The sequence below is a fragment of the Cherax quadricarinatus genome, chromosome 25 (assembly GCF_038502225.1).
Source record: "Cherax quadricarinatus isolate ZL_2023a chromosome 25, ASM3850222v1, whole genome shotgun sequence".
In the NCBI taxonomy this organism is placed as follows: Eukaryota; Metazoa; Arthropoda; class Malacostraca; order Decapoda; family Parastacidae; genus Cherax; species Cherax quadricarinatus.
In genome coordinates this window covers 7,929,399-8,073,577 of record NC_091316.1, presented here as the reverse complement: position 1 = coordinate 8,073,577, position 144,179 = coordinate 7,929,399, and the positions used below count along the sequence as shown (strand labels likewise).

Genomic DNA, 144,179 nt, shown 5'->3' with positions numbered 1-144,179 from the left:
TATACATTTTATCGCTCTGGGATGCTTAAATATCATAGAATAGTATGTGTGGGTGGGGTGGCCTGGTGAGGCTATTACAATACATACCACACTTGATTTCTTACAATAAATACTACTTGTCTCACCCTAGATTAAGACTATAAATATTTTAAGGTAAGTAATGAGTGCACTATGTGTGTATTGTACCTTTTTATTGTTTTTTGATGCCTGGTTCTATTGCTAACTTAATATATGTTAGTGTAAACTTGTTATCTAGTGTTTGTATGCATTTATAAGTGGAAAAAAAGGGTGTTCCACTTTACGGCGATTTCCGCTTTACGGCGGTAGCCTGGAACCTAACCCGCCGTATAAGTGGGGCCTTCCTGTATATGTAAAAATAAAGCCCAAAAAAATACTGTTTGTCATACTTTAATGTTGGATGTGTGGGAAATACAGTAATAAGGGGCGATTGACAGTGCTAGGTGGTCATTGGTGATGGGGCTGGTAGGGTATGGAGGTGGTAGCAGCTACAATATGAAATATTACTGGCGGCAAGTGATGGTGGCGGTGGAGATTGTGTTAATAGGTGGTCATAGGTGATGGGGCTGGTATTATGTTATAATTTGAATGTATTACTGGTAGTGAAGGGTGGTGTTTAGTGGTGATAGTGCTGGTAAGTTGTAGCGTTAGGTTAACAAGCAAACCACATCTACAATGTAAGGCATCAAGCATTATATTACTTTTGATAAAATAAATACATAAAAGAACTATATGGCTTTCTTGGAGGTGCTGTGTACCTACCTTATTTTTCATATAAATTGTGGAAAAGGACACTTGTGTACAGTTCAGGACATTTATTACAGGAAACATTTCACCATCTGTGGACTGATTAAGCCACACATGGAGAAATGTTTCTTATAATAAATGTCCTGAACTGTACACAAGTGTCTTTTTCCACAGTTTGTCAGTATCACCATGCCATTTACAACCTTTCACATAAATTATATATTACGTAGCGTGATTTTACATAAAGCACTGATTTCAGAAACATAACTGCCGCATTTGAGAGGTACTACTGTATTTAGTGGCAAGTGCAACTCGACTAAGTGCCCAAGCATACCAGCAGCAGTAATAATTGAAAAGAATATATGAAAATTAACATGACAGCAGCATTGGCCAGCCTTGAAAAGATGAAGGAATTTGACTGTTAATTAGTGATGAGTCTTTGTATTTACATTAACCTAATAATCCTTTTGCTGTTTCATACATAGATATGTTATTGATGCCAGGATCACTTAGGTAGATTTATAATCTATGTTTTGAGCTCAGCTCCCGCTGATAAACTGTGAATTTTGGCCTAGACATAAAAGAACGAAGGTGTAGCTACAGTGCATAGTATAAAAAAGAATCCTTCCCCATGCTGTGCATAAAAAGGAAAGCAAACTTCTTAATTCCAGTAACCTGTTTGCTTTATTATGTACACTTATGACATTGTGTTTGATTTAAAATAGCAAATTTGATATGTTTTCCAGGGTGGATTTATTGTTTTATAGGCTGTTATGTTGTATGACTTGAAAGAATAGAAGACACACTGCTAAAAGAGAAATGATTTTGGTTGGTTTCAAGACCAGAAGTAGTTTGAAATTAGGCTCAAAATAGCATATATACAGTGGACTCCCGCGAATTTGCAGTTCCGAATTCGCAGCTTCAATAATTCGTGGATTTTTCCTTAGAACTAACTAATAATAGTTTGCGGAATTTTTTTGGCTTTTTTTGTGGCAGTATATAATTTTTTTGTGTGTGTTTTAACGGTAAACATTAAGAAAAATATAATTTTGCAACATAAATATTAACGTAAATTCAGCAAAATTTCCATGTATTGACGAGTACCCATACATTTAACTTTACTTTTACTAAATTATTACTGTATATTTACTGTACGTATACCAAAGAAAACAGGGTTGCATGAATTACAGTATACCAAAGAAAATGGGTTTGAATGAATTACAGTACATATGGGGGTAACATCGGTATTTTACATTCTAGCAATGCGGGAGGCATAGCAGTACAGTACTGTATACGGGCTTATCTTTAGTCTTTTTTTTTTTTTCTTAAGGGTGATGTATGAAGCTGGGTTTGAAATTAAAGTGTTTTGGGACATATTTAGGGTTTAAACTATAAAAATAGGCATTTTTTTTAACCGCATCCAGAATTCATGTTTTTTTCCAAATTCGCAGGTGGTTTTGGAATGTAACCCCCTCAAATTTGGTATTTGATTTTTGATGATTTTTCTGAGGATGGGTAAGGCTTGCCTACACCCCCCAATCTGTTTTATGGATTTTACTAATTCTGAGTTCATCATTGGGATGCCAAAAACTATGACTAATCATTCTCAATTATTATATTTTATTATCCAAGAAATTGAGTAAATCTTTGATTTTTTGTGAAGATAATGAATTTGTAAAGGAGGGCCTGAAGACATGATAAATGAACCGAGGAAATGTTGCTTTAACCCTTTTAGGGTCTTGTCCACAGGGTCCAAGAGAAAAAAATAAATTTTTTCTTATGAAATGGTAGAGAATCTTTTTCTGAAGGTAATAAAAGTATGTAATTTGATGGAAAATTGATGAAATTATGCTCTCACGAATTTTGATGTGTCAGCGATATTTACATATCAGTGACTTTGCCGACTTTGACTCCCATTTAGGACAATTACATTATTCCAGTCAACCAAATTCTTAGCCATTTTGCTAGTATTACTTCTATTTTATCAATTGAGCACAAGAAATCACCACTCAACTGTTTCAACTACCCAATAGTGATTGGAAACTGGTAATTTGGCCAATTTAACACAAGGTTCAAAATATTCCAATTTCAAAATACGGTCCAGAATAAACAATGCAAGCATTCCTGGCACTAAACTAACATTTCCTCTGTTTATTAGTTATGTTTTTAGGCTTTACAAATGAATTACATTTTGATTTTTTATTCACATAATGAATTTTTATTGAAACCAAAAAATGGAAAATTTACTGTTATGCAATATTATAATAATTGTATAAATAATATCAGCACATTATATTAGACCCACTAGCTGATGCATATTTGACTCATGATATTTGTTTACTCTTGAACATCAACAAAAATTGAACATTTCAGCTACTCTGAGCTCAGTTTCAAGCCATTTTCAGTACTAAAACCAATCAAAATCATCTCTATTTTGGTAATATATCTTCTATTCTACCCAATGAGACCAAGAAATCGCAAATACAACTATAATAAACATACAAAAAAACATCACAAAGTTGCTGTTGTAATCGAAAATTATGGTCTCGTTTTTTTCTCTCATGCACTGTGTGCTGCAGGATTTGTTTTATGTGGTGCACACTTACCACATAGATGTATTCTATCATATTTAGGCCCAAATTTACCACTCAGAGCTTATCGGAGTGAGCTGAAGGAAGAGAGGGATTAGGAGTAACACATTAAAAGAAATGAAAATTTGAAAGAAATGTTCCAGACTGCTCTGATTTCTCTGAGTATATAACTAGATCAAATACTAACAGAGGGTCTCAGGGTTTCTGAGGCTGTCATCTCAGTATGATTATGACATACAGGTCTGTGACAGAAACCATGCAGCCACAATAAAGGTAATTGAATAATTGTAGAGGTAGCAAACAGTTAAGCTAGACTAATGATGTTAGGAAACCATACCCCGGCTGGGATTGAACCCGCGGTCAGAGAGTCTCAAAACTCCAGACCGTCGCGTTAGCCACTAGACCAGCTAGCCACAATAAGATTCGTCCAACTAGGTATATTTCTACACCATAGGAAGGTTAGCACAGGCACCACTGTGACCACAAATGCAAGTTTTTACAGACGAATCTCCAGCTAGCGTGGCCGTGACGAACTCTAGCTCAAGTCCCTTCACTGCCGTCAACATGACTCACGAAATCGTAATGACATGATTGCAAACAAACCATACCCCGGCTGGGATTGAACCCGCGGGCTGGAGTTTTGAGACTCTCTGACCGCGGGTTCAATCCCAGCCGGGGTATGGTTTGTTTGCAATCGTGTCATTACGATTTCGTGAATAATGATGTTAGGAGATTTCAGCCATGGTCATACAGAATGGGAGAACCCATGCAGAGCCTAAGAGATGTAAAGACTCAAACTGATTAATTGTATAATGCAGAACTTTCCAAGGCAATATGTTAAAGAACAGACCAGAGTAAAAGGAAATAAACAGATAAAAGGAAAGTTAGCAAAATAAGAAAAAAGCCAGAAATGAATATCTTTGGGTGAGGTAAAAAAAGGGAATGTACCAGAATATAGTGGCACTAACCCTTCTATATGGGTGTGACATGTGGGTTTTGAACACTGTGCAGAGGAGGAGGCTAGAGGTACAGTTGAGAGAGATATGTCATGCACAGAATTTGGAACATAGAAACTGAAAGATTTTGAGGGGGTCACCAAGGATGTGTAATTCAGTGAGTTAAGGAAATGTTGAAGTGGTTTGCGCATGTATGAGGATGAAGAGGAATAGGATGATGAAGAGTGTATAAATCTGGAGTAGAAGGATAATCATTGGAGGGAGGAGGAGGGTAAAAGTAGCTTTGAGTTTTAGGGGCTTGAACATCCAACAGGTTTATGTGAATATGTTTGACAGTAGTGAATTAATAAGAACAAGTGGTTTATAAGATAACATTTATGAAGAGATTCAGGGAAACTGTGTAGTCAGAATTGAGTCCTGAAGGTAGAAAGTAGTGCCTGTATTCTGAAGGTGGAGGGATATTGCAGTTTGGAGGGTCATCTGAACTGTGATGTCAGCACACTTTTGGCAAGACAAAATGAACGAATGATGGTGACTGCATTTCCTCTTTTTTTGGTCACGCCAGGTCACCAAGCCTCAGTGGAAGATGGCCAATGTTTTGAAAAAACTAAGAAAATGGAAGTTACAGGAAGGCTTGGATAGACTCCAGAAATGGTTGATTAAATGGTTAGTGGAAATACATCTGTCTGCTAGTTATGAAACTAGCACATAGGAAAAGGAGACCAAAAACAGAGTACCATCTATGCAGAGAGAATGAGGATTAAAATATTGATATATTAGGTTTAAATCCTATCTGCTGCATGAGTGTCATTAAAGCTGCATGTCACCAGTATACCACCAGTCAAGGATATTTTCAATCTATAAAATAGTAATTAAAGAAAACTTAGCATATACATGTATACATACTGAGGTACACACACCTTATGGCACAAGATACAACCTGTCTTGAAGGAGAGGGGTCACTGAAGTTCAGAGTGAGCATTATGCAAAACCTGAAACACAAAAAACAGAACGACACAGGTTAAACTTGCAAATTAGAGTGACCAATTTTGTCCTTACTGTATACTCAATTCATTTAAAAAAGTTTTATATACATCAAGCCTTTACCCTGCATCAGGGTATATACTGATATAATTGCTTAAATAAATAAATATTTTTGTCTTTTTTTTCAGAGAGGCCTAATCTAAAAGAACTCTCAAAAGTAGAAAAACTTCAAGAAATATACCTCGAGGCATTGAAATCTTATGTGGAAAACCGACGAATGCCACGATCCGCTATGGTGTTTGCAAAGTTGCTAAACATTCTCACAGAATTGCGAACCCTTGGTAACCTTAACTCAGAAGTGTGCTTCTCTCTCACACTCAAGAACAAGCGACTTCCGCCTTTCTTGGCTGAGATTTGGGATGTTTCTGGATGTTAATGCTGAGCCACCGCCACTTCCCGGGTGCCATGTTTCTGAGGTCGACTTACGAGTGCAAGAAGGTTGTGAGTCATCTGGGGGTGGTGGGTGGTCCCTACACTATGTACCTGCAGGCTGTGAGTGAGAGACTGATAATGCTGTGGGAGCAGCTTTACACTGCCACCCAGAACCCACTTTCAGCCACCTGATATGTGTATGTGCTAGGCCGCCGTTATGACAGTGCCGTGCAGCCCGCCACCAGTGCAATGTTGAGTGTATAATAATGCGCCCAGTTTGTCCAAGGGGCAACATTACATGCAATGTAGCTTTAATTTTTAATATTGTGAAGTTTATTTTTTTTTTTTAAGCTGTGAAGGTGACACTGTCAGATTTTATTTCATACTGAACACACGTGTGCATACAATAAAAATGTACATAAACATACACACACAAATGCACATATACATACATGCATTCTTACATACACATGAAATGTGTCTAATAATATTTAACTATATAAAGCTACATTGCAATGTTGTTCAGATACTGCGCAAGCCACTATTTGGCAGGCAACGAACTCCACGTGCCTTGCTTACGGTCAAGCTTCTGTTTCCTATCTAATTCTCAAGGTGTTCCTGAGAGACTGAGAGAGTGGAATTTAAACACAAAGGAACAGTGCGATGTCTTCGGATCCATATTTTTATATGACTTCTTACTTGTTAATTTAATTGAGCTGGTATGCCGTCCTTACAAGTACTGTAGTAGACTATTGAAAATATATGTTAATATTATTGTAATGTTATTATTACTGCTATAAATTGTAATCTTGTACCAATATCCCTGCCCTTACACATGGAAGGTTGTGTATAAATCAGCTTACATTTAAGACTTGAGAATGTAGTGGTGCAGTTTAGAATGTGAAATGGGTTTGCAGTTTGCTCCTATGAATTGTGCAATGTAAATGGATTATGCTGTTAACATGTGTCCAGCAGCATGGAATGGGATACTCAATGCCATACAGAAAAATAGGTTTAATTAATAACAAAATTCCCAGATTTATCATATGACACTTTAGTTGTTGAAGGTAAAGAGGTGAATATTTCCTCAGTAATCAAATTTTTCAAGTAAATGTTGATGGTTTACATAATTATGTGGTCTATAACCTTGTAATGGTAAAGTATATTGCTTCTAATACACAGGCATTAAATAGAAAAAGTTAAAATTTCCAATGTAGTTGTCTGTATTGGCATTCATATCCCAATTCTGCATTCAAGAATGAGATTCCTATCCTTAGCCAATTAGCCAACTTTGTTATGAAAAATAACCTGAATTTATGAAGAAAGTCTAATTAGATATTAATAACCAAATTTGCACGTGATGTGCACCCCTTTATCTTCAGTGGATCTACTGAATATCCAAGAAACCATAGCTAACCCTAAGAAACACCCTTTGCCTTTTTCCCGGATTAAAATATATGGAATGAATGGCAATTAGAACTTTACAGCTGTTGCCATTATCTTCCTAACCCTAACATGATAATCTCTCAGTGGTCACCCTACCATAACCTAAAAATGACAAATTAAAGTAACAGTATACTATATATATATATATATATATATATGGTAAATTTGCAGACAGTAGAAATTTTGAACTTACCTGAAAAGTACAACTGATAGTATAGATTAAGCTAAAAATTCTTATTGTAAGGGAATCGAATAGGGTGCTGAGGAAATAAAATTGTCCAGGGTGCTATTTTCAAAAATGCTGTTTCCAGAAGGGCTCAGGAACTCTGCCTAAAATACTTGATATGACAAGCAATATGGCCTACTGCATAGTACTTTAATATGGCACATTTTTCGATAATGTTCATAGGGAAAATGTGACTTATGAGATGTCATTATTAGGCATTCTATTGCTTTTCTTGTCAGTTATTAACTTAGGAGCATAGGTTGTCCTTATAAACTGTAATACTCAGATTTAGGGATGTCAATTGAACAAATTTCCAGATTTTTCTGTGATAAATGGTACCCATATCAAATAAGGAAATTACAAACATTTTTATATATGTACAACACTACAGTAAATAAAATACAAAATCCACATACAATGAAACTTTGAAGCTACACTTGCAAAATCATGTAATTGGAATAATATAAATGATTGAAATCCCTGAAACTGGTGAATTACCTACCCTTGGCTTCTCCATGTTGTGTAAGCCGCCCATGATATCTAGTTCATGTTCTGGACAGGTGGTGATGTGTATATTTGTCTGTTTAGAGCCTAGGATATACAAAATCCCTTGTTCAGACTGAAATATAATTGTATATCATGAATCCAGTGCATTATCTCCTGTTGTTTGTCCAGAAATATTGGTTGTTTGCTACAATTTCTGTGTTTTAATATCTGTAAAGCAGGTTTTGTAAAGCAAAATATGTTGAATGATGAATGATTCTGAAAGAATGAAGAAGATATTCTTAGAGAGAATGAGTGTAAGTACAGAGACTTCACCTTCATCATAGATTAAGGTCATCTTCCATAGACTTTTAGCTTTTCTCATCTTCACATCTTCATTTTTGGTAGCCACTTTTCAGCACATATGAGAATGTAAAGTCTGTGTAACAAGTTGGTTAAAAATGGCTCAAAAGCTGGGCTAGACTTTATACCCAAAGAGATTGCAATCAAAAATATTTGGGTTATGATGGCACTCAGTTACTTGTGTTGCCTGCAGCTGTTCCACCTACATTTCAGGAGAGGAAGATGTAATAGAGATCAGTGGCTATGATTGTAAATAGGAAAATGTTGGATCTGAGGTGGGAAAATAATTTGAAAATATTTTTTTTCCTGGTCATTTGTTATAGTTTGATACCATTTTCAGTCACTGCAGTTTAATTTTTATGAGGTGTTAAGGTTATTAGTTAAAACATGATTCCATTGAGAATAAAGGTGTGCCTAGGATTTTAATTCTTGTCATTCAGACAATTTAACTGTCTGTTGGAGATAGGAATTGCAGCAAGGCTCACAAGTTTAGCTAATGAGCATGCACCTCTCATGTCACATTTTGTAATGACTGTCCACTTGGTCAAGAGATATTTCAAGCACTCTCAGATTCTTCCAGTTATTGAGTAGTCTCGGTGCATAATACAAGTTCTGTGATATTCATCCTGTAAAGAAAGCCTTTTATTGAATATGATATTAAAGTCTCAGATTGTATAATCTGTAAAAACTTATAAATGCACAAATATTGTTAATATAATTGGTGAACTATTTTTCTGCTCCAAAGAGCAACGGTACAAGAGCTTACTTTCCTGTGTTCATATTTGAAAAAATAGTGTGATGATTTTGATGTCATAATGAAATCCATGACTTGATAATCCTGTTAAGGCATTTATACTGTGTGAGTGAGGAAAGAGCCAATCAAATATATTAAAATTTAAGCAGCATCAATCAACAATGGTCAAGTAATCCCTTTTCATCATACATTACTTGTGAAAATGTCAGATTACTTGTTACCTTCAAACACAGCCTATCCACTGGTTTGTTTTTGTATGTCTTAACCAACTTGTTGCCATTAAATGGTAGGTTTGTGGATGGATTTCATCTGGAGGAATTAGGGAAGTATTCAGAGAAGAGATTTTTGTAATTATATTTTCTTGGTCTACTTTAAAGAAACCCAAGACTAATGCATGTATAAATGAACCATCTTGTCAGTATTTGCTTTTGTGAGAACATATATTCAAATGTGATTGGTTGTAACCTAAACCACCCAATCACTTTTGAAAGGGCCATATAAATGTGTCTCACTGTCCTCTGATTGGTCAGCTTCTATAGTCCACAAGCCAATCAGGTGTCAGTTATACGTCCAAGCTCCTCCACCATTAAAATGATTGTGACAACTTTTGCTGGAAATGAGCAACTCATAAATAATTTTGAGAAAGAAGTTTTTATATTAAATTTGGAAAAATAATAAAATTATCTTGTTTCTTTTGTCTTGAAGTTTGTTTTTCTTCCATAAATCGTATTTTACAGTGGAGAAAGATCAAAACTGTAATATTACACTGCTTATTATTTATTATGTGCATCAGTATTATCCTCTATACAACATGAAATATACAACAGCCACAGGTGCTGAATGATTCATATAGGATTAGTGTTTTTTATGGATACTTCATATTTTTATTTACCAGATTGGTTTTCCTGAAGGGCAACATTCCAACCCATCCTTCCTAGTGCAGGCACCATACTTCCTGCCTCCAAGACTCAAATCTGACTAACTGGTTTTATTGAATCCATTCAGAAATGTTAACTTGATCACACCAAGTCAACCTCCCTTCCCCCAGCAAAAAAAAGAAAGTCTCCACCCAATGAACCAACACACACACCCCTGATAGATGCTTAAGCCCTTATCACTCAACCTTCACTCCACTTAATTATAATAATCATTATTTCTACAAGTACATAATACAACATGTGCAGGCCTAGCTCTCCGAGACTTTTTTTTATTTTTAGGAAAATTTGCTAATGAATACTCACCTACACTCATTTGCTCTCCTGCATTTCTCTCGAATCTTATTTAATCTCTATCTCTCCAGGATACTCTGCTTTTCACATACTGTGTCATTTTTACATGAAACCTTTTCACTTGCTAACCTTTTTCCCTTTATACCTCATCATTCCACAAATCCTCTCCCCACCCACACCCACTCTCCTACAACCACAAAGCTCTGTTGCACACTAGTACTGCATTCTTAAATCCATCCTATACATACTTAACATCTTTATCATTATCTCTACTCTCTAGCTTACATTTTTTTTCAGTAGTTTCTTGTACCTCTCACTAATTACCTCCCCCTTGCTTAGCTGATTCACTTTCCCTTATCTCTCACCAAATGGCACCGTTTTTCTTGTATTCCATTTGGCTTTCATCCTTTCTGTAGATAAAACTACATACAGTTGTCTGACAAATCAATTGCCCCTTGAAAAGCATGCACATCTAGAAGTTTACACATCAACATTTTATCTACCAACATATAGTCTAGGAATCTGCTGTCATTGTATATGTTGTCAGTATTCTAGGCTGGAATACTGCTTTACACTAACAGCCCCCTTGAAGGCTGGAGACATTGCCGACCTGGAGAGCGTACAAAGAACTTTCACAGCACATATAAGTATGATAAGGCACCTAAATTACTGGGAATGGTTGAAGGTCCTTGATCTGTATTCACTGGAACGCAGGCGAGAGATGCATGATAATATACACTTGGAAGGTCCTGGAGGGATTAGTACCAAACCTCCACACAAAAATCACTCCCTATAAAAGCAAAAGGCTCGGCAGGAGATGTAACATTCCCCCGATGAAGAGCAGGGGTGCCACGAGTACGATGAGACAACACAAAAAGTGTCCAGGGCCCAAAACTGTTCAACTGCCTCCCAGCATACATAAGGGGGATTACCAATAGACCCCTGGCTGTCTTCAAGAAGGCACTGGACAGGCACCTAAAATCAGTACCTAACCAACCAGGCTGTGGTTCGTACGTCAGTTTGCGTGCGGCCAGCAGTAAGAGCCTGGTTGATCAGACCCTGATTCACCATGAGGCCTGGTCTCAGACCGAGCTGTGGGGGGCACTGACCCCCGAAACCCTCTCCAGGTAGTTCAAGAGCTGATGGGAATGTCTTGTGAAGAAAGGTTAAGGGAAATCGGTCTGACGACACTGGAGCACAGGAGGGTTAGGGTAGACATGATAACGACATACAAAATTCTGTGAGGAATAGATGAAGTGGACAGAGACAGAATGTTCCAGAGATGGGAAACAGAAACAAGGGGTCACAATTGGAAGTTGAAGACTCTGATGAGTCAAAGGGATGTTAGGAAGTATTTCTTTAGTCATAGAGTTGTCAGGAAATAGAATAGTCTAGCAAGTGATGTAGTGGAGGCAGGAACCATACACAGCTTTAAGATGAGTTATGATAAAGCTCATGGAGCAGGAAAGTGAGGACCTAGTAGCAACCAGGGAAGAGGCGGGGCCAGGAGCCGAGTCTCGACCCCCTGCAACCACACATAGGTGAGTACAAATAGGCGAGTACACACACACACACACAAACCTGCTGGAGTTCTATGACAGGGTGACAGCAGTAAGACAAGAGAGACAGGGGTGGGTAGATTGCATTTTCTTGGACTGTAAGAAGGCGTTTGACCCAGTTCCACACAAGAGACTAGTGCAAAAGCTGGAGGACCAGGCAGAGATAACAGGGAAGGCACTGCAATGGATCAGGAAATAACTGTCAGGAAGACAACAGCAATGTCAGAGTGGGTGCCTGACAAGCAGAGTTCCACAGGGATTAGTCCTAGGACCGGTGCTGCTTCTGGTATTTGTGAATATGACGGAAGGAATAGACTCTGAAGTGTCACTGTTTGCAGATGATGAGAAGTTGATGAGAATTCAATCGAACAGGGACCAGGCAGAACTAAAAGGGATCTGAACAAGCTGCAGGCATGGTCCAGCAACTGGCTCCTAGAGTTCAACCTCACCAAGCACAAAGTCATGAAGATTGGGGAAGGGCAAAGAAGACCGCAGACGGAGTACAGCCTAGGGGGGCCAGAGACTACAAACATGACTCAAGGAAAAGGACCTTGGGGTGAGTATAACACCGGGCACATCTCCTGAGGTGCACATCAACCAAATAACTGCAACTTATGGGCACCTAGCAAACTTAAGAACAGCATTCCGACATCTTAATAAGTAATCATTCAGGATCCTGTATACTGTGTATGTTAGGCCCATATTGGAATATGCAGCACCAGTTTGGAACCCACACCTAGCTAAGCACATAAGGAAACTGAGAAAGTGCAAAGGTTTGCAACTAGACTGGTCCTGGAGCTAAGGGGCAGTAGCACAACTAATATTTTTTTTTCATCAATTTCTTTCATTGCTGGTGCGCAAGACGAAGTATTTTCTCTATTTACTGTAAATATTTGTTAATAAGATACCCCAAACAACAACTGAAAGAAGAACGATTTATTGAAAATGACATTTCGCAAGAGGGTAGTCCTATATGGGTCAACGTAAGGTTGTTTGGGGGCTTGGTACTGAGAGAACAATGCTAATACAAATTTTTGATGTTGCACTTTCCTCTAAATATCTTATCTTTGTTCCGCAAAAAAAAAATTAAAGTTTGTTAGTTCTTAGACTGTTGCAAAATATCTGCCCTTTACTCCCACATAAATCCCAAAATATTTGGAATATTTCCAAAAGTACATCACTAAAAACACTACGAACAATTATTATTTTACAATTTCTGTGATTATTATTCCACTCAATTAAGCAGTAAAGGCACAGTTAAGTGAAATAAGTCAATAACTTACTTCTGAGATATTGGCCTGGAACATGGGCCGGCCCCCTGTCTCGATTTTTTTTTTTCCACGAAAATCGCGTTTGTTTCAGTTTTTTCCTTATAAAGTTGGCGTTCTAGTGCAGTTTGCTTCTTCAAAACTCTGTTTTCTCTTACTCAGGGCCTAAGAATACGACATGCAAGGTGCGAGGTTCTGACCTGAGGATAGGTGAGAATGGGAAGGAAGAGGGAGGGGAGGGATGGAAAATTTGAAGAGGTTGGGAGGGTGGAGCAGGAGGTGGGGTGCGAGAGGTAAGTGGCCCGACCACCCTGGAGCAAGATGTGCAGAGGTACTGCAGGGGGTTGTGCTGGAGGCAGCAGAGTCAGTAGAGTAGGGCTGGGTCTCAGATGTCTGGCAGGAGATGGCTGGAAGGGCAGTGGTGTCTAGGAAAACAGGGTTGTTTTGGAGCCACACCCCACCTTTAGCTAAATAGCAAAGTGCTGGGGGACTTTGGTTGCTGGTAGGTGATTATTAGACTGTGCAGCTGTTGGAGCCATTTCTGACTATTGAATTTTGCTCTTTAGAGGTGTAGTACCTTCATTTTGGAGTTGATGTGAATTTTATCATTGAGGATGTCGAGTATGGATTGTAGGGTTGGCGGTGGAATTCTGTGAACGGTGTACTTTGCAGTGTTGTCTTGGAGTCATTGGCTGAGTTCTGGGAGGGGCATAGCTCTACTGTATGGTTTCGTGGTGTAGAACGTGGCATAGTCGTGTTTGAGGATCGGTGGGGTTGCTGGTGGGGGCTGAGCTGGGCGAGTTGGGGTTTCTGATAGGTCAGTAGCAGTAGGGGCGGAGGCAGGTGGTGGTGGGTTCTCATTGGTGGGTTCTTCTGAGGTCTCAGAGGTCTCTGGTTGGGCCAACTCAGTGTCGGGTGGAGGTTAAGGTAGTGGTGGAGCAACGACAATGTTAGTGACATTTGCAGTGGATTTGAGAATCTCGGTGGAAGGTGGTGATGTGGGGAATGTGAAACCTGGCATGTTGAGCTTGAAGAGTTCGTTGATGGTGGTATTGAAGGAGCCAGGCTCAGCTGCATTCGGCACATGGGCATACATGATGCAGTAAAGGATTTTGGTGGAGTCACCAGCAGGAGCTGGCAGGGGAGTGGTGGAGGCTGCTTGCGTGGCTTGTAGGATCTTGGTGGTGTGTGCTTGAAGCTTGATGATAGTGGCATATGAGGTTGTTTGTGGGTTGGGCTTATTTTGCTGATGGTATTGTTTCTTGGCTATGTCTCTTCTGGTAGGGCATCTGGCCGCTAGAGTATGGTGGTCATTCTTGCAGTTCAGGCATTTAGGTGGTGCGGCAGTAGTGCGGTTTTTGAAGTCGTGACCCTTGAGGCCACAGGTGGGACAGAATTTTTTGTCCTTGGCAGTGCAGTCTTTGGTGGTATGCAGGTATGAGTAGCAGTTGTAGCAGTGTGGGATTTGTAGGAATTTTTCTTCTTCGATGAAAGTTGGGTTGATGTGGAAGTAGTGAATAGCCAGGCCCTCAGCGAGAGCTCTGGCTGCCATGTTGACGTCGCTGAAGGTGACCTTCAGCATGGATGAAGCGTTGGGTATTTTGGTAATGTAGTCCACCTTAGCCCAAGGGTTCTGTGCTTCGATAGATGATTTGATTTCTTCAGTGGCCTGTGCAGTGATGAGGTTGTCGAGTCGCTTGAGGAATACAGTTCTCCTGGCCCTCAGAGCTGGGGAAGTCAAGACAAGGAATCCCTTATCACGTAGAGTGGTGGTTGCAGTAGTGGAAAGTAGTTTCTCGGCCTCTGTGTCATCAGTGCAGACGACAACAAAGGCCTCTTTGAGCGATAAAATTGCATTACATTTGACCTGCAGTCTGCCACTAATGACAGCTGCAAGTGCTAGTTTGGATGAGTTGTTGACTGTCCCACTCACTGGTTTGATCTTTACCCTGTTAGAGTAATGCATCGTGAACAAGCAGTGTTCCCCTCCCCAACGGGGATCGTAGGGATGTCTAAAATATTCTCATGTGCTCTCGGGTAGAGGCATCTTCTGATTGGTCAATGCGGTGACCAATCACCAAGCGGCTCAAGGCTGCGGCTCACTCACCGACCAGTGTTACACACACGTCCACACCATCGGCTGCTGCTACACAAAGGGGAGGAGGGGAAATGATTTTATATGGAATGTTGCTGGTGGACACTCACCATATTATGGCCTATTTTATTCAGTCTAGAGTATATAACATGTTTTTATGTTATTTATAGTGTTTATTATGTCATATTAGATCAATTCTGATAGATAAATAAGCCGCAGAGTTGATATAAGCGTAATAATAAAGTGATTTCTCCTGCCTCTCTCAAGAGCAGGAATTCCGCTGAGTCAGCAAATGTTCCCGGATGGTTCCTGATTGGCTGGAAGTCTACAGATAAGCTCCTCCTACTCATATGATGCCGAATCGTCAATTATTATATTAGAAAGAATAATGCAAGAAATAGCAAGAAAAAACAAGGAAAAAATTCCAAAAAATATACGGGCTGAGAGCAGACATGCTACGCACATTGCTGTCACCATACATGATATAAATGAATATAATTCCTTGTAGAAACGTCATAGAACATTGATTCTTGTACCAGGGTGTTGCCAAAGAGTTAAGCTATTTTTTTATATGATTAACTCAATTTCCATAATTTTTCTAATTTTTTTTCCCTCGCGCACCTCATACCACCCCTAAAGGGTATGTCCTACGAGCAGAGGGTAAGAGAAATTGACCTGATGACACCCCTGTCGCCTACCTTCACAGATGTGGGAGACAGCCTCTGTCCCCCCCATGTTTGGCTCAGCCTTCCTTTGTAGCCAGGGCCCAGCATTCCCTGTCCTACCTTACTCTTCCTGCACTTGTGATGACTCCCTCCACTCTCCGGCACCCCCCTGGCTGGACCTGACACGATACATTCACCTGGATTGGCACTACAGGAACAGGGAACCCCCTCAGTTAGTTGCATTTCTATTTGAAGAGTTTCGCTGTTACATATGGCTCTTCGTTCTCTGTCTACACAGATGGCTCGGCTTGGTCCTCCCCCCCTTCTACATCCTCTGCGGCCTTCTTCGCTAATCTCTCACTGTGTCAAACGTGGCGGCTGGACCCTGCTCATTCTGTTCTGGCAGGGGAGCTCTTTGCCATTCACCAGGCTCTGGTTTTTGTCCTAGATCACATTGCCCCATAACCATTGGTCCTCTTCTCTGATTCCCAATCTTCCCTGGCACTTTTGTGCTCTGCCCGTCCACGATCACTGCGCATCCTCGTTCATCGGACACAATCTCTCCTCCTGCGCTTCTTGCGGAGCCCCCAGGTTGGAGCATCTCCCTTCAATGGGTTCCCGCCCATGTTGGAATCTGGGGCAATGAAGTGGCAGATCGGGCGGCCTCCCTCACGCACACACTTCCTACTGTTACCTCTCTTGCCCTGGGCCACAGCGATTTCACAAGGGCTGTTTGGAAGGGAATCCATCATCAGTGGCAAGAGGGCCTTGCACACTCCCTCTCTTCTTCGGCGTTGGGCTCTGTCCGAACTTTTAATGGCCCCTGCCCTTGGGCTTGCCATCCCAACCGCTCGGTGGACGTTGCACTGACTCGCCTTCGAGTCGAGCACTCGCGACTGGCGACTCATCTATATTGCCATCGGATGACGGACTCTCCGTACTGCCCATGGTGTCCCTCACAGTCTGAGACGGTGGAACACTTCCTGCTGTGGTGCCCACATTATCACTCTGCACGGACTACTCTCCGTGCGGCCTTGCGCACACTTGGGGTGCACACTTTCACTCTACCTGTCCTCCTCAATGGGGAGGGGTTTCGCCCTCTGGACCGTCAGGAGATATTGGCTTGTACCTGCTCCTTCCTGCTGGCTTCAAGGCGTATCAGAGACATATGATACATAGTTATTAGTCAAGACATTCTTCCACTTTAGTCGATATTCCCTCTCCTAGCACTGGACGGCCGGGCTCGATACGGCATATGCTGTCAGTGGCCCTGAAACCCAACAGAAGAAGAAGACAGGAGAGATAGGGGGGATATGATGATGACATAGAAAATACTGAGAGGAATTGACAAGGTGGACAGAGACAGGATGTTCCAGAGATGGAACACAGCAACAAGGGATCACAGTTGGAAGCTGAAGACTCAGATGAATTACAGAGATGTTAGGAAGTATTTCTTTAGTTACAGAGTTGTCGGGAAGTGGAATAGTCTGGGAAGTGATGTAGTGGAGGCAGGATCGATACACAGCTTAACCCTTTCAGGGTCCGTCCCATAGATCTACGGCTTCACGTTCAGTGTCCAAACCGTACATTTACGCCAAAATTCTAGCGGCGTCAAATTTAGCGCGAAAATGCTCATAGGCCTACATGTGAGAGAATGGGTCTGCATGGTGGGTGTGCGCCATGAACAAAAATTCTAGGCGCCCGCATAGCATTGCGGGAACGCGGGCTCAGTTACCTTTGTTCACCATGCCTCGTCGCAAGGCAGCTCTCACTCCAAGGAAAATTGGGACTCTCCTCTTCCTATCTGATAGTTCTGACACTGATGGAAGTGGAAATGAAGACGAATTCTTTGGCTTTGATCAGTTAGTGACCGAAAGAAATGACCAGGATATTGATAATAGCGGAGAAAACCCTGACAATCCTCAACCTTCTACCTCTGGTGTGGGCACTCCTCAGTCACGATCAGTTGTACCTCATCGCAAGAGAAAACTATTATTTTCACATGGCCAGGCCTCTGGCTTCAGTAATGAGGATGATAGTGACGTGGATTGTGATTTTATTGCTCTTGACGATCATTCGAGTAGTGATAGTGAGGAATCATATTCACCAGTGAAGCGTCGGTATGCACGCCGCCGCATACGCTCGGGTAGTGTACCCTATGCAGTGCCCAGGGGACGGAGTACATCCCATGGCCCTACACCAGGAATAGACAGTGAAAGTGAGGATAATGTGGCTACACTTGGCATGGATAGACCACAGGCATCAGTAGATGGTGGTAGTGGTGATGGTAGTGCCACGGCAATGCGTGACTCACCAGCCCAGGCTGGGACCCACGCTGCTGACTCCTCAGTTCAAGGACAAAGCGGAGCGTCAGCCACCAGCCCACCACAACCCCAACTACCCGCACAACCAGCCTATGATGTCCAGTATCCACCAGCAAACCGTATCTGGGATTGGCAGCAAAATCCCAATTTTGTTCCCAAGCGCCACCACTTTGATGACTCTCAAAGTAGATTTCTACCTACTTGTCCCCTTGGAACCACGGCCAATGAACTGGAATTTTTTGAAATATTCTTTGACCAGCCCTTGATGGAAACTATTGTCAGGGAAAATAACAAGTATTTTGAGTACACCATGGCAAATACGATCATATCACCACAGTCAAGAATACAGTGGACCCCCGCATAACGGACGCCTTGCATAACGGACAATCCGCATAGCGGATGCTTTGATCGCTAAAATTTTGCCCCGCATAGCGCCCAAAAACCCGCTCAGCGGCCTTCGTCCGAGACGCGTCCAATGTGCGGCCTGAGCCAGCCTCATATGTTCCGCCGGTGGCATTGTTTACCAGCCAGCCTCCGCGGTAACATTCAAGCATACAATCGGAATATTTCGTATTATTACAGTGTTTTCGGTGCTGTTTCTGGAAAATAAGTGACCATGGGCCCCAAGAAAGCTTCTAGTTCCAACCCTACAGCAATAAGGGTTAGAATTCCTATAGAAATGAAGAAAGAGATCATTGATAAGTATGAAAGTGGAGTGCGTATCACCGACCTGGTCAGGTTGTACAAGAAACCCAAATCAACCATCTCTTCTATTGTGGCCAAGAAAACGGCAATCAAGGAAGCTGTTCTTGCCAAAGGTTTAACTGTGTTTTCGAAACAAAGATCGCAAGTGATGGAAGATGTTGAGAGACTCTTATTGGTGTGGATAAATGAAAAACAGCTAGCAGGAGATAGCGTCTCTCAAGCGATCATATGTGAAAAGGCTAGGAAGTTGCATGAGGATTTAATTAAAAAAATGCCTGCAACTAGTGATGATGTGAGTGAATTTAAGGCCAGCAAAGGTTGGTTTGAGAGATTTAAGAAGCGTAGTGGCATCCATAGTGTGATAAGGCATGGTGAGGCTGCCAGTTCGGACCACAAAGCGGCTGAAAAATATGTGCAGGAATTCAAGGAGTACATAGAAACTGAAGGACTGAAACCTGAACAAGTGTTTAATTGTGATGAAACAGGCCTGTTCTGGAAGAAAATGCCAAGCAGGACCTACATTACTCAGGAGGAAAAGGCACTCCCAGGACATAAGCCTATGAAAGACAGGCTTACTTTGTTGATGTGTGCCAATGCTAGTGGTGATTGCAAAGTTAAGCCTTTATTAGTGTATCACTCTGAAACTCCCAGAGCGTTCAGGCAAAAGAATGGTTCAAAGGAGGGGAGAGAGAAATTGAAGGAATTGCCTACTTCAAAGATTAAGGAAATGTGTGCAAAATGGCTTGAAGTGCAAACCTTTTTTGATGAAAATCACCCTCACACAGCTATTGCAAGCCGTGCTGGTGACTGTTACAATGACAATGTTGTGAACCACTTTAGACAAATCATAAAGGAACGAGAGGTACAGGCCACTATGGACAGATATGTTGTGCGAAAGAAGTCCAGTGACTCTGAAGCTGGTCCTAGTGGCATTAAAAGAAGAAGGGAAGTAACCCCAGAAAAGGACTTGCCTCCTCAAGTCTTAATGGAAGGGGATTCCCCTTCTAAACACTAACACTCTCTCTCCCCTCCTCCCATCCCATCAATCATCACCAGATCTTCAATAAAAGTAAGTGTCATGTAATTGTGCATGCCTTTTTCAGTTTGTGTGTACTAAAATTAACATTTTTTTGTGGTAAAAAAAATTTTTTTTCATACTTTTGGGTGTCTTGCACGGATTAATTTTATTTCCATTATTTCTTATGGGGAAAATTCATTCACATAGCGAACATTTCGCATAACAGCCAGCCCTCTTGCACGGATTAAGGTCGCTATGCGGGGGTCCACTGTACACCGGTGGAAAGAGACGACTTGCAGAAATGTATTTGCTTTTTGCAACAATAATGCTTATGTCTCATGTCTATAAGCACAATATAAAAGCATACTGGTCCACAGATCAGCTAATTTCTACCCCAGTCTTCAGTGAAATCATCCCAGTGAACAGGTTTATCTTACTGTTACGTATGTTGCACTTCTCTGACAAAACCAGGCCTGACAGAAGTGACAGGTTATACAAGATTAGAAATGTTTTTATGTATCTCAAACAAAAGTTCAACATGTACTTTTATCCATTCAAGAATCTTGTAATTGACGAGTCTTTGATTTTGTTCAAAGGTAGGCTGTCATTCAAGCAGTATATACCGAGCAAGAGGAAACGCTTTGGTATAAAACTGTTTGTACTCTGTGACTGTGACAGTGGCCTGGTATTGGATATTGTTGTATACACTGGATGTAAAACATTGAAAGATACCAGGATGTTATTGGGCATCTCAGGTGATGTAGTGAGAAGCATGATGGCACCTTATCTTGGTAAGGGGCATACATTATATACCGATAACTGGTACACAAGCCCTTTACTCAGTGATTTCTTGCGAATGAACAAGACAGATGTGTGTGGCACAGTATGTTCTAATCGTAAATATATGCCCAGGTTCAACGCAGGTGCTCGTGGTGATGGCGTGCAGATGTTTACTGCCAATGACATCACATTGTTGACAACCATTCACCGTAACGAAATGCAAGACAGTGGCAAAGTTGATTGAGTGACTAATGAACATATTCAAAAACCAGTGACAGTGATTGATTATACACAAAACATGCGCTTGGTTGACAAATGTGACATGCAGATTGGCTTTGTTGATTGTGTTCATAAGAGTTACAGGTGGTACATGAAACTTTTCTTCCATCTCATGGACATTTCAATGCTCAATGCATATAATATGTACCAAATAAAGACTGGCAACAGACCACCATGTGGTGAATTTTGTTTGTCTGTTGTCAGACAACTCATAATGATGTACCAGGTAACAACACCTGCTATACAACAAGGTCCTCGAATTCCTCAGAATATACCCAAGCGTTTGAAGAGGGAAGGTGATCATTTCATAATACAGCTTCCTTCAACTCAAGAAATTTGCTCAGAAGAGATGCATTGTCTGTGCACAAACAAAACGACGGCAACAAAGACGCAAAGACACTTGGTTTATGTGCAAGGAATGTAAGGTACCTCTGTGCATGGTGCCTTGTTTCAAGGACTTCCACAAGCTCAAGCAGTTCTAAAACCACATCCAGTGATTGTAAATATGTAAATATATGATAGAACATTAGTATTATACAAGAATTGTGCATGTTTATTGTAATAAACAAAAGTGGTAAACATAATATGATAATAACTTTAGTGCAGTTATTGTGTTAAATACAGTGAGTTTATATATATACATTATATACAGTATTGGTCTCTCAGGCCCCAAATGTTAGTAGGAAAAGAAAAAAATTAGAAAAGAAAAAGCTACAAAAAACGTTAAATAAAGTAATGCGCGAATGTGGAAATCATCAATGTTGCCACCACCACGTCATTTTGGAAAAACTTCTCGGCACTGTATCTCGGTAAGTACTGATCAGAATTTTTTTTTGGTCTTATTACCTTCACAAAAATATACTCTTTAATTCTGTAAGAAAAAATAATTTTTTTTTTTTTCAAAATTTCTTGGACACTGGAGCACCACTTCAGATTTTGGCCTTGGACCCTGAAAGGGTTAAAGAAGAGGTATGATAAAGCTCATGGAGTGAGAAGAGTGACCTAGTAGCGGCCAGTGAAGAGGCAGGGCCAGGAGCTGTGACTCGACCCCTGCAACCACAACTAGATGAGTACATGGTCTCACACACACACAAACACACACACACATACGATTTTTTTACCACGTCGGCCGTTTCCCACCGAGGCAGGGTGACCCAAAAAGAAAGAAAAAACTTTCATTAAACACTTTCACCATCACTCATACATAATCACTGTCTTTGCAGAGGCGCTCAGATACAACAGCTTAGCTTAGCTACCAAACGTATATGAAATACATATGACATTTAAAGCACTCCAGAGCCATTACTATTACTAATTACAGTGGGCCCCTGGTATTCGATGGCATCGGTATCCGATAAATCCGGTATTCGATACATTTTAACGCAAAAAATTTGCCTCGGTTCTTGTTAAAAAACCCACCACACGCGATTTGTCTGAGATGTGTCCACATGTGGCCTGAACTGCCCCATGTGTGTCAGTGTTTACAAGCCAGCCAGTGTGCTCGCATCTAAGGATACATTCGATACATTCCATATTATCACAGTGTTTTTGGTGCTTGTTTCTGTAAAATAAGTCACCATGGGCCCCAAGAAAGCTTCTAGCACCAACCCTTCAAGAAAAAGGGTGCTAATGACTATTGAAATGAAAGAGATAATTGCAAAGTACGAAAGTGGAGTGCGTGTGTCGGAGCTGGCCAGGTTGTATACAAAACCCCAATCAACCATCGCTACTATAGTGACCAGGAAAACGGCAATCAAGGAAGCTGTTGTTGCAAAAGGTGCAACTGTGATTTTGAAACAGCGACTGCAAGTGTTAGATGATGTTGAGAGACTTATTGGTGTGGATAAATGAAAAACAGATAGCAGGAGATAGCATCTCTCATGCAATCATTTGTGAAAAGGCTAGGAAGTTGCATGAGGATTTAATTGAAAAAATGCCTGCAACTAGTGGTGATGTGAGTGAATTTAAAACCAGCAAAGGTTGGTTTGAAAGATTTAAGAATCGTAGTGGTATACATATTGCGATTAGGCATGGTGAGGCTGCCAGTTCGGACCAAAAAGCAGCTGAAAAATATGCGAAGGAATTCAAGGATTACACAGACAGTGAAGACTTGAAACCTGAACAAGTGTTTAATTGCGACAAAATAGGCCTGTTTTGGAAGAAATTGCCAAGCAGGACCTACATTACTCAGGAGGAAAAGGCACTCCCAGGACATAAGCCTATGAAAGACAGGCTTACTCTTCTGATGTGTGCCAATGCTAGTGGTGACTGCAAAGTGAAGCCTTTATTGGTGTATCACTCAGAAACTCCCCGAGCGTTCAGGCAAAAGAATATCCTCAAGGTTAATTTGTGTGTGCTGTGGAGGGCAAATAGTAAGACATGGGTTACTAGGGACTTTTTCTATGACTGGTTACACCATGCATTTGCCCCCAATGTGAAAAATTACCTAACTGAAAAGAAATTAGACCTTAAGTGCCTCCTGGTATTAGACAATGCCCCTGGTCATCCTACAGACTTGGCAGAGCGACTTTCTGGGGACATGAGCTTCATTAAGGTCAAGTTTTTGCCTCCTAATACCACTCCTCTCCTGCAGCCCATGGACCAGCAGGTCATTTCCAACTTCAAGAAACTGTACACAAAAGCTATGTTTCAAAAGTGCTTTGAAGTGACCACAGACACTCGATTGACTCAAAGAGTTTTGGACGCACCCTAACACAGCTATTGCAAGCCGTGTTGGCAACCTGTACAATGACAATGTTGTGACCCACTTTAGGAAAATCATAAAGGAACGAGAGGTACAGGCCTCTATGGACAGATATGTTGTGCGACAGAAGTCCAGTGACTCAAGCTGATCCTAGTGGCATTAAAGGAAGAAGGGAAGTAACCCCGGAAAAGGACTTGCTACCTCAAGTCCTAATGGAAGGGAATTCCCATGCTAAACAATAAGTTCGACACTCTCCCCTCCTCCCATCCCATCCCATCAATCATCACTAGATCTTCATTAAAGGTAAGTGTCATGTATTCTATTGTTAGTAGAGTACTACAAACTGTGCATGTCTTCAGTTTGTGTGCATTAAACTTAATATTTCATGTGGTAAATTTTTTTTTCATACTTTTGGGTGTCTTGCACGGATTAATTTGATTTCCAGTATTTCTTATGGGGAAAATAGATTCGCTTTTCGATATTTTTGGTATGTGATGAGCTCTCAGGAACGGATTAATATCGAAAACCGGGGGTCCACTGTACAGTGGACCCTTGGTTATCGACCGTAATCCGTTCCAGAAGCTCAGCCTAAGACCGAAATGGCCGAAAACTGAAATAATATTTCCCTTAAGAATTAATGGAAATACAATTAACCCTTAAATGTTCCAAACGTATACATATATGTCACTTGCACAGTGCCCCAAATATTTTGAAAAAAAAAAAAAAAAAAAATTTATAGAAAAAAAAAAAAACCACATTTTTTGACATGTTTTAGAATAAAAAAAAATAGGGTCAGTACTTGCCGAGATATGAGGCCGAGAAATTGGCACTGGATGCTCATGTGACAGTCGAGTCCTGCGCTTGCTGAATTGTTGCGGATATACCTTTTATTCTATTTTTCATATTATTTTATGTAATTTTTATATTCTGATAATTACAATTTGTAGTAGTTCTTGTCATTTGATAACCAATCTTTGTTCTGACACTAGTATTAGATACTCAAATTGTCACAAACACACTGACAGGTGGACATTTACACCTGCCTTAGCCATTTACTATTGTCTTGGAATATATACAAAGTATTTAAATGTCCCAGCAATGTTTTGGATATGTGGAAGTATATAATAACAAGGAGGGAGGGAGGGAGGGGAGGGGGGGGAGGGAGGGATGGGGAGGGAGGGGAGGGAGGGGAGGGGGGAGGGGGGGGAGGGGAGGGGAGGGAGGGGAGGGAGGGGAGGGGGGAGGGAGGGAGGGAGGGGGGGAGGGAGGGAGGGGAGGGAGGGGAGGGAGGGGAGGGAGGGGAGGGAGGGGAGGGGAGGGAGGGAGGGAGGGGAGGGAGGGAGGGAGGGGAGGGGGGGGGGGAGGGAGGGGAGGGAGGGAGGGGAGGGAGGGGGAGGGAGGGGGAGGGAGGGGGAGGGAGGGGGAGGGAGGGGGGGGGAGGGGGAGGGAGGGGGAGGAGGGGAGGGAGGGGAGGGGAGGGGAGGGGAGGGAGGAGAATAATAATAATAATAATAATAGGTAAAAATAAGTTCCCTTGAAGCATGAAAAACTAAGTCCACCCCTGACAGTGACATAATAAGATGAGATAACATCTGATAAGAGCTGACGTTTGATGAGCATACACGAGGGTGGGGGAGGGTGCGGCTGATAAGAAAAGATTAGAGGTGATATTTGATGAGCATGGCCCTCACCTTGTTTTTGCTGGTACACAAACATGTCTGTCTGTCAAGCTCCCTTTCTATCTGTCTAGCTCTCTGTCTCAGAGAAAGCCACAAGACTGGGTCATCACCTTTACTCACATCTTCAAGCAGAGTATAGCACTTCGTCTGGATTTTTTGGGTTATCCTGGGTAATTTACGCTATGTATACTTGTATTTATGTGTACCTGTGAGACACAGATAGACAGACAGATAGAAAGAGACAGATTGAAAGAGATACAGAGACAAAGACACAGACAGAGGTAGACAGAGATAGACAGAGGAAGACAGATAGACAGACAGACCCTAAACTTGGGGTCAACATCACTTTCCTCTTAAAAGAAGAGTGTTAATATGACATTACATCAGTGAATCCTTGGTGTTTGCCACACTGTTTGCTCAAGCTGGTGCTCAATTTAACTGGCGCTCCCACAAGGTACTAAGTGGTCCCAGATTTTTTTAATACCGTGCACACTGAGTGTTAGGACCCAGTCTTTGCTGACAAGGCATCTCAGGCCATTCATGCCAAATTTGAAGGCAGGAAAAATAAAACGTATATATACGTTTGGGGCGTGAATGTATATATACGTTTGGACCGTTTGGACGTTTGGACCGTTTAAGGGTTAATCCGTTCCAGACAAAAATATTCACACACAAAAAGATAATTTTTTTTAACAATTATGTAAGTATTACATACCTTTATTGAAGGCTAATGCTGGCTTCTGGAAGATAGGGAGGAGGAACAAGGGAGGAGTTAGTGTTTGGAAGGGGAATCCCCCTCCATAAAGACTTTAGGTAGCAAAGCCTTCTCTGGGGTTACTTCCCTTCTTTGTCTTATAATGCCACGAGGACCAGCTTTAGAGTCACTGGACCCTTGTTGCACAACAAATCTGTCCATAGAGGTCTATTTCTGGCGTCTCTAAGATTTTCCTGAAGTGGGACAGGGTTTTGTCACTGAACATGTTGCAGATATGGCTTGTTTCAGCTTGGTCAGGGTGGTGTTTCTATACAAAAGCTTGCACCTAGTCCACATTGCACACACCTCTTTAATCTCTGAAGAAGGCACCTCCTTCACTCCCTCTTCCTCCTCCTCTGAAGCAAGTTCCTCAGCTGCAGTCTGTTGCTGTTTGAGTTGAAGCTCTTGCAGGTCTTCAGTGGTTAGCTCTTCCCTGTGATCCTCCACCAACTCTTCCACATCCTCGCCACTCACCTCCAACCCCAGGGACTTCCCCAGTGTCACAATAGAGTCCACAGGGTCGGCAGGGTCAGGGTCAGCCTTGTACCCTTCAAAATCCCTCTCTTGGACACAACCTGACCACAATTTTCTCCAAGCAGAGTTCAAAGTCCTGGAAGTCACTCCCTCCCAAGCCTTACCTATAAAGCTTATGCAATTGAGAATAGTGAAGTGATCTTTCCAGAACTCTCTTAGGGTCAACTGAGTGTCAGAGATCACTTCAAAGCACTTTTCAAACACTCCTCTTGTGTAGAGTTTTTTTGAAGTTAGAAATGACCTGCTGGTCCAAGGGCTGGAGGAGAGGAGTGGTGTTAGGAGGCAAGAACTTCACTGTGATGAAATTGAAGTCCCTAAACACTTGGTCTTCCAAGTGTGGAGAATGTGCAGAAGCACTGTCCAGTACCAGGAGGCACTTGAGTGGCAATTTCTTTTCCAGGAGGTATTTTTTCACACTTGGGTCAAACACATCATTAACCCACTCTCTGAAAATTTGCTTTGTGACCCATGCCTTTTGATTAGCTTTCCACATCACACACAATCTATTCTTGACGACACTGCTTTTCTTGAACACACTGGGATTTTCTGAGTGATACACCAGTAAAGGCTTCACTTTAAAATCCCCACTAGCATTAGCACACAACAAGAGTAAGCCTGTCTTTCATAGGCTTGTGTCCTAGCAGTGCCTTTTTCCTCCTGCGTGATGTAGGTCCTGTTTGGCATTTTCTTCCAAAACAGGCCTGTTTTGTCACAACTGAACACTTGTTGAGGTTTTAACTGTTTATCCTTTACAGTCCTTGAACTCCTGAATGTACTTTTCAGCCGCTTTTTTTGTCAGAACTTGCAGCCTCTCCATACAACACTGTGTATGCCACTAAAGTTCTTAAATCTCTCAAACCACCCTTTGCTGGCCCTAAATTCACTACCAGCAGCACTTGCTCCATGAGTTTTCTGTAGAAGATCCTCATGTAACTGCTTTATCTTCTCACAAATAATAGATTCCACAACACTGTTTCCCACTAATTGTGTTTCCTTAATCCACAAAAACAACAACTTTTCCATCTCTTCCATTATTGGTGACCTTTGTTTTGTTATAAAAGTTACTCCTTTTGCAACATTAGCATCCCTGATTTGTTCTTTCTTTGCCAGGATGGATGTAATGGTAGATTTATTTTTCCCATACATCCTGGCAAGTTCCAGCACCCGCACACCCCTCTCGTATTATCAACCACTTCACGTTTAAATTCCATGGTGTTTCTCACTTTCTTTACCACAGGAACTTTACTAGGAACTTTCTTTGGAGACATCAAATCAAATCAAAGTTTATTCTCTATAAGGATTACAATGCGGGGTTTACAGATTTTGGTTATTGTGTGGTTTCCATGTAATAAAATACTAATTACAGAGGGGGCCACTAGAACACCTAGCAAGGCTAGGCATTTTGGACAAACTTAGATTAATTCTTAACCCTAAATTATTATTAATTGTGGAGTAAGCTGACTAAATACTAAGTGACTAAATACCAGTTTGTGAGTTTAGCAATGTGAATGCTTTTGTTTTGGCACAGTACATAGTTTCTATATTGGAGTATCACAGGCAAACTTGTGACTAGCTAGGAATCATTATTTTAAGATTAAGATATGTATTTCTGTGCTTATAGTCAAATGGGTGAGTGTAAGTGTGAACCACCAGGTGGTTTTTATGTAGTTAGTTGACGGGGTGTATCAGGGAGATAAGATGTTTTCTAACGGTAGTTTTGAAGGTGATGAGTGTGTCTGCAGTTCTCGAGTTTTCAGGTAGGGTGTTCCAGATTTTAGGGCCTTTGACATACAATGAATTTTTGTATAGATTTAGTCGGACACGGGGAATGTCATAGAGATGTTTGTGTCTGGTGTTATGCTTGTGGGTCCTGTCACAACTATCAAGAAAGCATTTTAGGTCAAGTTTAATATTGGAATTTAAGGTCCTGTAGATGTAGATTGTACAGTAGTAAGTGTGGATGTTCTGAACAGGGAGTAAGTTTAGATCTATGAAGAGTGGGGGGGAGGGTGTTGCCAGGGATGGGATTTAGTGATTATTCTTACTGCGGCTTTTTGAGTTATTATTGGCTTTAGGTGTACCGCTGCAGTTGATCCCCAAGCACAAATAGTATAGGTGAGGTATGGATAAATGAGTGAATGGTATAGTGTGAGAAGGGCATTTTGCGGTACATAGTATTGTATCTTGGAGAGGATCCCAACTGTTTTGGATACATTTTTTGATATGTGTTGGATATGGGTGCTGAAATTCAGGCTGTTGTTGAGGTATAGGCCTAAGAATTTGCCCTCAATTAGAGTGCTGTCAATCTTAATGTTCAGTTGTGCAGCACCTGCTCTGCTACCAAACATAATATAGTAGGTTTTGTCAGTGATGAGTGTAAGTTTATTGGCTGTCATGCAAGTTGATATTTTGAGCAGCTCCTCATTAACAATGGTGTTGAGGGTTGCAAGATTAGGGTGAGAGATGACAGAAGTTGTGTAAAGTAAAAGGACACAAGTGCAACTAATGTGACATTTTATTGTGGCAATGTTTCGCTCTCCAGGAGCTTTATCAAGCCATTACAAACAATACATGGACACAGAGGGTATATATAAGCTCAGTGAGGTGCAATACTAGTGGTAGTAGTAGTAGTGACACAAGTTGTAGTAGTAGTAGTAATACAATATGGTAGAGCAATTAATTCGTACATGAGTAAAAGGATAAAAGCTATTACTTGGGTAACATAAAAATAGGTTGGACAAATGTAGACTGGTTAGAGGCAGCCTGTTTCAGTGTTCACTCTCTGTAATGTGCTTTGTGTAGTATAACAGGAGAGACTATGTGATGGCAGGGTTTACTGTTTTCAGGAGGATTCTTGCTAAGACTTAAGAGATGGTGAAGCTGCCGTTGTTTTGTTTAATTGTATTCGAAACAGCGATCAGTGCTGATTCGAGGCACTTGCACCTGCGGAAATTAGTTTCTTTGATCACTAACTGGGCGTCCCTGAATTTCATGAGATGATTGGAGGAATTTCGGTGTTGTACACAAGCGTTGTTCAAGTTATCGTTCCTACATGCATAAATGTGTTCATTGAGGCGGGTGTCGAGGTTTCTTGCGGTTTCTCCTACGTAAATCTTGTCACAGCCTCCACAGGGTATAGTGTAAACTCCTGCGTTGACTGGTTCGTGGTGCTTTGATTTTGTCCTGGTTAGATCCTTTATTGAAGTGCTAGAAGCGATGGCGACTCTGGTGTTAACTTGTGAAAGTACTTTAGAAACGTTCAGCGCAACCTGGCTGTTGGGAAGAATTATAACTTTGTTGGGAGTGGTGTTGGTGCGTGGAGAATTAACGATCTGAAGAGCTCTTTTCTTGCAGTCTTTGATGAAAAAGGAAGGAAAATGTAACTCAGTGAATGTTTGGTGAATGTATGTACATTCATCGTCAAGAAACTCAGGACTACAAATTCGGTATGCTCTTAGGAAAAACCCGATGATGATGCCTCTTTTGGTCTTGGTATCCTGACTGGAATAGAAGTGTGTGAGATCATTTTTATTGGTCAGTTTCCGATAAACTTGAAATCTTAGGTTGTTGTCTACTTTGTGAATGAGGACATCGAGGAAAGGTAGCTTGTCATTGGACTCTTCTTCTAGTGTAAACTGAATCGCCGGTTCAGCTGCGTTGAGCCTTGCCTGAAGATTCCGTACATCAAAACGTTTGGGAGTTATTACGAGGACGTCGTCCACGTAATGTAACCAAGTGACGCTTGAAGGGATGATGTTGGCAAAGTGTTCGGACTCTAGGTGTTCCATGTATAAGTTGGCTAGGATGGCACTGATGGGGGACCCCATTCCCATGCCGTAGGTTTGTTTGTAGAGCTTGTTATTGAAAGAAAAACAGTTGAAATTAACACAGAGTTCAATCAAGTCAACAAAATCTCCGGGAGGTAGAGGAAGATTAAGGTCCTGATTGATTTTACGTCGTAGAACCTCGATGGCTTTTGTGGTAGGCACTTTTGTGAAGGGGGAAGCCACGTCCAAACTGCTTAGTTTCTTGTTACGGATGGAGAGGTTTCAGATGCGGTTGAGAAGGTCGCCTGAGTGTTTAAGATGAGCGGGGCTGATGGTCCCCAGAAGGCAAGAAAGATGTTTGGCAAGAACTCCAGCTAGTGTCCATGTATTGTTTGTAATGGCTTGATAAAGCTCCTGGAGAGCGAAACGTTGCCACAATGAAATGTCACATTAGTTGCACTTGTGTCCTTTTACTTTATATATTGTCGGTAATTCTACCAACTTTATTACGACATAAGTTGTGTCGTCAGCAAAGAGAATGGGTTTCAGGAGTTGGGATATGTTTGGAAGATCATTGATGCAAATGAGGAAGAGCAGGGGTCCAAGGACACTTCCCTGTGGAACTCCAGTATCAAGTGGCCGTGTTGATGATGCTGTGTCTTTAATGGTGACATACTGATACTGCAGTTGCACTGCAAAAACCCCACAAAAAACAATGAAAAACAAGCGAAATGTTTGGATGTATGAGAAGCTTCCTCACATACTGAGAGACACAGCCAGACTGACGTGCAAGCAGCCCTAGCTGGCAGATGGACGCATCTGAAACGGCTCATCACCGGGAGCCGAAAAACTGGCTGATGACCAAGTTGGCCGATAACAGGAATGGCCGATATCCGAGGGTCCACTGTATGTGCATTTTACCCTTTTATTGTTTTCTGTAACATGTAAGAGTTATGCAAATTAGAACAAAGTTATCAAGCTGGAGTTTCCTTTTATTTTTTCTTTCTAGTATACATATTTACTTCACCACTTGAGATCATTACAAAGTGGGTGGAGCTATAGCAGAGGGAGAAGCGAGCAGTGTCTCAGGATTCACCATGACGTACGGAGGTGTGCCTCACCCCACTATGAAATATTATATAATTATACTATCAATAAAGGTTATCTACCTATCATATTTATTCCAGGATAATATTAGGTATAACATGAATAACATAGAAGCATAATAAAGATGCCCAAATTAACAAAAACTGACATTATATAGAGAGGTATTGAAGGGTGGGTGGCAGGGGAGGGATTAAAAAAAAAAGTGACTGACACAGAAAACATTTTGCACCTCAAGGGTAACTATAGATCACTCTTATCCTATGCAAAGACTGAAAAAAAAGTGTGATTTTTCTCGAAAAAAAAAATTTTCAAAGTAATCAGCTATGCGCATTTCCTGTAATATCTTGGAAGTAAGTTATTGACCTATTCCATGTTGTGTTACTATTAATAACGAATAGAGTGAAAGGATTTTCACAGCAAACATAAAACTGAATGTTTTAATTTCGGGTGGTGACACTTTTGAAGTATCGGTAAGAGGTGGTTCCTCAATTAGCAACGAATTCATTTACCAACGTGGTCTTAGGAACGGAACTCCAGCAGTAAGTGAGGAGAGGGTGTATATGTATGAACATCATTATATTTTCTTTCATTATAAATTAAAGTGCCAATGAAGTAAATACCTCATGGCTTGTTTTGAGTGTGCCAACTTTAGTGATAAAATGATAAACTTTTTTTCTACTAGTTACAATTTACAATTGATTCAGGAATGATTGGCATTACTGACATACTTTACAGAAAGCCTATGGTTATGCAGAGCATTTCAAACAGCTTTAAAATACACTTATAACTACTACTGGAATTTTTTACAAAAATAATTTATTACATTATAGCAATTTGCTATAATGTTTTAAGTAGTTATTACAAATGTTGGTCAAATACAAATACAAATGCAAATACTAATCTATATTTCAGTGTTACTGCACAATAAATTGAAGGCCCATAAAATGTATGGCAACTCAGGCAAAATTCTGACTATACTACTTAAAATTTACTCAGTTTTGTCATATTTAATTTTTCATTATTATTTTTCCTGTAAGGGTTTGTATACAATATTAGTGGGAATGTAAAAATAGTTACAAGTTACAGGTTAATTCATGAAAAATCACAATAAATTACAATACAAAATATACGACTTTAACAATATATGGGACTTGAAAGAAAGCCTAATCAAGAACAAAGATGGGATTGGATGAAAATTGCAGGTTTTGGGATTTGTGTTTCATAGTACACTCATACCTTGCCCTACATCATTAACTGGTTCCAAGAGCTGTAACCCAGTTTTTGACATCAACTGGACATAATGCTTTAAAAATGATGACAAATACCGTAAAACTAGTGTAAATAACTCATGAAAGAATATAACTATTGCTAAACCTTCAAAAATGTTAAAAACACATTTTAGTCATACAATGGACTCTCGGTTTTCAGCTGTTCCGGATATCAGCTAATTCGGTTTTCACCTGCTTTTTTGGCCAAAATTCTATCCCAGTTATCAGCCGTCACTTTGGCGATTGGCTGTATTGGAAGTGTAATAAATCACTCTTGAGCACATTAAATTTCTTATTTTAGGTTAATATAACATTTTCATTAATCCATCTATGATTTTTTCTTCGAAATTATATAAGAAACATGTTACATAGTGTATATATAAAAACATGCAATGTTTATATGCGATGTATGTTTAATAATAATCACTCTTGGGCACATTGTTGTATTTTAGGTTAATATAGACATTTTCATTAATCCATCTATGATATTTTCTTCAAAATTATACTATAAGAAACATGTTATATAGCATATAAACATGCAATGTTTATATGCTATCGAGTGGAGAGTCGGGTGGAGAGTAAGCATTACGTTTTCTCTGAGTTAGCGTTAGAGAAAACTGTGAATCTGGCGTCTCGCCCAGAAATCGCCCTTCATATGCATTTGTTTACAATTCTTGGCATGAATTATTCATTACTTCTCCCTTTGTTTATGATGGCATTTAAAGGTAGTTGTTAGAAACAATTAAACAATTGAACATGGTAATAATATGGCTGTGTAGTGTAATAATATGGCTGTGTAGTGTAGCCCAGGGGGGTTACACTACACAGAGGGGAGAGGGAGTTGAGGATCCCCAACTCTCTCTCCTCTCCTGCCTTCCTCAATATACCAACAAGAGTCTTCAATAAAAGTATGTAATGTTCATTTATCATTAAAATTTGTGCTTTATATTATTTCTCACTGTTTTCTGTATGTAAAACTATAGTGAATGTTTAAAAAACTGTATTTTTGTTAATATTTTTGGGTGTCTGAAACTGATTAATTGGATTTACATTAATTTTTATGGGAAATATTATTTCGGTTTTTGGCCTTTCCGGATTTAGGCCACCCTTCTGGAACGGATTATGGCTGATAACTGAGGGTCCACTGTATATTTTAAAGAATAATGAAGACAATTAAAAAAATTATGACGTAGGTGATGCTGCTGAGTGACGTAAAGTCAGATGTAATGACATTCACTGAACTGAAATTTACTCTAGAAAAGTTGCATAAAGGTGAATTTGATGTAGGCCGAAATGATGTAAAGCGGGGTATGATTGTATATTGCTGTCAAGATCACATTAAGGTAAGGTGCTGTTGCTTAAAAGTAACTCTGAAGCAGTTGGTAGATAGGGAACTTTTAGAATCTTCGGGCAGTGTGTTCCAAATTTTAAGGCCTTTTATACATACAGAGTTTTTACACAGAATGAGTCAAACATTGCGGATGTCAAAGATATTTTTGTCTTGTATTATGTCTATGAGTTTTGTTGCAGCTATTCAGGTAGAGTTTCAGAGCAGGGTTTATATTTGAATTGACTGTCTAGTATATATAATATGCACAGTAGTACAAGTGATTATTATGTATACTGAGTCAGCTTAAACCTTTGAAGAACAGGAGAATGTTGTCTATCACTAGATTGGGTGATTATTCGTATGACCACTCTTTGTTATTATTGGCTTTAGGTGATTTGCTGTATACCTAGAGTATACCTGGAGAGGGTTTCAGGGGTCAACAACCCCATGGCCCAGTCTGTGACCAGGCCTCATGGTGGATCAGGGTCTGATCAACCAGGCTGTTACTGTTGGTTGCACACAACCCGATGTACATATCACAGCCTAGCTGGTTAGGTAATGACTTTAGGTGCCTTTCCAGCACCTTCTTGAAGACAGCTAGATCCCCAGGCACAAATACCACAGATAAAGTAAGGATAGATGAGAATGGCGGACATACTTAACTGCACGGCAAATCCCCTCTACGGAACTAGCAGTAATTGTCTACAGGAGAATTTGAAAATTTAAAATTTGATAGGAATGGATCTGACAGACCAAGCTCAATGGTAAGTCATAAGTACACATTTGTGACCCTGCTGTAAAATGTTAACTTTTACATGAATTGACTACAGCATTAACATAAGTGGAATTTAGACAACCTGTTCCTGAGCACCTTAAAGAAGGGTCTTCATGAAATCCTTCACAGTAGTAGAGCAGAGAAAGATGCAGGTATGGCTGAAATATAATTACTGATCAGTAGTAATTTCTAGTTTTATTTAAGACAGATACATCAAGTGAACATTACCATAGTCCTAATAAGTTGTTATGTAATGCTTACAAAGATCCCCTAAATAAACTGCAGATGATTTTTGCTCCAAAAAAGTGATAATAATAATATTAATAATTATTTTTTTTTTTGCAGTATACAGGTAATGTAGTTTACATTTAATAAAATACTGTTAGGCACAAAAGAAAGTCACTAGAATGTGGTGCATTTCTTGCAGACTAATCCTAAAATACTACTTAAAGTGGTCAAAATTCAGAATTGATAACACTCACCCAAGATCTACTCAATGTGTATCATAATCTAAGTTTGATGGTCTGGTATAGAATGCTCTTGCCTCACACACTGCGTCTGTGGTTCAATCCCTGCCTGGGTGGAAACATTGTGTTTCCTTACACTTGCCGTCCCCATTCACCTACCAAGCAAGTAGATTGGTGCACGTCGCATTCTGGGGACCAAGACTTTAGGACCACAATGGAAATAAGACAATATTCGATGATGAACTGACTGACTCTTTGGTTATCCTGGGTGGGTAACCCTGCAGAGTTAAAAATCCTAACAAAATCTTAGTATGCAGCTTATGGTATTTTATTTTATGACCGTTTCATCTGCCAAGGCTAACCCTCCAGGTTAAAAAAAAAAAAAATTTTGCTTAGATAAGATTTAATTCAGATTTTTAACCCTGGAGAGTTAGCCACCCAGGATAACCCAAGAAATTCAGTGCATCATCGAGGACTGTGTCTTATTTCCATTGGGGTCCTTAAATCTTGTCCCCCAGGATGAGACCCACATTGGTTGATTAACATCCAGGTACCTACTTGCTTGTTAGGTGAATGGGGACAACAGGTGTAAGGAAACGTGGTCTGATCGCTAAAGCTCTCGCTTCACATGGCGAGGGTCTGCGCTCGATTCCCAGCAAGGGTAGAAACATTGGGCGTGTTTCTTTACACCTGTTGTCTATGTTCACCCATCAGTAAAATGGGTACTTGGGTGTTAGTCGTCTTCAAATTCAAATTCAAAGTTTATTCTCTATAAAGATTACAATGTTGAATTTACAGAATTTGGTTGTTGTGTGGTTTACATGTAGTTAAATAATGATTACAGAGTGTACCACTAGAACGCCTAGCATGGCTAGGCATTTCGGGCAGACTTAGTTTAATTCTTTATTTTAAAATATTACAGATTATGAGGTAAGTTGGTATTATGGCTAAGTGACTAAATACTAGTTTGTGAGTTTAGCAATGTGAATGCTTTTGTTTTGGCACAGTACATAGTTTCAGTATTGGAGTATCATAGGATTCATTATTTTAAGATTGAGATTAATATTTCTGTTTATGGTCAAATGGGTGAGCGAGTGTAAGTGTGAACCACCAGGTGGTATTCGTGTAGTTAGTTGATGGGGTTTATCAGGGAGATAAGATGTTTTCTAATGGTAGTTTTGAAGGTGATGAATGTGTCTGCAGTTCTAGAGTTCTCAGGTAGGGTGTTCCAGATTTTAGGGCCTTTGACATACATTGAATTTTTGTAAAGGTTTAGTCGGACACGGGGAATGTCGTAGAGATGTTTGTGTCTGGTGTTATGCCTGTGGGTTCTGTCACAACTATCAAGAAAGCGTTTTAGGTCAAGGTTGATATTGGAGTTTAAGGTCCTGTAGATGTAGATTGCACAGTAGTAAGTGTGGATGTACTGAACAGGGAGTAAGTTTAGATCTATGAAGAGTGGGGGGGTGTGTTGCCAGGGATGGGATTTAGTGATTATTCTTACTGCAGCTTTTTGTTGGGTTATTATTGGCTTTAGGTGTGTTGCTGCAGTTGATCCCCAAGCACAAATAGCATAGGTGAGGTATGGATAAATAAGTGAATGGTATAGTGTGAGAAGGGCATTTTGCGGCACGTAGTATCGTATCTTGGAGAGGATCCCAACTGTTTTGGGTGCATCCTGGGTCAAGGACCTAATATGCCCGAAATGCTAAGCATAACATGAGGCTTTCTATATAGTAGTGTCATTGATGTCAGCTATGGTCTGTATACCTTGTACATGTACTTGTAGTAATAAAATTATTATTATTATTAAATTTCCCCCCTTGCCGGGGATTGAACCATGGACAGTGTCCGTGGGGTAGAGTTCAGTATGATTTACTGCAAGGGAGAGTTGAGGTTACCTGCTGTGAGTGAGGTCTCAAGTGATGGCTTTGTTGGTTTTAGGTAATCAGCTTTCATGAAAATTAGAGACAGTGAAAGACCCCGAGTTTTGTCTTCTTTCCTTCTTTCTTTGTTGGGTTTATCAGGGCCACTGACAGGGTAAGCCGTGACGAGCCTGGCTTCCCAGTGCCACGGGGAACATATATTGCTCAAAGCTGGGCGATGAAAGAAAAAGAACAAATGTTCCTTTGTAAACAGAAATAGAAACTCGAAGTTTCCAATTAGATCTGGTGAACCTCCCTCCATGCCAAGCCCCAGCACACCGGGACCCCCACCTGAGTTCAGTAACCGGCTTCCCACCCAAGACTGTCACAGAATTATCCAGAGCTGAAAAATTGCAGCTGGCTAGAAGTAAGCCGATGACCAGGTGTCCCTTCTGTAAAGTGCCCGGCGGGCAAAGTAGATGAAGACAAGTGCCCCATAGAGAGTGGGGAAAATTGCCATAGATACTCAGGCGAGAGTGAGATGTTCACACCCGACGAAGGTTGGCCCAGAAATCCTGTTAATGTTGTTGCTCTGCTTCCCGGGTTTATAAAAGCCATTGCAGCTTAAGCAGTATAGGTAAGTTTATTCAGGTACAGGTACAGCCCTGTTTCCCGATGTACGGAGAAGATATATTGCCCAAAGTGGGCAATTAAAGAAAGCAAAACATGAATTATTTTGTAATAAGGAACAAAAACTAGAAGTTGCCAAACAGACCGGGTGAACTTCCCTCGCCAAGTGGAACGCCTTAACATCACCTGAATTCAGCAACCGGATTATTATTATTATTATTATTATTATATTATATCTTTATTTACTACAAGTACATGGGTTTAGCGCTTCCCCTTGATTATAATAATAATAATAATAATAACTACAAGTACATGTCCTTGGTATACAGGCCTAGCAAACATCAATGACATATCACTACTGGGCTCTGGTGGCCTGGTGGTATAAGCTCTCGCTTCACACGGCGAGGGCCTGGGTTCGATTCCCAGCCAGTGTAGAAACATCGGGCGTGTTTCTTTCCACCTGTTGCCTATGTTCCCCATCAGTAAAATGGGTACCTGGGTGTTAGTCAACTGGTGTGGGTCGCATCCTGGGACACTGACTTAATTTGCCGAAATGCTCTGCAGGAAATAGCAAACAAGAGGACTCCAATAGCAATAGTGAGGATAAATTACCAAAAACAACTGGTGGGAGCTCCATTGTTGGTGCTAGGGAGGATAGGAGTAAGACAGGGAAACATGCACCAACAGGGAATACAGTCACAGAAACCCAAGGCAAACGGAAACCAAGCCTGTGCACATACTATGCACTTGGTATCTGCTGGCATGGGAAATCTGGAAAAACAGATGGTACATGCAACTATGACCACCCTAGAAAATGTCATGCCCATATGACAACAGGAAAATGCAAACTCCCTTCCTGTAAGCTTTTTCACCCTGAAATGTGTACCTCTTCAGTACAGGAAAGACTGTGCTATAACTTAAATTGCCAGGCATACCATCTAAAGGGGACAAAAAGATACAAAACATCCAGGCCATGGGAAAACCTGGGTAGCCACAGCCACTCAAGAGGGAGAGGTTTTTTAGTGCCAGGAAGGAAAAAAAACTGGCAGGAAATGGCAGAAATCGTACACCAAATCCAGTCATTCCTGGAGTGGAACCACAGTCGATGGCCTCCACTCCAAACCAACAGATACAGATACTAATGCCGGAAAAAAAATCCCCCCCCAGTACCAACAATACCACCAGTCCGATAACATTCTTCTTTGCAAATATACAGGGTCTAAAGCCAGCAACAAACAACAAAATACCTTTCATCCGTGGACTGCTTGCAGAGGCAAAGGCAATGTTCGCGGCTTTCACTGAGACCCACATAAAGGATCACTTGGACAACGAAATATGGATCCCAGGTTACAACCTATACAGATGTGACAGAGTGAACAGGCAAAAGGGGGGGGGGGGTTGGCCTGTACATTGCAGAGTCACTTGTTTGCACAGAACTGCTTAATGCCTCAAATGACGTAGTGGAAGTTTTAGCAGTAAAGGTCGAGAACCAAAACCTAGTCATTGTGGTAGTCTACAAGCCTCCGGATGCAACATCCCAGCAATTCCAGGAACAGCTGTTAAAAATTGACCACTGTCTGGAAAATCTTCCAGCTCCTGCACCCAACATCTTGCTCCTGGGGGATTTCAACTTAAGGCACCTAAAATGGAGGAATATAGCAAATAATATTGTTGCAGAAATAACACCAGGAGGCAGCTCTGATGAAAACTCACACTCACACGAGCTTTTAAATCTCTGCACAAAATTCAATTTAAACCAGCAAATAATAGAGCCTACTAGACTGGAGAATACACTAGACCTCATCTTCACTAACAATGATGATCTGATAAGAAATGTCACCATATCAAAAACAATATACTCAGATCACAACATAATTGAGGTTCAGACATGTATGCGTGGAGCCCCAGACCGACAAAATGAGACTAGTCACGAGGGAGCATTCACCAAATTCAACTTCAATAACAAAAACATAAAGTGGGACCAAGTAAACCAAGTCCTAACCGATATAAGCTGGGAAGATATACTAAGCAACACAGACCCAAACTTATGCCTAGAACAGATTAACTCGGTGGCACTCGATGTATGCACAAGGCTTATTCCTCTAAGAAAAAGGAGGAGTAGATGTAAAATAGAAAGAGACAGGCGCTCCCTTTAAAGGCGACGGAAAAGAATAACAGCGGCTAAAAGAGGTCAATATATCTGAAATGCGCAGGGAGACACTGGTCAGAGAAATAGCAAGCATCGAACTTAAGCTAAAAGAATCCTTTAGGAGTCAGGAATCGCGGGAAGAACTAAAAGCCATAAATGAAATCGAAAGAAACCCAAAGTATTTCTTCTCCTATGCCAAATCAAAATCGAGAACAACGTCCAGTATTGGGCCCCTACTTAAACAAGATGGGTCCTACACAGATGACAACAAGGAAATGAGTGAGCTACTCAAGTCCCAATATGACTCAGTTTTTAGCAAGCCGCTAACCAGACTGAGAGTCGAAGATCAAAATGAATTTTTTATGAGAGAGCCACAAAATTTGATTAACACAAGCCTATCCGATGTTATCCTGACGCCAAATGACTTCGAACAGGCGATAAATGACATGCCCATGCACTCTGCCCCAGGGCCAGACTCATGGAACTCTGTGTTCATCAAGAACTGCAAGAAGCCCCTATCACGAGCCTTTTCCATCCTATGGAGAGGGAGCATGGACACGGGGGTCGTCCCTCAGTTACTAAAAACAACAGACATAGCCCCACTCCACAAAGGGGGCAGTAAAGCAACAGCAAAGAACTACAGACCAATAGCACTAACATCCCATATCATAAAAATCTTTGAAAGGGTCCTAAGAAGCAAGATCACCACCCATCTAGAAACCCATCAGTTACACAACCCAGGGCAACATGGGTTTAGAACAGGTCGCTCCTGTCTGTCTCAACTACTGGATCACTACGACAAGGTCCTAAATGCACTAGAAGACAAAAAGAATGCAGATGTAATATATACAGACTTTGCAAAAGCCTTCGACAAGTGTGACCATGGCGTAATAGCGCACAAAATGCGCGCTAAAGGAGTAACAGGAAAAGTCGGTCGATGGATCTATAATTTCCTCACTAACAGAACACAGAGAGTAGTCGTCAACAGAGTAAAGTCCGAGGCAGCTACGGTGAAAAGCTCTGTTCCACAAGGCACAGTACTAGCTCCCATCTTGTTCCTCATCCTCATATCCGACATAGACAAGGATGTCAGCCACAGCACCGTGTCTTCCTTTGCAGATGACACCCGAATCTGCATGACAGTGTCTTCCATTGCAGACACTGCAAGGCTCCAGGCGGACATCAACCAAATCTTTCAGTGGGCTGCAGAAAACAATATGAAGTTCAACGATGAGAAATTTCAATTACTCAGATATGGTAAACATGAGGAAATTAAATCTTCATCAGAGTACAAAACAAATTCTGGCCACAAAATAGAGCGAAACACCAACGTCAAAGACCTGGGAGTGATTATGTCGGAGGATCTCACCTTCAAGGACCATAACATTGTATCAATCGCATCTGCTAGAAAAATGACAGGATGGATAATGAGAACCTTCAAAACTAGGGAGGCCAAGCCCATGATGACACTCTTCAGGTCACTTGTTCTATCTAGGCTGGAATATTGCTGCACTCTAACAGCACCTTTCAAGGCAGGTGAAATTGCCGACCTAGAAAATGTACAGAGAACTTTCACGGCGCGCATAACGGAGATAAAACACCTCAATTACTGGGAGCGCTTGAGGTTTCTAAACCTGTATTCCCTGGAACGCAGGAGGGAGAGATACATGATTATATACACCTGGAAAATCCTAGAGGGACTAGTACCGAACTTGCACACGAAAATCACTCACTACGAAAGCAAAAGACTTGGCAGACGATGCACCATCCCCCCAATGAAAAGCAGGGGTGTCACTAGCACGTTAAGAGACCATACAATAAGTGTCAGGGGCCCGAGACTGTTCAACTGCCTCCCAGCACACATAAGGGGGATTACCAACAGACCCCTGGCAGTCTTCAAGCTGGCACTGGACAAGCACCTAAAGTCAGTTCCTGATCAGCCGGGCTGTGGCTCGTACGTTGGTTTGCGTGCAGCCAGCAGCAACAGCCTGGTTGATCAGGCGCTGATCCACCAGGAGGCCTGGTCACAGACCGGGCCGCGGGGGCGTTGACCCCCGAGACTCTCTCCAGGTGAGGGCGCCAGGTGATAAGGGGGATTACCAACAGACCCCTGGCAGTCTTCAAGCTGGCACTGGACAAGCACCTAAAGTCGGTTCCTGATCAGCCGGGCTGTGGCTCGTACGTTGGTTTGCGTGCAGCCAGCAGTAACAGCCTGGTTGATCAGGCTCTGATCCACCAGGAGGCCTGGTCACAGACCGGGCCGCGGGGGCGTTGACCCCCGGAACTCTCTCCAGGTAAATAACAAGGGGCTTTCTATAATATAGTAGTATGTCATTGATGTCAGCTAGGACTGTATACCATGTACTTGTAGTAAATAAAGATATTATTATTATTATAGAAAACAGCTTGTTATGCTGAGCATTTCGGGCAAATTAGGTCAGTTTTGTCCCAGGATGCGACCCACACCAGTCGACTAACACCCAGGTACCCATTTTATACTGATGGGTGAACATGGGCCAAAACCAATACAGAAATATCCGCAGAGCGGAGACAAGCGTTGATAATATATTTAATGAGACGTCTCGAGTTCGCCACGCGCTTTGAAGTGCAAAGAATTGAGCTTGGTGAACAGCCGGGCATGGAGAGACACAAATAGAATTAAGGGTAACAAAACTGGTCAGATCACACACCCTCGTCCCTTACATAGATATGATCACAATCATGACATGTTACAAAGGTATTTACAGATTACAGAGGTACATTATGGGTCCATAGGGCGAATGAGCTAGTCAGTGCTTGGGCTGCTACACCTAGCTGTGACAGTCTTCCAAGTACCACACAGGCGAAATTAATGGACAGATATGATGCAAGGGAGAGACTTATTTGTTTTATGCTCAGCAAGGAAGATGACTGTAACATTCCTTTCACTAACTTTGAACTTCATACAGCACTAACTAAGGGCAACTTTACGTCGCCAGGGAATGATGGTATTACTTACAAAATACTCAGATTGCTATGTGAATTCAAGTAATCCTTTACTTGAATTCCCTAAAAACACCCTTCTGTATTATTCTCACTGTGATCATTCCTCGCCCAGCTGCCGGTGAGAGTGGACGTTTGCTACTCCTCTCTGATGGGCGCAAGTGCTAGCCAGGCTGTCACAATGGTGGTTGGGGTGCGACGCAGAATTAACACTGTCGGCATAGAATTACTGAGAGGTACAATTAATCAAGATTCGGCGTTGACGTTGTTGCCTCTGATTATTCGAGAGACATATGGGATTGAGGATTGCGACCTTTACGGTGTAGCCTTAAATGGAAACTACCGAATGTTCGTGAAACTGCTGTCATCACACGTGTATGAGGATCTACTTGCTCATTATCAGGATGTTGCTATGGAGGTTAACGAGAGCATCCTGGTAAAGATGGTCGATGTTTCGAGTCAATTTACGTATGTAAAGTTACGTAATGTGCCTTTCGAGGCAAATGAAGCTGACCTACGTAGTGTGTTCGGGAAGTTTGGAACTGTACACGTAGCTCAACAAGGCAAGTGGACGGCAGGGGCTTATGTGGGTTATCCAGAAGGTAGTTTTAGCCTAAAGATGACTCTGAGGCAACCTATACCTTCGTATGTGTTCTTAGAGGAATTTAGGACACAAATACTTGTAACTTACGCTGGCCAACGTAGAACTTGTAGACTGTGTGATGGTTATGTTCACATAGCAGCTGAATGTGTGCGGCGGAGGACTGGCCAGGGAATACCAAGGAGTGACATTTCGAGGCAAGGACCTACAGTGACAGATCAGAACCGCCAGGATGGACGTAGGCGTGGTAGGTTGTGGAGTGAGGAAGTGGAGGAAATGCAACGTGAGGTGGAGCATGAGGGTGCAGTGCAGCAATTGAGTGCGTCTGCAGAGGATGTGATGCACGAGGCGGACAAGGACGTACCGAATGACGTAGAAATTGACGTAGTGCTTGAGACAGTTTTGCAGATGTTCCCTAAATCGGAGGAAGCCTTGACAGAGGTAACGACGGGAGACCAGGTACAGGGAGTTTACCTGGAGTTTACCTGGAGAGAGTTTCGGGGGTCAACGCCCCCGCGGCCCGGTCTGTGACCAGGGAAGCATGCGGGTCTGGAGAAAGGAATGTAATGTCGGCTTGGCCAAGTAGTGAGAAGGTGAATGAGGTGATAGAGGTGGAGGTGCACAATGAGGAAGGTCAGGAGACAAGCATGGCGGAAGAGGAAGTGTCGAGGAAGCGGGCAGCTGTCACGTCTGACTCGGATGACGTCCTCACTCCAGCACAAAGACCAGGGAAAAAGGCGGGGATTGAAGGTGTGTGTAGAGGCACAGAGAATAAGAAACGCCAGCAAGGGGTTAGGAGTGGAGGGGGTGGGGTGAGTGCCAAGGACGGTGTGTATGAGGCTACTGGACAGCGGAAAAATGTGGTGGGGGGAAAACGTAAGCAGGCCTAAGGTGTATGACAATTAATGTTAATGGTTTATGTAAGAGTGGTAAGTGTGTATGGTTGCGAGGACTGCTGTATCGTTACAAGGTAGATGTTGCCTTTATACAAGAGCATAACTTGAAAGCAGGAAAATTGCTGGAGGTGGATGGATATAGGGCTTTTGTAACTCCAACGACACAGTTAAAAGGCGGAGTAGGTGTTTTAATTCGAGAGGCAAGCCCGTTTGTTTTGCAAAGGTTTGAGGGGGGGGGGGTGAGGGAAGAATAATGAGAGTGGACGGGTGGTGGATGCGTGAACGCGTGTCCTTTGTTGGAGTGTATGCTCCGGCGGAGAACGATGCGAGGGTAAAATCGGCATTTGTAAGGGATGATCTGGTGTATTTCTTGAGAGCGCTGCCCAGGGTTGCATTGATTGGGGAAGATTGGAATTGTATAATACGGAGATTTGATGTGACGCCAGCGGGGGCGGGATATTTTTCAAACGTGTTGCGAGACCTGTGTAGAGATATTGGGGTACGAGATGCATTTTGGGGTGGAATAGGTGAAGTGCAACATACGTATGTAAGGAGGGAATACGCAGCTAGACTGGATAGGATCTATATAACGCAAGGGGTTTCAGTAGAGTCTTTTAACACTATAGAAGCAATTTATTCAGATCACAGGGCAGTGGTGGTGGGGGTAGCATGGGATTCGTTAGTGAAACGGTTTGAAAGCTACTGGAAATTAAACACGCGACTCCTTGAGGATGAGGAAGTGGAGGTGGGGTTTGCTTCGCTGTGGAGGAAGCTAAGTGAGGAGGCAATAAGGGTTGATAATGTTGTACGTTGGTGGGACAGTGTGGCCAAGGAGAGGATTCATAGGTTTTACGTGGGTGAGGGGAAGCGTGTAAATCGACTGAAGTATGGATTAACAAATTATTTGGAAAGTAGAATAGGATACTATCATGAGCAAGGAGTGGTGGGAGGGGTATTCCAAACAGAGGCAATAGATGATCTGAAGAGCAGGATAAGAGAGGTGCAGGAGGAGAGATTTCATGTGGTGCGGGTGCAGGCGGGTGTGGAGGAAGTGCTTTGGGGGGACAAGCATGTGTGTTGAGGAGACAACAGCAGAGGAGGACAGCGACCACAATAGCAGATTTGGAAGTGCACACTGAGGTGAAAGGGTTTAGGAAGGGGCAGGTGTTAAAAACAACGGAGGGGATGAGTATGTTCGCGGATGCGTAGTATGGGCATTATTGGAAAAGTAAAGGAGTTAATAGGGAGGATCTTGATGGGGTGTGTGATGTAGAGCCCATAGCTCTGGGGAGAAAGGACAGGGAAGCTTTGGGTGGTGAGATTGAAGAGGGGGAGATATGGAGAGCGCTTGTAGACATGTGCACAGGCAAAGCACCAGGTATTGATGGACTACCAAGTGAATTTTACTTAAAACATTGGGATCTGTTAAGGGTTTTTTTAGTAACGCTGTTCAATAGAATGAAAGACGGGGGAGAATTGGGCGAGAAGCAAAGTACAGGGGTCGTAGTGCTTGTGCCCAAGGGTAAGGGGCAGAGTACACTTAAGGATTACAGGGCGATTACTCTCATGTGTGCGGACTATAAATTGTTCGCGAAGATTTTTGGGGAATAGGTTAAAATGTGACTCAAGAAATCGTAATGACACGATTGCAAATAAACCATACCCCCGGCCGGGATTGAACCCGCGGTCATAGTCTCAAAACTCAAGCCCGTCGCGTTAGCCACTAGACCAGCTAGCCACAATATTGTGGCTAGCTGGTCTAGTGGCTAACGCGACGGGCTGGAGTTTTGAGACTCTATGACCGTGGGTTCAATCCCGGCCGGGGGTATGGTTTAGGTTAAAATGTGTGGTGGGACGTGTAGTTTCAAAAGGTCAACTAGGGATGCCAGGACGGTCGATGGTCATGGGGCACGGAATTCTAAAGGGGTTTGTTGAGAGTTTTGAGGGGACGCAGGAAGGAGGGGGTATGGTGGCGATTGATTGGCAGGGTGCTTATGATCAGGTGGAAATGGAGGGTTTAAGACAGATCCTTAGCAAACAAGGTTTTGGGGATGAGATTGTGGGGTGGGTTGAAACGTTGTATAAAGGGGCAAAAGCGAGAATTCAGATCAATGGACGTGTGGGAGGTGTGGTGAACATGGATAGGGGCTTGAGGCAGGGTTGCCCGCTATCACAGTTATTTGCATGTGTGCAAGATCCATTTTATAGGTTGGTTGAGACCAGAGTGTGTGGTGGGGAGGGGTCGAGGGAGGGCTTGATTAGGCATCATGTGGTATGTTACGTGGATGACACGACACTCCTAGTCCGGAAGGGAACAAGATTGAGAGAGTTGGGAGGGGTGGTTGGCATGTTTGGAGGGGTGACAGGCATGACGGTAAACGTTGCGAAAACAAAGATCATGGGGCTAGGGGAGTGGAGAGACAGAGTTGATTGGGACTGTGATGTGGTGAGAAGGCAGGAAGGGCAGTTATTAATATGTGGCATTTCGTATAGAGCGACCATACGGGAGGCTAGGGAGGTGAATTCGTTGAGAATGGTGGAACGCGTGGAACATCGGTTGGGGATGTTACGGCCTTATCACTTGACATTGTTGCAATGGGCGATTGTTATTAATGTATTGCTGTACAGTAAGGTATGGTATGTAGCAGCAGTTTTTCCATTGCTGAGGGCTGAGATTACATGTATCCTTAGAAGTATTTTTAGGTTCTTATGGGGCTCAGGATGTGAATGGATGAAGAGGGAGGTGGTGACTTTGCCGGTGGGGAGGGGAGGTTTAGGTTTGTTGGACCTGGGAAGGAGGGTGAAATGCATTTTCGTCAGGTGGGAGTGGAAAAGATTAGGGGGACAGAGGGGGACATGCATGCAAAGGTTACATGATATTTTGAGGGGAATGTATGTGGGTGGGGAATGGAGGGAGTGTGAGATTTTGTTGAGGGCACTTTTGTGGGTGCGCAAGCCAGACAAATTAAAGGTGACGGATTTATATCGAATATTGAGGGTAGAGGAGACGGCCCCAGTTGAGGGGCTGTTCCCGATGTATGCATGGGGCGCTATATGGAGTCTGTTCGGTAAACTAAAACTAGGGCCCAGGGTGCGAGAGATCATGTTTAAATTTTTACACGGGATTCTGCCTACTGGATCAGTCCTCAGAAATAGACGTGTGGTAGAGAAGGGTTGGTGTGGATTATGTGGGGAGTTGGAAACAGCCTATCACGTGGTTTACTTTTGCGATTATTTGGGGAGTGTGAGGGAATGGCTGGGGAAAGTGGTCAGGAGGATAGGAGGAACTGGGGTGTCAGTGTTGAGAGCGCTGAGTCTTGATATAGAGGGGGTGGGGGAGAATGTGGCACGGGGAGTAGCTTATATCATGGTGGATTTCGTGTACATATCGTGGGGAATGAGAGGGGTGGATAATGGGGAGACGAGGAAACGAGTTTTAGCGAGGATTTTTTGTAGGACAATGAATAGGAATCGGGAAATTTATGGGAGGAGATGGGAGGGAGATTTCACTGAGGGTTACAGGTCCACAACTGTTGGGGAGTTGCTAGAGTTGTGAGGGGGGGGGGAAGTGGGTTTAGTTTGTTGTGTAAAGCATTCGATAAAAAAAGGGGGGGGGGTACCAAACGGGCTTGCCAAACGAAAGATGTTGGTTTGGTGTGCATGTGCGTGGGTGAGTGATAAGTGCAAGAGAGAACGATTGTGTGTAATTTGGATGTGCATGGGAGTGCTGAGTTCATGCTTTCTTAGTGTTATTTAATATTGTTAATTAATGCCTTCTGCTGAAGGCTATCGTAGTAGCGTATAAGAGTACAAGTCTGAGAATGCTGCATGGGACAGCAATAAAGATAGGATTTGACTCCCATTGTAAACTAATTCAGTTTCTAATATATATATATACATATGTATATATAAATAATATTAGGACAGCAGCTGGCATTTTCACTACTGTAGAGTTGTTATTGTTTTCAATATACTATGTTCTTAAGTTTAATTTAGTATGGTTAGTCTATAAGTTACATAAACAACGGTGAAATGCTGTACATTTTGGTGAGCTGGGGTAAATAGGGGGGGGGGGGGTTATACTGCTTGCATTTTTGCGGCATGTAATTATTGTGTGTGTATATGGAAATTAGCAGTCGGGAAGGAGTAAGAGGATTCTTTATTTTGTATTACTTGAATAGTTATATTTTGTAGTAATGAATTATGTATATGGCAGTATTCACCTATCAGCTGCATGACATATTACTGCATATTGCAGTGTATAAAAATTGATGAATTTATATTGTCTGTCGATGCTCTCATACTGTATGCTTTTGTTAATGTATTGTATGTTATAAATAAAATATATAAAAAAAAATCCTTTACTTGAATTCCCTAAAAACACCCTTCTGTATTATTCTCACTGAGACCTGGCTTAAGCAGGACACAATTGATATCTACCCGCTACCAGGATGCACAACAATCCACAAATGCAGACCATACCAAGTTAGGGGTGGTATTACAATCTATTACTCTAACCAGCTATCTTGTATTAGCACCACTTGCTATAGTGATGAATATGGAGAATATATTTTTGCTAATTTTACTGTAAAAAACCTGAAGACTCCTATAACAGTCGTTGCCATTTACTGGATACCCAACATAAACATCCCAAATTTCAGTGAGAAATTAAAGACACTAATGACAAACAGACAAATGAACAAGCACCACCTTCTCTTAGCTGGAGACTTCAATATCAACCTTGACCTACCAAATGATCAGCCTGTAACTGATTTCATCAACAATATGAACAACACACTTCTCATACCAACAATAACTAAACCAACCAGGCAGACAGACAAGTGCAACCATAATTGACCATATATGGACCAATATAGCAGCCCCCCTAAAGTCAGGGATAATCACAGACAACACTACTGACAACTACCCTACCTTCCTCTTAACAAACATTAGTAAACTACCACTGGAATACAACAAAATTTCATTTAGACTCCATGACGAGGCCTCGATAAGTAATTTCACAGCAGAGATAGAGACGGTTGACTGGCCTACAAAATTCTCCAAGGCCAATGGTATTGACGATTGGACAGACATATTTCTGAATAAATTACTTAGACTATACAACAAACATTGTCCTATAAAAACGAAACAGATCACGAATAAAGGGCTCGGTTGCCCATGGCTAACTAGCAGCATACTGAAATCCATTGATAAGAAACACCAATATGAAAAGCAATATAGACAGGGCTTAATACACAAAGATATTCTTAAACACTATTCATCAGTTCTCACCAAACTAATAAAAAAACAAACAATTGTACTACTCCAGCAGATTCACTGAAACAAGAGGAAATATAAAAAAAAAGACCTGGAAAACACTCTCTCAGATTCTGGGAACCCACAAACTGAAAAAAAACAAGGATATTGTCCTAATTAAGCCAAATGAAACACCACTGCATCCCACTGATACTGTGGAAAATTGCATTTATCTGTATGTATCATTATGTACATAACAGTAAATGAACATGATAATTATAATTTATCAGTTAGACAAGTAGGAATTTGAGACACCTAAGTCGCAAAAAATGTCCCCTTTCGATACCTACCACTGTCATATCCACAAGTTGCTCTGGACCTATTAATTATAAATAAAAAATACACCACCAGGAATTCTGGTAAATATATAAATTTGTGGACTGTATATTAAAATTAAAAAAGGACTATATATACACACATTTACATAACAGAAGGAAAATATCTTAATATCACTCACCAATTTGACTGGAGATTAATGTGTCATGTACAGGACCCCCCCCTTTTGCCTACATTTATGAAGAATTTACTGGCCAGAAATTAAACATAATTTAGACAGCTTATCTGAGGTTCCTGGAGTTGTCCTGTCCTGTCGCCTGATATCTCAAGTTATGCAGGAATGCACATCCAACAATTTCGCCTCCTATTTGAGAGGTGTCAGCCCAATTTTAACCTCTAGAGCAGTGGTTCCCAAACTTTTTCAGCTTGTTACCCAATTTAACATGCCACATAAAGCATGTTACCCCTTTCACAAAATGTTGTTATTATTGATATATATGGCTAAATTAAAACACTTGAGATATTTTCTTTTATTTATTGTATTTGAACATTGTGCATCTCTAATGACTGTTACCAAAGATGTCAAGAACATCAGTGGGATGGATGGAGTTGCATACTTGAAGCTAGTTTAGGAATTCTTGGCTTCATACCAGCTTATGTCTACCTCGGCTGATGCTCACAGATAAACTGACAGTGTGAAATAGAGGCAGCCTCAGGAAGTGAGTGACGCGTACTGGACAGGTCGATCTGGGCTACTGAGTGACTTTTGTCCTGAAGCATACTTGTCAAAATACTTTTGGGTTTCCACACACTTAGCTATATATTTCTTCTTTTCTAATACTGTATATTAGTTTTTGATGTTTATTGTTATTTGGTTTAACTTTATTACTTACTTATAATAGGTTTACTTTACAACTTTATATACTAAGACAAAGTTAATAATCCTCATACCGGGTACCGCATTGTTTTCTTGATTTTCAGAATTCATAACTTTTTTTCTGTCACCCCTCCATTACCCCCCAAAAATGGTTAAATTACCCCCAGGGGGTAATTTACCCCCAGTTTGGGAACCACTGCTCTAGAGCACGAGAATTCCTTCCCATTACACTAACGTTGTATCCAATTCAAATTAACAATGGCGACCGACCTCCCCAGCAGCAGGTTTCCCATTTTCGATAACATACTTCTTTTAAAAATACAATATAGGGCATCTATTTACCTATAAATTACCGTATTTCCGGAAAATATATACAGTATTTTCCACAGATACAGTTAACAAGATAAACGATTTCTTCTCAGCCATAGGATCTAACCTCGCCAGTAAAATCCCAGGTACCAACGCCCGTGCAAGTGATTACTTGGATGGGAATTTCCCAAACTCCTTCTATCTTCCACCTAGTGAGCCCACTGAAGTCACCACGATTATTATCTCCAAGACTTTAGTCCTGGAGATGGGAAGTACAGTGCCTGCACTCTGAAGGAGGGGTGTTGATGTTGCAGTTTAAAAACTGTAGTGTAAAACACCCTTCTGGCAAGACAGTGATGGAGTGAATGATGGTGAAAGTTTTTCTTTTTCGGGCCACCCTGCCTTGGTGGGAATCGGCCAGTGTGTTAATAAAAATAATAATAATTAAAAATAATTCAGGGAATCTGTCTCACGTCCCACCATTATTGTACAAGCGAGCGGCCCATGTCCTTCCGCATGCTATTTCATTATTTTTTAACAAGTCACTAGAAACTAAGACTTTCCCGACACTACTCAAGACAGCAAGGGTTACACCAATACATAAAGGTGGTGACCCCACAGATGTAAACAACTACATAGGCCAATATCAAACTTACCATTGCTATTCAAAATCTTAGAGAAACTCGTGCACAGGAGATTATATTCGTTTATAACAGCACAAAACATACTCAACCCCTGCCAATCTGGCTTCAGAAAAAATAAAAGCACTGATGATGCAATTGTAAAAATGCTAGATCTGTTTTACACAGCACTGGAAAATAAGGAATATCCATTAGGACTTATTGATCTAAGAAAAGCTCTTGACGCAGTAGATCACGGCATCCTACTCGACAAACTTGACCATTATGGCATAAGAGGCCATGCACTTGCATATTTCAAATCCTACCTTACTAATAGGTATCAGTATGTCACCATTAAAGATACAACCTCATCAACACGGCCACTTGATACTGGAGTACCACAGGGAAGTGTCCTTGGTCCCCTGCTCTTCCTCTTATACATCAATGATCTTCCCAACGTATCACAACACCTAAGACCCATTCTCTTTGCTGACGACACAACTTTTGTCATCTTCCACCCAAATCTTGCCACCCTCAACACCATTGTTAACGAGGAGCTACTCAAAATATGTACTTGGATGACAGCCAATAAACTTATATTTAACACTGACAAAGCCTTCTTTTATGTTTGGTAACAGAGCAGGTGTTGCACAACTTAACATTAAGATCTACAACACTCTTATTGCCAGACATAATGAGGGCAAATTCCTTGGCCTGCACCTCGACAGCAAACTGTCGAGGTGCAGGATCCTCTCCAAGATACGTTACTACATGCCACAATCTGCCCTTCTCACACTATACCATTCACTCCTTTATTCCTACCTCACCTATGCTATTTGTGCTTGGGGATCAACTGCAGCAACACACCTAAAGCCAATAATAACCCAACATAAAGTTGCAGTAAGAATAATCATGCAATCCAATCCATGGGAGCACCCCCCTCCCCCACTCTTCATAGATCTAAACTTACTGTTCAGAACATCCACACTTACTACTGTGCAACCTACATTTACAGAACTTTAAATTCCAATATTAACCCTGACCTAAAACACTTTCTTGATAGTTGTGACAGGCATAACACTAGACACAAACAACTAATTAAAACTAGACAAGAAGTAGTGGTTAATTGTTTTACAAACTTATTTAAACTTAATACAAATGTGAGGTAGTAAGGTGGATTAAGGTTCCGTAAAATAATTTTGATATTGCACACAAAATCTATATTACAAGTAATGGTTCAGGTGGTAATATTTTATGAATTAGCAGAATTAAAAGCCTAGAGGTCACATGGGATATTACCCCATTCCAAACTACCATTCCTCCATTCCCCCCAAAACTCTTCTTAAATCACAACCAAAGCTTCATCTTGGAGCTAAACAGGATGCCTTAAGCTGTATTGGTATAAGAGGCCATGCGCTTGCATATTTTAAATCCTACCTTTCTAATAGGTATCAGTATGTCACCATTAAAGACACAGCCTCATCAATACGGCCACTTGATACTGGAGTTCCGCAGGGAAGTGTCCTTGGACCCCTGCTCTTCCTCATTTACATCAATGATCTTCCAAACATATCCCAACACCTGCAACCCATTCTCTTTGCTGACGACACGACTTATGTCATCTCCCACCCTAATCTTGCCACCCTCAACACCATTGTTAACGAGGAGCTGCTCAAAATATCGACTTGGATGACAGCCAATAAACTTACACTTAACACTGGCAAAACCTACTATATTATGTTTGGTAGCAGAGCAGGTGTTGCGCAACTTAACATTAAAATCGACAACACTCTAATTGCCAGACATAATGAGGGCAAATTCCTTGGCCTATACCTCGACAACAACCTAAATTTCAGCACCCATATCCACCACATAACAAAAAAAAGTATCCAAAACGGTGGGGATCCTCTCCGAGATACGATACTACGTGCCTCAAACTGCCCTTCTCACACTATACCATTCACTTATATATCCATACCTCACCTATGCTATCTGTGCTTGGGGATCAACTGCAGCAACACACCTAAAAAAAGCCGCAGTAAGAATAATCACTAAATCCCATCCCTGGCAACACCCCCCCCCCCACTCTTCATAGATCTAAACTTACTCCCTGTTCAGAACATCCACACTTACTACTGTGCAATCTATATCTACAGGACCTTAAATTCCAATATTAACCTTGACCTAAAACGCTTTCTTGATAGTTGTGACATGATCCACAGGCATAACACCAGACACAAACATCTCTGTGACATTCCCCGTGTTCGACTAAACCTTTACAAAAATTCAATGTATGTCAAAGGACCTAAAATCTGGAACACCCTACCTGAAAACTCTAGAACTGCAGACACATTCATCACTTTCAAAACTACAGTTAGAAAACATCTTAACTCCCTGATCCACCTCGACAACTAACTACATGATAACCACCTAGTGGTTCACAATTATACTCACTCATCCACTGACTATAAACCCAGAAATACTAATCTTAATCTTAAAATAATAAATCATAACTAGTTATAAGTTTGCCTATGATACTCCAATATAGACATTTTGTATTGTGCCAAAACAAAAGCATTCACATTGCTAAACTCACAAATTATGACGGAAAAGAATAACAGAGCGGCTAAAAGAGGACAATATATCTGAAATGCGTAGGGAGACACTGGTCAGAGAAACAGCAAAGCATCGAACTTAAGCTAAAGGAATCTTACAGGAGTCAGGAATCGCGGGAAGAACTAAAAGCCATAAATGAAATCGAAAGAAACCCAAAGCATTTCTTCTCCTATGCCAAATCAAGTCGAGAACAACGTCCAGTATTGGGCCCCTACTTAAACAAGATGGGTCCTACACAGATGACAGCAAAGGAAATGAGTGAGCTACTCAAGTCCCAATATGACTCAGTTTTTAGCAAGCCGCTAACCAGACTGAGAGTCGAAGATCAAAATGATTTTTTTATGAGAGAGCCACAGAATTTGGTTAACACAAACCTATCTGATGTTATCCTGACGCCAAATGACTTCGAACAGGCGATAAATGACATGCCCATGCACTCTGCCCCAGGGCCAGACTCATGAAACTCCGTGTTCATCAAGAACTGCAAGAAGGCCCTATCACGAGCTTTTACCATCCTATGGAGAGGGAGCATGGACACGGGGGTCGTCCCACAGTTACTAAAAACAACAGACATAGCCTCACTCCACAAAGGGGGCAGTAAAGCAATAGCAAAGAACTACAGACCGATATCACTAACATCCATATCATAAAAATCTTTGAAAGGGTCCTAAGAAGCAAGATCACCATATATCTAGAAACCCATCAATTACACAACCCAGGTCAACATGGGTTTAGAACAGGTCGCTCCTGTCTGTCTCAACTATTGGATCACTACGACAAGGTCCTAGATGCACTAGAAGACAAAAAGAATGCAGATGTAATATATACAGACTTTGCAAAAGTCTTCGACAAGTGTGACCATGGTGTAATAGCGCACAAAATGCGTGCTAAAGGAATAACATGAAAAGTCGGTCGATGGATCTATAATTTCCTCACTAACAGAACACAGAGTAGTAGTCAACAGAGTAAAGTCCGAGGCAGCTACGGTGAAAAGCTCTGTTCCACAAGGCACAGTACTCGCTCCCATCTTGTTCCTCATCCTCATATCTGACATAGACAAGGATGTCAGCCACAGCACCGTGTCTTCCTTTGCAGATGACACCCGAATCTGCATGACAGTGTCTTCCATTGCAGACACTGCAAGGCTCCAGGCGGACATCAACCAAATCTTTCAGTGGGCTGCAGAAAACAATATGAAGTTCAACGATGAGAAATTTCAATTACTCAGATATGGTAAACACGAGGAAATTAAATCTTCATCAGAGTACAAAACAAATTCTGGCCACAAAATAGAGCGAAACACCAACGTCAAAGACCTGGGAGTGATCATGTCTGAGGATCTCACCTTCAAGGACCATAACATTGTATCAATCGCATCTGCTAGAAAAATGACAGGATGGATAATGAGAACCTTCAAAACTAGGGAGGCCAAGCCCATGATGACACTCTTCAGGTCACTTGTTCTATCTAGGCTGGAATATTGCTGCACACTAACAGCACCTTTCAAGGCAGGTGAAATTGCTGATCTAGAAAATGTACAGAGAACCTTCACGGCGCGCATAACGGAGATAAAACACCTCAATTACTGGGAGCGCTTGAGGTTCCTAAAACTGTATTCCCTGGAACGCAGGCGGGAGAGATACATGATTATATACACCTGGAAAATCCTAGAGGGACTAGTACCGAACTTGCACACGAAAATCACTCACTACGAAAGCAAAAGACTTGGCAGACGATGCAACATCCCCCCAATGAAAAGCAGGGGTGTCACTAGCACGTTAAGAGACCATACAATAAGTGTCAGGGGCCCGAGACTGTTCAACTGCCTCCCAGCATACATAAGGGGGATTACCAACAGACCCCTGGCAGTCTTCAAGCTGGCACTGGGCAAGCACCTAAAGTCGGTTCCTGACCAGCCGGGCTGTGGCTCGTACGTTGGTTTGCATGCAGCCAGCAGCAACAGCCTGGTTGATCAGGCTCTGATCCACCAGGAGGCCTGGTCACAGACCGGGCCGCGGGGGCGTTGACCCCCGGAACTCTCTCCAGGTAAACTCCAGGTAATCCGGTGGAAGGGGACATGGACCTGCTCCGCATGGGTCAATAGGTCTGTTGCAGTGTTCCTTCTTTCTTATGTTCTTATGTCTGTGTCTGTCTGTGCGTGCACACTCGTGTGTGTATGCATATGCGCTCGTGTGTGCACATATGAGCGATAAGGCACCTAAACTACTGGGAACGGTTGAAGGTCCTTGATCTTTATTCCCTCGAACGCAGGCGAGAGAGATACATGATAATATACACTTGGAAGGTTCTAGAGGGATTGGTACCAAACCTGCACACGAAAATCACTCCATATGAAAGCAAAAGACTCGGCAGGAGATGCAACATTTCCCCGATGAAAAGCAGGGGTGCTACGAGTACACTGAGAGACAACAGAATAAGTGTCCGGGGCCCAAGACTGTTCAATTGCCTCCCAGCATACATGAGGGGGATTACCAATAGGCCCCTGGCTGTCTTCAAGAAGGCACTGGACAGGCACGTAAAGTCAGTACCTGACCAACCGGGCTGTGGTTCGTACGTCAACTTGCGTGCGGCCAGCAGTAACAGCCTGGTTGATCAGACCCTGATCCACCATGAGGCCTGGTCTCAGATCGGGCCGCGGGGGCGTTGACCCCCGAAACCCTCTCCAGGTATGCGTGCTTGTGTGTGTACGCGCTCGTGTGGGTGTATAACCTACCTAATATTTGTATTTTAACTCATTACAATTGTGACCGGGTGTGGACGTGTCAGTGGCTCATTACTTTGTAATTTGTTCATGATTGTAACAATGTATAGGAGTGTAGATCGTTCATTATTATTGTAACTTGTCATGATTGTGACCAGATCTACCTGGAGTTCATTACCTTTGTAACTAGTTCAGCTATCATAAATGGGGTCCAGTCCCTGGACCCATTATGTACCTCTGTAATCTGTTGATTACCGCCCACAGGATGGGTATGGGGTGCATAATAAAGATATTAAACTGACAACTTCCCACGGTGAGGGTCCGGGTTCAATTCCCGACGAAGGGGTAGAAACATGGGACGTGTTTCCTTACACCGGTTATCTATGTTCCCCATCAGTAAACTGGGTACCTGGGTGTTAGTCGATTGGTGTGGGTCGCATCCTGGGACAAAACTGACCTAATTTGCCCGAAATGCTCAGCATAACAAGCTCCTTTTTATAGAGTAGTATGTCATTGATATCAGCTAGGCCTGTATACCTTGTACATGTACTCGTAGAAATAAAGATATTATATTATTATTATTATCATCCGGAATATGAGTCTAATAAATATGACCTTGTGTTTACTCATGTGTCCTTTGAAACCACTTGTCGATGTCAAGTTATCATCAATTAAACTACCCTGGTACCTAGTTATTGCTAGGTATCAAGGACTGCAGGTGTAAAGGAACTTTAACATGACTCACGAAATCGTAATAACACGACTGCAAACAAATCATACCACGGGCGGGGTTAGAACCCGCGATCAGTCTCAAAACTCCAGACCGTCGCGTTAGCCACTAGGCCAGCTAGCCACGATAAGATTCATCCAACTAGGTATATTTCTAAACCATATGAAGGTTAGCTAACCTTCATATGGTGTGTAAATATACCTAGTTGGATGAATCTTATTGTGGCTAGCTGGCCTAGTGGCTAACGCGACGGTCTGGAGTTTTGAGACTCTGATCGCGGGTTCTAACCCCGCCCGTGGTATGGTTTGTAAAGGAACTTTCCCAATGTTTCCGCTCATCCCTTCGGACCGTAACAGCCCATCAACCCAACAAAAAAATCTATGCAAATTATAAATACATACAAATAAATATATATGCGTCACACATCATTCGTATTTATATAAATTAAACTATTTATTTTAAAGATATTAGTGATAAGGTATGAGGATGTGTTAGAGATGTCAGTGATCCAGCAGCTCTCACTCAGACTCTCAGCTGAGGCTGAACGGTCCCAGCAGCAAGATGGCGGCGGTAATGTACCGGGGATTTATCTTTGCTGAGAATCTTCTAGCTAGGAGAGCAGCTCAGGCAAGTATTACCACTTACTTTGAAATTTACATTAGTTTGTTTTATTTTTAGATGTAAATTTTTTCTCAAGATTTTTGAATATTAATAGTGAATGTTACAAATGTCTGATGAATGTAGCTACAGAAAGGGAGGGGAATGATTTTCTATTTTTTAGCTAACATACGTGTAAATTTTACCATATTCCTAGTAATGACTCACGTATTGTAGATAGTCTTAATGACCTTGGTGTAGTAGATAGTCTTTTTAGTATGATAATAAGATGTTATCTTCATTGTAGAATAATAAGAAAATATTATAACCATTATATTATAATAATAAGGTAAAAGGACCCCAATGGAAATAAGTCACTCTGTCTGACTTTTTTGGGTTATCCTAGGTTCTCTACACACATGCTGCTATGTATGATAATTCTATGTAACTGTATTTGTGTATACCTGAATAAACTTACTTACTTACTTACTAATTCCTCATTTTGTCTCCATTGGTTTTTATAGTCATGCAGGGAAGAGAGGCTGGGATGATACCTTGATGCTATTGGAGGGCTCTTGATTCAATGAATTTTAGCAACCTACGCTTTTAGGTTCAACCTGATTACCTCCCACTACCCTCCCATTATTTCCCATTACATGGTCCCTACAAGTTTAGCGCTTCAAAGTGAATGTGATTGATCCATTTTTTATAGTAATGTAACAAGACATGTAACCTGAAAATAACTTCAGTTAGATTCTCTGTATATAGGTTATAGACAATACTTAGAGTTCATATTTAAATAAACTTCATACATATTAAACCCTTAAAATTATATTTGTATAGTAAATTAAGTAGAATTTAACCTAGGATAACCCAAGGAAGTCAAACATTGAGACTTAATTTCAGTGTGTGTGTGTTTCTCCTTGGGAGGCCATAGAGGTCACTCAGTCCAATATACTTATTTCTGTTATAGAAAATTTGATCAGGGTTAAGAATACCAGTATGGTACTAAGGGAAGTGAACACTATTTGCTAGGACTCCAGTGGAAATAAGTCACTCTTGTCTGATTTTTTGGGGGTTATCTTAGATAATTTATGTATGATAATTGTACTTAGTAGACTAGAAGACTTTATCTAGTATCCTTAAATTTAGGTGCATCCAGTTAAAAGACTTCTGTATTTCAATTAAAAATAGTCATATGCCATAACAATTCATGACATTATTTTGATGATCAAATTGATGTTATGCAGCCTGTGTTTTAAGTATACCTGGCATCATGTGCTCATCCAAAAAAAATCAAAGCTTTTATATCAATTGTTTTATTGTTTGCATGTAAGTTTCCTCTTTATTAAAAATGTCAGTGTTATAGAGGGAGCAGCAGCTAACATCAGTGGCTAATAACTGCCACACTTCTGCTCCATAACAAAGCTGCAGCCAAAGATCAAGAGCATTAATGAATCTGATGTGCATCATTGTAATAACTTCACTTGTGTGTTTTTGAAATAACTTAAGTATAAAAAGAAAATTAAACAATTTCTATTGTCTGTAGTTTCACACTCTTGGCCAAGGTAAAGTGCTGAGAATAGTTTTTAATTGGCAATTTTCTTTTATATTTTAAATCTTTGTTCAATACAGTATAGTACAATACTGTAAGTGCTGTGGCAATGTTGGTGTGTACCAATGACTAAGTTTTAAATTCTTAATAATTTTAGTAACTATTACTAGTAAAAAAAGGAAAAATTGTAAAGATCAGTGAAGGAAGTTGTAATTTAGTTTTTAACTACATGTACCTCATGAGGCATTGTATGACAGTTACCAGTTTGGTGCTTCACAATAATAATAATAATAATAATAATAATAATAATAATAATAATAATAATATAATACTAATAATATAATAATAATAATAATAATAATAATAATAATAATAATAATAATAATAATAATGTGTACCCCCTTTTAACACTAACAGATAGTAAACAGTGCAGCAGTTGGTCCTCTGGCTGGAATTCAACAAAGGCGTCACTTGAATGTTCATGAACATGTCAGCTTCTCACTCCTGAAAAAATCTGGCATTCCTGTTCCTGGATTTGGTGTTGCCCATACTAAAGAAGAAGCTGTTGAAATAGCCAACCAACTGGATTCTACTGATGTTGTTGTTAAGGCTCAAGTTCTCGCTGGTGGGCGTGGAAAAGGCAATTTTAAGGGTGGTTTTAAAGGTGGCGTTAAGTTAGTTTACTCGTAAGTATCTTTTAGTCCTGTGGTTTACTGTTTTCATTTATAGTGGTAGTTTGAACTTTAACCCGTAAACGGTCCAAGCAGATCTGCGTTCACATGCGTAGTGTTCCAGAAGTAGATCTATGTTTTTTTACATATTTTCAAATATAACAAAAAAAAAGTAGATCAAAGTTTTTTTACATGTTTTCAAATGTATAAAAAAAAGATTACTTTTTTTTACATACTTTCAAATGTTGAAAAACACATATATATATACGTTTGGACCTTTTGTGGGTTATTAAGCAGTGCAGTTGGCTCACATACTGAGTGTCTGTGGTTTGATCCCAGGCATGGGTGGAAATGTTGGGCATGTTCCAGTGTTCACCTAGTAGTAAGTAGGTACCTGGGTGTTAGTCTACTGTTGTGGGTTGCATCCTGGGGTGTGGTAGTATGCCCGAGATAATGCTGGGCTTTGAAATGAGCTGAGGTATGATAACAGCTCAGCCTGTAAAATTGATTTGTGTAAAAAAAGAAAAAAGTAATTTGTAGGTTTTGGTCTCAAGAAAATGATACTGTAAATAATTTATGCCATGGTAGGATTACATGGCTGTGTAATACAGTATATGAATAAACTAGTTTGCAGGTAACTTCTGAAAAGTAAATTAACTTAAATTTGTGTCAAAAATGAATAGAAGACATGCTCTAAATATTTATAAAAATATAAAAAATATAATAATAATTTTGTATGTATGTATGCACTTGGCAGAAGCAAGCGAAAGTGTGTACAAAAAAATATAGCAGTCAGCAGGATTTAACATTAGGAAGGATTTGCGGTCAGGAAGGATTCCCTTTTAAGTAAGTAACATGGCTTGCAATGAAGCAGTCTACTTAACGTTTTGTGTCATCTGTAGCTTAAGTGGTTTAAGGAGTCACATTGGGAGCTAAGCCACACTTATGGATAGTGTCCAGTGTGGATTCAAATCTTGCAGGCTGCAATATTTCTTTGTATGTACTTTCACTTATTTCTGTGAGATGCATTGAGTATAGCATCGCGCGTGATGCCAGAACATAAAAGAAGAGAATGAAATAGCTGGCGACCATGGTTGAAGCTCACTGGTGTACTTTGTGCTAGGAAGAAACATGGCTTGCAGTCAAGCAGGCTGATGTATATGATAAGGAGTCTCCTCCTTCCTCTACTGGGAAAAGTAGATGGAATCCAGGACGGGGTGGCCCTGGCTTGGATACTGAGGATTATAGTGCAGTCCCAGAACCTGCAGAAATTGACAACACACCTCCCAACAATTCTCAACCAAAGGTGAATTTGTGCAAATATTATGCTTGGGGCATCTGTAAGCATGGAATAACAGGAAAAAAAAAAGGGACATGCAACTTTGAGCATCCCAAAAAATGTAGCGACCTCCTGTCTAAAGGAGTGTGTCGTTCTTCCTGTACTTTCTTTCACCCAAAAATGTGCCACTCCTCGGTCCTCCAGAAGCAGTGTTACAACATCGACTGCCCTGCATACCATCTAAAAGGGACCAGGAGGCACAGACCCCACAAGACAAACAATAGTAGCTACGACAACCCAACTCGAGGTGATTTTTTAGTGGCAGGAAACGGGAAAAGAAAATGGAAGGAAATAACAAAAATAGTCCACCTCGGAGCCTTGTTGGACTGGAGGTGCAGCCAGTGGCCACCCATGGCCCTCCAGAATTACAACTACTGATGCCAATAACAAAATCCCCCCAACAAACACAGAATACAACCTCGTTCATATTTGCTAATATACAGGGCCTTAAGCCATCCACCAACAACAAAATACCTTTTATCAGTGGACTTCTAGAGGAGTCTAATGTAATGTTTGCAGCCTTCACAGAGACTCGCACAAAAGATCACTTTAACATTGAAATATGGATAAGTGGTTACAACCATTTTAGGTGCGACAAAAAACAGGCAACGAGGGGGGGTTGGCCTGTATGCCAAAGAGTCCCTTATCTGCATGGAGTTGCTGAACACCACAAATGAGGTAGTTGAAGTTCTATCAATGAAGATCGAGAACCAAAACCTAGTCATTGTGGTTGTATACAAGCCACCAGATGCAACCTCACAACAGTTCAAGGAACAGCTACTGAAAATTGATTACTACTGTTTGGAAAACCTTCCAGCTCCATCCCCAAACATCTTACTGCTTGGTGATTTCAACCTAAGGCATACAAAATGGAAGAATGTAGCAAATAATGTTATAGCTGAAACAATCCCCGGAGGTAGCGCAGATGAAAGGTCACACACACATGAGCTACTAAGTCTCTGTGAAAAACACACCTTAAGCCAGCAGATAGTGGAGCCAACAAGACTAGAAAACACACTTGACCTTATCTTCACAAATAATGAGGACCTGATAAGAGACATAAGAATATAAAAAACAACTAATTCCGATCACAACCTAATCGAAGTCCAGATGTACACGCATAGGGGTCCTGATCAGCAGAATGCATGTACCTGTGAAGGTGTCTTCACAAAATACAACTTCAACAACAAGAACATCAACTGGGACCAGATAAACCATGTCCTAAATGAAACATGTTGGGAAGATGTCTTAAATGACATGGATCCAAACCAGTGCCTTGAAAGGATCAACTTCCTGGCAGCCGAAGCATGTTCTAGGCATATTCCCCTAAGAATGAAGAAGAGCAGGAGTAAACTGGAGAGAGAAAGACGCTCCCTCTACAGAAGACGACGAAGAGTCAATGAGCTCCTCAGGAGTGCTAGAATATCTGATACACGAAAGGAGGCGCTGACCAGGGAAGTGGAAACTATCGAACTTAAGTTAAATGACTCTTACAGGAACCAGGAGAGGCAGGAGCTTAAAGCTATTAGTGAAATTGAAAGAAATTCAAAATACTTCTTTTCATATGCCAAAAACAAGGCAAATACCACATCTAGTATCGGGCCCTTACTCAGACAGGACGGGACTTGCACAGATGACAACAAGGAAATGAGTGAAATATTGAAATCCCAGTATGACTGTGTTTAGTGAACCACTAATCGGTCTGAGGATCGACGACCCAAATGATTTCTTCATGAATGAGCCTCAAAACTCCATAAATGTATGCCAGATTTCCGACATTACCCTAACTTCGATAGATTTCGTAAAAGCCATTGACAACATGCCTATGCACTCAGCCCTAGGCCCAGACTCGTGGAACTCTGTTTTCATTAAGAACTGCAAGAAACCCCTCTCGCATGCCCTAAGTACACTATGGAGGAGGAGCTTGGACATGGGTGAAATTCCACAGTCACTTAAAACAACGGATATAGCCCCACTCCATAAAGGTGGCAGCAAAGCATTAGCTAAGAACTATAGACCAATAGCTCTGACGTCCCACATCATAAAAATCTTTTGAAAGAGTGCTAAGAAGCAGGATTGCAAATCACCTGGATTCCCAAAATCTGCACAATCCAGGGCAACATGGGTTCAGGGCAGGTCGCTCTTGCCTCTCACAACTACTGGATCACTATGACATGGCCTTGGATGCACTGGAAGAAAATCAGAATACAGATGTAATATACACAGACTTTGCAAAAGCATTTGACAAATGCGATCATGGCGTAATAGCCCATAAAATACGTGCTAAAGGAATAACTGGGGAAGTGGGGAGATGGATCTTCAACTTCCTAACAAATCGAACACAAAGAGTAGTGGTCAACAGAGTTAAATCGGAGGCTGCCATAGTGAAGAGCTCTGTTCCACAAGGCACAGTACTCGCCCCCATCTTATTCCTTATCCTCATATCAGACATAGAGATATACACCACAGCACTGTATCATCCTTTGCGGATGATACTAGGATCTGCATGAGGCTGTCATCTGCTGAGGACGCGGTTAACCTCCAAGAAGATATAAACAAAGTTTTCCATTGGGCAACGGTAAACAATATGATGTTCAATGAGGACAAATTCCAACTACTCCGTTATGGAAAACTGGAGGAGATAATAACTAGAACAGAGTATACTACTGACTCCGGCCATACAATAGAGCGGAAAAATAATGTAAGGGACCTGGGAGTAGTAATGTCTGAGGATCTCACTTTCAAGGATCACAACAGTGCCACGATCGCACGTGCAGAGAAAATGATAGGATGGATAACGCGAACTTTCAAAACGAGAGATGCCAAGCCAATGATGATCCTTTTCAAATCACTTGTTCTCTCTAGGCTGGAATACTGCTGTACATTAACATCTCCATTCAAAGCAGGTGAAATTGCAGATCTAGAGAGTGTACAGAGATCCTTTACTGCACGTATAAGTTCTGTCAAGCACCTTAACTACTGGGAACGCTTGGAAGCACTTGACTTGTACTCGTTGGAATGCAGGAGGGAGAGAGATATCATAATCTACACTTGGAAAATCTTGGAAGGAATGGTCCAAAATCTGCACACAGAAATCACTCCCTACGAAAGTAAAAGACTGGGCAGGCGATGCAAAATGCCCCCAATAAAAAGTAGGGGCGCCATCGGTACACTAAGGGAAAACACCATAAGTGTCTGGGGCCCAAAACTGTTCAACAGCCTCCCATCAAGCATTAGGGGAATTGCCAATAAGCCCCTGGCTGCCTTCAAGAGAGAGCTGGACAGATACCTAAAGTCAGTGCCGGATCAGCCGGACTGTGGCTTGTACATTGGACTGCGTGCGGCCAGCAGTAACAGCCTAGTTGATCAGGCCCTGATCCATCGGGAGGCCTGGTCATGGACCGGGCCGCGGGGGCGTTGATCCCCGGAATAACCTCCAGGTAGTTCCATTACAATAAATTTCTTTGGAAAAGCTGAGTACAGTCCTGTACATACATTAAAAACAGATTATTTTGGATTGTTCTAGATTTGAACATTCAAATGTGATATATGCAATGAATATTGAGAATTAACAAAAAAATTGCTTAAGAAGCTGTTCTGTATTTTATTTGAAACAACTCTGAAAAGCTGGCCACTATTTTGCAAGAATGGTTAAGAAATTAATTCATGAAGGAATGAAAGCAATTTCTATATCTAATGTGATGAAATACTTCTAATAAACAGGGCAGAAGAAGCTGGAGAAGTGGCATCAAAGATGATTGGGGATCAGCTTATAACCAAGCAAACTGGTGCAAAAGGAGTTCCCTGCAACAAGGTCATGGTGTGTGAACGGAAATTTCCACGTCGCGAGTTCTACTTGGCTATCATGATGGAGAGGTCTTTTGGTGTAAGCTTAAATATTTGTTTAGTATGTACAGTAAGGCCCCGCTTTACGGCGTTCCGCTAATACGGCGATGTCAGATTATGACCAAAATTTGCTATATGGCAAGCGGTCTTTTAAATACGGCGCCCCCCACCCGGTTTATTTACATTTTCCGTGACCACATCTATTATGTCAGGAAACTTTCCAAAATTTCAAGTGTTTTAAAGTTACTGCATATTTTATATGTACGGTGGCCCGGTGGCCTGGTGGCTAAAGCTCCCGCTTCACACACGAAGGGCCCGGGTTCGATTCCCGGCGGGTGGAAACATTTCGACACGTTTCCTTACACCTGATGTCCTGTTCACCTAGCAGCAAATAGGTACCTGGGTGTTAGTTGACTAGTGTGGGTCGCATCCTGGGGGACAAGATTAAGGACCCCAATGGAAATAAGTTAGACAGTCCTCGATGACGCACTGACTTTCTTGGGTTATCCTGGGTGGTTAACCCTCCGGGGTTAAAAATCCGAACGAAATCTTATCTTATCTTATCTTATCTTACTCTGATAATTATGCTTGTGTACCTGTACCTAATTATACTTACACACTGTGCTGGTGTGCAGGTACACATTAAAATCGCTAAGTCTCTCTCTACTCATGACGCCAATACTACGTAATAATAATCACTCTTGGGCACACTAAATGTCTTATTTTACATCAATATAGGCATTTTCATTAATCCGTCTATGATATTTTCCTCAAAATTATATATGAAACCCATTACATAGCATATAAATATGATACATACACTCAATAAAAATTGATGTAAATATGAGATTTGTTTACAAAGCAGCTGTGTAGGTAGTGTCAGAAGAATTATGTTTTCTCTAGTCAAACACTGGGGGATAACTGTAGAAAAATATTCTTTTCGTATGCCTTTACTCTATGTATAGAAATTCACAACCCTTGTGGGTTTAGTGCTTTTTATAATAAATAATAATAATTATTATTATTAATTAATAATATTATTATAATTAATATTAATAATAATATTAATTATAATAATAGCAGATGAACAAGGAGGCTTTAGGAAAGGTAGGGGGTGTGTGGACCAGGTGTTTACAGTGAAACATATAAGTGAACAGTATTTAGATAAGGCTAAAGAGGCCTTTGTGGCATTTATGGATTTGGAAAAGGCGTATGACAGGGTGGACAGGGGGGCAATGTGGCAGATGTTGCAGATGTATGGTGTAGGAGGTAGGTTACTGAAAGCAGTGAAGAGTTTTTACGAGGATAGTGAGGCTCAAGTTAGAGTATGTAGGAAAGAGGGAAATTATTTCCCAGTAAAGGTAGGCCTTAGACAAGGATGTGTGATGTCACCGTGGTTGTTTAATATATTTATAGATGGGGTTGTAAGAGAAGTAAATGCGAGGGTCTTGGCAAGAGGCGTGGAGTTAAAAGATAAAGAATCACACATAAAGTGGGAGTTGTCACAGTTGCTCTTTGCTGATGACACTGTGCTCTTGGGAGATTCTGAAGAGAAGTTGCAGAGATTGGTGGATGAATTTGGTAGGGTGTCCAAAAGAAGAAAATTAAAAGTGAATACAGGAAAGAGTAAGGTTATGAGGATAACAAAAAGATTAGGTGATGAAAGATTGGATATCAGATTGGAGGGAGAGAGTATGGAGGAGGTGAATGTATTCAGATATTTGGGAGTGGACGTATCAGCGGATGGGTCTATGAAAGATGAGGTGAATCATAGAATTGATGAAGGGAAAAGGGTGAGTGGTGCACTTAGGAGTCTGTGGAGACAAAGAACTTTGTCCTTGGAGGCAAAGAGGGGAATGTATGAGAGTATAGTTTTACCAACGTTCTTATATGGGTGTGAAGCATGGGTGATGAATGTTGCAGCGAGGAGAAGGCTGGAGGCAGTGGAGATGTCGTGTCTGAGGGCAATGTGTGGTGTGAATAAAATGCAGAGAATTCGTAGTTTGGAAGTTAGGAGGATGTGCGGGATTACCAAAACTGTTGTCCAGAGGGCTGAGGAAGGGTTGTTGAGGTGGTTCGGACATGTAGAGAGAATGGAGCGAAACAGAGTGACTTCAAGAGTGTATCAGTCTGTAGTGGAAGGAAGGCGGGGTAGGGGTCGGCCTAGGAAAGGTTGGAGGGAGGGGGTAAAGGAGGTTTTGTGTGCGAGGGGCTTGGACTTCCAGCAGGCATGCGTGAGCGTGTTTGATAGGAGTGAATAGAGACAAATGGTTTTTAATACTTGACGTGCTGTTGGAGTGTAAGCAAAGTAACATTTATGAAGGGGTTCAGGGAAACCGGCAGGCCGGACTTGAGTCCTGGAGATGGGAAGTACAGTGCCTGCACTCTGAAGGAGGGGTGTTAATGTTGCAGTTTAAAAACTGTAGTGTAAAGCACCCTTCTGGCAAGACAGTGATGGAGTGAATGATGGTGAAAGTTTTTCTTTTTCGGGCCACCCTGCCTTGGTGGGAATCGGCCGGTGTGATAATAAAAAAAAATAATAAATTAATAATAATAATAATATTTATTATTATTAATATTATTATCTTCATTCACTCTAAAAGTGGTGTGTTGCTGTTTGTTTATTCTGAACTAACTTGTACAACTTGTACACAATGTAAGAGTATTTGTATTGTGAGGTAATTATTATTAAAATAAAAAAAATATTGAGGTAAATGTTTCACAAACTCTTACAAATGGACGTGAATGAACTAAAAGTAGACATATATTAATACGCATTTATTTTTCCTGACAAGTGATCGTCCACTACCTGTTCAGTTTGTGTTCTTACATTGTCTGAACTCTGTATCTCGTTCTCTCTCTCGTTTACTCTTTCGTTAACTAGTTGGCTCTCATTGACGATGGTGTCTAAGGTTAGCTGTAATAAAAAGAGAAGTCATAAGCTTCTTGCTTTAAGTGCCAAGTTAGAGGATGTTGGTGTGCCATTTTGATGTTATTCAATAAACACCCTGCCACTCACCTCTCACACATTAATATTAATATTTTAAGGTGAATAATAAGTGTACTCTGTGTGTATCTTACCTTTTATTGTGTTTTTAATCCCTATTTCTATTGCTAACTTAATATAAGTTAGTGTAAACTTGTTGTCTGTCATTTATTGCATATTTTATATGCTCTGATAATAATACTTGTGGAGCCGGGTGGAGGGACAACATTACGTTTTCTCTGTTTAGCCATCAGAGAAAACATGTATGAATCTGTGTTTGGCCCAGCCACTCCCCCACTCCACTTTTGTTTACAATTTTCGGCATGAATTATTCATTACTTCTACCTTCGTTTATGATGGCATCTAAAGGTAGTTGTTAGAAATGATTAAATTCAGTGAACAAGGCATGTCGATGTTAATAATATGGCTCTGGGCCACAGTGTAGGTAGCCGGTAGGTGTAGCACAGGCGGGCTACACCTACCGGCTACCTACACTGACTTTATACAAATAAATACTACTCACCTCTCTTACTATATTAAGACTACACATATTTTAAGGTAAATAATGAGTGTACTGTATGTGCATTTTACCTCTCTGGGATATTTTAAATATCGTATATTAAGTATGAGATGGGGAGTCAGAGCTACCTACACCTGGGCTACCTGCACCTGACTTCTTACAAATAAGTACTACTCACCACTCTCCCTACATTAAGATTACAAATACTTTAAGATAAGTAATGAATTTACTGTGACTGTATTTTACTTTGTGTGTTTTTAATGCCTGGTTCTATTACTAACTTAATATAATTTAGTGTAAACTTGTTGTCTGGCATTTATATGCATTTATAAATGGAAAAAAATGGAGTTCTGCCTTCCGGCGATGTCTGCTTTCCGGCGACAGCCTGGAACCTAACCCGCCGTATATAAAAGTGTAGATACAGTAGATCCTTATATTACATGGTAGTTACGCTCCTGAAATTCCGTGTTAGATAAATTCGTGTTAAACTGAAGAACTTATGGAAAAATAGGGTTATGTTCCTGGGAGCCCCAAAAAAGCCAGACAGCTTTTTTTTTTTTTTGACCTCCAGCTCTTACAAAAATAAAAGTGAATATTTAATTGTTGTTAGTGTCATGATGTATTATGTTGTTTTTACTGCTTAAGACTACTAATGCAACAGAAATAATAGTATTTCTTACCTTTAATTGTGAGTGCCTGCATTTGTCAATGACTGTGAAGAGAGTGGCCCTACTGGGCTGAGGTGGATGATAGAGGTTCTGGTACTGAAGTCGATGGCTGTACTGGAGTGTGCATAAATTCTGTAATGGATTTCTGAGCTATTTTACCATGCAGTACATTACGTATACAGCTGACGATAAGGTATCAGCTGCTCTAGACACTGTTTCAAAGCACTACTAGATTTGTCAGGGTTCTCCTCAGTGAAAAATTCTAACTTTAAGTCAGTAAGTCAATCAAGTCAGTAAGTCAGTCATGTAAAACAGTAAGTAAAATAAGTCAGTCAAGTCAGTAAGTTGGTCAAATAAGTCAGTTAAGCAAGTCAGTCGTTCATCACACAAACTCGTATGTTTACCTCATTTTTTTAAATGTACAAACATGCTTCATTAAGGCCTTAGGCTCTCTTGTCTAATATCTCTATTTTCTTCGTAAGTCCAAGACTTAAATGCTTATACTTGTTCTTACCTCTTTCAGCAACACTCGTATGCCTACTGGGTGCCATGATTGCTTGGCAGATAAAAGATACGGCAATTAAAAGATCAAAACTCAATTCACAAACACAGCTAGCTCCTAGGAGAGAATAGTACTGGACATGTATTCATGAAGACTGGGATGGGGGTGGCAGGAGTGTCGGAGGTGTTAGGGGATGGCAGTAGGTCTTCCCCCTGGGAATTTTTTTTTTTTTTTTTTTTCCTGCAAAAAAAAGTGTTGTATAAAATTGTGCCTCAAATTTTCACTAGTGCAATAACCAAAATATGCCAAATAAATCCATATAATAAAAGGGTCTACTATATCTATATTATATTTTAGATAAATGTAACTATTATAGATAAACTAGTTAATGTATTCTAAGTATAACTAGCATCCCATTTGTATTACTTCTGTTAGGGGCCAGTCATCATTGCATCAGCCCAAGGAGGTATCAACATAGAAGAAGTGGCACAAGAGGATCCAGAGTCCATCATTAAAGTCCCCATTGATATTGTTGAAGGTAAGTTTCATAAAAGACATCACATTCTCTTGTCTTGACTTGGCTTGTGTGCACAAGTTCATTTATAAACACACAGCAGTTTAGTGATTTATTTACTACAATTAAATATCACAGAATTGATGAAGAAAAAAAGGCGAGTGGTGCATTAAGGTATATATGGAGACAAAAATCGTTATCTGTGGAGGCAAAGAAGGAAATGCATGAAAGTAGAGTAGTACCAACACTTATATGGGTGTGAAGCTTGGGCTGTAAATGCTACAGCGAGGAGGCAGATGGAGGCAGTGAAGATGTCCTGTCTAAGGGCAATGTGTGGTGTAAATATTATGCAGAAAATTCGGAGTGTGGAAATTAGGAGGTGTGGAGTTAATAAAAGTATTAGCCAGAGGGCTGAAGAGGGGTTGTTGAGGTGTTTTGGTTATTTAGAGAGAATGGATCAAAGTAGAATGACATGGAGAGCGTATAAATCTATAGGGGAAGGAAGGCGGGGTAGGGGTTGTCCTCGATAAGGTTGGAGGGAGGGGGTAAAGGAGGTTTTGTGGGCGAGGGGCTAGGACTTCAGCAAACGTGTGTGAGCGTGTTAGATAATGAATGGAGACGAATGGTATTTGGAACAATGGAATTGGCCGAAAATAGGGCTCAAAACGGGCAAAATTGCTAATGCGCAAATATCGCTGGAACTGCTAACTTTGCAAGTGCATAATTCTGAAAGTTTTCCATAAAAAGAATCTCTATCATTTCATGAGAAAGAACAATTTTTTTTTTTTAAATTCTTCAACCCTGAGCACAAGTTTGAGATCAGGGGTCTTCACCCTGAAAGGGTTAATTACAATTTACTCTTGTATTTTCTTACAGTGCACTACAGTATTCTTTTATCTATATTTATTTCAGTTTCTTTAAAAAGTTTTATACCATATTTAATTCTTCTCTTTTCTTTCAACAAACTGGCCGTATCCCACCAAGGCAGGATGGCCCAAAAGGAAAAATGAAAGTTTCTCCTTTTAAATCTCGTAATAATATACAGGAAAAGGGGTTACTTGCTCCTTGCTCCTGGCATTTTACTCATCTCTTACAACACTCATGGCTTACAGAGGAAGAATTCTGTTCCACTTCCCCATGGAGATAAGTGGAAATAAACAAGAAGAACTAGTAAGAAAATGGAAGAAAACCCAGAGGGGTGTGTATATATCTGCTTGTACATGCATGTATAGTGTGACCTTAGTGCAAGTAGAAGTAGCAAGACATACCTGAAATCTCGCATGTTTATGAGACAAAAAAAAAGACACCAGGAATCCTACCATCATGTAAAACAATTATACAGGCTTGCATTTTACACTCACTTGGCAGGATGGTAGTACCTCCCTGGACAGTTGCTGACTACCAACCTACTACCTAGGACCATATTTAATTTTTTTTTTTTTAACAAGTCGGCCGTCTCCCACCGAGGCAGGGTGACCCAAAAAGAAGAAAATCCCCAAAAAGAAAATACTTTCATCATAATTCAACACTTTCACCTCACTCACACATAATCACTGTTTTTGCCGAGGTGCTCAGAATACAACAGTTTAGAAGCATATACGTACAAAGATACACAACATATCCCTCCAAACTGTCAATATCCCAAACCCCTCCTTTAAAGTGCAGGCACTGTACTTCCCATTCCCAGGACTCAAGTCCGGCTATATAAAAATAACCAGTTTCCCTGAATCTCTTCAATAAATATTATCCTGCTCGCACTTCAACAGCTCATCAGGTCCCAAATACCATTTGTCTCCATTCACTATCTAACACACACATGCACGTTTGCTGGAAGTCCTAGCCCCTCGCCCACAAAAGCTCCTTACCCCCTCCAACCTTTTCGAGGACAACCCCTACCCCGCCTTCCTTCCCCTACAGATTTATATGCTCTCCATGTCATTCTGCTTTGATCCATTCTCTCTAAATAACCAAACCACCTCAATAACCCCTCTTCAGCCCTCTGGCTAATACTTTTATTAACTCCACACCTTCTCCTAATTTCCACACTCCGAATTTTCTGCATAATATTTACACCACACATTGCCCTTAGACAGGACATCTCCACTGCCTCCAACCGCCTCCTCGCTGTAGCATTTACAACCCAAGTTTCACACCCATATAAGAGTGTTGGTACTACTATACTTTCATACATTCCCTTCTTTGCCTCCATAGATAACATTTTTTGTCTCCGCATATACCTCAATGCACCACTCACCTTCTTTCCTTCATCAATTCTATGATTAACCTCATCCTTCATAAATCCATCCACTGACATGTCAACTCCCACTTATCTGAAAACATCCACTTCTTCCATACTCCTCCTCCCCAATTTGATATCCAATTTTTCTTTATCTAAATCATTTGATACTCTCATCACCTTGCTTTTTTTCTATGTTCACCCTCAACTTTCTACCTTTACACACATTCCCAAACTCGTCCACTAACCTTTGCAATTTTTCTTTAGAATCTCCCATAAGCACAGTATCATCAGCAAAAAGTAATTGTGTCAATTCCCATTTTGAATTTGATTCCCCATAATTTAATCCCACCCCTCTCCCGAACACCCTAGCATTTACTTCTTTTACGACCCCATCTATAAATATATTAAACAACCATGGTGACATTACACATCCCTGTCTAAGACCTACTTTTACCAGAAAGTAGTCTCCCTCTCTTCTACACACCCTAAACTGAGCCTCACTATCCTCATAAAAACTCTTTACAGCATTTAGTAACTTAGCACCTATTCCATATACATGCACGTACTTGCAACATCTGCCATATTGCTCCCCTATCGTCTCTAATATATGCCTTTTCTAAATCCATAAATGCAGTAAAAACTTCCCTACCTTTATCTAAATTTTTTTTTATTATTATTATCACACTGGCCGATTCCCACCAAGGCAGGGTGGCCCGAAAAAGAAAAACTTTCACCATCATTCACTCCATCACTGTCTTGCCAGAAGAGTGCTTTACACTACAGTTTTTAAACTGCAATATTAACACCCCTCCTTCAGAGTGCAGGCACTCTACTTCCCATCTCCAGGACTCAAGTCCGGCCTGCCGGTTTCCCTGAATCCCTTCATAAATGTTACTTTGCTCACACTCCAACAGCACGTCAAGTATTAAAAACCATTTGTCTCCATTCACTCCTATCAAACACGCTCACGCATGCCTGCTGGAAGTCCAAGCCCCTCGCACACAAAACCTCCTTTACCCCCTCCCTCCAACCCTTCCTAGGCCGACCCCTACCCCGCCTTCCTTCCACTACAGACTGATACACTCTTGAAGTCATTCTGTTTCGCTCCATTCTCTCTACATGTCCGAACCACCTCAACAACCCTTCCTCAGCCCTCTGGACAACAGTTTTGGTAATCCCGCACCTCTTCCTAACTTCCAAACTACGAATTCTCTGCATTATATTCACACCACACGTTGCCCTCAGACATGACATCTCCACTGCCTCCAGCCTTCTCCTCGCTGCAACATTCATCACCCACGCTTCACACCCATATAAGAGCGTTGGTAAAACTATACTCTCATACATTCCCCTCTTTGCCTCCAAGGACAAAGTTCTTTGTCTCCACAGACTCCTAAGTGCACCACTCACTCTTTTTCCCTCATCAATTCTATGATTCACCTCATCTTTCATAGACCCATCCGCTGACACGTCCACTCCCAAATATCTGAATACGTTCACCTCCTCCATACTCTCTCCCTCCAATCTGATATTCAATCTTTCATCACCTAATCTTTTTGTTATCCTCATAACCTTACTCTTTCCTGTATTCACCTTTAATTTTCTTCTTTTGCACACCCTACCAAATTCATCCACCAATCTCTGCAGCTTCTCTTCAGAATCTCCCAAGAGCACAGTGTCATCAGCAAAGAGCAGCTGTGACAACTCCCACTTTGTGTGTGATTCTTTATCTTTTAACTCCACGCCTCTTGCCAAGACCCTCGCATTTACTTCTCTTACAACCCCATCTATAAATATATTAAACAACCACGGTGACATCACACATCCTTGTCTAAGGCCTACTTTTACTGGGAAAAAATTTCCCTCTTTCCTACATACTCTAACTTGAGCCTCACTATCCTCGTAAAAACTCTTCACTGCTTTCAGTAACCTACCTCCTACACCATACACTTGCAACATCTGCCACATTGCCCCCCTATCCACCCTGTCATACGCCTTTTCCAAATCCATAAATGCCACAAAAACCTCTCTAGCCTTATCTAAATACTGTTCACTTATATGTTTCACTGTAAACACCTGGTCCACACACCCCCTACCTTTCCTAAAGCCTCCTTGTTCATCTGGTATCCTATTCTCCGTCTTACTCTTAATTCTTTCAATTATAACTCTACCATACACTTTACCAGGTACACTCAACAGACTTATCCCCCTATAATTTTTGCACTCTCTTTTATCCCCTTTGCCTTTATACAAAGGAACTATGCATGCTCTCTGCCAATCCCTAGGTACCTTACCCTCTTCCATACATTTATTAAATAATTGCACCAACCACTCCAAAACTATATCCCCACCTGCTTTTAACATTTCTATCTTTATCCCATCAATCCCGGCTGCCTTACCCCCTTTCATTTTACCTACTGCCTCACGAACTTCCCCCACACTCACAACTGGCTCTTCCTCACTCCTACAAGATGTTATTCCTCCTTGCCCTATACACGAAATCACAGCTTCCCTATCTTCATCAACATTTAACAATTCCTCAAAATATTCCCTCCATCTTCCCAATACCTCTAACTCTCCATTTAATAACTCTCCTCTCCTATTTTTAACTGACAAATCCATTTGTTCTCTAGGCTTTCTTAACTTGTTAATCTCACTCCAAAACTTTTTCTTATTTTCAACAAAATTTGTTGATAACATCTCACCCACTCTCTCATTTGCTCTCTTTTTACATTGCTTCACCACTCTCTTAACCTCTCTCTTTTTCTCCATATACTCTTCCCTCCTTGCATCACTTCTACTTTGTAAAAACTTCTCATATGCTAACTTTTTCTCCCTTACTACTCTCTTTACATCATCATTCCACCAATCACTCCTCTTCCCTCCTGCACCCACTTTCCTGTAACCACAAACTTCTGCTGAACACTCCAACACTACATTTTTAAACCTGCCCCATACCTCTTCGACCCCATTGCCTATGCTCTCATTAGCCCATCTATCCTCCAATAGCTGTTTATATCTTACCCTAACTGCCTCCTCTTTTAGTTTATAAACCTTCACCTCTCTCTTCCCTGATGCTTCTATTCTCCTTGTATCCCATCTACCTTTTACTCTCAGTGTAGCTACAACTAGAAAGTGATCTGATATATCTGTGGCCCCTCTATAAACATGTACATCCTGAAGTCTACTCAACAGTCTTTTATCTACCAATACATAATCCAACAAACTACTGTCATTTCGCCCTACATCATATCGTGTATACTTATTTATCCTCTTTTTCTTAAAATATGTATTACCTATGCTTCAATGTAAACACTTGATCTACACATCCCCTAACCACTCTAAAACCTTTTTTCTCATCTGCAATTCTACATTCTGTCTTAACTCTAATTCTTTCAATAATAACCCTACTGTACACTTTTCCTGGTATACTCAGTAAACTTATTCCTGGGGGAAGTTCGTGAGGCAGTAGGTAAAATGAAAGGGGAATATCAGATTGGAGGGAGAGAGTATGGAGGAGGTGAACGTATTCAGATATTTGGGAGTGGACGTGTCAGCAGATGGGTCTATGAAAGATGAGGTGAATCATAGAATTGATGAGGGAAAAAGAGTGAGTGGTGCACTTAGGAGTCTGTGGGAGACAAAGAACTTTGTCCTTGGAGGCAAAGAGGGGAATGTATGAGAGTATAGTTTTACCAACGCTCTTATATGGGTGTGAAGCGTGGGTGATGAATGTTGCAGCGAGGAGAAGGCTGGAGGCAGTGGAGATGTCATGTCTGAGGGCAATGTGTGGTGTGAATATAATGCAGAGAATTCGTAGTTTGGAAGTTAGGAGGAGGTGCGGGATTACCAAAACTGTTGTCCAGAGGGCTGAGGAAGGGTTGTTGAGGTGGTTCGGACATGTAGAGAGAATGGAGCGAAACAGAATGACTTCAAGAGTGTATCAGTCTGTAGTGGAAGGAAGGCGGGGTAGGGGTCGGCCTAGGAATATAATTTTTACAATCTCTTTTGTCCCCCTTCCCTTTATATAAAGGAACTATACATGCTCTCTGCCAATCCCCAGGTACCTTCCCTTCTTTCATACATTTATTAAACAAAAGTACCAACCACTCCAACACTATATCCCCCCCTGCTTTTAACATTTCTATCATGATCCCGTCAGTTCCAGCTGCTTTACCCCCTTTCATTCTATGTAATGCCTCATGCACCTCCCCCACATTCACATCCTGCTCTTCTTCACTCCTAAAAGATGGTATACCTTCCTGGCCAGTGCATGATATTACCACCTCCCTTTCTTCGTCGACATTTAAAAGTTCCTCAAAATATTCTCGCCATCTACCCAATACCTCTATCTCCCCATCTACTAACTCCCGTACTCTGTTCTTAACTGACAAATCCATTTGTTCCCTAGGCTTTCTTAACTTGTTTAACTCACTCCAAAATTTTTTCTTATTTTCATTAAAATTTCTTGACAGTCCCTCTCCCATGCTATCATCTGCTCTCCTTTTGCACTCTCTCACCACTCTCTTCACCTTTCTTTTACTCTCCATATACTCTACTCTTCTTATAACACTTCTGCTTTGTGAACACCTCTCATAAGCTATCTTTTTCTCTTTTATCGCACCGTTCACTTCATCTTTGCACTAATCACTCCTCTTTCCTCCTGCACCCACCCTCCTGTATCAACAAACTTCTGCCCCACATTCTAATACTGCATTTAAAACTATTCCAACCCTCTTCAACCCCCCTCCCCTCACTACTAATACTTGCACCAGCCCACCTTTCTGCCAATAGTTGCTTATATATTTTTTAAAACCATCATATTTTGTAGGTAAAAAAAAAAGATTGAACAAATTTGATGGCAGTTATGTTTTTGTAAGTGATATACAATATTAACTATTAGCTTTCATTTTTCAGGTATCACAGATGAGAAGGCAGAGAACCTTACAAAATGGCTGGGCCTTGATACTCACTTGGAAGAAACTGTGGGTGTTATTAAATCTCTGTATAATGCATTTATAACATATGATGCATCTTTGATAGAAATCAATCCGTATGCAGAGGATACCTATGGCAAATGTAAGTACAGTACTGGCAGAATGACTGCACTCTTACTTAATATATCATTTTAAAAACGGGGGAAAAGTTTGCCAACTTTATTCTAAACTGGATAATTCATCGTTATTTCATCTTTATATTAACTGAGCTTTTTTTTTTGTTTTGTTTAAATGTAGTACTGTAAATGTTAGTTTTAAATTACGTAATTATCTGTTGTATAAGAAACCTCCATATTTGTCCCACCCTAAATTCATGAGGTTTGGAAAAAAAGCTTTTAGTGTATATTGTCATACAGGTTTTCTACTACTGCCACAATTACATGGGCTGTATGAGATGCAGGGTGTTTTTTAATTTGTTTTTAGGGGGACTATGGTATCATATATGTTAAAATTTCTGAATGGGAATCAAAAAGAAATTTAAGTTTTCCCTTTGTTTAATAAGAATAGTTTTTATTAGTTACTAACTTATAATTTTCATTAAATATAGCTTTATTTTTCTTCATTGGTATTTTGTGATGCTATACGTATTTTGACAAGTTCTGGTTGGAAGGGCTCATGAATGGCAGCAGTGCTGTATTTGGAAACGAAGTGATTGATAATTTTTGTCGTGTTTGCGTAACAAACATAAATTATAAGCCTGTCAGAAATTGGGATTTAAGGGAAATATATGACATATTTATTTAGTTTCCTAACAAACATAATATTCATTTCATTATGCATAGATTCTTCAGGTAAATATATTTGTACTTGCATCACTGTATGCTGAATGGAAAAATACTTTTAATTATGAAGTGCCAGTTCTGTTTTTCTTTGTTAGTAATTTTCAGTAAAGAATAGTTAATCCATAATGGTATAAAATTGGCATGTGTTTGCATGCTGCCGGCAGTAACTGCATGGTTGATCAGGCCCTGATCCACCTCGAGGCCTGGTCACGGACCAGGCCACGGGGGCGTTGACCCCTGGGACACCTTCCAGGTATACTCCAGGTAATCCATAGCAAGAAGTTATTTTGTGCTACTACATTGCAGGCCCTGTAGATCTTACTCAACTGGAGGACAAATGGTAAATGGTAAATATCATTCCAGTAGTCATAATAGGTGAAAGGAAAAATACTTTAAATTTCAGTCTCAATGAAAAGCATTTTATTCCAAAAAATCTGGTAAAATTAGAAAAAAAAAATCTTAAGAGGACAAACATCATATAACAATCAAATGGTTGTAATTCAGGTACTCCAATAGGGAAGGGTGGAAAGGAGTAACTACTTAGTTTATCTCTGGAAGATAATATGAATACAGTAGTGATAAACTAATATGCTACAATGTCAACCTTTAACCTGTAAAGGGTCCTAGCAGATCTACGTTCACATGCGTAGTGCTCCAAAAGTAGATCTACGTTTTTTTTACATATTTTCAAATTAACAAAAAAAAAAGTAGATCAAAGTTTTTTTACACGTTTTCAAATGTACAAAAAAAAAAAAAAAATCTACTTTTTTTACATACTTTCAAATGTTGAAAAAACGTATACAGTGGACCCTCAACCAGCGATATTAATCCGTTCCTGAGAGCTCATCGTTAGTCAAAATTATCGTTAGTCAAGTTAATTTTCCCCCATAAGAAATAATGGAAATCAAATTAATCCGTGCAAGACGCCCAAAAGTATTGAAGAAAAAAAATTTTTACCACATGAAATATTAATTTTAATACACACAAACTGAAGATTACATGCACAGTTACATGACACTTACCTTTATTGAAGATCTGGTGATGATTGATGGGATGGGAAGAGGGGAGTGTGTTGATGGTCTTAGTGTTTAGAAGGGGAATCCCCTTCCATTAGCACTTGAGGCAGCAAGTCTTTTTCTGGGGTTACTTCCCTTGTTCTTTTAATGCCACTAGGACCAGCTTCAGAGTCACTGGACTTCTGTCGCACAACATATCTGTCCATAGATACCTGTACCTCTCGTTCCTTTATGACTTTCCTAAAGTGGTTCACAACATTGTCAGTGTACAGGTTGCCAACACGGCTTGCAGTAGCTGTGTCAGGGTGATTTTCATCAAAAAAGGTTTGCACTTCAAGCCACTTTGCACACATTTCCTTTATCTTAGAAGTAGGCAACTTCTTCAGTTTCTCTCTCCCCTCCTCCGAAGCAGTTTCCTCAGGTCTACCCTCTTGCTGTTCAAGATGATCTAGCAGCTCATCAGTGGTTAGTTCTTCACTGTCCTCCACCACCAACTCTTCCACATCCTCCCCACTAACCTCCAACCCCAAGGACTTCCCCAATGCCACAATGGATTCCTCAACTAGCATAGGATTCTCAGGGTTAGCCTCAAACCCTTCAAAATCCCTTTTGTCTACACATTCTGGCCACAGTTTTTTCCAAGCAGAGTTCAATGTCCTCTTAGTCACTTCCTCCCAAGCCTTACCTATAATGTTTACACAATTGAGGATGGTAAAATGATCTTTCCAAAACTCTCTTAGAGTCAGTTGAGTTTCTGAGGTTACTACAAAGCACCTTTCAAACATAGCTTTTGTGTACAGTTTCTTGAGTTGGAAATAACCTGCTGGTCCATGGGCTGCAGGAGAGGAGTGGTATTAGGAGGCAAAAACTTCACCTTAATGAAACTCATGTCCCTAGAAAGTCGCTCTGCCAAGTCTGAAGGATGACCAGGAGCATTGTCTAATACCAGGAGGCACTTAAGGTCTAATTTCTTTTCAGTTAGGTAATTTTTCACATTGGGGGCAAATGCATGGTATAACCAGTCATAGAAAAAGTCCCTAGTGACCCATGCCTTACTGTTTGCCCTCCACAGCACACACAAATTAGCCTTCAGGACATTGTTTTTCCTGAACACTCTGGGAGTTTCAGAGTGATACACCAATAAAGGCTTCACATTGCAATCACCACTAGCATTGGCACACATCAACAGAGTAAGCCTGTCTTTCATAGGCTTATGTCCTGGGAGTGCCTTTTCCTCCTGAGTAATGTACGTCCTGCTTGGCATTTTCTTCCAAAACAGGCCTGTTTTGTCACAATTAAACACTTGTTCAGGTTTCAGTCCTTCACTGTCTATGTACTCCTTGAAGTCCTGCACATATTTTTCAGCCGATTTGTGGTCTGAACTGGCAGCCTCACCATGCCTTATCACACTATGAATGCCACTACACTTCTTAAATCTCTCAAACCAACCTTTGCTGGCCTTAAATTCACTCACATCACTAGTTGCTGGCATTTTTGTAATTAAATCGTCATGCAACTTCCTAGCCTTTTCACATATGATCGCTTGAGAGATGCTGTCTCCTGTTATCTGTTTCTCGTTTATTCACACCAATAACAGCCTCTCAACATCATCTATCACTTGCGATCTCAGTTTCGAAAACATAGTTGCACCTTTGGCAAGAACAGCTTCCTTGATTGCTGTTTTCTTGCCCACAATAGTAGCGATGGTTGATTGGGGTTTATTATACAACCTGACCAGCTCAGAGACACGCACTCCACTTTCATACTTAGCAATGATCTCTTTCTTCATCTCCATAGTAATTCTCACCCTTTTTGCTATAGGGTTGGCACTAGAAGCTTTCTTGGGGCCCATGATGACTTATTTTGCAGGTGCAATCACTATAAAGGCTGTGATAATATGAAATGTTCCAGTTGTATGTTTGGAAGTGACCGCGGTGGCTGGCTGGCTTGTAAACACTGGCACCCAAGGGACAAGTGAGGCGCGCTCAGGCCAAAGTGGACGCGTATGGTACGGAACGAATAGCGCTGGTTTTTAAGTGCTAGTCGAGGCAAAATTTTTGCGTTAAAATGTATCGCTGGTCAGATTTATCGTTAATCGATGCCATCGCTGGTTGAGGGTCCACTGTATATACATTTGAACCGTATACGGGTTAAAATATCCTTCAGTATAATCTGAGAGATGGCTGTTGAGGTAGAAATATATAAACACTTTCTTTAATGAATTTTGTATATACTACATCCACTCTATCATATGCCTTTTCTAAATCCATAAATGCAATAAAAACTTCCCTACCTTTATCTACATACTGCTCACATATATGCTTCAATGTAAACACTTGATCTACACATCCCCTACCCACTCTAAAACCTCCTTGCTCATCCGCAATTCTACATTCTGTCTTGCCTCTAATTCTTTCAATAATAACCCTACTGTACACTTTTCCTGGTATACTCAGTAAACTTATTCCTCTATAATTTTTACAATCTCTTTTGTCCCCCTTCCCTTCATATAAAGGGACTATACATGCTCTCCGCCAATCCCTAGGTACCTTCCCCTCTTTCATACATTTATTAAACAAAAATACCATCCACTGCAACACTATGTCCCCCCCCGTTTTTAACATTTCTATCATGATCCCGTCAGCTCCTGCTGCTTTACCCCCTTTCATTCTACGTAATGCCTCATGCACCTCCCCCACACTTACATCCTGCTCTTCTTCACTCCTAAAAGATGATATACCTCCCTGGCCAGTGCATGAAATTACTGCCTCCCTTTCTTCGTCGACATTTTTTTAACTCTTTGACTGTTTCAGGCCCCTCTCTGAAACTGTCATTCTATGTCGCCAAATATTCGAGAAAAAAAAATTATTTTTTCTTATGAAAATGTTAGGAATATTTTTGTGAGTGTTTTAAGCCTAAAAAAAATTTTTTGCCATCAGTACTTACCGAGATATAGAGCCGCAAAGTTTGCAGAAAGTGACGTGCGTACGGCAACAGCGGCGACTGCCGCCCACCCGGTATTCTTTTATTTACTCTAATTCAAAGGTTTCTTGCATTTTTCAATATTTTTCTGTTCCAGGTAACTTACGTGGCCTGTGAGACCAATGTAAGGTGCATTCTTCAAATATACACTCATTGTTTACAACACAATAACAGAACAAACTTTATCACTATTAGTTTTTGTATACACTTTGTTTACACAAACAAACAATACAAAACAATGTTTATTACTATTGTTCCATAATATATATACATATGTACAGTCACTAAACACGTTCCTAGAACTGCTGCAGCTTGTGGAACTCTTTGAAACATGGGTATATGCAGAGGGGCACTTCACACTCCTCACACATAAAACGAGTGTCTCTGCGTGTTTGTGGGCGTTTTGTGGTATGCATACATACATAACACCTCTTCTGAGCATTTTTCTTGGCAGTAGTAGGAGGCAGTTGTATGGGGTAGTGATCACCAGGCTTGAAACGAGATGACGTGTGTGGGCGCTGGTCTATTGCAGGAGTTGCTCCTTGGTACTTTGCAATTATTTGTCTGATTACTGACAGGCAAAATTCACCATATTTTGGTGTTTTGTTGGTCTTCAACTTGTATATGTTATAAGCATTTAGCATAGAGATATCAACAAGATGGAAAAAAAGTTTTATATACCACTTATAACTCTTGCGTACACAGTCTGCAAACCCAATCTGCATGTCACATTTGTCCACTAAGCGCATATTGAGGTTGTAGTCCATGACAGCTGCAGGCTTTAGAATGGGTTCATTGGTCTCTCTGTTGTCCCTGCCACTGGGTACCATTTCGTTTCTGTGAACTGATGTCAACAATGTGACATCACGTTTGTCATGCCACCGAAATGCTATGATGTCATTGGCAGCAAAGGCTTGCACCTCACCTCTGCGAGTGCCAGCGTCGAACCTTGGCATATGTTTACGATTACGACGCACTGTGCCACACACGTCTGTCAAGTTCACTCACAAGAAATCACTGAGTAAGGGGCTTGTGTACCAGTTATCAGTAAATAACATATGCCCCTTACCAAGATATGGTTCCATCATTGTTCGAACCACATCACCAGAGATACCCAATAACTTCATGGTATCTCTCAAAGTATTACTGCCAGTGTACACAATGATATCCAAAACTAGACCACTTCTGCAATCACACAGTACAAATAGCTTTATACCAAAGCGTTTCCTCTTGCTTGGTATATATTGCTTGAATGAGAGTCTTCCTTTGAATAAAATCAAGGACTCATCAATAACAAGCTTCCTGAAGGGATAAAAATGCATGCAGCACTTTTGTTTCAGGTACATAAACACATTTCTGATCTTATATAACCTGTCGCTTCTGTCAGGCCTGGTTTTGTCTGAAAAGTGTAACATACGTAACAGTATCAGGAAACGATTGACACCTATAATGTCACTAAAACCTGGAGTTGAAATCAGGCGTTCTGTTGCCCAGTATGTGGTGACAGTGTGCTTATACACATGTGGCATAAGCATTATTGTGGCAAAAAACAGGTACATCTCTGCCACAGTTGTCTCCTTCCACTTGTGTAGCCGTGATTTTGGTGAGAGAATTGTATTTGCCATGGTGTAATCACAGTATGTGTTTGTTTCCCTGACAATGATGTCCATCAGGGGTTCATCAAAGAATAACTCAAAGCAGTCCAGTTCACTGGCATTGTTCCCAAGTGGACAAGATGGCTTTATTCCACTTTGTGTTTCATCAAAGTCATGGGGACTGGGAACAAACTCGTCACCGTCCTGCCAATCCCAGATGCGGTCTGCTGGTGGGGTCTGGATATTGTACCGTGGTTGTGGTTGTGCAGGTTGTGGTGGTGCAGGTTGTGGGAGTGTGGGGTAGGGTGAGGCTGGTTGTTGTGCAGAGTCAGCAGCGTGGGTAGTAGTGTGGGTAGTAGTGTGGCCCGCTGATGGTGCCACATGCGCCGTGCCACCCTCACTATCACCACCACTGCCTGCTCCATCACTCACATCATTCATACCCATCGTTACAATATCGTCATCTTCACTATCAGATCATGGTGTAGGGCCACGGGATGTTCCATATGTTGGAACAACATATGAAACACTACCAGACCTCATGCTATGTCGTACTTACTGCCGCTTCACTGGGGAATATTCACTCTCACTGTCACTAGAACTGCTTTCAATGACCTTGAAATCACTATCACTGCTAACATCTGGGTGTTGTACACGACCAAATAGTTTCCTCTTTCGTCCTGGTAAAGGTGAACGTGAACAAGCCGGCCCAGCACCAGAGGTGGAAGGTTGTGGGTCATCTGGGTTTTCATCACTAATTACGTTATCCTGGGCACTTTTTCCGGTAACACTCACTTCAAAACCCTGGAATTCACTGTCACTGACATTTTCATCGCTGTTAGAGCTATCACTTGGGAACAAAAGACCTCCAATCCGCCGAGGAGTGAGGAACTTCTTACCGAGAGGCATGGTGAAAATGGACTAACAACATGGCATTCCCACAATGCATCGCTGGGTCCCAGATTTTTTTCACAGGGTGCACACCGACCACTGAGACCCATTCTCTCTCGTGTAGGCCTACCAGGCCTTTCCCGCTTGATTTGAAGCCGCTAGAATTTGCGTGTATAAATACGTCAGAAACATTGGCTCATAAGACGTATTTATACGTCGGAAACAGTCAAAGGGTTAAAAGTTCCTCAAAATAGTCTCGCCATCTACCCGAAACCTCCATCTCCCCATCTACTAACTCCCCTTCTCTGTTTTTAACTGATAAGCACCCTTCTGGCAAGACAGTGATGGAGTGAATGATGGTGACAGTTTTTCTTTTTCGGGCCACCCTGCCTTGGCGGGAATTGGCCAGTGTGTTAATAAAAAAAAATCCATTTGTTCCCTAGGCTTTCTTAACTTGTTTAACTCACTCCAAAATTTTTTCTTATTTTCATTAAAATTCCTTGACAGTACCTCTCCCACTCTATCATCCGCTCTCCTTCTGCACTCTCTCACCACTCTCTTCACCTTTCTTTTACTCTCCATATACTCTACTCTTCTTATAACACTTCTGCTCTGTAAATACCTCTCATAAGCTACCTTTTTCTCTTTTATCACACCCTTTACTTCATCATTCCACCAATCACTCCTCTTTCCTCCTGCACCCACCCTCCTATAACCACAAACTTCTGCCCCACATTCTAATACTGCATTTTTAACCCTTTCAGGGTCCGTCCCGTAGATCTACGGCTTTACGGTGAGTGTCCAAACCGTAGATCTACGCCATGAGCTCAGCTCACTCTGATAAACTGTGAGTGGTACATTTGGGCCTAGATATGAGAGAATACATCTATGTGGTATGTGTGCACCACATAAAACAGATCCTGCAGCACACTGTGTATAATGAGAGAAAAAAACTGAAATCATGATTTTTCGATTAAAACAGCGACTTTGCAGTGTTTTTTCGTATGTTTTTTATAGTTGTATTTGCGATTTCTTGGTCTCATTTGATAGAATGGAAGACATATTACAGAAATAGAGATGATTTTGATTGGTTTTAGCACTGGAAATGGCTTGAAACTGAGCTCAAAGTAGCGGAAATGTTAAATTTTTGCCGATATTCAAGAGTAAACAAACGACCTCACACATCTAATACACATCAGCTGGTGGGTCTAATATACATTCACAAATATGGTGATGATATTTATACAATTATTACAGTATTGCATAACAGTAAATCTTCTATTTTTTGGTGTGAATAAAAATTCATTATGTGAATAAAAAATCAAAATGGAATTTATTTGTAAAGCCTCAAAATGTAACTAATGAACAGAGGAAATGTTAGTTTAGTTCCAGGAATACCTACATTGTTTATTCTGGAGCCTATTTTGAAATTGGAATATTTTGAACTTTGTGTTAAATTGGCCAAATTAACAATTTCCGATCACTTTATTTTGTAGTTGAAACAGTTGACTTGGCGATTTCTTGTGCTCAGTCGATAGAATAGAAGTAATACTAGTGAAATAGCTAAGAATTTGGTTGATTGGAATAATGTAATTGGCCTAAAATGGGAGTCAAAGTCGGCAAAATCTCCGATTCGTAAATATCACTGACACATCAAAATTCGCGAGAGCATAATTTCGTCAATTTTCCACCAAATTTCGTACTTTTTGTTTTATTACCTTCACAAAAAGATTCTCTACGATTTCATAAGAAAAAATAACAAATTTTTTTTTTTTTTAAATTCTTGGACACTGGTGCGTGACTTCAGATTTTGGCCTTGGACCCTGAAAGGGTTAAAACTATTCCAACCCTCTTCAACCCCCCCACTACTCATACCTGCACCAGTCCACCTTTCTGCCAATAGTTGCTTATATTTCACCCGAACTTCCTCCTCCCTTAGTTTATACACTTTCACCTCCCTCTTACTTGTTGTTGCCATTTACCTCATATCCCATCTACCTCTTACTCTAACTGTAGCTACAACTAGATAATGATCCGATATATCAGTTGCCCCTCTATAAACGTGTACATCCTGGAGCCTACCCATTAACCTTTTATCCACCAATACATAATCTAACAAACTACTTTCAAACTATTTATTTATCTATCACAATTCAACTAACATGACATATTAAACAATATTGTTAACATAGAAACATGACATATACTCTAGAATGAATAAAATAAGTCATGTATAACAACAGGTGTTCTGTTGTTGTTGGGCCCACAAGGGCCACTGTGAGCATAAGCCATACATACTGTTGGTGAAAGCTGCAGCAGAGGCAGTGGTGTTTTCTGTAGCCCTATATAACTCCAACAACCTTGGAGGAGTTAGTAGAATTGCTGAATCACTGAAGAAGGCACCCTCTACCACTATCACTACCACCCTCTACCAGCATCACAACCACTACCACCCTCTACCACCATCACTACCAGCCTCTACCACCATCACAACCACTACCACCATCACTACCACCCTCTACCACCATCAGTACTACCCTCTACCACCATCACTACCACCCTCTACCACCACCACTTTCGTATTTTTCTACAAACTTTTTCTTGAATTATATCATGTTTCTCACATTCTTTACCAAAGGGCTGGCACTAGAAGCTTTCTTTGGGCCCATAGTGGCATATTTAGCAGTCACACACAATAAACAAGTGGCAAAAACAATGGATTATTTCAAAATGTTTTGTATGACTTGGCAGGATATTCTCACTCGCCAAGAAACAATGCTACACTGGCTGAGAATGGTGTGGGAGGCAGCTTTGTCTGCATGCTGGGCACTGGACAGGTTCCATACAGTTGACGAAAATGGAGGTAATTGACAAAACTGGAAAAAAAAAATAAACGAAAAAAGTCGGCCAAAACCGAAATTGGCAATAATGGAGATAGACGAAAACAGAGGGTCCCCTGTACTTGTTTACCGATGACTTAAACTTACGACAGGCTCTCTGACCAGTATACATACCTAAATAATGTATATTAGAGCTGATTACCTCGATTCTTTTTATTACAATGTACAGTACACTGCTGTATAAACATTTAAAAATATACCAGAAATGTTATAAATACATGTAGTGCAAAGGTAACATTAAAACAATATCAAAGATGGTTGACATAAACCCACTACAATTATTGTATGTTCCTCACTTAGCTACGAATTTGTTTACCAACTTGGTTTTAGGAACGGAACTCCGTCATTAAGTGAGGAGAGGCTGTATAGTACTGCAAATACTGTACTTGTTTTGGACAATCTAGTTGTTTTTTCAAGTACCAGCTTTTAGCTCCAGATGTTCTGCAAAATCTACCAAAATACTTCAAAAAAAAAAAAAAAAAAAAGAAAACATACTTCACTGACATGAAATGTTTACCCTTAAAACTTGTCCTTGTGTAGTGTTTCTCTGAAATTTCAGATATGAAGCTATCATTACTTATTTGTAAATATAACTTTATTTTTCAGTGTATGCTCTTGATGCCAAGATGAAATTTGATGACAATGCAGAATTTCGTCAGAAAGAGGTATTTGATGAACGTGATTGGTCACAAGAAGATGCTAAGGAAGTTGAGGCTGCAAGATACAACCTAAATTACATTGCCCTTGATGGTTTGTTTTCATTTTTATATTAGTTTCTAATAATTTTTTGGTTTTAGTTATTAAAATAAATGACACAAAATTTTATTTTCTGTCTTGAGACTGCCATTGTAGCATTGAAATATTCTCCCAATATTTTGACCAGCAACTCCCCACACTTAATTAATGTTAAGTGAATGCTAACATGGAAACAAAAAAGTGACATTTAGTGAATTTGACAAGGGAAAGAAACATGGGTGCTGTTAGGTTCCCAACATTTTTGTCTTATGTTATAGAATTGAATCCTACTATTCTGTAGTTTATAGCAAGTAAATTCTACAGATTTAGTGCTCTCTGGAGAATATTTCCTACCTACGAGCCTGGCCCGTGGCTGGGCTCCGAGAGTAGTGAGACTCTTAAAACTGATCACAGGTATATCTGTCCCATGGGTTTGGTAACATGGATTGGGTAAAGGATACTCACATAGGCAATAATGGAGTATAATTAAAATGGAATATATGGGAAACACCCAGCCTGACCTATGTCTCCACTCCCTATCTTTAGACTGACTCACGAGATGGTTCCTAGGGGTGAGGGGCATTCAAAAATATGCTAAGGTCAGCTGCAACAATGAATAAGTGATTCACACAGACGGTTGGTAGTGAGTCACTACTGACACTGGTAACTGGTTACTGGTACTGGTACTACTGAGAGCTCAGCGATGCTAACATATGTCGTCCCGACATACAGCTAATACAAACTAGAGACGACAGGCTTATGGCTTGGGCTGATTCTGTACAATGTCACAGTACACAACAATTGAACATTATAATATACAGTAGACCGTCATTTAGCACAAGTTTATTTGGCACGATACATGGTAGAGAATCTTTCTTTTGAAGATAATGACACCTTAAGTACAAAATTGGATAGGAAACTTACGGAATTATGCAGGCGTGAAGTTGGTAGTTTGGGTGCAGTATAACACATCGGCAATTTTGCTCACTTTGAGTCATATTTTAAGCCAATTCCATTTCTCAAGTCAGCCAAATTTGGAGCTATTTCTCTAGTATGCCTTCTGTTCTATCGATTGCACACAAGAAGTTGTCCATTCAGTCATCAGAACTATAAGGTGCACAGAAGTCAGTTCAACCATTTTACACAAGTCAAAAAACTTTCTTTAAAAAATAATTTCAAAATAAACACTATAAACATTCCAGGCACTAAAACAAAATTTACTCTGTTCATTATTCACATTACCAGGCCTCTTCTGTATTACACTTGCCTTCCATTTTATTAAGGATTTGGGTACGTAATGTACAGTTCTAGATCAACGAGCAATGACATTATAGTTTTTTTTTTTAACTAATTGTTATTGATGAAACCAACACTTGAATTTGTTTGTTTTTTTTGGAGGTGTCTGGAAACTAATCCTGTTTTTTCCATAGCACAAAATTATATAAAGAGCTGATTTCAGAAACATAACTCGAGTGTTATGTGATGTTTACCTCTATATTACAATTATTACTATTTTTATTTCTTTTCCCAAGCCTTTTTGTGGTCCATCCCTACTTCCTTGGTTTTCTCTCCTTCCCTTGCCTTCTCTCCCTCCCTTACCTTTTCTCCCTCATCTGCCTTCTCTCCCTCCCCTGCCTTCTCTCCCTCCCCTGCCTTCTCTCTCTTCCCTGCCTTCTCTTCCTCCCAGCTTTCTCTTCCCTTCCTTTTTTTCCCTACCTTGTCTTCCCTTCATTATTTCCCCTTGTCTTCCCTTCATTATTTTCCCTTCCTTGTCTTCCCTTCATTATTTTCCCTTCCATGTCTTCCTTTCATTGTTTTCCCTTCCTTGTCTTCCCTTCCTTGTCTCTCTTCCTTGCCTTCTTTTTCTCCTCATATTCTCCCTCCTCCCTCTTAACCCTTTGACTGTCGAAGGGCCCAATCCTGAAGTTGCTCCTGGTGTCGCAAAATATTCGAAAAAAAAAAAATTATTTTTTCTTATGAAATGATAGAGAATCTTTTCCCGATTGTAAAGACACCAAAAAAACGAAATTTGATGGAAAACTGACGGAATTACGCTCTCGCGAAGTTAGCGACTTCGGCGATATTTAAAAATCGGCAATTTCGCCCACTTTGAGCCCTATTTTCGGCTAATTCCGTTATTCCAGTCAACCAAACTCATAACTATTTCTTCAGAACTCTATTTTTTCTATCGATTGAGCACAAGAAACTGCCCATTTACCGATTTCAACTACCCAATAACATGGTCAGAAATTTGCAATTTGGCCAATTTCATGAAAATTAAAAAATACGACAATTTCAAAATAAGGTCCAGAATGAACAATGCAGACATTCCTGGCTCTAAAATAAGATTTTCTTTGTTCATCAGTCATGTCTCCAGGTCCCTGTGATATTACTCTTGCTTTTTATTTTGAAATTTTATTCAAACAAAAAATAGAAGATTTACTGTTATGCAGACTACTGCAATACTGTAATAATTGTAAAAATTACATCAACCCATTCATGACTGCGTATTAGAATGGCTATTTGGACATTTATTGGACAATGACATCATTTGTTTACTTTTGAACATCGGCAAAAATCAAACATTTCCTGTACTTTGTGCTCCATTTCCAGGTTCTTTTTATAGTAAAATTAATCAAAATCACCTCCATTTCTATAATATAGTTTCCATTCTATCAAATGAGACCATGAAAACGAGAATACAACCACAAATACTATACGAAAATAGACCACAAAGTCGGCATTTTAATTAAAAAAAACGGTCGGAGTTTTTTTTTTCTCATTATGCACTGCGTGCTCCAGGATTTTTTTTATGTGGTGCACACTGACCACACAGACCCATTCTCTCACATGTGGGCCTACTAGCTTTCTCCTGCCTGCTTTGAAGCCGCTAGAATTTATGAGTATATATACGTCAAACACGGTACCTCACAAACGTATATATACGGCCGCGACAGTCAAAGGGTTAAAGAATCTCATTGGTCATGGGATTAACAGGAAAATCTGGTCTTGCTAGGCTGCAAGAGTAGAAAACTTTTGAAACTGTTTACAGGCTATAATAGTTTAAAAGTATTATGAAAGCCAAAGACACGGAAGTAAAAATTAATAATTCTCATTTGCATAAGATTTTGAACTCTGGCCCACTGATTTACCAACCCAATATGATAGGTATACTGCCAGATCAGCTAGACTCTTGATAGCTATGTAGGCCAGCAGGCTGCTTGCATCAAGAGCCTGGTTGGCTAATCAGTCAATAAATCCTGGCTTTAGGCTAGGCTGTGAGGGTAGAAGAGCCCTCTAATTAAGTTACAGGTACATCACAGGTACCATACCCAGTTGAATATTATTACAGTGGACCCTCGTCTAACGATATTAATCCTTTCCTGAGAGCTCATCGTTAGCCGAAATTATCTTTAGCGGAATTAATTTTCCCCATAAGAAATAATGGAAATCCAATTAATCCGTTCCAGACAGCCAAAAGTATTAAAAAAAAAAAAATTTCATGAAATATACATTTCCCTACAAAGAAAACAATGAGACATGCACAATAACTACATAAATAAATGTTAAATGACACTTACCTTTATTGAAGAGTATTGATGAGTGATGAGACACTGTTTTTCTTGAACACTGGGATTTTCAGAGTGATAAATGAGTAAAGGCTTCACTTTGCAATCCCCACTAGCACTACAACATAACATGAGAGTTAGCCTGTCTTTCATAGGCTTGTGTCCTGGGAGTGCCTTTTCCTCCTGAGCAATGTAGGACCTGTTTGGCATATTCTTCCAGAACAGGCCTGTTTCGTCACAAATGAACACTTGTTAGGGTTCGGATTTTTCAGCTTCACCATGCCTTATCGCACTGTGTATGCCACTACAATTTTTAAATCTCTCAAACCAACCTTTGCTGGCCTTAAATTCACCAATATGAGCACTAGTTCCAGGCATTTTTTCCTGTTCGCCAGGGTGTTAGTCGACTGTTGTGGGTCGCATCTTGGGGGACAAGATTAAGGACCCCAATGGAAATTAGTTAGACAGTCCTCGATGATGCACTGGCTTTCTTGGGTTATCCTGGGTGGCTAACCATCTGGGGTTAATTGTTTCTCGGTAATTGTTTCCCGTTAAGCCACACCAACAACCCACTCTCCACATCTTCGAGTAGTACAGCTGATGGTGGTGGAGCAACAGCTGATGGTGGTGCAGCAACAGCTGACTGGTGCAGCAACAGCTGACCATGGTGCAGCAACAGCTGACCGTGGTGCAGCAACAGCTGACCGTGGTGCAGCAACAGCTGACTGTGGTGTAGTAGCAGCTGACTGTGGTGCAGCAACAGCTGACCGTGGTTCAGCAACAGCTGACTGGTGCAGCAACAGCTGACGGTGGTGCAGCAACAGCTGACGGTGGTGCAGCAGCAGCTGATGGTGATGCAGCAGCAGCTGATGGTGGTTCAGCAGCAGCTGATGGTGGTGCAGCAGCAGCTGACTGTGGTGCAGCAACAGCTGACAGTGGTGCAGCAACAGCTGACCATGGTGCAGCAACAGCTGATGGTGGTGCAGCAGCAGCTGACCATGGTGCAGCAGCAGCTGACCATGGTGCAGCAGCAGCTGACTGTGGTGCAGCAGCAGCTGACTGGTGCAGCAGCAGCTGACTGTGGTGCAGCAGCAGCTGACAGTGGTGCAGCAACAGCTGACCGTGGTGCAGCAACAGCTGACCGTGGTACGATAGTACGTATTTCTCACCCTTTTTACATATGATCGCTTGAGAGATGGTATCTCCTGCTATCTGTTTTTCGTTTATCCACACCAATAACAGTCTCTCAACATCTTCGAGTACTTGCGATCTCTGTTTCGAAAACAAACTTGCACATTTTGCAAGAACAGGTTCCTTGATTGCCGTTTTGTTGGCCACAATAGTAGCGATGGTTGATGGGGTTTGGTATATAACCTGGCCAGCTCCAAGGCACGCACTCCACTTTCGTACTTAGCAATTATCTCTTTCTTCATTTCCATAGTAATTTTCACCCTTTTTACCACAGGGTTGGCACTAGAAGCTTTCTTGGGGCTCATGGTGACTTATTTTGCAGCTACGATCACTAAAAACACTGATAATATGAAATGTACAGAATGTATGCGTGGATGCGACCGCACTGGCTGGCTTGTAAACACTGGCACCCACGGGGCAGCTGAGGCGTACTCAGGCCACATGTGGGACCTGGACGAATCGCGTGAGGCGAGTTTTTTAGCGTGAGGCGAGGCAAATTTTAACGCAATGCGATGCCATCGTTAGGCAGGGGTTCACTGTAGTTGCTTTTTATGACACGCGTAACATCAGGCCACTTTATATAATGCCTAGCCTTCAAGGCTTTAGATGTTAGTGCAGTAATATTTTTGAGGTTGTAACAGTGGGAACAAGTGGCAAGCAAAATAAAACATAGTATAGAAAAAAAGTTTTTTTAATGCTATTGAATTTAGCTAATTTCAAATTCTAACAATATCCAAAGTACAGTATACTACCACCTCCCCAGGCTGTGAACCACAGCAGTCAGGCAACACCCAGGCACCTGTTTACTTCTAGGTGAACAGGGGCAACAGGTGTAAGGAAATATGATTAATGTACTCATCTACCCCAGGATTAATCGTAAGTCCTTTTATTGAGAGTCAAAGGTGCTACTACTGAGCCACGATATTGAACAGATATGTACAGGGACCTGGATGCATGATGCTGCATACATGAATAAAACAGAAAATGTAAAGTATTAGTATATTAGTCAAGACTACTGTTGTACTTCTCCTCCACAGAAATGATGACATAAAAGGCCGAGTCTGAGTACAAGATTGAACTCCCTTATGGTGAGCTCTCTTGTACAGAGATTATTACTGATGAAGCTTTTCTGAATGTGTGGAGTACAATATAAGGAATATGATAGTGATTCATTACAACTTATATTTTAGATTATATTTTATGCTTTTACATTCATTACCAACAAAATCTCTACTAAGAATGAAGTAAAATGCATTGATAATGTTCAGAAATGTGAAAGGTTCTCTTTGTTGGTTTTGGTAATAGAGCATGTCCCTACTTATGATGTCCTGCTTGTAAAACATTAGCACTTTGGAACAAGTTCATGACTTATAAACACACTCACTCTTTTGATATGAGTAAGTACTTATGACGATGGAGGGTGGAGTACATGGCAGTGAGAAATAGTGCTGCGGCTGTTAGTAAACATTGCAGAAACACACAATTCGCACTCGTCTCCTTGTGTTTGCCATTTTTTCTAACAATATCTCTTTCAGTGTATAGAACTCTTTTAAATATATAGATTTCTATATATATAACAGACACAAAAAGATGAGAGTGAATCATGCGTTACTGCATTGTTTATTATCGACATAGATAAGAAAGAATTTTTTTTCAACAAACCGGCCATATCCTACTGAGGTAGGGTGACCTAAAAGCAAAAACAAAAGTTTCTCTTTTTAAATAGTATAGTGATGTATAGAGGCGATGATATTACTAGCCCCTTGCTCCCTGCATTTTAGTTGCCTCCTATAACACGCATAAATAATAAACTCAGTAAGCAAAAATAATTTTGATGGGGAGAATTTTTATAGGGTAAGCAGTGTTTATCTTCTTTAGGAATGCTTACCATTGATTAGTTCACAAAAGAAAGTTTTTGTACTGCTTATGACAAATATCAGTTTTGCCACATACATATTAGTCTGGACATCATTAAATTTTTAGCACTTATTAACTCAGCTCATATTTGATTCTTTCAAAGGCAACATTGGATGTCTGGTTAATGGTGCAGGCTTGGCCATGGCCACTATGGACATTATTAAGTTGCATGGTGGATCTCCTGCAAATTTCCTGGATGTTGGTGGTGGAGCAACAGCTGAACAGGTCAAGGAGGCATTCAAGATTATCACTGCAGATCCAAATGTAAGATAAATTAGTATATTTAGGTATACCAAGAGATTCTTATGTAATGTGCATAATACTAGGTAATTTAATTTGTATTATTATAATTTTGGGTGTTTCTTGGTTCCTTTTCCTTTAACACTTCCATTTCTCATTAAGGCAAGGTGCACCCTACCCCCTAAAAAAAACGTGTATACTACTCTTCCTTAGTGGTTTTCTCAACCTTTGAAAATCAAGTCTGAGTTTCCCGATTTTTCGGCACCCTTGGTTACAAAACCTTGCTGAAATATCAATTTTGCAAACCAACAAAGGTCACAATAATAATTCAACAATATGGTTCTTATCCATTAATTACGCTTCCCTTTACTCAAAGCATTCATTTTATGCATGTATAGAGAAATCGTGTGTACAGTGGACTCCCGCATAACGATCACCTCCGAATGCGACCAATTATGTAAGTGTATTTATGTAAGTGCGTTTGTACGTGTATGTTTGGGGGTCTGAAGTGGACTAATCTACTTCACAATATTCCTTATGGGAACAAATTCGGTCAGTACTGGCACCTGAACATACTTCTGGATTGAAAAAATATCGTTAACCGGGGGTCCACTGTATTTGCTTGGTAGAAATTGATTAAGAACTGTAGCTGGATAATTTACTTTCTAGTTAATGTTGAATTTTATTTATTTATTTATTTATATATATATATATATATATATATATATATATACAGGTAGTAGGTTGGTAGACAGCAACCACCCAGGGAGGTACTACCGTCCTGCCAAGTGAGTGTAAAACGAAAGCCTGTAATTGTTTTACATGATGGTAGGATTGCTGGTGTCCTTTTTTCTGTCTCATGAACATGCAAGATTTCAGGTACGTCTTGCTACTTCTACTTACACTAAGGTCACACTACACATACATGTACAAGCACATATATACACACCCCTCTGGGTTTTCTTTTCATTTTCTTTCTAGTTCTTATTCTTGTTTATTTCCTCTTATCTCCATGGGGAAGTGGAACAGAATTCTTCCTCCGTAAGCCATGCGTGTTGTAAGAGGCGACTAAAATGCCGGGAGCAAGGGGCTAGTAACCTCTTCTCCTGTACATATTACTAAATGTAAAAGGAGAAACTTTCGTTTTTCCTTTTGGGCCACCCCGCCTCGGTGGGATACGGCTGGTGTGTTGAAAGAAGAAAGATATATATACATATATATATATACATATATATATATACATATATATATATACATATATATATATATACATATATATATATATACATATATATATATACATATATATATATATACATATATATATATATATACATATATATATATATATATACATATATATATATATACATATATATATATACATATATATATATATACATATATATATATATACATATATATATATATATACATATATATATATATACATATATATATATACATATATATATATATACATATATATATATATACATATATATATATATACATATATATATATACATATATATATATATATACATATATATATATATACATATATATATATATACATATATATATATATACATATATATATATACATATATATATACATATATATATATATACATATATATATATATACATATATATATATATATACATATATATATATATATACATATATATATATATACATATATATATATATACATATATATATATATACATATATATATATATACATACATATATATATACATATATATATATATACATATATATATATATACATATATATATATATACATACATATATATATACATATATATATATACATACATATATATATATATACATATATATATATATATACATATATATATATATGGAAGAAGTGAATGTTTTCAGATACTTGGGAGTTGACGTGTCGGTGGATGGATTTATGAAGGATGAGGTTAATCATAGAATTGATGAGGGAAAAAAGGTGAGTGGTGCGTTGAGGTATATGTGGAGTCAAAAAACGTTATCTATGGAGGCAAAGAAGGGAATGTATGAAAGTATAGTAGTACCAACACTCTTATATGGATGTGAAGCTTGGGTGGTAAATGCAGCAGCGAGGAGACGGTTGGAGGCAGTGGAGATGTCCTGTCTAAGGGCAATGTGTGGTTTAAATATTATGCAGAAAATTCGGAGTGTGGAAATTAGGAGAAGGTGTGGAGTTAATAAAAGCATTAGTCAGAGGGCAGAAGAGGGGTTGTTGAGGTGGTTTGGTCATTTAGAGAGAATGGATCAAAGTAGAATGACATGGAAAGCATATAAATCTATAGGGGAAGGAAAGAGGGGTAGGGGTCGTCCTCGAAAGGGTTGGAAAGAGGGGGTAAAGGAGGTTTTGTGGGTGAGGGGCTTGGACTTCCAGCAAGCGTGCATGAGCGTGTTAGATAGGAGTGAATGGAGACGAATGATACTTGGGACCTGACGATCTGTTGGAGTGTGAGCAGGGTAATATTTAGTGAAGGGATTCAGGGAAACCGGTTATTTTCATATAGTCGGACTTGAGTCCTGGAAATGGGAAGTACAATGCCTGCACTTTAAAGGAGGGGTTTGGGATATTGGCAGTTTGGAGGGATATGTTGTGTATCTCTATACGTATATGCTTCTAAACTGTTGTATTCTGAGCACCTCTGCAAAAGCAGTGATAATGTGTGAGTGTGGTGAAAGTGTTGAATGATGATGAAAGTATTTTCTTTTTGGGGATTTTCTTTCTTTTTTTTAGGTCACCCTGCCTCGGTGGGAGACGGCCGACTTGTTGAAAAAAAAAAAAAAAAAAAAAAAAATATAAATATATATATATATATATATATATATATATATATATATATATATATATATATATATATATATATATATATATATATATATATATATATATATATATAGGTAGTAGGTTGGTAGACAGCAACCACCCAGGGAGGTACTACCGTCCTGCCAAGTGAGTGTAAAACGTAAGCCTGTAATTGTTTTACATGATGGTAGGATTGCTGGTGTCTTTTGTCTGTCTCATAAATATGCAAGATTACAGGTACGTCTTGCTACTTCTACTTACACTTAGGTCACACTACACATACATGGACACGTTTATTTATACACACTCATCTGAGTTTTCTTTGATTTTATCTTAATAGTTCTTGGTCTTATTACTTTTCCTTTTATATCCATGGGGAAGTGGAATAAGAATCTTTCCTCCGTAAGCCATGCGTGTTGTAAAAGTCAACTAAAATGCCGGGAACAATGGGCTAGTAACCCCTTTTCCTGTAAAGATTACTAAAAAGAATAAGAAGAAGAAAATTGTCAAAGTGGGAAGTCTGAATGTGCGTGGATGTTGTGCAAATGATAAGAAAGAGATGATTGTGGATGTTATGAATGAGAAGAAACTGGATGTTCTGGCTTTAAGTGAAACAAAGCTGAAGGGGGTGGGAGAGTTTCAATGGAGAGGAATAAATGGGATTAGGTCAGGGGTTTCAAATAGAGTTAGAGCTAAAGAAGGAGTAGCAATAATGTTGAAGGATAAGCTATGGCAGGAAAAGAGGGACTACAAATGTATAAATTCAAGGATTATGTGGAGTAAAATAAAGATTGGATGTGAAAAGTGGGTTATAGTAAGCGTGTATGCACCTGGAGAAGAGAGAAGTGTAGAGGAGAGAGAGAGATTCTGGGAAATGTTGAGTGAATGCGTGGGGAGTTTTGAATCAAGTGTGAGAGTAATGGTGGTTGGGGATTTCAATGCTAAAGTGGGTAAAAATGTTATGGAGGGAGTAGTAGGTAATTTTGGGGTGCCAGGGGTAAATGTAAATGGGGAGCCTTTAATTGAGCTATGTGTAGAAAGAAATTTGGTAATAAGTAATACATATTTTATGAAAAAGAGGATAAATAAATATACAAGGTATGATGTAGCACGTAATGAAAGTAGTTTGTTAGATTATGTATTGGTGGATAAAAGGTTGATGGGTAGGCTCCAGGATGTACATGTTTATAGAGGGGCAACTGATATATCGGATCATTATTTAGTTGTAGCTACAGTTAGAGTAAGAGGTAAATGGGAAAAGAGGAAGGTGGCAACAACAAGTAAGAGGGAGGTGAAAGTGTATAAACTAAGGGAGGAGGAAGTTAGGGCGAGATATAAGCGACTATTGGCAGAAAGGTGGGCTAGTGCAAAGATGAGTAGTGGGGGGGTTGAAGAGGGTTGGAATAGTTTTAAAAATGCAGTATTAGAATGTGGGGCAGAAGTTTGTGGTTATAGGAGGGTGGGGGCAGGAGGAAAGAGGAGTGATTGGTGGAATGATGAAGTAAAGGGTGTGATAAAAGAGAAAAAGGTAGCTTACGAGAGGTTTTTACAAAGCAGAAGTGTTATAAGAAGAGCAGAGTATATGGAGAGTAAAAGAAAGGTGAAGAGAGTGGTGAGAGAGTGCAAAAGGAGAGCAGATGAAAGAGTGGGAGAGGCACTGTCAAGAAATTTTAATGAAAATAAGAAAAAATTTTGGAGTGAGTTAAACAAGTTAAGAAAGCCTAGGGAAAGTATGGATTTGTCAGTTAAAAACAGAGTAGGGGAGTTAGTAGATGGGGAGAGGGAGGTATTAGGTAGATGGCGAGAATATTTCGAGGAACTTTTAAATGTTAAGGAAGAAAGGGAGGCGGTAATTTCATGCACTGGCCAGGGAGGTATACCATCTTTTAGGAGTGAAGAAGAGCAGACTGTAAGTGTGGTGGAGGTACGTGAGGCATTACGTAGAATGAAAGGGGGTAAAGCAGCTGGAACTGATGGGATCATGACAGAAATGTTAAAAGCAGGGGGGAATATAGTGTTGGAGTGGTTGGTACTTTTGTTTAATAAATGTATGAAAGAGGGGAAGGTACCTAGGGATTGGCGGAGAGCATGTATAGTCCCTTTATATAAAGGGAAAGGGGACAAAAGAGATTGTAAAAATTATAGAGGAATAAGTTTACTGAGTATACCAGGAAAAGTATACGGTAGGGTTATAATTGAAAGAATTAGAGGTAAGACAGAATGTAGAATTGCGGACGAACAAGGAGGTTTCAGAGTGGGTAGGGGATGTGTAGATCAAGTGTTTACATTGAAGCATATATGTGAACAGTATTTAGATAAAGGTAGGGAAGTTTTTATTGCATTTATGGATTTAGAAAAGGCATATGATAGAGTGGATAGAGGAGCAATGTGGCAGATGTTGCAAGTATATGGAATAGGTGGTAAGTTACTAAATGCTGTAAAGAGCTTTTATGAGGATAGTGAGGCTCAGGTTAGGGTGTGTAGAAAAGAGGGAGAATACTTCCCGGTAAAAGTAGGTCTTAGACAGGGATGTGTAATGTCACCATGGTTGTTTAATATATTTATAGATGGGGTTGTAAAAGAAGTAAATGCTAGGGTGTTCGGGAGAGGGGTGGGATTAAATTATGGGGAATCAAATTCAAAATGGGAATTGACACAGTTACTTTTTGCTGATGATACTGTGCTTATGGGAGATTCTAAAGAAAAATTGCAAAGGTTAGTGGATGAGTTTGAGAATGTGTGTAAAGGTAGAAAGTTGAAAGTGAACATAGAAAAGAGTAAGGTGATGAGGGTATCAAATGATTTAGATAAAGAAAAATTGGATATCAAATTGGGGAGGAGGAGTATGGAAGAAGTGAATGTTTTCAGATACTTGGGAGTTGACGTGTCGGCGGATGGATTTATGAAGGATGAGGTTAATCATAGAATTGATGAGGGAAAAAAGGTGAGTGGTGCGTTGAGGTATATGTGGAGTCAAAAAACGTTATCTATGGAGGCAAAGAAGGGAATGTATGAAAGTATAGTAGTACCAACACTCTTATATGGATGTGAAGCTTGGGTGGTAAATGCAGCAGCGAGGAGACGGTTGGAGGCAGTGGAGATGTCCTGTCTAAGGGCAATGTGTGGTGTAAATATTATGCAGAAAATTCGGAGTGTGGAAATTAGGAGAAGGTGTGGAGTTAATAAAAGCATTAGTCAGAGGGCAGAAGAGGGGTTGTTGAGGTGGTTTGGTCATTTAGAGAGAATGGATCAAAGTAGAATGACATGGAAAGCATATAAATCTATAGGGGAAGGAAAGAGGGGTAGGGGTCGTCCTCGAAAGGGTTGGAAAGAGGGGGTAAAGGAGGTTTTGTGGGTGAGGGGCTTGGACTTCCAGCAAGCGTGCATGAGCGTGTTAGATAGGAGTGAATGGAGACGAATGATACTTGGGACCTGACGATCTGTTGGAGTGTGAGCAGGGTAATATTTAGTGAAGGGATTCAGGGAAACCGGTTATTTTCATATAGTCGGACTTGAGTCCTGGAAATGGGAAGTACAATGCCTGCACTTTAAAGGAGGGGTTTGGGATATTGGCAGTTTGGAGGGATATGTTGTGTATCTCTATACGTATATGCTTCTAAACTGTTATATTCTGAGCACCTCTGCAAAAGCAGTGATAATGTGTGAGTGTGGTGAAAGTGTTGAATGATGATGAAAGTATTTTCTTTTTGGGGATTTTCTTTCTTTTTTTGGGTCACCCTGCCTCGGTGGGAGACGACCGACTTGTTGAAAAAAAAAAAAAAAAAAATACATATATATATATATATATATATATATATATATATATATATATATATATATATATATATGTATATATATATATATGTATATATATATTATATATATATATATATATATATTTATATATATATATATTTATATATATATATATATATATATATATATATATATATATATATATATATATATATATATATATATATATATATATATTATATATATATTTATATATATTTATATTTATATATATATATATATATATATATATATATATATATATATATATATATATATATATATATATATATATATTAGGTTGGTAGACAGCAACCACCCAGGGAGGTACTACCATCCTGCCAAGTGAGTGTAAAACGAAAGCCTGTAATTGTTTTACATGATGGTAGGATTGCTGGTGTCTTTTGTCTGTCTCATAAATATGCAAGATTACAGGTACGTTTTGCTACTTCTACTTACACTTAGGTCATACTACACATACATGTACACGTTTATTTATACACACTCATCTGAGTTTTCTTTGATTTTATCTTAATAGTTCTTGGTCTTATTACTTTTCCTTTTATATCCATGGGGAAGTGGAATAAGAATCTTTCCTCCGTAAGCCATGCGTGTTGTAAAAGTCAACTAAAATGCCGGGAACAATGGGCTAGTAACCCCTTTTCCTGTAAAGATTACTAAAAAGAATAAGAAGAAAATTGTCAAAGTGGGAAGTCTGAATGTGCGTGGATGTTGTGCAAATGATAAGAGATGATTGTGGATGTTATGAATGAGAAGAAACTGGATGTCCTGGCTTTAAGTGAAACAAAGCTGAAGGGGGTGGGAGAGTTTCAATGGAGAGGAATAAATGGGATTAGGTCAGGGGTTTCAAATAGAGTTAGAGCTAAAGAAGGAGTAGCAATAATGTTGAAGGATAAGCTATGGCAGGAAAAGAGGGACTACAAATGTATAAATTCAAGGATTATGTGGAGTAAAATAAAGATTGGATGTGAAAAGTGGGTTATAGTAAGCATGTATGCACCTGGAGAAGAGAGAAGTGTAGAGGAGAGAGAGAGATTCTGGGAAATGTTGAGTGAATGCGTGGGGAGTTTTGAATCAAGTGTGAGAGTAATGGTGGTTGGGGATTTCAATGCTAAAGTGGGTAAAAATGTTATGGAGGGAGTAGTAGGTAATTTTTGGAGCCAGGGGTAAATGTAAATGGGGAGCCTTTAATTGAGCTATGTGTAGAAAGAAATTTGGTAATAAGTAATACATATTTTATGAAAAAGAGGATAAATAAATATACAAGGTATGATGTAGCACGTAATGAAAGTAGTTTGTTAGATTATGTATTGGTGGATAAAAGGTTGATGGGTAGGCTCCAGGATGTACATGTTTATAGAGGGGCAACTGATATATCGGATCATTATTTAGTTGTAGCTACAGTTAGAGTAAGAGGTAGATGGGAAAAGAGGAAGGTGGCAAGAACAAGTAAGAGGGAGGTGAAAGTGTATAAACTAAGGAAGGAGGAAGTTCGGGCGAGATATAAGCGACTATTGGCAGAAAGGTGGGCTAGTGCAAAGATGAGTAGTGGGGGGGTTGAAGAGGGTTGGAATAGTTTTAAAAATGCAGTATTAGAATATGGGGCAGAAGTTTGTGGTTATAGGAGGGTGGGGGCAGGAGGAAAGAGGAGTGATTGGTGGAATGATGAAGTAAAGGGTGTGATAAAAGAGAAAAAGGTAGCTTACGAGAGGTTTTTACAAAGCAGAAGTGTTATAAGAAGAGCAGAGTATATGGAGAGTAAAAGAAAGGTGAAGAGAGTGGTGAGAGAGTGCAAAAGGAGAGCAGATGAAAGAGTGGGAGAGGCACTGTCAAGAAATTTTAATGAAAATAAGAAAAAATTTTGGAGTGAGTTAAACAAGTTAAGAAAGCCTAGGGAAAGTATGGATTTGTCAGTTAAAAACAGAGTAGGGGAGTTAGTAGATGGGGAGAGGGAGGTATTAGGTAGATGGCGAGAATATTTTGAGGAACTTTTAAATGTTAAGGAAGAAAGGGAGGCGGTAATTTCATGCACTGGCCAGGGAGGTATACCATCTTTTAGGAGTGAAGAAGAGCAGACTGTAAGTGTGGTGGAGGTACGTGAGGCATTACGTAGAATGAAAGGGGGTAAAGCAGCTGGAACTGATGGGATCATGACAGAAATGTTAAAAGCAGGGGGGGATATAGTGTTGGAGTGGTTGGTACTTTAGTTTAATAAATGTATGAAAGAGGGGAAGGTACCTAGGGATTGGCGGAGAGCATGTATAGTCCCTTTGTATAAAGGGAAAGGGGACAAAAGAGATTGTAAAAATTATAGAGGAATAAGTTTACTGAGTATACCAGGAAAAGTATACGGTAGGGTTATAATTGAAAGAATTAGAGGTAAGACAGAATGTAGAATTGCGGACGAACAAGGAGGTTTCAGAGTGGGTAGGGGATGTGTAGATCAAGTGTTTACATTGAAGCATATATGTGAACAGTATTTAGATAAAGGTAGGGAAGTTTTTATTGCATTTATGGATTTAGAAAAGGCATATGATAGAGTGGATAGAGGAGCAATGTGGCAGATGTTGCAAGTATATGGAATAGGTGGTAAGTTACTAAATGCTGTAAAGAGCTTTTATGAGGATAGTGAGGCTCAGGTTAGGGTGTGTAGAAGAGAGGGAGAATACTTCCCGGTAAAAGTAGGTCTTAGACAGGGATGTGTAATGTCACCATGGTTGTTTAATATATTTATAGATGGGGTTGTAAAAGAAGTAAATGCTAGGGTGTTCGGGAGAGGGGTGGGATTAAATTATGGGGAATCAAATTCAAAATGGGAATTGACACAGTTACTTTTTGCTGATGATACTGTGCTTATGGGAGATTCTAAAGAAAAATTGCAAAGGTTAGTGGATGAGTTTGAGAACGTGTGTAAAGGTAGAAAGTTGAAAGTGAACATAGAAAAGAGTAAGGTGATGAGAGTATCAAATGATTTAGATAAAGAAAAATTGGATATCAAATTGGGGAGGAGGAGTATGGAAGAAGTGAATGTTTTCAGATACTTGGGAGTTGACGTGTCGGCGGATGGATTTATGAAGGATGAGGTTAATCATAGAATTGATGAGGGAAAAAAGGTGAGTGGTGCATTGAGGTATATGTGGAGTCAAAAAACGTTATCTATGGAGGCAAAGAAGGGAATGTATGAAAGTATAGTAGTACCAACACTCTTATATGGATGTGAAGTTTGGGTAGTAAATGCAGCAGCGAGGAGACGGTTGGAGGCAGTGGAGATGTCCTGTCTAAGGGCAATGTGTGGTGTAAATATTATGCAGAAAATTCGGAGTGTGGAAATTAGGAGAAGGTGTGGAGTTAATAAAAGCATTAGTCAGAGGGCAGAAGAGGGGTTGTTGAAGTGGTTTGGTCATTTAGAGAGAATGGATCAAAGTAGAATGACATGGAAAGCATATAAATCTATAGGGGAAGGAAAGAGGGGTAGGGGTCGTCCTCGAAAGGGTTGGAAAGAGGGGGTAAAGGAGGTTTTGTGGGTGAGGGGCTTGGACTTCCAGCAAGCGTGCATGAGCGTGTTAGATAGGAGTGAATGGAGACGAATGATACTTGGGACCTGACGATCTGTTGGAGTGTGAGCAGGGTAATATTTAGTGAAGGGATTCAGGGAAACCGGTTATTTTCATATAGTCGGACTTGAGTCCTGGAAATGGGAAGTACAATGCCTGCACTTTAAAGGAGGGGTTTGGGATATTGGCAGTTTGGAGGGATATGTTGTGTATCTCTATACGTATATGCTTCTAAGCTGTTATATTCTGAGCACCTCTGCAAAAGCAGTGATAATGTGTGAGTGTGGTGAAAGTGTTGAATGATGATGAAAGTATTTTCTTTTTGGGGATTTTCTTTCTTTTTTTGGGGTCACCCTGCCTCGGTGGGAGACGACCGACTTGTTGAAAAAAAAATATATATATATATATATATATACAGTGGACCCCCGCTTAACGATCACCTCCAAATGCGACCAATTATGTAAGTGTATTTATGTAAGTGCGTTTGTACGTGTATGTTTGGGGATCTGAAATGGACTAATCTACTTCACAATATTCCTTATGGGAAAAAATTCGGTCAGTACTGGCACCTGAACATACTACTGGAATGAAAAAAGTTCGTTAACCGGGGGTCCACTGTATGTATGTATGTATATGTATATATATTCACTATACTGTCTTGCCAGAAGGGTGCTTTACACTACAGTATGCAACATTATCCTTCAGAGTGCAGGCACTGTACTTCCCATCTCCAGGACTCAAGTAATCCCTTCATAAATGTTACTATCCAACAGCACGTCAAGTATATATTCATATATCACGCATGCCTGCTGGAAGTATCGCACACAAAACCTCCTTTATATTCCTTCCACTACAGACTGATACACTCTTGAAGTCATTCTGTTTCGCTCCATTCTCTCTACATGTCCGAACCACCTATATATACACCTCCTCCTAACTTCCAAACTATATATCACCCACGCTTCACATATATTGGTATATTTGTCTCCACAGACTATATATCTTTTTCCCTCATCATATATATATATATACACCTACCATCTGACTTACGACCTGCTCGACTTACAACCACTCGACTTACAACCGTGTTTTTTATGCCAAATTTCTGGGAAATAAACAACTACTTGTGTTGTACACAGTGTTTATCCTAAACCTTATGGTATAAAATACAGTACTAACAACATAAAAAGTAAAGAAAAATATGAAATACCAAAATAAAACAATAAAATAAAGTCATTACAAAAATGTTTTGTCGATATTCAGTAGTAAAGTTCGACTTACGACCATTTCGACTTACGACCAGTTTCTTTGAACCGAACTCGGTCGTAAGTCGGATGCTAGGTGTGTGGGTGTGTGTGTGTGTGTGTGTGTGTGTGTGTGTGTGTGTGTGTGTGTATTTTTTTTTTTTTTTTATTATCACACTGGCCGATTCCCACCAAGGCAGGGTGGCCCGAAAAAGAAAAACTTTCACCATCATTCACTCCATCACTGTCTTGCCAGAAGGGTGCTTTACACTACAGTTTTTAAACTGCAACATTAACACCCCTCCTTCAGAGTGCAGGCACTGTACTTCCCATCTCCAGGACTCAAGTCTGGCCTGCCGGTTTCCCTGAACCCCTTCATAAATGTTACCCTGCTCTCACTCCAACAGCATGTCAGGTATTAAAAACCATTTGTCTCCATTCACTCCTATCAAACACGCTCACGCATGCCTGCTGGAAGTCCAAGCCCCTCGCACACAAAACCTCCTTTACCCCCTCCCTCCAACCTTTCCTAGGCCGACCCCTACCCCGCCTTCCTTCCACTACAGACTGATACACTCTTGAAGTTATTCTGTTTCACTCCATTCTCTCCCCATGTCTGAACCACCTCAACAACCCTTCCTCAGCCCTCTTGACAACAGTTTTGGTAATCCCGCACCTCCTCCTAACTTCCAAACTACGAATTCTCTGCATTATATTCACACCACACATTGCTCTCAGACATAACATCTCCACTGCCTCCAGCCTTCTCCTCGCTGCAACATTCATCACCCATGCTTCACACCCATATAAGAGCGTTGGTAAAACTATACTCTCATACATTCCCCTCTTTGCCTCCAAGGACAAAGTTCTCTGTCTCCACAGACTCCTAAGTGCACCACTCACCCTTTTCCCCTCATCAATTCTATGATTCACCTCATCTTTCATAGACCCATCCGCTGACACGTCCACTCCCAAATATCTGAATACATTCACCTCCTCCATACTCTCTCCCTCCAATCTGATATCCAATTTTTCATCACCTAATCTTTTTGTTATCCTCATAACCTTACTCTTTCCTGTATTCACTTTCAATATTCTTCTTTTGCACACCCTACCAAATTCATCCACCAATCTCTGCAACTTCTCTTCAGAATCTCCCAAGAGCACAGTGTCATCAGCAAAGAGCAACTGTGACAACTCCCACTTTATGTGTGATTCTTTATCTTTTAACTCCACGCCTCTTGCCAAGACCCTCGCATTTACTTCTCTTACAACCCCATCTATAAATATATTAAACAACCACGGTGACATCACACATCCTTGTCTAAGGCCTACTTTTACAGGGAAATAATTTCCCTCTTTCCTATGTACTCTAACTTGAGCCTCACTATCCTCGTAAAAACTCTTCACTGCTTTCAGTAACCTACCTCCTACACCATACACCTGCAACATCTGCCACATTGCCCCCCTATCCACCCTGTCATATGCCTTTTCCAAATCCATAAATGCCACAAAGACCTCTTTAGCCTTATCTAAATACTGTTCACTTATATATTTCACTGTAAACACCTGGTCCACACACCCCCTACCTTTCCTAAAGCCTCTTTGTTCATGTGCTATCCTATTCTCCGTCTTACTCTTAATTCTTTCAATAATAACTCTACCATACACTTTGCCAGGTATACTCAACAGACTTATCCCCCTATAATTTTTGCACTCTCTATTATCCCCTTTGCCTTTATACAAAGGAACTATGCATGCTCTCTGCCAATCCCTAGGTACCTTACCCTCTTCCATACATTTATTAAATAATTGCACCAACCACTCCAAAACTATATCCCCACCTGCTTTTAATATTTCTATCTTTATCCCATCAATCCCGGCTGCCTTACCCCCTTTCATTTTACCTACTGCCTCACGAACTTCCCCCACACTCACAACTGGCTCTTCCTCACTCCTACAAGATGTTGTTCCTCCTTGCCCTATACACGAAATCACAGCTTCCCTATCTTCATCAACATTTAACAATTCCTCAAAATATTCCCTCCATCTTCCCAATACCTCTAACTCTCCATTTAATAACTCTCCTCTCCTATTTTTAACCGACAAATCCATTTGTTCTCTAGCTTTCTTAACTTGTTAATCTCACTCCAAAACTTTTTCTTATTTTCAACAAAATTTGTTGATAACATCTCACCCACTCTCTCATTTGCTTTTTTTTTTACATTGCTTCACCACTCTCTTAACCTCTCTCTTTTTCTCCATATACTCTTCCCTCCTTGCATCACTTCTACTTTGTAAAAACTTCTCATATGCTAACTTTTTCTCCCTTACTACTCTCTTCACATCATCATTCCACCAATCGCTTCTCTTCCCTCCCGCACCCACTTTCCTGTAACCACAAAGTTCTGCTGAACACTCCAACACTACATTTTTAAACCTGCCCCATACCTCTTCGACCCCATTGCCTATGCTCTCATTAGCCCATCTATCCTCCAATAGCTGTTTATATCTTACCCTAACTGCCTCCTCTTTTAGTTTATAAACCTTCACCTCTCTCTTCCCGGATGCTTCTATTCTCCTTGTATCCCATCTACCTTTTACTCTCAGTGTAGCTACAACTAGAAAGTGATCTGATATATCTGTGGCCCCTCTATAAACATGTACATCCTGAAGTCTACTCAACAGTCTTTTATCTACCAATACATAATCCAACAAACTACTGTCATTTCGCCCTACATCATATCTTGTATACTTATTTATCCTCTTTTTCTTAAAATATGTATTACCTATAACTAAACCCCTTTCTATACAAAGTTCAATCAAAGGGCTCCCATTATCATTTACACCTGGCACCCCAAACTTACCTACCACACCCTCTCTAAAAGTTTCTCCTACTTTAGCATTCAGGTCCCCTACCACAATTACTCTCTCACTTGGTTCAAAGGCTCCTATACATTCACTTAACATCTCCCAAAATCTCTCTCTCTCCTCTGCATTCCTCTCTTCTCCAGGTGCATACACGCTTATTATGACCCACTTCTCTCATCCAACCTTTACTTTAATCCACATAATTCTTGAATTTACACATTCATATTCTCTTTTCTCCTTCCATAACTGATCATTCAACATTACTGCTACCCCTTCCTTTGCTCTAACTCTCTCAGATACTCCAGATTTAATCCCATTTATTTCCCCCCACCGAAACTCCCCTACCCCCTTCAGTTTTGTTTCGCTTAGGGCCAGGACATCCAACTTCTTTTCATTCATAACATCAGCAATCATCTGTTTCTTGTCATCCGCACTACATCCACGCACATTTAAGCATCCCAGTTTTATAAAGTTTTTCTTCTTCTCTTTTTTAGTAAATGTCTACAGGAGAAGGGGTTACTAGCCCATTGCTCCCGGCATTTTAGTCGCCTCATACGACAAGCATGGCTTACGGAGGAAAGATTCTTTTCCACTTCCCCATGGACAATAGAAGAAATAAAGAAGAACAAGAGCTATTTAGAAAAAGGAGAAAAACCTAGATGTATGTATATATATATATATGCATGTGCGTGTCTGTGAAGTGTGACCAAAGTGTAAGTAGGAGTAGCAAGATATCCCTGTAATCTAGTGCGTTTATGAGACAGAAAAAGAAACCAGCAATCCTACCATCATGCAAAACAGTTACAGGTTTCTGTTTCACAGTCATCTGGCAGGACGGTAGTACTTCCCTGGGTGGTTGCTGTCTACCAACCTACTACCTATATATATATATATATATTTTTTTTTTTTTTCAACAAGTCGGCTGCCTCCCACCGAGGCAGGGTGACCCAAAAAAGAAAGAAAATCCCCAAAAAGAAAATACTTTCATCATCATTCAACACTTTCACCACACTCGCACATTATCACTGTTTTTGCAGAGGTGCTCAGAATACAACAGTTTAGAAGCATACACATATAAAGATACACAACATATCCCTCCAAACTGCCAATATCCCAAACCCTTCCTTTAAAGTGCAGGCATTGTACTTCCCATTTCCAGGACTCAAGTCCGACTACATGAAAATAACCGGTTTCCCTGAATCCCTTAACTAAATATTACCCTGCTCACACTCCAACAAATCGTCAGGTCCCAAGTACCATTCGTCTCCATTCACTCCTATCTAACACACTCACGCACGCTTGCTGGAAGTCCAAGTCCCTTGCCCACAAAACCTCCTTTACCCCCTCTCTCCAACCCTTTTGAGGACGACCCCTACCCCGCCTTCCTTCCCCTATAGATTTATATGCTTTCCATGTCATTCTACTTTGATCCATTCTCTCTAAATGACCAAACCACCTCAACAACCCCTCTTCTGCCCTCTGACTAATACTTTTATTAACTCCACACCTTTTCCTAATTTCCACACTCCGAATTTTCTGCATAATATTTACATCACACATTGCCCTTAAACAGGACATCTCCACTGCCTCCAACCGTCTCCTCGCTGCTGCATTTACCACCCAAGCTTCACACCCATATAAGAGTGTTGGTACTACTATACTTTCATACATTCCCTTCTTTGCTTCCATAGATAACGTTTTTTGACTCCACATATACCTCAACGCACCACTCACCTTTTTCCCTCATCAGTTCTATGATTAACCTCATCCTTCATAAATCCATCCGCCGACACGTCAACTCCCAAGTATCTGAAAACATTCACTTCTCCCATACTCCTCCTCCCCAATTTGATATCCAATTTTTCTTTATCTAAATCATTTGACACCCTCATCACCTTACTCTTTTCTATGTTCACTTTCAACTTTCTACCTTTACACACATTCCCAAACTCATCCACTAACCTTTGCAATTTTTCTTTAGAATCTCCCATAAGCACAGTATCATCAGCAAAAAGTAACTGTGTCAATTCCCATTTTGAATTTGATTCCCCAAAATTTAATCCCACCCCTCTCCCGAACACCCTAGCATTTACTTCCTTTACAACCCCATCTATAAATATATTAAGCAACCATGATGACATTACACATCCCTGTCTAAGACCTACTTTTACCGGGAAGTAGTCTCCCTCTCTTCTACACACCCTAACCTGAGCCTCACTATCCTCATAAAAACTCTTTACAGCATTTAATAACTTACCACCTGTTCCATATACTTGCAACATCTGCCACATTGCTCCTCTATCCACTCTATCATATGCCTTTTCTAAATCCATAAATGCAATAAAAACTTCCCTACTTTTATCTAAATACTGTTCACATATATGCTTCAATGTAAACACTTGATCTACACATCCCCTACCCACTCTGAAAGCTCCTTGCTCATCCGCAATCCTACATTCTGTCTTACCTCTAATTCTTTCAATTATAACCCTACCGTACACTTTTCCTGGTATACTCAGTAAACTTATTCCTCTATAATTTTTACAGTCTCTTTTGTTCCCTTTCCCTTTATATGAAGGGACTATACATGCTCTCTGCCAATCCCTAGGTACTTTCCCCTCTTTCATACATTTATTAAACAAAAGTACCAACCACTCCAACACTATATCCCCCCCTGCTTTTAACATTTCTGTCATGATCCCATCAGTTCCAGCTGCTTTACCCCCTTTCATTTTACGTAATGCCTCACGTACCTCCCCCACACTTACATTCTGCTCTTCTTCACTCCTAAAAGATGGTATACCTCCCTGACCAGTGCATGAAATTACTGCCTCTGTTTCTTCCTTAACATTTAAAAGTTCCTCAAAATATTCTCGCCATCTACCCAATACCTCCATCTCCCCATCTACTAACTCCCCTACTCTGTTTTTAACTGACAAATCCATATTTTCCCTAGGCTTTCTTAACTTGTTTAACTCACTCCAAAATTTTTTCTTATTTTCATTAAAATTTCTTGACAGTGCCTCTCCCACTATCATCTGCTCTCCTTTTGCACTCTCTCACCACTCTCTCTACCTTTCTTTTACTCTCCATATACTCTGCTCTTCTTATAACACTTCTGCTTTGTAAAAACCTCTCATAAGCTACCTTTTTCTCTTTTATCACACCCTTTACTTCATCATTCCACCAATCACTCCTCTTTCCTTCTGCCCCCACCCTCCTATAACCACAAACTTCTGCCCCACATTCTAATACTGCATTTTTAAAACTATTCCATCCCTCTTCAACCCCCCATCCCCACTACTCATCTTTGCACTAGCCCACCTTTCTGCTAACAGTCGCTTATATCTCGCCCGAACTTCCTCCTCCCTTAGTTTATACACTTTCACCTCCCTCTTACTTGTTGTTGCCACCTTCCTCTTTTCCCATCTACCTCCTACTCTAACTGTAGCTACAACTAAATAATGATCCGATATATCAGTTGCCCCTTTATAAACATGTACATCCTGGAGCCTAGCCATCAACCTTTTATCCACCAATACATAATCTAATATACTACTTTCATTACGTGCTACATCATACCTTGTATATTTATTTATCCTCTTTTTCATAAAATATGTATTACTTATTACCAAATCTCTTTCTACACATAGCTCAATTTAAGGCTCCCCATTTACATTTACCCCTGGCACCCCAAATTTACCTACTACTCCCTCCATAACATTTTTACCCACTTTAGCATTGAAATCTTCAACCACCATTACTCTCACACTTGATTCAATATATATATATATGGTGGAATGATGAAGTAAAGGGTGTGATAAAAGAGAAAAAGGTAGCTTATGAGAGGTTTTTACAAAGCAGAAGTGTTATAAGAAGAGCAGAGTATATGGAGAGTAAAAGAAAGGTAAAGAGAGTGGTGAGAGAGTGCAAAGGGAGAGCAGATGATAGAGTGGGAGAGGCACTGTCAAGAAATTTTAATGAAAATAAGAAAAAATTTTGGAGTGAGTTAAACAAGTTAAGAAAGCCTAGGGAAAATATGGATTTGTCAGTTAAAAACAGAGTAGGGGAGTTAGTAGATGGGGAGATGGAGGTATTGGGTAGATGGCGAGAATATTTTGAGGAACTTTTAAATGTTAAGGAAGAAACAGAGGCAGTAATTTCATGCACTGGTCAGGGAGGTATACCATCTTTTAGGAGTGAAGAAGAGCAGAATGTAAGTGTGGGGGAGGTACGTGAGGCATTACGTAAAATGAAAGGGGGTAAAGCAGCTGGAACTGATGGGATCATGACAGAAATGTTAAAAGCAGGGGGGGATATAGTGTTGGAGTGGTTGGTACTTTTGTTTAATAAATGTATGAAAGAGGGGAAGGTACCTAGGGATTGGCAGAGAGCATGTATAGTCCCTTTATATAAAGGGAAAGGGGACAAAAGAGACTGTAAAAATTATAGAGGAATAAGCTTACTGAGTATACCAGGAAAAGTGTACGGTAGGGTTATAATTGAAAGAATTAGAGGTAAGACAGAATGTAGGATTGCGGATGAGCAAGGAGGTTTTAGAGTGGGTAGGGGATGTGTAGATCAGGTGTTTACATTGAAGCATATATGTGAACAGTATTTAGATAAAGATAGGGAAGTTTTTATTGCATTTATGGATTTAGAAAAGGCATATGATAGAGTGGATAGAGGAGCAATGTGGCAGATGTTGCAAGTATATGGAATAGGTGGTAAGTTATTAAATGCTGTAAAGAGTTTTTATGAGGATAGTGAGGCTCAGGTTAGGGTGTGTAGAAGAGAGGGAGACTACTTCCCGGTAAAAGTAGGTCTTAGACAGGGATGTGTAATGTCACCATGGTTGTTTAATATATTTATAGATGGGGTTGTAAAGGAAGTAAATGCTAGGGTGTTTGGGAGAGGGGTGGGATTAAATTATGGGGAATCAAATTCAAAATGGGAATTGACACAGTTACTTTTTGCTGATGATACTGTGCTTATGGGAGATTCTAAAGAAAAATTGCAAAGGTTAGTGGATGAGTTTGGGAATGTGTGTAAAGGTAGAAAGTTGAAAGTGAACATAGAAAAGAGTAAGGTGATGAGGGTGTCAAATGATTTAGATAAAGAAAAACTGGATATCAAATTGGGGAGGAGGAGTATGGAAGAAGTGAATGTTTTCAGATACTTGGGAGTTGACGTGTCGGCGGATGGATTTATGAAGGATGAGGTTAATCATAGAATTGATGAGGGAAAAAAGGTGAGTGGTGCGTTGAGGTATATGTGGAGTCAAAAAACGTTATCTATGGAGGCAAAGAAGGGAATGCATGAAAGTATAGTAGTACCAACACTCTTATATGGGTTTGAAGCTTGGGTGGTAAATGCAGCATCGAGGAGACGGTTGGAGGCAGTGGAGATGTCCTGTTTAAGGGCAATGTGTGGTGTAAATATTATGCAGAAAATTCGGAGTGTGGAAATTAGGAGAAGGTGTGGAGTTAATAAAAGTATTAGTCAGAGGGCAGAAGAGGGGTTGTTGAGGTGGTTTGGTCATTTAGAGAGAATGGATCAAAGTAGAATGACATGGAAAGCATATAAATCTATAGGGGAAGGAAGGCGGGGTAGGGGTCGTCCTCGAAAGGGTTGGAGAGAGGGGGTAAAGGAGGTTTTGTGGGTAAGGGGCTTGGACTTCCAGCAAGCGTGCGTGAGCGTGTTAGATAGGAGTGAATGGAGACGAATGGTACTTGGGACCTGACGATCTGTTGGAGTGTGAGCAGGGTAATATTTAGTGAAGGGATTCAGGGAAACCGGTTATTTTCATATAGTCGGACTTGAGTCCTGGAAATGGGAAGTACAATGCCTGCACTTTAAAGGAGGGGTTTGGGATATTGGCAGTTTGGAGGGATATGTTGTGTATCTTTATATGTGTATGCTTCTAGACTGTTGTATTCTGAGCACCTCTGCAAAAACAGTGATAATGTGCGAGTGTGGTGAAAGTGTTGAATGATGATGAAAGTATTTTCTTTTTGGGGATTTTCTTTCTTTTTTTGGGTCACCCTGCCTCGGTGGGAGACGGCCGACTTGTTGAAAAAAAAAAAAAAAAAAAAAATTATATATATATATTTATAATATATATATATATATTATATAATATATATATATATATATATATATATATATATATATATATATATATATATATATATATATATATATATATATATATATATATATATATATATATATATATATATATATATATATATATATATATATATATATATATATATATATATATATATATATATTTATTTATTCTAGGTAGTAGGTTGGTAGACAGCAACTGCCCAGGGAGGTACTACCGTCCTGCCAAGTGAGTGTAAAACGAAAGCCTGTAATTGTTTTACATGATGGTAGGATTGCTGGTGTCCTTTTTTCTGTCTCATGAACATGCAAGATTTCAGGTACGTCTTGCTACTTCTACTTACACTTAGGTCACACTACACATACATGTACAAGCACATATATACACACCCCTCTGGGTTTTCTTCTATTTTCTTTCTAGTTCTTATTCTTGTTTATTTCCTCTTATCTCCATGGGGAAGTGGAACAGAATTCTTCCTCCGTAAGCCATGCGTGTTGTAAGAGGCGACTAAAATGCCGGGAGCAAGGGGCTAGTAACCTCTTCTCCTGTATATATTACTAAATGTAAAAGGAGAAACTTTCGTTTTTCCTTTTGGGCCACCCCGCCTCGGTGGGATACGGCCGGTGTGTTGAAAGAAATATATATATATATATATATATATATGGTTACAGGAAAGTGGGTGCAGGAGGAAAGAGGAGCGATTGGTGGAATGATGATGTAAAGAGAGTAGTAAGGGAGAAAAAGTTAGCATATGAGAAGTTTTTACAAAGTAGAAGTGATGCAAGGAGGGAAGAGTATATGGAGAAAAAGAGAGAAGTTAAGAGAGTGGTGAAGCAATGTAAAAAGAGAGCAAATGAGAGAGTGGGTGAGATGTTATCAACAAATTTTGTTGAAAATAAGAAAAAGTTTTGGAGTGAGATTAACAAGTTAAGAAAGCCTAGAGAACAAATGGATTTGTCAGTTAAAAATAGGAGAGGAGAGTTATTAAATGGAGAGTTAGAGGTATTGGGAAGATGGAAGGAATATTTTGAGGAATTGTTAAATGTTGATGAAGATAGGGAAGCTGTGATTTCGTGTATAGGGCAAGGAGGAATAACATCTTGTAGGAGTGAGGAAGAGCCAGTTGTGAGTGTGGGGGAAGTTCGTGAGGCAGTAGGTAAAATGAAAGGGGGTAAGGCAGCCGGGATTGATGGGATAAAGATAGAAATGTTAAAAGCAGGTGGGGATATAGTTTTGGAGTGGTTGGTGCAATTATTTAATAAATGTATGGAAGAGGGTAAGGTACCTAGGGATTGGCAGAGAGCATGCATAGTTCCTTTGTATAAAGGCAAAGGGGATAAAAGAGAGTGCAAAAATTATAGGGGGATAAGTTTGTTGAGTGTACCTGGTAAAGTGTATGGTAGAGTTATAATTGAAAGAATTAAGAGTAAGACGGAGAATAGGATAGCAGATGAACAAGGAGGCTTTAGGAAAGGTAGGGGGTGTGTGGACCAGGTGTTTACAGGGAAACATATAAGTGAACAGTATTTAGATAAGGCTAAAGAGGTCTTTGTGGCATTTATGGATTTGGAAAAGGCGTATGACAGGGTGGATAGGGGGGCAATGTGGCAGATGTTGCAAGTGTATGGTGTAGGAGGTAGGTTACTGAAAGCAGTGAAGAGTTTTTACGAGGATAGTGAGGCTCAAGTTAGAGTATGTAGGAAAGAGGGAAATTTTTTCCCAGTAAAAGTAGGCCTTAGACAAGGATGTGTGATGTCACCGTGGTTGTTTAATATATTTATAGATGGGGTTATAAGAGAAGTAAATGCGAGGGTCTTGGCAAGAGGCGTGGAGTTAAAAGATAAAGAATCACACACAAAGTGGGAGTTGTCACAGCTGCTCTTTGCTGATGACACTGTGCTCTTGGGAGATTCTGAAGAGAAGTTGCAGAGAGTGGTGGATAAATTTGGTAGGGTGTGCAAAAGAAGAAAATTAAAGGTGAATACAGGAAAGAGTAAGGTTATGAGGATAACAAAAAGATTAGGTGATGAAAGATTGAATATCAGATTGGAGGGAGAGAGTATGGAGGAGGTGAACGTATTCAGATATTTGGGAGTGGACGTGTCAGCGGATGGGTCTATGAAAGATGAGGTGAATCATAGAATTGATGAGGGAAAAAGAGTGAGTGGTGCACTTAGGAGTCTGTGGAGACAAAGAACTTTGTCCTTGGAGGCAAAGAGGGGAATGTATGAGAGTATAGTTTTACCAACGCTCTTATATGGGTGTGAAGCGTGGGTGATGAATGTTGCAGCGAGGAGAAGGCTGGAGGCAGTGGAGATGTCATGTCTGAGGGCAATGTGTGGTGTGAATATAATGCAGAGAATTCGTAGTTTGGAAGTTAGGAGGAGGTGCGGGATTACCAAAACTGTTGTCCAGAGGGCTGAGGAAGGGTTGTTGAGGTGGTTCGGACATGTAGAGAGAATGGAGCGAAACAGAATGACTTCAAGAGTGTATCAGTCTGTAGTGGAAGGAAGGCGGGGTAGGGGTCGGCCTAGGAAGGGTTGGAGGGAGGGGGTAAAGGAGGTTTTGTGTGCAAGGGGCTTGGACTTCCAGCAGGCATGCGTGAGCGTGTTTGATAGGAGTGAATGGAGACAAATGGTTTTTAATACTTGACGTGCTGTTGGAGTGTGAGCAAAGTAACATTTATGAAGAGATTCAGGGAAACCGGCAGGCCGGACTTGAGTCCTGGAGATGGGAAGTACAGTGCCTGCACTCTGAAGGAGGGGTGTTAATGTTGCAGTTTAAAAACTGTAGTGTAAAGCACCCTTCTGGCAAGACAGTGATGGAGTGAATGATGGTGAAAGTTTTTCTTTTTCGGGCCACCCTGCCTTGGTGGGAATCGGCCGGTGTGATAATAAATAAAAATAAAAAAAAAAAAATATATATATATATATATATATATATATACAGTGGACCCCCGCTTAACGATCACCTCCAAATGCGACCATTTATGTAAGTGCGTTTGTACGTGTATGTTTGGGGGTCTGAAATGGACTAATCTACTTCACAATATTCCTTATGGGAAAAAATTCGGTCAGTACTGGCACCTGAACATACTTCTGGAATGAAAAAAGTTCGTTAACCGGGGGTCCACTGTATGTATATGTATATGTATATGTATATGTATATGTATATGTATATGTATATGTATATATATATATATACATGTATAATGTATATATATATATATATATATATATATATATATATATATATATATATTTTTTTTTTTTTTTTTTTTTTTTTTTTTTCAACAAGTCGGTCGTCTCCCACCGAGGCAGGGTGACCCACAAAAAAGAAAGAAAATCCCCAAAAAGAAAATACTTTCATCATCATTCAACACTTTCACCACACTCACACATTATCACTGCTTTTGCAGAGGTGCTCAGAATATAACAGTTTAGAAGCATATACGTATAGAGATACACAACATATCCCTCCAAACTGCCAATATCCCAAACCCCTCCTTTAAAGTGCAGGCATTGTACTTCCCATTTCCAGGACTCAAGTCCGACTATATGAAAATAACCGGTTTCCCTGAATCCCTTCACTAAATATTACCCTGCTCACACTCCAACAGATCGTCAGGTCCCAAGTATCATTCGTCTCCATTCACTCCTATCTAACACGCTCATGCACGCTTGCTGGAAGTCCAAGCCCCTCACCCACAAAACCTCCTTTACCCCCTCTTTCCAACCCTTTCGAGGACGACCCCTACCCCTCTTTCCTTCCCCTATAGATTTATATGCTTTCCATGTCATTCTACTTTGATTCATTCTCTCTAAATGACCAAACCACCTCAACAACCCCTCTTCTGCCCTCTGACTAATGCTTTTATTAACTCCACACCTTCTCCTAATTTCCACACTCCGAATTTTCTGCATAATATTTACACCGCACATTGCCCTTAGACAGGACATCTCCACTGCCTCCGTCTCCTCGCTGCTGCATTTACCACCCAAGCTTCACATCCATATAAGAGTGTTGGTACTACTATACTTTCATACATTCCCTTCTTTGCCTCCATAGATAACGTTTTTTGACTCCACATATACCTCAACGCACCACTCACCTTTTTTCCCTCATCAATTCTATGATTCACCTCATCCTTCATAAATCCATCCGCTGACACGTCAACTCCCAAGTATCTGAAAACATTCACTTCTTCCATACTCCTCCTCCCCAATTTGATATCCAATTTTTCTTTATCTAAATCATTTGATACCCTCATCACCTTACTCTTTTCTATGTTCACTTTCAACTTTCTACCTTTACACACATTCTCAAACTCATCCACTAACCTTTGCAATTTTTCTTTAGAATCTCCCATAAGCACAGTATCATCAGCAAAAAGTAACTGTGTCAATTCCCATTTTGAATTTGATTCCCCATAATTTAATCCCACCCCTCTCCCGAACACCCTAGCATTTACTTCTTTTACAACCCCATCTATAAATATATTAAACAACCATGGTGACATTACACATCCCTGTCTAAGACCTACTTTTACCGGGAAGTATTCTCCCTCTCTTCTACACACCCTAACCTGGGCCTCACTATCCTCATAAAAGCTCTTTACAGCATTTAGTAACTTACCACCTATTCCATAAACTTGCAACATCTGCCACATTGCTCCTCTATCCACTCTATCATATGCCTTTTCTAAATCCATAAATGCAATAAAAACTTCCCTACCTTTATCTAAATACTGTTCACATATATGCTTCAATGTAAACACTTGATCTACACATCCCCTACCCACTCTGAAACCTCCTTGTTCGTCCGCAATTCTACATTCTGTCTTACCTCTAATTCTTTCAATTATAACCCTACCGTATACTTTTCCTGGTATACTCAGTAAACTTATTCCTCTATAATTTTTACAATCTCTTTTGTCCCCTTTCCCTTTATATAAAGGGACTATACATGCTCTCCGCCAATCCCTAGGTACCTTCCCCTCTTTCATACATTTGTTAAACAAAAGTACCAACCACTCCAACACTATATCCCCCCCTGCTTTTAACATTTCTGTCATGATCCCATCAGTTCCAGCTGCTTTACCCCCTTTCATTCTACGTAATGCCTCACGTACCTCCACCACACTTACAGTCTGCTCTTCTTCACTCCTAAAAGATGGTATACCTCCCTGGCCAGTGCATGAAATTACCGCCTCCCTTTCTTCCTTAACATTTAAAAGTTCCTCAAAATATTCTCGCCATCTACCTAATACCTCCCTCTCCCCATCTACTAACTCCCCTACTCTGTTTTTAACTGACAAATCCATACTTTCCCTAGGCTTTCTTAACTTGTTTAACTCACTCCAAAATTTTTTCTTATTTTCATTAAAATTTCTTGACAGTGCCTCTCCCACTCTTTCATCTGCTCTCCTTTTGCACTCTCTCACCACTCTCTTCACCTTTCTTTTACTCTCCATATACTCTGCTCTTCTTATAACACTTCTGCTTTGTAAAAACCTCTCGTAAGCTACCTTTTTCTCTTTTATCACACCCTTTACTTCATCATTCCACCAATCACTCCTCTTTCCTCCTGCCCCCACCCTCCTATAACCACAAACTTCTGCCCCACATTCTAATACTGCATTTTTAAAACTATTCCAACCCTCTTCAACCCCCCCACTACTCATCTTTGCACTAGCCCACCTTTCTGCCAATAGTCGCTTATATCTCGCCCGAACTTCCTCCTCCCTTAGTTTATACACTTTCACCTCCCTCTTACTTGTTGTTGCCACCTTCCTCTTTTCCCATCTACCTCTTACTCTAACTGTAGCTACAACTAAATAATGATCCGATATATCAGTTGCCCCTCTATAAACATGTACATCCTGGAGCCTACCCATCAACCTTTTATCCACCAATACATAATCTAACAAACTACTTTCATTACGTGCTACATCATACCTTGTATATTTATTTATCCTCTTTTTCATAAAATATGTATTACTTATTACCAAATTTCTTTCTACACATAGCTCAATTAAAGGCTCCCCATTTACATTTACCCCTGGCACCCCAAAATTACCTACTACTCCCTCCATAACATTTTTACCCACTTTAGCATTGAAATCCCCAACCACCATTACTCTCACACTTGATTCAAAACTCCCCACGCATTCACTCAACATTTCCCAGAATCTCTCTCTCTCCTCTACACTTCTCTCTTCTCCAGGTGCATACACGCTTACTATAACCCACTTTTCACATCCAATCTTTATTTTACTCCACATAATCCTTGAATTTATACATTTGTAGTCCCTCTTTTCCTGCCATAGCTTATCCTTCAACATTATTGCTACTCCTTCTTTAGCTCTAACTCTATTTGAAACCCCTGACCTAATCCCATTTATTCCTCTCCATTGAAACTCTCCCACCCCCTTCAGCTTTGTTTCACTTAAAGCCAGGACATCCAGTTTCTTCTCATTCATAACATCCACAATCATCTCTTTCTTATCATTTGCACAACATCCACGCACATTCAGACTTCCCACTTTGACAATTTTCTTCTTCTTATTCTTTTTAGTAATCTTTACAGGAAAAGGGGTTACTAGCCCATTGTTCCCGGCATTTTAGTTGACTTTTACAACACGCATGGCTTACGGAGGAAAGATTCTTATTCCACTTCCCCATGGATATAAAAGGAAAAGTAATAAGACCAAGAACTATTAAGATAAAATCAAAGAAAACTCAGATGAGTGTGTATAAATAAACGTGTACATGTATGTCAACAAACATAGACAGTAATCATAACTGAAGCTTTATCATAAACAGAAGAGTATTATTTAATTTTTTTATTTCAGATTCACGCGATAATGGTGAACATTTTTGGTGGTATTATGCGATGTGATGTCATTGCACAGGGTATTATTGCAGCAGCAGAAGAACTTAGTCTAGGGATTCCCATTGTTGTACGACTTCAGGTAAAAAGCATTGTTTGCTATTCTAAACACACTTTTCACATGAAAATGCCATTTTTAACAAGTATTATGCATTCAAAGAAACTGAAAGCTATGAGTTTTTAGGCTATAAAATAAGTTGAGGAAAGTCCATAAACATAATGCAAGGGAAGAGAGGTTTCATGACCTTAGAGAAAATAAATCAGTAAGTTCCTGACTTAGAATCCTCAGAGTTATAAACATGTGCACTTAAAAATGGCACTTTGGAGCTAATTAATTTTTTGTGAACTAAAATCTACGTATGTGAATTTTGAAAACATTTCAGCAGAAATAATTTTTCAATAATTAGTTTATTTTTTCACTTATTGCATTTATATTTTATGAATATTTGGAGGGCATTTATTTAATTAAAATTTTGTGCAAGACAGGTATACAATACCGACAAGATGAAAGTTAAGACACTTGTACAACATCTGGTTATCTTTATTGTAAACGTTTCGCCATCCAGTGGCTTTATCAATACAAATTCTTGGACATAATTAGAAAACAGAAGAACTATATACAAAAGGCTGAGGGACTGATTACCTCATCTTTTGTATATAGTTCTTCTGTTTTCTAATTATGTCCAAGAATTTGTATTGATAAAACCACGGGATGGCAAAACGTTTACAATAAAGATAACCAGATGTTGTACAAGTGTCTTAACTTTCAATTAAAATTTTGTTGAAGCCGTTTTACATTTTTCTCTTTTTTTTCGCCAAATGCTTTAATGTTCTTTGCAGAATCAATTCGTTCATGTGCTGCAGCAGAACTTGTATGTATTTGTTTGGTAGACATTGGTCAAGAACTGTAGATTTAATAATGATTTTTCGATGGCTAACGTGAAAGAAAATTAAATTTTTCATCAAATGTACAGAACTGTACAGTGTGTTCATTTTGTGCATATTTATTTTAAGCATGTATGAAGACTCATATTTGCTGGGTGGACATTGGTAGAGAATTGTAGGGTTTATAATTAAAATTTTGTCAAAATGAATTATAATTTTTCTACCATGTGCATTGATTTTTTGTGCATATTCACTGTATGTATGTGAGATGGCCTTGCATTTGTTTGGTAGATGATCATTTATTAACTTACCCTTTTATATGTAGCAACCACAGTATTTACCTTTTCTGCGTACTTCCCACTCAGTATGACCAGGCACCTAATACCTCACCATAGCAGTGAGAAGGTGGAAAACATATACATAGTATGTAAAGAGTGTCATTCAGTAAGAGGGAGGGGTTGGGAGAGTGGAAGGCAGTTTTGCTGTTGCCTGAGCCTACACTTCTCACCACAGTTTTCCTGCACCACACTCAGCTATAACAGTGAGGAAAAGGGTGAAAAATGCACTTAAAGAGAGTTGTCGGATATGATGGGAGGGTGAGAATGAAGAGTTAGGAAATGCAAGATGGTTATAGAGAAAGGACAAGAGGGAGGTTAGGAAATGGATAAAGGAGAGGAAATGGGAAAGAAGAAAGTGGGATGAAAAGGGATAGATAGGGAGGAGTGGAAACAAGTTCATATGAGTGCTGTACTGTATGTTGTTAATTAAATTAACAAATTATACTGTATACAGGATATGTTTTGAGTAGGAGTGTGCCAAAATATTGGTATCAGTGGATATCGCTTAATTTTGATGGTCTCAGTCTGAGCCTGTAATGGAATATCAGATAGTGAGTATTGGCTAATTCTGACAGTAATGGCATTGGCTAATTTTGATGATAATGGTATTGGTTATTTTTGTATAGCCAGACTTGAGTCCTGGAAATGGGAAGTACAATGCCTGCACTCTAAAGGAGGGATTAAGGATATTAGCAGTTTGGAGGGATATGTTGTGTATCTTTATACGTATATGCTTCTAAACTGTTGTGTTCTGAGCACCTCTGCAAAAACAGTGATTATGTGTGAGTGAGGTGAAAGTGTTGAATGATGAAAGTATTTTCTTTTTGGGTCACCCTGCCTCGGTGGGAGATGGCCGACTTGTTAAAAAAAAAAAAAATGGTATTGGCCTAAAATTGAATATTAGTATTGGCAAAACATTTGGTATCATCCCATCCCTAGTTTGAGACTGCATATCTGATTAAAACGGGGTGTTTGTAATTATGGATTCTACTACATTTTTTCTGTGTGGTCTGGTCTATTTTATTAATATTTATTTTATATATCTCATTCCAGCAGAATGACCCATTCAGGTGGCACTTTTTTAGAATGTAATAATTGTCATAATGTTATGTGCAGTAGTTTATACTCTTTTTTTTTTTTTCCATTTAGATTCGAGCCAGATTTTTTTTCCTTTTGTAAACACCAAATCCAAGATGGACAGTTTTCATTTGTAATTAACATTGCCTTCATCATGTGTTGACTGATTGCTTGATTCATATATCAGCAAATGTAGAGGTTCATCTGTGTGTTTGAGAGAGAAATGTACTGTACATATTTTTTATTATAAATCACAAAGGTAGGTCACCCAACTAAGGCCATAACTTCTTTCATTCAACCTGGTACAAGTGTGTTGTACTCATGTGTTTTCACTGAATATACACATTAGACACTTTCCAGTTTGAAGAGTTTTATATTTTGTAGTTTCTATAATTTAAAATTTATTTCAGGTTATTTATCATCACCATGTATGTCTCTGACATACATCGCTACTCCACCACCTTTCCTGTTGACCACACTGACAGGGTCAACAGGAAAGGTGGTGGAGTAGCGATGTATGTCAGAGACAATTTAAATTGTTGTGTTAGACAAGATATTAAATTAGAAGCGTCAGCCACTGAATCTGTTTGGTTACAGCTTCTCGAGGGCCGAGAAAAACTAATTTTGGGTGTGATTTACAGGGCCCCAAATCTTGATAGGGAGTGCAGTAAACTTCTATGGGACGAAATTCGTAAGGCATCTACATACGAAAATGTTGTGCTAATGGGAGATTTCAACTATAGACAGATTGACTGGAGCAATTTGACAGGAAATTTAGAGTCAGGTGACTTTCTTGATACGATCCAGGATTGTTTTTTAAAACAGTTTGTGACAGAGCCTACTAGGGGAAATAACCTCCTTGACTTGGTTCTTGCCAGTAGGGAAACACTAATTAATAATCTTGAGGTTAATGATGAGCTTGGGGAAAGTGATCACAAATCACTCAGTTTTAATATATCATGGAATTTCCCTAATAACGGCAATCAAGTCTCCGTCCCTGACTTTCGCTTGGCTGATTTCATAGGACTGAAAAATTACTTAGGTGGGCTGAACTGGAATGACCTGACTAAGGGTCAGGTAGGTGGTGATGGTTGCCGATATGATGCTTTCCAGGGCATAGTTCTAGCTGCTCAGTCAAATTATGTTCCAAATAGGGAAATCAGATCAAACAAAAATGATCCTAAATGGATGAACAATAGATTAAAATATCTGATTGGTCAAAAGAGAGGCATATATAGGCAAATCAAAAGAGAGGGGGGCAATTAAGAAATCGATATATTCAGTTAAAGAGAGAAATAAAAAAAGGGAATTAGAAAAGCAAAAAGAGATTATGAGGTTAAAGTTGCAAGAGAATCGAAGACTAACCCAAAAGGATTCTTTCAGGTATACAGAAGTAAGATCAGGGACAAGATAGGCCCACTCAAAAGTTCCTCGGGTCAGCTCACTGACAGTGATAAGGAAATGTGTAGAATTTTTAACACATACTTCCTCTCAGTTTTTACACAGGAGGATACCAGCGATATTCCAGTAATGATAAATTATGTAAAACAGGACGATAATAAACTGTGCACGATTAGGGTCACAAGTGACATGGTCCTTAGGCAAATAGATAAATTAAAACCTAACAAATCCCCAGGCCCTGATGAACTGTATGCAAGGGTTCTAAAGGAATGTAAAGAGGAGCTTAGCACACCTTTGGCTAATCTTTTCAACATATCACTACAAACTGGCATGGTGCCAGATAAGTGGAAAATGGCAAATGTGATACCTATTTTCAAAATAGGTGACAGGTCCTTAGCTCCGAACTATAGACCAATAAGCCTAACCTCCATAGTGGGAAAATTTATGGAATCAATAATTGCCGAGGCAGTTCGTAGCCACCTTGAAAAGCATAAATTAATCAACGAATCTCAGCATGGTTTTACAAAAGGGCGTTTCTGCCTTACGAATTTATTAACTTTTTTCACTAAGGTATTTGAGGAGGTAGATCATGGTAATGAATATGATATTGTGTATATGGACTTCAGTAAGGCTTTTGACAGGGTCCCACATCAGAGACTATTGAGGAAAATTAAAGTACATGGAATAGGAGGAGAAATTTTTTCCTGGATAGAGGCATGGTTGACAAATAGGCAGCAGAGAGTTTGCATAAATGGGGAGAAATCAGAGTGGGGAATCGTTCCGAGCGGTGTTCCACAGGGGTCAGTGTTGGGCCCCCTGCTGTTCACAATCTACATAAACGACATAGATGAGGGCATAAAGAGCGACATCGGCAAGTTTGCCGATGACACCAAAATAGGCCGTCGAATTCATTCTGACGAGGACATTCGAGCACTCCAGGAAGATTTGAATAGACTGATGCAGTGGTCGGAGAAGTGGCAGATGCAGTTTAATATAGACAAATGCAAAGTTCTAAATGTTGGACAGGACAATAACCATGCCACATATAAACTAAATAATGTAGATCTTAATATTACGGATTGCGAAAAAGATTTAGGAGTTCTGGTTAGCAGTAATCTGAAACCAAGACAACAGTGCATAAGTGTTCACAATAAAGCTAATAGAATCCTTGGATTCATATCAAGAAGCATAAATAATAGGAGTCCTCAGGTTGTTCTTCAACTCTATACATCCTTGGTTAGGCCTCATTTAGATTATGCTGCACAGTTTTGGTCACCGTATTACAGGATGGATATAAATTCTCTGGAAAATGTACAAAGGAGGATGACAAAGTTGATCCCATGTATCAGAAACCTTCCCTATGAGGATAGACTAAAGGCCCTGAATCTACACTCTCTAGAAAGACGTAGAATTAGGGGGGATATGATTGAGGTGTATAAATGGAAGACAGGAATAAATAAAGGGGATGTAAATAGTGTGCTGAAAATATCTAGCCTAGACAGGACTCGCAGCAATGGTTTTAAGTTGGAAAAATTCAGATTCAGGAAGGATATAGGAAAGTACTGGTTTGGTAATAGAGTTGTGGATGAGTGGAACAAACTCCCGAGTACAGTTATAGAAGCCAAAACGTTGTGTAGCTTTAAAAATAGGTTGGATAAATACATGAGTGATGTGGGTGGGTGTGAGTTGGACCTGATAGCTTGTGCTACCAGGTCGGTTGCCGTGTTCCTCCCTTAAGTCAATGTGACCTGACCTGACTAGGTTGGGTGCATTGGCTTAAGCCGGTAGGAGACTTGGACCTGCCTCGCATGGGCCAGTAGGCCTTCTGCAGTGTTCCTTCGTTCTTATGTATTTGTTTTTATTTCAGGGCACCAATGTAGATGATGCAAAAGCACTTATGGCTATGTCCAACCTCAGAATGCTTCCCTGTGACAATCTTGATGATGCTGCAAAGATGGTAGTCAAACTTTCAAACATTATTACCTTAGCAAAATCTGCAAATATTGACGTTAAATTTGAAATTCCTGTGTAGATTGTGAGAAAATCTAGGTTACCATAGCTATATATATGGCTTTAAGTTAACTATTCATTAATAAAACTCTTTAAGCTAATGCTGCTGGTAATCAAAGAAGTTACAAGAATTGCCAATCATTAGATGTTGTATTAGGTATTTATTTTTACCATTCATAAATAAGCATGTGTGCTTGTTATAAATGGTATTTGTAAATTTGTGTACATTGTTTTTGCACTTGTATATTATTATTTCTCTATCAGCTAGGTGGGTGACTGCAACATCAGTCTATATGGTACTTATATTGCGTATGTGAATTTTTTCTATACATTATTATAACTTCTGTTAGATTTAACAAAAGATCTCTTTTTGTCATTTTATTTTGGTCTTACACTTGTGTGCTGAGAATCATTTATGATGCTAAAATACAATGCATTAAACATGTAATAAATGAGTTTAACCAATAACAATATCATACAGTAATTCAGATAGCCATATTGCAAAATTTACATTAATTTGATTTTAAGGGATATAGTATATATATTTAACAATTTGGTTTAGGGGATACACACATTTAAAATTATAAATCACTATATATATTTTTATTTGCTTCAGAACAAATTTTTTCTGTAATGATATAGAAATGTTTCATATATACAAATATTTATGTATATATACACTTGTATATGCTGTATATTATAATTATCTCACTGTATCATGACATTATCCATGTATAATATGGATGAAATTATGATACAAGGATAATGAAGTAAATGGCTTCTTTATTAAATAGAAATGACAAAACATTGTGTGAATTTTTTTACATATAATAAATTTGGAGTAACATTATAAATCAGAGTAATTCTTGCTCTCAAAAAAAAAAGAAAATCAGCTGCTTGCAATAAGGTACAGTAAACCCTTGATATAATGGACTAATATGAGGTGTCCATTATATTGAAATAATGTTGAAAAATGTAGTAAAGTGCTCTTCTGTATACCTTATATAGTACTGAACACACAATTTACAGATATACTACAATAAACATTGAAAATTAAGGAGTTAAAAGTACAATTTACCCAGTGGATTTTGCCTGTAATTTTAGAAGTCCAAGCACAGTCATCATACACACCATTTATGCAGTGGACCTTCAACCAACGAAGGCATCATCTAATGATAAAATCGACTAAAGTGTTTTAGCGTAAAATTTTTGGCCCAACCAATGATGAAAAACTCGACTAATGTCATTCGTCCTGAACGCGTCCGTCTGTCCGTCTGAACTGAGTGCCTCAGCTCAGCTAGTGTGCCATTGTTTACAAGCCAGGGCAGATGGTTGCACGCATACATTCGATAAATTTTATATTCCATTGTTTTTAGTGCTTGTAACTGCTAAATAAGCCACCATGGGCCCAAAGAAAGCTTCTAGTGGCAACCCTGTGGTAAAAAGCATGAGAAATACTATTGAAATGCTACCGTACCACGGTCAGCTGCTGCTGCACCACGGTCAGCTGCTGCTACTGCTGTTGTACCACGGTCAGCTGCTGCTGTACCATGGTAAGTTGCTGCTACACCACTGTCAGCTGCTGCTGCACCATGGTCAGCTGCTGCTGCTGCTGCTGCTGTATCATGGTCAGCTGCTTCTGCTGCTGTACCATGGTCAGCTGCTGCACCACCGTCAGCTGTACTACTCGAAGATGTGGAGACACTGTTGTTGGTGTGGCTTAACGAGAAACAATTACCGAGAAACAATTAACCCCAGAGGGTTAGCCACCCAGGATAATCTATGAAAAATCAGTGTGTCATCGAGGACTAATTTCCATTGGGGTCCTAAATCTTGTCCTCAAGATGCGACCCACACCAGCCGACTAACACCCAGGTGAACAGGAAAAAATGCCTGGAACTAGTGCTCATATTGGTGAATTTAAGGCCAGCAAAGGTTGGTTTGAGAGATTTAAGAATCGTAGTTGCATACACAGTGTGATAAGGTATGGCGAAGCTGAAAAATTCGTCCCCCAACAAGTGTTCAATTGTGACAAAACAGGCCTGTTTTGGAAGAAAGTGCCAAACAGGACCTACATTACTCAGGAGGAAAAGGCATTCCCAGGACACAAGCCTATGAAAGACAGGCTAACTCTCATGTTTTGTTGTAATGCTAGTGGGGATGGCAAAGTGAAGACCTTACTCATGTATCACTAAAAATCCCAGTGTGTTCAAGAAAAAGTGTCTCATCACTACATCTTCAATAAAGGTAAATGTCATTTATTCTTCATTTAGTACAGTATTTATTGTGCATGTATCCTTCTTTTCCTGTGTAGGAAAATGTATGTTTCATGTGAATTTTTTTTTTTTTTTTCATACTTTCGGGTGTCTGTAACGGATTAATTGGATTTCCATTATTTCCTATGGGGAAAATTAATTCGACTAATGATAAATTCGTATAACGATAAGCTCTCTGAAACGGATTAATATCGTTGGTTGAGGGTCCACTGTACTTGTCAGCCATGGCCTTGCTTTCTTCCTACCCTCAGATTCAGGCACATGTGGTTTCAGCCCCTTCAAAGGGAAAATTCCTTGCTATGGTAAACGGGTTATTGACTCATGAAATTGGATCTTTATTCTCCTTTCTCAGATAAAATCTAAATATCCCAACCCCTTCCTCCTTTAGATCTTATTGGGGAGATTTTTCCCTACTTACTGTCAGCTGCTTCTAATGTAGCTTCCATTGGAAGTGCTGTGGTTGTCGATTTACTCAACCAATGGAAACTGCATCATCTTATGATGTGTTAGGTGACTGTCCTGCAAGACATGAGGGGAGTCATCATCTGCCAAAGTCTCTGATGATGGATGTGCTACTGGAGTTTACCTTACAGATTTAGGAGTGGGAACCAAAAGTGGGTGACTCCTGGCATTATTTTTAGTGATCTATCACTATTAGCCAAAAGACAATTGCACAGGTACTATCTTGGTGTTGCACACCAGGTAGGGAAAGTGGTGGTTTCTAGGCAACAGCAGCACTACCTGTTGCATCAGAGTTGATCATGGTTCAGGGTGAGCTAGCAGTTTCCCTTATTCTCAGAGCTGTGCTTGGAAATGCTCCCTTCCCCTCCTTTCCTCTATTTTATGTTGAGATAATTGAGACATCAGTGCTCTGTCCTGGAAGTCAAGTGACTATGAAACTTGATTGACCTCAGCACCTGGAATCGCATTTGGGCAATCACTTGTGCAAGCTTCTTGTCAGTCGTTGATACAGACGAAGTTGATAACCTAATAGTATATATTTGCACCATTGGCAGGATTTCAGTGATTGAAGGGACTCAGTGCTTAATTCATACTGAGGAACTTTTGTCATCCCTTGCATAGTTGTAAAGCAAGACTTCACAGACTATGATTCAGACATCCAAAAACAAATTAGAATTTCAACATCATCCACTCACTCAAGTTGAAATTTGTCCACCCGTGGTACAGAATTCAATTGGACAGAAGTAAATGTCCTACATAGTCAGTGATCATTTCCTTATTTTGCTGCTTGTTCTTGCATGCCTTCCTTGCTGAGCTTGGTAGTAATTAAAACCTACAGTTGGGGTGCTCTGTACACACCCTACTTCTTTTCTTGGTCCCACCAATTCCTCTATGAAGAGCTAATACATCTCTTCACTGCCTCACTACCATAGTAGTCTCCCAACTGTACTCATGCAGCTTGTTTGAAGTGAGGTATAGGGGGCTGCAACCATTAGTTACACCATAGACTGTTTCCTAACCTACAAACAAGTGAGGGGGGGGGGGGGGGCATGCACATCACATTATAGGAATGGCTAGATGAACTTGTTGGCATGACCATAAATGCCACTACCATTGTGTGTAGTTTAGAAAAAAACATTAAAGTTAGCAGGCAAGTATACATCTGACCCTGCTCCTTACTATTGCAAGTGAAAAAGGAGTAGACCCTGATGAGGATACTGAAGCAAATGGGTATCACTTTGTTCATGTTTCTGGTTTCTGATTTTTGGGACTTGACAAGCTGTTGGAGTGTGAGCAGGGTAATATTTAATGAAGGGATTCAGGGAAACCAGTTACAGTGGACCCCCAGTTCACGTTATTAATCCGTTCCTGAGAGCTCATCGTAAAGCAAAATTATCGGAAAGAGAATCAATTTTCCCCATAAATAATGGAAATCAAATTAATCCGTGCAAGACACCCAAAAGTATGAAAAAAAAATTTTTACCACATGAAATATTAAGTTTAATGCAATAGAATAATTACAATAACAATAATAACAATAGAATAATCACAATAGAATAATTGACACTTACCTTTAATGAAGATCTGGTGATGATTGATGGGATGGGAGGAGGGGAGAGTGTCGAAGTTTTTAATGTTTAGAAGGGGAATCGCTGTTTTGTAATCACAGTTGCACCTTTTGCAAGAACAGCTTCCTTGATTGCCATTTTCCTGCTCACTATAGTAGAGATGGTTGATTAGGATTTACTATACAACTTGACCAGGTCTGACACACGCACTCCACTTTCATACTTTGCAATTATCTCTTTCTTTATTTCAATAGTCATTAGCACCCTTGGTCTCAATGGGTTGGCACTAGAAGCTTTCTTGGGGCCCATGGTGACTTATTTTGCAGAAACAAGCACCAAAAACAGTGATATGGATAATATGGAATGTACCGAATGTATCCTTTGATGTGTGCACACTGGCTGGCTTGTAAACACTGGCACACATGGGGCAGTTCAGGCCACACGTGGACACGTCTTGTACGAATCGTATCACATACTGGGTTTTGTAACGGGAACCGAGGCAAATTTTTTGTGATATAATGCTTCGGATACCGGATTTATCGGATACCGATGACTTCGCGAACCGGGGGTCCACTGTATTATAAATTTAGCCAGACTTATCCTCGAAATGGGAAGTATAATGCCTGCACTTTAAAGGAGGAGTCTGGGATATTGACAGTTTGGAGGGACTTCCAAACTGTTGTATCTGAGCGCCTCTGCAAAGACAGTGATTATGTATGAGTGAGGTGAAAGTGTTGAATGATGAAAGTATTTTCTTTTTGGGTCACCCTGCCTCTGTGGGGAACGGCCGACTTGTTGAAAAAAAAAAAAAAATTAAATGTATGTCCTCATAGTGCTGCATGAACACATCACTACTTTGCGTGTTGACCTACAGCAGCTGGGCCTGAGGAAAATGTTCCCCTCAAGGAAGGTTTCTTGATTCTGGTGAGGGGCTCTTGATCTAGGGAACTGGATCTGTGCTCCAGTTCCCTGAATTAAGCCTGAATACCTTCCATCATCCCCCCCCCCCCCCTCCCCCACAGGTGCTGTATAATCCTACGGGTTTAGCACTTCTCCTTGATTATAATAATAATGAGGATAACATTCACATACAACAATTGCATCCCACAATGCTTGAAATATAGTCAATAACTGCTTTAATTCTCATTTTAGCTCTTAAGTTAAATTGTTTTAATCTTAATAGATATTGATAATGAAATTTTTGCTGATAGTATTGGTCATGGTAGTATTTTTACATTTGTTCAGTACTGAAATAGTGACAATAATTCTGTATTTTCTCCATGGAACAGAATTCTTCCTCCGTAAGCCACATGTGTTGTAAGAGGCAACTAAAATGCTGGGAGCAAGGGGCTAGTAACCCCATCTCCTGTATATATTATGAAATTTAAAAGGAGAAACTTTTGTTTTTTCTTTTTTGGTCACCCTGCCTTGGTGGGATATGGCTAGTTTGTTAAAAAAAAAAAAAAATTATTTTGCATTCATGGGGAGGATTAGTGCTTAATTTGATTATATTTCTATTATTGCATTCATGGGGAGCAGTCAACCAGTAAGGGGTCATACAGCACCTGAGACCAGGAGGTATTCAGGCTTGATCCAAGGAAGAGGATGGAAGGTCCAGTTCCTTGGATCAAGGGCCTATCACCATCAAGGAAGCTTCCTTGAGGTATATTATTATAATAAAAAAGAAGCACTAAACCTACAAGGGTCATACAGTGCAGTCCTTGAGGTATAGTTCAGTAATACAGCCTCACCTCACTTAGTGAAGTACTCGTTTACCAACGAGCTGATTTCCTCTATTCTGTTTATTTCAATATACAGTACACAACTGTGTAAACATTTAAAAATATACCAGAAATGTTATAAATGGTGCAAAGGTGACATTAAAACAATATCAAAGATGGCTGACACAAACCCACTACCATTATAATATGCTCCTCACTTAGCGATGAATTCGTTTTACGTGGTCTTAAGACTGGAACTCCGTCGTTAAGTGAGGAGAGGCTGTAATGATGGTATCCTGATATTAGTGCCTGATTATATATTGGTATGAGGGTTAATCAATTTCTGGATTTTAAAAATATCCCAGTGTATTAACCAAGTCTTCCCAGTTTATGTAATGGGGTAATGAAAAGGCTAATGGGTTTTTTGTATCTGTTCAGAAGATATTCAACATTATTATTATATTTATGGAAGAGTGCTAAACTTGGGAGAGTTTTAGGTTCGATCCAAGGTAGGGGAAGGCAGATCCAATTCCTTGGATCAAGAGCCCCACACTGGCATCAAGGAACCTCCCTTTATAGGAAAGGATATTGTAAAGTTGTAGGTACAATTAAATACATGAGAGTATTGGTACTGTATATAATATTTAGGGCGAAAACGCTAAACCCGTACAGGTCATGCAACACCTGGGGAAGGAGGACAATCAGGTTTGATCCAAGGAAGGGAAAGCAAGTTCAGTTTTTTTGATCAAGAACACCTTCAGGGAAATACATTTACAGTACTGTTTGCACTGTATATATAACTGGGATGTGATATGTGCATAGTTGCTTGTAGAGTTCATCTCTGTTGGTCTAGTTGTACATACAATATAGGGATGTAATAGCAATCTGGAGGCAGTGCAGGTGTTTCATAAAAAATGAGACACTGATTAAGGACTGCTAGATAAACTAGGAAATAAATTGTGTGGGGGAGATCATAGTAACCTTAGTTGAGAATAAGCTAGATCATTCTCATTCTGTGTTAACACTTTCAGTAATGGCAATTTGGGAAGATGGAAGGTGAGGGAGAGAAGAAGGGAAAATATCCAGTTATTTATCCATGCACTTGTGCTGATAAGAGGTCTGGTTGATTTTATGAATGGAAACTTAGGGAAAGGAAGACAGGGAAAAATGATTAAAATACGATATGAACCTGCGAATACCAGACAGGGTGGTTGGTGGAAGGAGGGTAAAGAGAGGATTATTAATGAATTTTGGAATAATTTTGTTCATCATTTCTTGACAAAATACTTTTATTTTTGGTGTGTGCCAATAATTTATTTTAAAGGTACATGTAATTCAAGAAATGTGGATTTTTCCTTCTGGCACTTAACTTAATTCTGTCATTTTTGGACCTAAGTAATTTCTTTTTGATGAAAGGTGCTTGTTGCCTGTCTTGTATCTTATCTGAGTTTGTAGTAAAAATAAGTCAAGAAATTTGGATTTTTTCTTAATTCTGGCTCTATATTAATAGTGTAGGGATTGTGATTGTTTTTTACCAAATTCATTCCTTTTTTGGCATATAAAAGATAAGCTCCTATTTTTGGTAAACATTCTCAAAGAGTGCGAGCAGGGTAATATTTAGTGAAGGGATTCAGAGAAACCGGTTATTTTTATATAGCCGGACTTGAGTCCTGGAAATGGGAAGTACAATGCCTGCACTCTAAAGGATGGGTTCGGGATATTAGCAGTTTGGGGGGATATGTTGTGTCTCTTTATACGTATATGCTTCTAAACTGTTGTGTTCTGAGCACCTCTGCAAAAAGTGATTATGTGTGAGTGTGGTGAAAGTGTTGAATGATGATGACAGTATTTTCTTTTTGGGGATTTTCTTTTTTGGGTCACCCTGCCTGTAAAGAAAAAAAAATTCTCAAAGATGTGTAGAATTTGCAGTAGCAGAGTGAATATCTGTGTTTTACATTATATTGGGTTCATTTTATGTGCCATGGGCTGTGAATCCATGTTTCATAAGTGAAAAACATGCTTAATAAATTCACCATGGTGTAGATCAGTCAACTAACAGGCCACAAGTATTGAGAGAAACTTTCATATTTCTCCTGACAAATAAAATACCACCACTCACCATCTTGCCCTTAAAGGGAGGTTCCTTAATGCCAGTGTCAGCACTGTATCACCCTTAAGGGTTTAGTGCTTTATGATTATAAAATTATAATAAAAAAGTGCTAAACTCACTAGGGTCGTTATGACTATAATGCCGGTTTCTTCCTTTGTTGGAGTCTTCTTTCCTTCCTTGGATTGAATCTGACTGCCTCCCATTCCCTCAGTACTGTATGACCCTTATGGGTTTAGTGGTTCTCCCAAATAATTAACTTGTGAACTCAGAGAATATATATGATTACAAATCATTTATTTGAATATGTTGAAGCAGCACATACCTAGTTCCATTAGTTACCAAGCCCATAACTAAAAAGTTAGTAGAAAGCATGATTATTATAATCAAAACTAAGCGCTAAACCCACCAGTCATACAGTGTTTCAAGGTAGGGTGTGTCAACTGTGTAATATGCTTGATCTGAAATTAGCAAGGGTGGAGAGTATAACAGGGAGAGTTCATATGGGTGGTGAGGAGTGCTACAGGAAGTACAGGTTGGCCATCCCTAATCCGGCAATCAGTTATCAAGTTCCATCAGTAATCTGGCACTAATTTCGGCTAGCATAATTTCAAATTTCATCATTAAACCGACTCGAATCATTATACTGATTCGGAAATTGTGCAGATGGTTGTAAGTCCACAGCAGCAAGCCAGTGAAGGAGAAAGGAGTGATGAAAATGAGGATGTAGCAGAAAGTCACTCTATTGAGAGGTTAATTAAGTGTATTCTAACCTAACTACTCTGTTATCCAGCAAACTCACCAATCTGGCACACTACAGGTCCCAATGATGCCGGATTAGTGATGGCCGACCTGTATAATCTAGGGTCGTGTAATAAATTTATTTGTCAAAAAGTCAGAGGGAGTCTGTGTCAAAGGTGGAGCCTTCAGCAAGGAGGGAATGTGAAGAAAGGGTGTTAGAGCAGTGATGACATCGGAGGTAAACTCAGCGTGCTCGTTGGTACACAGAATTTACCGCCGACGTCGTAGAGAGTATGAAAATGAACACTGATGATAATTATTTCTACAATTGACTACTTGCCTGGTACAGATCCCAGAAATGGTAAATGGATGTTTTCTGAAGTTTCTCATTAATATTAATGGTGAAAAGAATTCAAATGATAACACTTTTAGTAGCATCACACCGATGTGACTTGCATGAGGTCCACCCTGAGCAACAAGTCTGTTGCATTTCCAATTTCAAGTGATACTACTCAGATGAAAATCATGAACTAGTGTGGAGTTACTAAAAGCATTTGTTCAGAGGGCTGAAGAAGGGTTATTGAGGTGGTTTGGTCATTTACAAAGGAAGGAGCAAAACAGGTTGACTTGGAGGGTGTATAAATCTGTAGTGGAGGGGAGGAGGCATAGTTATCATCCTAGGAAAGGCTGGGGGGAAGGGGGTAAAAGAGGCTTTGTGTGCAAAGGGTCTGGACATGCAGCACACATGTGTGAGCATGTTAGATAGGAGTGAATGGAGATGAATGGTTTTTAGAACCTGACAAGCCGTTGGAGTGTGAGCAGGGTAATATTTTGTGAACGGCTTCAGGAAAACTGGTTAGCCAGACTTGAGTCCTGGAGGTGTGAAGTACAATGCCTTCACTTTAAAAGAGTAGTTTGGGATATTAGCTGTTTGGAGCGACATCTAAACTGTCATATCTGGGTGCCTCTGCAAAGACAGTGATTTTGTGTGAGTGATGGTGTAAGTGTTTCTTTTTTGGGTCACCCTTCCTCGGTGGGAGATGGCTGTTAAAAAAAACTACATTTTTGTTTTATGGTTTTAATTATTACTTTTTTTTTTTCTTCAACAAGTTGGCCGTCTCCCACTAAGGCAGGGTGACCCAAACAGAAAGAAAATCCCCAAAGAGATTTTCTAATAGAATGAAATTATTACTTTATGGTATATTATTTTTATTACTAGTCAGTAATAATGCATGAATCTATGGTTCATCACTGAACTGAGCATGGGCTATTCCATTTTCCATTTATTTCAGAAATAATTACACTGAAAACTTTATAATGCAATAATAATATACATTTCACTTAGTTTTTAATAAAAATGAATGTACAGTGGTGCCTTGACTTAGGAGTTTAATTCGTTCCGTGACTGAGCTCATAACTCAATTTGCTAGTACGTACATCAAATCAATTTTTGTCATTGAAATTAATTGAAATGCCATTAATCCATTCCAGCCCACAAAAAACCACCCCAGTTTTTTTGTTATGAGTTTTTAAATAAGAATAATGTATTTGTAAATAAGAAATATTGTATAAAAACATAATAAAAGAGAATGTAAAGAAATAAACTGGTTTTATAAAGTGTATTTACCTTGGAGATCAGACGACATGGGCTAATGGAAGATGTTGGCAGAGGTGGAAGGTGGAAAAGATAGGCAGACCCTCAGTACCAACTAGAAGTCAAAGGAGAGTGGAAGTGTGCTGCTCTGTCTGACCGCGGTGTACCCTTGGGACATCATTTTTTATCTTCCATTGTTTACATTTTCTGTACATGCCTTACAAGAATGTATATGTGCACAACATTAGCAGGAAGCTGAAAAACTACTTAGAAGTAATGTGTGAGGCTAGAGAAGCAAAGAAAGCAGAGAGGGAAGCAGCTGCTGCAGCGGGTGATGCCATGCTAACAACACACTACTCTCAAGATGATTCTTTCACTGCTGATGAACTATTGGGTAGTTCACCCTGTACACAAAGGAAGAGAAAATATAAGAGCACTGCAGATGTGGCCAGCAACTCTATGGCTACCACCTCCATGCCCACATCAAGTCTGGCCTTCTCCATGCCCATCCCAGGAGTGGCCACCAACTCTATATAACTCTGAAAATCTCTCCCACATTCCCAACATTTCCTTTATCTCACTTGTAGAGATAACCTCCTCCACATCTGGCTCCTCCGCAGTACCAATTTCCTGCAAAACCTCCATGTGCTGCTGTGCCAACTAGTGGCGGCGTATCTGAAGCTTGCTTGTAACTCAGATTTTGGCTCGCAACTCGAAGCAAAAAATCAACCGAGCGACAACTTGTAACTCGGAAAGCTCATAAGTTGGGGCACTCGTAAGTCAAGGTACCACTGTTCTTAGGACTTGGATGCTTCTACAAGGAAGCCTTGTTCAATCACAAACTACCTCAACCATAATAGCTAGTAGCTTAAAATCCATATAGAGGATTTAGAACAAACACTCTTTCATGCAGGCTTTTTGCATATCTTGCCCCTCAAGGAAGGTTCCTTGATGTTGGTGAGGGGCTCTTGATTTAGGGAATTGGATCTGTGCTCCAGTTCCCCGAATTAAGCCTGAATGCCTTCCACATATCCCCCCCCCCAGGCGCTGTATAATCCTCCGGGTTTAGCGCTTCCCCCTTGATTATAATAATAATAATTTGCATATCTTGCACTTACCTGGAGTTTACCTGGAGAGAGTTCCGGGGGTCAATCCCCTCAAGGAAGGTTCCTTGATGTTGGTGAGGGGCTCTTGATTTAGGGAATTGGATCTGTGCTCCAGTTCCCCGAATTAAGCCTGAATGCCTTCCACATATCCCCCCCCCAGGCGCTGTATAATCCTCCGGGTTTAGCGCTTCCCCCTTGATTATAATAATAATAATCCGGGGGTCAATGCCCCTGTGTCCCGGTCTGTGACCAGGCCTCCTGGTGGATCAGAGCCTGATCAGCCAGGCTGTTACTGCTGGCTGCACGCAAACCAACGTACGAGCCACAGCCCGGCTGGTCTGGTACAGATTTTAGGTGCTTGTCCAGTGCCAGCTTGAAGACTGCCAGGGGTCTGTTGGTAATCCCCCTTATGTATGCTGGGAGGCAGTTGAACAGTCTCGGGCCCCTGACTCTTATTGTATGGTCTCTTAACGTGCTAGTGACACCCCTGCTTTTCATTGGGGGGATGTTGCATCGTCTGCCAAGTCTTTTGCTTTCGTAGTGAGTGATATTCGTGTGCAAGTTCAGTACTAGTCCCTCTAGGATTTTCCAGATGTATATAATCATGTATCTCTCCTGCCTGCGTTCCAGGGAATACAGGTTCAGGAACCTTAAGCGCTCCCAGTAATTGAGGTGTTTTATTTCCCTTATGTGTGCCGTGAAGGTTCTCTGTACATTTTCTAGGTCAGCAATTTCACCTGCCTTGAAAGGTGCTGTTAGTGTGCAGCAATATTCCAGCCTAGATAGAACAAGTGACCTGAAGAGTGTCATCATGGGCTTGGCATCCCTAGTTTTGAAGGTTCTCATTATCCATCCTGTCATTTTTCTAGCAGATGCGATTGATACAATGTTATGGTCCTTGAAGGCGAGATCCTCCGACATGATCACTCCCAGGTCTTTGACGTTTACCTGGAGTTTACCTGGAGAGAGTTCTGGGGGTCAACGCCCCCGCGGCCCGGTCTGTGACCAGGCCTCCTGGTGGATCAAAGCCTGATCAACCAGGCTGTTGCTGCTGGCTGCACACAAACCAACGTACGAGCCACAGCCCGGCTGGTCAGGAACCGACTTTAGGTGCTTGTCCAGTGCCAGCTTGAAGACTGCCAGGGGTCTGTTGGTAATCCCCCTTATGTATGCTGGGAGGCAGTTGAACAGTCTCGGGCCCCTGACACTTATTGTATGGTCTCTTAACGTGCTAGTGACACCCCTGCTTTTCACTGGGGGGATGTTGCATCGTCTGCCAAGTCTTTTGCTTTCGTAGTGAGAGATTTTCGTGTGCAAGTTCGGTACTAGTCCCTCTAGGATTTTCCAGGTGTATATAATCATGTATCTCTCCCGCCTGCATTCCAGGGAATACAGTTTTAGGAACCTCAAGCGCTCCCAGTAATTGAGGTGTTTTATCTCCGTTATGCGCTCCGTGAAGGTTCTCTACATTTTCTAGGTCAGCAATTTCACCTGCCTTGAAAGGTGGTTAGTGTGCAGCAATATTCCAGCCTAGATAGAACAAGTGACCTGAAGAGTGTCATCATGGGCTTGGCCTCCCTAGTTTTGAAGGTTCTCATTATCCATCCTGTCATTTTTCTAGCAGATGCGATTGATACAATGTTATGGTCCTTGAAGGTGAGATCCTCCGACATGATCACTCCCAGGTCTTTGACGTTGGTGTTTCGCTCTATTTTGTGGCCAGAATTTGTTTTGTACTCTGATGTATGTTATCTCACTACAATACTACCACCACCATGTATGTTATCTCACTACAATACTACCACCACCATGTATGTTATCTCACTACAATACTACCACCACCATGTATGCTTTCTCACTACAATACTTCCACCACCACCATGTATGTTATATCTCACAACAATACTACCACCATGATATATGTTATCTCACTAGCACGTTAAGAGACCATACAATAAGTGTCAGGGGCCTGAGACTGTTCAACTGCCTCCCAGCACACATAAGGGGGATTACCAACAGACCCCTGGCAGTCTTCAAGCTGGCACTGGACAAGCACCTAAAGTCAGTTCCGGATCAGCCGGGCAGTGGCTCGTACGTTGGTTTGCGTGCAGCCAGCAGCAACAGCCTGGTTGATCAGGCTCTGATCGACCAGGAGGCCTGGTCACAGACCGGGCCACGGGGGCGTTGACCCCCGGAACTCTCTCCAGGTAAACTCCAGGTAAACACTACTACCACCATCATGTATGTTATCTCACTACAATACTACCACCACCATGTATGTTATCCCACTACGATACTACCACCACCATGTAATCTCACTACAATACTACCACCATCATGTATGTTATCTCACTACAATACTACCACCATCATGTATGTTATCTCACTACAATACTACCACCATCATGTATGTTATCTCACTACAATACTACCACCACCATGTATGTTATCTCACTACAATACTACCACCATCATGTATGTTATCTCACTACAATACTACCACCATCATGTATGTTATCTCACTACAATACTACCACCACCATGTATGTTATCTCACTACAATACTACCACCATCATGTATGTTATCTCACTACAATACTACCACCATCATGTATGTTATCCCACTACGATACTACCACCATCATGTATGTTATCTCACTACAATACTACCACCACCATGTATGTTATCTCACTACAATACTACCACCATCATGTATGTTATCCCACTACGATACTACCACCATCATGTATGTTATCTCACTACAATACTACCACCACCATGTATGTTATCTCACTACAATACTACCACCATCATGTATGTTATCTCACTACAATACTATCACCATCATGTATGTTATCTCACTACAATACTACCACCACCATGTATGTTATCTCACTACAATACTACCACCATCATGTATGTTATCTCACTACAATACTACCACCATCATGTATGTTATCTCACTACAATACTACCACCACCATGTATGTTATCTCACTACAATACTACCACCATCATGTATGTTATCTCACTACAATACTACCACCACCATGTATGTTATCTCACTACAATACTACCACCATCATGTATGTTATCTCACTACAATACTACCACCATCATGTATGTTATCTCACTACAATACTACCACCACCATGTATGTTATCTCACTACAATACTACCACCATCATGTATGCTTTCTCACTACAATACTACCACCATCATGTATGTTATCTCACTACAATACTACCACCATCATGTATGTTATCTCACTACAATACTACCACCACCATGTATGCTTTCTCACTACAATACTACCACCATCATGTATGTTATCTCACTACAATACTACCACCATCATGTATGTTATCTCACTACAATACTAC

General features: G+C 40.2%; 2 protein-coding genes and 1 long non-coding RNA gene across 14 annotated transcripts in view; 2 read left to right on the top strand and 1 right to left on the bottom strand.

The window, feature by feature from the left end:
* EcR (Ecdysone receptor) overlaps positions 1-9,700 on the top strand; it is a 502,071-nt gene extending 492,371 nt beyond the window's left edge. For 9 of the 10 annotated variants that reach the window (XM_070088599.1, XM_070088597.1, XM_053778518.2 and 6 more), the window contains one exon: positions 5,485-9,700. In XM_070088599.1, the coding sequence (XP_069944700.1) occupies positions 5,485-5,732 (248 nt within the window). In that variant the 3' untranslated portion in view covers positions 5,733-9,700. Of the gene's footprint in view, positions 1-1,024; positions 1,424-5,484 lie in introns of those variants that run through there. The other variant, XM_070088598.1, reaches the window with a different exon arrangement.
* LOC138853195 (uncharacterized) overlaps positions 1-37,764 on the bottom strand; it is a 59,243-nt gene extending 21,479 nt beyond the window's left edge. For both annotated transcript variants that reach the window (XR_011392402.1, XR_011392401.1), the window contains exons 1-2: positions 37,209-37,764; positions 5,233-5,304 (exon numbers count right to left, since the gene is read on the bottom strand). This is a non-coding gene — a long non-coding RNA (uncharacterized lncRNA). The remainder of the gene's footprint in view (positions 1-5,232; positions 5,305-37,208) is intronic.
* A 20,603-nt stretch (positions 37,765-58,367) lies between these two features.
* ScsbetaA (Succinyl-coenzyme A synthetase beta subunit, ADP-forming) lies at positions 58,368-129,809 on the top strand. 2 transcript variants are annotated; one of them, XM_070088592.1, is made up of 9 exons: positions 58,368-58,523; positions 60,466-60,734; positions 65,782-65,944; positions 71,016-71,118; positions 78,251-78,412; positions 89,103-89,246; positions 96,012-96,172; positions 123,472-123,591; positions 129,078-129,809. In XM_070088592.1, the coding sequence occupies exons 1-9, from the start codon at positions 58,458-58,460 to the stop codon at positions 129,240-129,242; spliced, it is 1,353 nt and encodes a 450-aa protein (XP_069944693.1). In that variant the 5' UTR covers positions 58,368-58,457; the 3' UTR covers positions 129,243-129,809. The 2 variants fall into 2 exon arrangements, with proteins under 2 accessions (XP_069944693.1, XP_053634568.1); XM_053778593.2 differs by lacking the exon at positions 123,472-123,591 and having other exon boundaries at positions 129,078-129,380.
* Positions 129,810-144,179: the final 14,370 nt, after the last annotated feature.

What these genes read in the sequence shown, in the direction of transcription:
- ScsbetaA (XM_070088592.1), top strand. Translation starts at nt 58,458, where the DNA reads ATGGCGGCGGTAATGTACCGGGGATTTATCTTTGCTGAGAATCTTCTA. An exon ending in TGATGGAGAGGTCTTTTGGT is followed by an intron (nt 65,945 to 71,015) that starts GTAAGCTTAAAT and finishes TACTTCTGTTAG; the next exon opens with GGGCCAGTCATCATTGCATC. An exon ending in AAATTACATTGCCCTTGATG is followed by an intron (nt 89,247 to 96,011) that starts GTTTGTTTTCAT and finishes ATTCTTTCAAAG; the next exon opens with GCAACATTGGATGTCTGGTT.